The sequence below is a fragment of the Hippopotamus amphibius genome, chromosome 12, assembly GCF_030028045.1.
Source record: "Hippopotamus amphibius kiboko isolate mHipAmp2 chromosome 12, mHipAmp2.hap2, whole genome shotgun sequence".
NCBI lineage: Eukaryota > Metazoa > Chordata > Mammalia > Artiodactyla > Hippopotamidae > Hippopotamus > Hippopotamus amphibius.
This window is the reverse complement of record NC_080197.1, coordinates 27,315,916-27,437,031: the sequence shown is the minus strand read 5'-3', so window position 1 is coordinate 27,437,031 and position 121,116 is coordinate 27,315,916. Positions and strand designations below refer to the sequence as shown.

Below are 121,116 nucleotides of genomic sequence, written 5' to 3'. Positions count from 1 at the left end.
CTTTTTCCTCCTGCTAAAGAATTTCCAAGTTCACCTTTAGATGAGAAACTGGGGCTGAGAACCATGAAAAGAAATGTCCAAGGCCACACAGTGCAGAATCAAGAGCATGCAGGCCTTTCAGGCTTCCAGCTGGTGCCTGCTCCAGCCCAGCCCCTGCCCTCAAGGTCCTGAGTCAGCTCTGATGGTGGGGCCTGTGAGGTGGGCACCTCAAAGTTCACTGGCCCAAGTCAGCATTTAGTTCTCCTGCTGAGCAAGGGCAGGCAGATATCAGAGATCCTTGAATTTTTGTGCTGAAATCGTGTCCTTGGACAAAAATATCAAAGTCCCCCAAGCTATAATCAGGGCGGTTATAGGTAACAACTAATTGCTATGTTTTCTAGACAGGTTTTTTTTTTTTTCTGATTGAAAAGAACTTGTCCAAAGTTCCTTTCCAGGACAACAGAACAGGGCAGACCTCTGACAGCAGAGGCTCATGTCTGCTTTTCACAGCAAAGCAGGAAGAGCGCCTCGCCCTGAACTCCTTCCTCCACCCTTGGAGCATGTGTAAGCCAGGCGGCCATCTCTCTGTAGGAGGGGCCAGGAATGGGCCCAGAGACATCACATCAACACCAGAGAGTGCCTGGAAAATGGCTGCCTCGAGCTATACAGAGTTCCCATCCCTAGACATCGTCTTCCCCTTGCCCACCTGTGAGAGCCTCCTGAACCTCAAGGGTGTGAAGCATTCATTCCGCAAAGAGTTCCTGAGCCCCCAACTAGGCCAGGTGCTACTCTAGGTGAGGGGTATTCAGCAGTGAATAAGACAAAGTCCCCGTGAGTGCAGATCAATAAATCACTATACAATATAATGTAAGATGGTTGTCAGTGCTATAACAAAATCCAAATCAGAGAACCAGAAGGGAGAGTGATAGGGTGTTTTTCAGATAGGGTGGTCATGGATGGCCTCCCTCAGGAGGTGAAATGTAACAGATGAGCTAAGAAACCTTAATGAATTGAGGAGTCACCCATGCAGATATCAGGAGAAGGTTCTGGGTGAGGGAAGCACAAAGTTTTGAGCCAGGTTTGAAGACTAACAGGAGTCTGGTGTCACTGGAAAGCGATCTGGAGGGAGAAGTGTAGAAGATGAAGTTGGAGAGGTGATGAGGTCAGATCTTGAGGGTCTTGCAGGCCATGAGGAGCATGTTGACTTTCTCTCTTGTGTGAGACTGGAGCTGTTGGAGGGTTTGGAGCAGAGGAAATACATGACCCAACACAGGTTTAAAGAAGCAATCTGGCTGCTGTATCCATGTGAGCTCCCCGCACACAGAAGGCGCTCACTAAATGTCTGGGGTTGTTATCACTGTTTTCAGGCTCATCATTGGACTCTTGAGCTCACTGAGGGCAGAGACCTGAACAGAGTCATCTCGAAGCCCCAATGCCTAGAAGAGAGGATGCTAAGACATGTGGATAAACAAATGAGTGACTCAGGACCCAAATAAATGAGTACGCAGGAGTGGGTTCTGAGGACAAGACTTGGGCCCCAGAAGAGCGTCAAGACCCATGGTTGCCAAGGCCCCTCACCAAGGCCAGTCATGGCGTGAAGGAAGCATGCTGTTGGCTGTGCAGCAGATCAGATGAGCACCTGTCTGGGTAAGCACCACTGTGGAAGGCCTGACGACATGTAGGATGCAGCTGGGCCCCAATGTGGGCTGCAGGAGCCAAAGTGCACCTGTCAAACACCAGGTGCAGGGCAGGCAAACCACATGGGGCACTGGCTTCCAGGATCGCCAGGCTGCCTTCAGGCTCACCCTGATTCTCCTGGGAGCATCTAAGACAGGTGTTCAGCACAAAAGGGAATCCCAGATGGTGCAGCCAGCCAGGCACTGGTGTGCCAGTTTGGGGTTCCAGGTCTACTTGGGAGGTGGCAGAGATTGCTGTGAGCTAGGGCAATCACGGAGGGCTTCCTGAAGAGCTGCAGCCTGGACAGATGGAAAAGTTTCAAAATGAAGATACTGGAGAGCTGGAGTTGCAGACAATGCCCCCCCCCCCGCCTTGTCTCCAGCTGCCCCAAGAGCTCTGCCACCTCTGAACCACATCTGATACCCCTCCCCACTATAGAAGTCCTATTTCCAGAAGATGGCCTGAATCTACCCATCCAGCCTTCCCTCTCGTGAGCAGCCACACGCAGGGCACATGCTGTGCCCCAAACACATCATGCATTTTCTATCCCAGTGCTTTTGGTCACAATGTTTGCTCTGTCAGGAATTTCCTTTTTCAGCCCCACCTTCTAAACTACTGCCCATTTTTTAAAGCCCAGCTCCAGTGCCCTGGCTTCAGAGAAGTCTCCACCCTCTGATCCCACATCACACACAGCTGGGAAGAGCTCTACGCCAAGCTGGACTTAGCTGGGTTCTGTCTCTTCGGGTGACTGTTATGTACCAGTTAGGCCTCTTGTCCTGGTGTAATTATTAGAAGCGTCCCTTTCACTCCCAGATGTGTTCTAGCTAAAGACAAATTACATGGTCACCCTTCATTGTCCCCACACTTCTCTGCCCAACTGAAATCCTTTGGGCAGCAACCATGTTGTCAGGGCCGAGTACAATACTCTGACACATTTGGATAAAGTCATTCCTTTCACACAAGTAATTTCTGAGGTGCACATGAGGTAAAGCAGCAGATGGAGAGGTCCCTGTCCTCCTGATATACGTTAGAGGGGGGAGGAAAAGAAGAAAACGAGTCACTTACAAGTGACATGCAGGAGCTCAGGAAGGGAGGAGAGAAGCAAAGCCAAGGGGCAGAGGATGACTTTAGATGGGCCGGGCAGGACCGAGGCCAGGAAAGCAAGCACGAAAGCTGAGGTCAGAACGTGCTTGGTGCAGCAGAGAGGCGAGTGTGGGGGGAGTGAAGGGAGATCAAGGGGAGATGTTGGCAGGGATCAGAAAATGCTGGAATTTGTCAGCCACAGTAAGGAATTACAGGGTTTTTTCTGCCAACAGAGGGTTTTGGATGGGAGAGTAACATGATCTGAGCTTTTTCCCCAGACTGAAAGGTTTTTTTTTCATCACGCACTAGAAAACAAAGTGCCATGAATCCTCTTCTGATTGGACAAAGCCACTTCATAACTATTTCTCTGTCTAGAAGCAGCGATGTCCATTACAGCAATGTCAATTACAACACGGCCACTGGGACACAGGTCATCAAGACATCAGAGTTACGGGATTTCTTGTTGGAGGTTATCCTCACAGAATATGGTAACGATTTCTGGCCTTAAGTCCTACAAAACCACCTTATTCAAATTACTTCTAAGTTCGGGGTTATATTAACAGGCCACAGCAACTTAACAATCATAAAGAGCCACATAAATTTCCAAATGGTGTAGAAAAATTACATTGATGTTCTTGGTAAATGTTCTCATCTGAAAGCAACAAGGAGGGGCTTCCCAGGTGGCACAGTGGTTGAGAATCCGCCTGCCAATGCAGGGGACACGGGTTTGATCCCTGCTCCAGGAAGATCCCACATGCCGTGGAGCAACTAAGCCCGTGTGCCACAACTACTGAGCCTGCGCTTTAGAGCCCGTGCACCACAACTATTGAGCCCATGTGCTGCAACTACTGAAGCCCATGCACCTAGAGCCCGAGCTCCGCAACAAGAGAAGCCACTGCAATGAGGAGCCCGTGCACCACAACAAAGAGTAGCCCCCACTCACCGCAACTAAAAGGAAGCCCACGCACAGCCAAAAAAAAAAAGAACCCAACAACACAGATAATAAAATAATAAATTAATAAATAAATTTAATAAATAAATAAGTAAATAAAAGCAACATGGAGGCCTGGATGGCTCAATTTTCCCAGTGGACGGAAATGGAGAAGGGGATGCATAGGGGCTGACTTAAAAGCAGCGAAATAAGGGACTTGCCTGATGGTCCAGTGGTTAGGACTCCACGCTTCCACTGCAGGGGGCACGGGTTTGAACCCTGGTCAGGGAATTAAGATTCCACATGCCACATGGCATGGCAAAAACTAAACCCCCAAAAAACCACACACAAAAACAAAGAGCGAAATGAAAAACAGCACATTAACTTCTACATACCCAAAGTCATACCTGGACTTTGGAAACCTCTAAAATTGCAGTGTTCTGAGTTCTTCTAATTTAAAAAGACTTACTGGTGAATCAAAAAAGTTAGGAAGACGGGGGCTCCCTGCACCTCACAGGCCCTCCACCATCCCTGCCTTCCCAGCTGGCTCCGGCTTCTCTTGCACTCCCCTGACTAGAGCAGCTCCCCCTTTATTTTGTGTCAAGGCCTCCCCAGGTCCTCGGGAGCAGAAGATAAGGCCTTCCATGGGAGGGGGCCTGGGTATGGTCACTCCCCCAAAATGAGATGGAGACAGCCCCAAAAGCCTGGGGCGGAGGTCTTGGGAGAGGGGCACAGCTAAGCTCTTGTACCAACAGGATCCTATGGGGGTTTGGACCTGGTCAAAGGAGAAGAAAGTAGAGTTGGAGCTAAAGTTAGTCTCCAAGAACACAGCATGAAAACAAAACAATGTGCTATCCCTGCCCCCGTGGGCCCGGAGCTCCTGGTCTCTCTGCTCAGCGGCCCTGCACTGTGCCCCCTTGCTGAGGGGGGCAGGACACTGGAGCAGAAGGGGTAAAGAGTGCTCCGCCAATCCATGGGACAGCCCTCCCTCTCTGGAGACAATCAGAGAGGCAAATTCAACAAGAAAGCCTGTCTCCTCAGTTGTTTGTAAAAAAAACCTTGCTGCTTCCGTTGTTTTTTGTTTCTGAGCTATCACTGTAAAGAAAATAAAAAGAAACGTGAGATCTCGGCAGGTGGAGAAAGGCCTCATGACCAAGAACACCCCGGCTCCAGCACCCCCAATCTGGTAGCCTAAAAACAGGGAGACAGGGGAGTTGGGTTCTGTGAGTCTAGTGATTGGGGCTCAAGAAGGTAGGCTTCTGGAAGGGACCCCTTTACTGCCCCTGCCTTGAGCACATGCCTAGATATGCCAGCGTGGCAGAGTTCCTGGGGCTTTGGGAGCTCTTGTACATTGGCAGGTGGCCTACCTGGGTTCACAGGCAGTTCCTGATGTCCTTATAGACCTGGCAGCAGGCAACAAGGTCACTGCCAACCGGGGCGAAACTCATGAGAAGGGCAATGGCCAGACGTGGGTAGGACACAGACCTTCACAAGTCAATAGCAGGTTGGGAGCTAGGACCAACACAGGGGTAAGAAGAGCAGTGTGATCACAGAGAACATTGTCTGCTGCTTCATGTCCTTGACCTCACCTATGCCCATCCTGCTGGATGCCCAACAGTCCAGTAGCCTGGCCTATGGTCCTGAGGTCCTGGAATGTCCAAATCTGGTTGACAGCCAGCACCAAATGCACCCACTTCCTCTTCAGTGAGAAGACTCAGCTTGCCACAGACGGTGCAGGGCCAGCTTATAAATATGGAGCCCAGCATGTTGCGACCCTAAAGTAGTAAGCCTCAAAGAGGCACTGGTCTCCTAGTGATGACTTGCAGGTGCCCATGTCAAAAAATGGGTGGGAAGGCCATGATCAAAGACAGGTCCGGGCCATAAAGATGATGGCAGTACATGGCCACAGCACTGGGTGCTTGGGTCAACACAGTGGCATGTGTCAGTCATGTGATGCATGGAGCCTACATGGAAACAGAAGAGCTTGGCCATGAAGGCCACAATCTTGGAGCTGAGCCCACTGAAGTCCAAAGGGGTCAGTGTACACGGAACAGAACGCAGACAGCAGAGTGCCATGGCTGGCCTACGCACAGGTCCCCCAGAAGGCAGAAAGGAGTCTTATGTAGGGGCCAGGTCCCAGGGCAGGACTTAGCCAGACTGGAACCCATAGGGCCTAGAAGGGGCCTCTGTGGGCCACCTTACTAGGCCTTGCCTGGCTCAGTGGGGCCTATCCCCGGGCAGGTAGTACTGCAGGGGGTTGGGCCACAGATCCTCTTTAATAATCTGGGCAACACTGTCAGCTTCCGGGAGACTGTGCTGTGAGAACCAGCTGAAGAAGCTGCAGACAGTATCCCGGTTCCTGTGTACCAGAGCTGGAGGTTCCTGGCCCAGGTGCCAGCGAATGCGACTTGCGATTGATACCACCCGGCCTGAGGATCTGCATTCATACTCCTTCACTATCACCTTGTTCCGGAAACAGGGGTTGCTCCAAAAACTGAACTTGAACTTGCAGCTTGTCCTGGCATGCCTGAGCTCCCTCACCTCCAAATTCATCAGGTAGCAAAGCATGTCTTCGTCTCGGGGGCTGATCATGGCTAACAGCTGCGGGTGGTTCAGCAAAGCGGTGACCCAGAAGCCAGGAATATTCTGGACGAAGCTCCTTCGGGCTAGATGTAACCAGCGCTTTCGACCAAACCTGCGCTCCAGCCGCAGGTAGGCCCTATCCGCCTGGGCACTCACGGCCTCCAGCTCCCACTGCATGGCTTCCAGCGGGTCCACAACTGGGCCACCAGAGCTCAGGGGCCCCGGGCCTTCCTCCGCCCCCACCAGCTTCAGCGCCACCTCCATCTCCTTTCCCACCTGCTGCTTCCCCACCTCCCCCTCCGCCTCCTCCGTGAAGATGGCGCCCTCCTCAGTCGTCACTTCCTCGACCTTCCCGCCAGCTCCAGCCCGAGCCCCCCACCCCTCCGCGCCACAGGTTTATGGTGCCCCGTCCCCGAAAAGGCCGTTTTCTGGGCTCAGGTCAGTGGCCGCGGAGGCCGCTTCCTGGAGCTCCGGGGCAGAAGGGGCGGCCCTTGGAAGCTCTGCGGGGTCGGGGTACCCGCGTCCCCCAGCCCCTCGGGCCCCAGACGGCGTGCGCCGGCGCGCGGCGGTTTCCTGGCCCCCCGCACCCCCGTCTGCCATCACCTGCGGGAGCCTCTGGCCTGGAGGGGCTCGCGGGAGACACTGCAGGTTCCGCGAGAGGGGCGACTGGGCAGCTGGCAGCCACCACAGCGCGACCGCTGGCAGAAGACAGGGAAGCGCGGTATTCTCCTACGGGGCTCGCCCCGCCCCGTTGCCCCACCCCACCGCCCCTTTCCGGATGTGATTCGTAAGGGTTCCCCGGCTATCTTGGGGAGAGGGGCCTGGTGGAGGGGCAGGGGCTGCCCGGTGGGGATGCGACTGCGGGTGCCCAGACAGAACTGGGAGTCGGCGGTGGAAATGGGGTGAAGTGCAGGGGTGCACCAAGCAAGGAACAGTTCTGAGCAGGCACCCAGGATCAGGCCCAACCCCCGATCACGGACAGATAGAACCTTCCATCACAGCCACCATGCCAGGCAATTATTGTTCCCCGCACGTGCGGTGGACAAGCCCTATGCCCACACTCGACTGTGGCTTTGGGGCAGCTTTGCACAGGATAAATTACTCAGGCATATGCAGAAGACTCAAGAGGTATCCCTTGCGGACACTGACCAGACTTAAACTTGTACAGTAATTGTTGGGCACACGGAGGTGCTCAAAATATTTGTGGAAAAAGGAAGAAAAAAGATCTAAGTAGAAGGATCTGAGGGCAGGGGAACGTCCCAAATGCTGCCAACCAGGGAGCGAGTGGGCCTCTGCCTGGTTTCCCCTCAACGAGCTGGATCCTCCTGCGCTGGCAGGCTGGAGGGTGGACATGGCTTCACCTTGTCCTAGGCCCAGGGGCTACCCATTGCTCTGTTCCAGACACTGCACAAACGTGAACTCTAGTCTGAAGTGCAGGGTCTGTGCACGGATAAGAGCCTGGATGGACCAGCCCCTGCAGCTCTCATCCTGCACTCCTATGATGTCAGCTCCCAAACTTGTGGCCCATGGAGGTCAATATACCTAATACCCCACCCACTCACCTGGAAGTACTAGCCACCTCCTCCAGAAAGTCTTCAGCTTCCTCCCATCCAACGGAAGAGATAGCTTTGAGCCCCCAGACCCACTCACAGATATGTACCCCCTGGAGGACCTCTTGGGGCCCTAGGAGGGATCTGATCCATTGTGGTTTAAAGTCAAGTCAAGTAAACAGAAGGCCAAAGAAATGAAGGGCCAGTCCACTTTGTACGTAAAGCACCTGTTACACACGTCAATATTTAACGTCCCATAAACTCTTGGGCTGGACTCTGGAGTGATTTGCACTGCTTGGCTATGGACACTGGCTCCAGACCACAGAAAAGCTCGGTCTGATCCCTGGATGGCAGGATCTCAGTATAAGGGACAAGGCCCAGAGTAGTGATGACCAGCTTCCCTGGAGGCTGGCCAAGCAACATTAAGTGACGCCATGACAGCCTTTTAAGAGTCTGTCTGAACCAAATGAGTAGGCGCAAGTGTGGCAAGGTCAGGTCCTAGCTCTGTCACTTACCAGGCTCTGCGCCTTGGGCAACGGGTGACATTTTTTTCCTGGACAACCAGCATCCATTCCTCATCCTAACAGTACCCCAAATTTCCTTTGAGAAACCACTCCAACCCTGTCTCAGCCTTGTCATCACTGGCCTATATAGTGACTGGTTTGGGGATGGCACAGAACACCATTAAGGCCAATGAGACAGGAGAGGCTTACAGGGACTTCCATGAATAAAAGGACTCCTCTCTCCTTAGAGAGCCCAGAAAGGGTCCCTTTCCATTCCTGGTCAGCACCATGAGAGTGACTGGAATCATGGCAGCGTTCTTCTCCTACACACAGGGACAAACCACTTTGAAGGGCTGGAGGATGAAGTCAGAATTGCACAAGACAGCGAAGAAACAGGAATGCTTAGGCCAACCACGTCTGAGCTGCTGGACCAATACTAACCTCAAGACTGCACTCTACCTGGCATTTGCAGTGACATGAAATTTCATTGTTTAAGCCAATTTGATTTTTCTTTGTCTTGCATCTCAGATTATTAAGTGATGACATGATGCCACTTACCTCAAAGATCTTTCAATTCAAAGTACAAAGTCTGTAGGTGCCAATGTGAAGGGTTATTACTGTCTGCCCTATACTCACCCATCCCCTTGGATGCCAAAGATGTCTAGATTCCAATTCTTCCTCAGGCTCTCTCCAACCCTTTCCCAATCAGACAGGTTCACAACTTCCAAACACATCATTCAGAAGTTTTTAATAAACAACTTCATTATAAAAACTTTTTTTTTCTGAAAATGTAATTCTGTAAAACATTGAAAAATCTACTTTAACAAAGATAGGCCCTGTGCATTTTCTAATGGCACTTATATTTTACAATTAAAAACCTTGTCTTATATAAAGCCAAAAATACTCCAAGAGGTTATTCACTGTTTACAAAGTGCTAGAAGGTTCTGTCTTGTATTCTTCTCTCTTTAAATAATCTGGCGTTACGAAAGAGTGGCTTCAAAGCCTTGACCACTGGGAGGGAGGGAGGGAGGTGTGTGAGGAGAAGTGGTGTTTCAGGAGTTCTAGTGCTGAATAGTAAGAGGTGGAGAGGTGCATCATGGGGAGAATCTGCTAAGGAAGTAGACTTACATATGAAGAACTGAACTGGAACACTTCTTCCAAACCTCTCCATAGAGGCACTAGATTATCACGGTAGATCCTTCTCCTATCAGAACCAGTACACCCTTTCCCTCGCCACAGACCCTACTCTCCAGTGGTGAGGTCACAGCCAATTCCTTCCACAGCAGGTTCAGAGCTCCAGGAGAGGCCAGGGCGGGGTCCCAGAGGAATCTGGACTTTTCTGGCCAACACCTGCCTAAGGCAAAGTTTCTTATTACATAAATATCCTTGTTAAAAAGCAAAATATTGATCCTGTACAATATAAACTGTTAAAAAAAAATCGTGCTTAAAAACAGCTCCTAGATAAGAGGGGAGATGGAGTGGGGGGTGGAGAAAACAGCTACCCAAAAGAAGGTGGGGTAGGGACTTAAAGGGCTATCAGGGGAAAGTTTAGGGAAATGGGAGAATTTCAACTTAGGACAATATCTACGAGCAAAAAAGTAATCACACCTGCTTCCCAGATTTCCATTAACAAAATGCCATTTGTAAAAGGTTGAGGGGGAAAAAACTCATTGTTCCTTTCCCTACCTCTCACCTCTCTAAGATGTGCACAGAGCCTCTGAGCTGACACAGCTGGACATGCTATCCCCTGGCCCCCAGGACTGCACTCAACACCGACCAGCTACTGTGCAGAAGGGGAGGTGCCTGCCACTGTTCAGGGCAGCTCATCGCTGACAGAGGTTGGAGGTGGGGGAGGAAGGGAACATCACTCCTTTTCCTGGTCTCTATTTGGTCTCTGACAACATGCCATGGTTCCTGTCCTGGGCAGAAACCCCTAGGCTCTCATGGCCTCAGTAAGGGTACTGAAGTGGGTTTGGTACTGCGTAGGATAAAGCTATTCTTATCCTTTGAACAACCATGCCAATAAGGATTTTTTTTTCCGTTTTTTTCTTTTCTTTTTTTAATTTCGGAAAGGGAGGTTTAAGAAATGGCTGGGTGTCTGTGGTCCAAACAAAAAACAAAAAAAAAACAAAAAACATGAAGGCAGATGTTCCTCTGCATCAGTAAAGTTCACAGTGATAGGAAAATTCCTCGTGGGTAGGAAGGGCATTGAAGGAAGAAGGAAGAAGAGGACAGAAGGAAGAAGTGGGGGGAGGAAGGGCAAGGCCCAAGTTACAAGGTTTTAAATAGTTGCTTTGCCTGTCCTATGAGTGTCCCAGCATCACTAATGGCGAGAAAATTCAGCGAAGAGACAGGAAAGAGCAGGCAAAGAGGAGGGAACTCCTCTAACAGCCCAAGACTTCATATTCTGTGGCCAGAGGCCCATTTGCCTCTGTAAACGAAAGGTGCAGGGAAGGTAGCAGGGAGGGGTGAGGGTTGCTGGGTCTAGTAACGAAGATCAAAGACGACAAGGAGAATGGCAACACTGAGTCCTGTCTGGATCCTCAAATACCATTTCCTATATACGAGTCCCGAAAACATGCACAGCATGCAGGAGGTGGCTGCGTACCAAGGTGGACGCTTTAAAAGTAAATCTTAATTAGTCCCTGGGACTCACTGAAACTAACTTTTAGAAGCAAATCAGACACCTTTATATCTGGTTTTGTCGTGTTTTTTGTTTTTAAAGGTATCCCAAGCTAGCTTGCCTAAATTAAAACATGCTTATTCACTCCACATTGCTTCCAATCAAGGGCCAGGGAGCTACATTTTAAGGCTTTCACCTCAAAGAAAGAGTACTGGCCTGGGCTGAAGCAGAAGCCTGGGTCTTGGACCTGCTCAGTTCCTGATGACAAACCAAAGTGATTTCTAGACAGAAGAGGGAGGGGGGAGGACTGGGAAGAGGCTGAGGCAGTTCCTTGGTAGTTTGTCCTGAAACCCTAGTGGAGAAGCCAGTATGAGGCACCTGCTGAGAGAAGTGCCCAGAAACTGCTGGCTGCATCTGTAGGAGTTAACAGTAAAGAGGTAGAAGTGTGTTTCTGAATCAGAGTGGAAGTGTCTCAAGAGGGCCCCACATTGGTGGTCCCTGAGCTGCCTCCCTTCCACGAGTGGGAAGAGCGAAGCCCATGCAGAAGTGAGATGAAGCAGGGATGGGGTTCAGCTGGCCAAGAGCTGTGCTGTCTGTGGCAGGGAGCCCAAGTCAGAAGAGAAGAACTAATCATTTGTTGCAAGAAAACTTGCTGAGTGCTGAGGGCAAAAGTGAGAGGGGCCACGAAAGGAAGGTGGAAGTCCTTTGATGGAGAGCAGAGAAGCCTAGGCACAGTAGCCCTGAGTCCACAGGGACTGCAAAGTGGAAGAGAGAGGAGGTACACTGTGGAGAACAAAAAAGTTTGGTATGGGAGGCAATGATGTATACCCAGAGATTAGGACTCAACTATCTGCCCAGTCCTAACTTTCTGAAAACTCTTCTTCCAACAATTCCAACAATTCTACAACTTCCTGGAAACGGGACAGGTAGGAGAGAGACAAATGAGGGGCTCACACCCTCTCCTTTGCTATCCACAATAGCCTAGAACCCTAGTCCCTCCTCCCAAGACTAATGATAACAGCTCATGATGTTCACGGTGGGGATAGGGAATTGGGGCAGGGCGGTAGGGGGATGTAAATGGGCATGCCTTTCATTTCTTCCCCTCTCCAGTTCAAAAGGAGGATGAGAGGGTCATAATGTACTTGGAGAAAAACAGAATTGCAGACCTGTGAGAAAACTGCTCCAATCTTCTTGCGTGTCTGCTGTGGACTCTGCTGAGGAAGGCAGGAACAGACACAGTCATGGAAGATGGCAGAGACTGAAGCAGTCCAAAGTCAGTTTATTTCCCCACAGGGGAAAAATATGACCTCAAGTGAAGAGAAGTCAGCAAGACCCGACTCCGCCTTGTAAACAGGGCTCCAGTTAACATCAGGTACCAAATGGTTCTGGCTGATGCCAACTGGAATGGACTGGTGGGAATGGATTCACGGTGTGTAAACAATGTTCACTGCAATCCTTCTAAGGCTAACAGCTCAGCAAGGGAGGTGAAATGGTGTGTCTGAGGCGACTATGTAAACGGTACCGTTGCTGGAAAACACTGACTGAAAATGGAGGTGCTAGGACAGGAGGGATGGAGGTGACAGGGAAGAACAGAGGCCCCTTCTCCTGCATGTTGGTTGGAAGCAGGTGATGGACCCTCTGCAGCAGAGCCTGACCAACTGCTGTGGGGTCTGCAGGCTGGGACCAGAAGATGGGCTTCTTGGGCTATTTCTCTCGAGGTCATCCAAAGTAAAACCCTCTATGTCTCCAAGTGACCTCTCCCTTCTCCAAAGGAGGTTCTGATGCTTTAGAGAGGGAGAGGGCTAAGTGTGGCTCCCGATTCAGATTTAAAAAAAAAAAAAAAAAGTAAAAATACCTGAAGTCCTATCATATGACATCTTTTCATGGGGTTGGGGTTCAAGGCTCCCCCTGGAACTGATCCTGGAGCCTGAGCTCCTAAACCAAGTGCTCTGTATAGATACTGGAATTTTTTCTTTTTGAACCCAGCTTGAAAGCTCAGCTGCCTTCATGGGGGATGCAGATGGGGTAGGTACTGAGGCTTCCTGATAGAGCCAAGACTGAGCTGAGGGCCTCCTTGGGGCTACTGGAATGCCTGATGGAAACGAGGCAGGGTGGTGGTGCTCAGGCCAGAGGTGAAGACAGGAGGCAAGGAGTGCAGAGGCCCAAAGTTCAGCGGTCCACCAGCTCCTGGGGAATCTTGAGGCTGAGCTTGCAAAGTGGTGAGCAGGGGCTGTGTCTCAGCCTGGGAGTAGCCCATGACGAGGCCTCCCGTGGCCCCAGGTGGGTTACACGGGGGCAGGTTGAGAGGAAGAAAGCCCAGTAAGTGGGAGAAGTCCACATTAGCAGCGCAGAGGGCCTCAGAGAGGTTGGCGGGGCTCTTGGTGAGCAGTGCTTCATCTAGGAGGGCCGCAGCTGCCGCCGGCTGAGGTGAGGCGGGCTGGGGTTCAGCGGATGAGAGAGACAGGCTTCCAGGAAGCTCCGCCAGAAAACTATCCACCTCCACTTTGGGCAATTTGTCGGGCAAGTATGAGGTAGATCCAAGCTGGTATTTTGGAGGAAGCTGAGCTGGGGAAGAGATAGGTGAGGATTCCAGAGGGTAGCTCATACCCATGGGCAGTGTGTTGTGCACCAGGGAGTGTGGCACGCCTGCACTGGGCATGGTAGGGATGTGGGCACCATACATGCCCATGGGCAACATGCCAGGGAAGGCCTTGGCTCCCATCACGTCCCGAGAGGCCATGCACAGCACAGGGCTCAGCTCTTCCTTCACGTTAACTGTGGAGCTGCAGCTGAGTAGGCCTAACATGTCCACTGGCTCTGTCTTGATCTTGAGCAGCTCTTGTGAGTGGCTCTTCTTGACATGACGTGTCAGGTGGTCTTTGCGGCCAAATCGCTGGGCACAGTACTGGCACAGGAAGTCCTTCCGGCCTGTGTGGACCACCAGGTGCCGGCGCACATCCTTACGGGTATAGAACCGCCGGTCACAGTGGTCACAGGGGTGCTTCTTCTCCTTGGCACCGCCTGCTACCCGGCGTGAGTGGGCCTTCAGGTGCTCTAGCAGGGCCTGGGTACTCTCGAAGGTCTGCAGGCACACCTTGCAGCTGAGGTCACCACTGCTGGCGGCATGCATGGCCAGGTGGCGCCGGTAGCCCAGCTTCGTATTATAATTCTTACCACACTCAGAACAGTGGAGTGCCTCTTTGTTGGGGTCATGGGTCTGCAGGTGGTTCCGCAGATGATCCTTGCGGTGAAACATCTTATCACAGTACATGCACTGGTGGGGTTTCTGGGCTGAGTGGGTGGCCATATGCCTGGAGGTAGGGATGCAAGATAGAGGAGAAAGAAAGGAGATCACAAGGGCTGGCTAGAGAATTAAGTTGTCCACTAACAGGCAACTAGACACAAAAATTATGGTAGAGCCATGCAATGGAATGGAACACCATGTCAACTATATTCTATAGATATCCTCAACCACCAGCAAAATCACATGTACTACTATTTTTTGCAGCATTGATTTTAGTAGCAAAAAATCAGGAATAATCTAAATGTCCATCAATAGAGAAATGATTAAAGAAGTTATTCTAAGTTCATAAAATAACTCAACTTTATTTTTTTTCTGGTCATGCGGCTTGTGGGATCTTAGTTCCCTGATCAGGAATCGAACCTGGGCCCTCGGGAGAGAAAGTGCAGAGTCCTAACCTCTGGACCACCAGCGAATTCCCGATTCAACTTTTCAAAATAATGGCAGCTTTACGTGTACCACAGTTAACAAGCTCCTACACACAGTTAAGTGGAAAGAAACTATGAAACAGAATAGTGCCTATGGAATGGTACTATACTTATGAAAAGAGGAAAGATATATGTATGTTTGCTTATATGAGCTTAAAATATTTCTGGAAGGATGCACAAGAAACTGACAACATTGGCTACCTAAGGGGAGAAGAAATGAGCAGCTTTTATGTGTGTGCTGGAGAATTTTCATTGTATACCTTTTGAATTTTGAATTATGTGAATGTATTTCCTTTGCAAAAAAAAAAAGTGTATTTACAAAAATTTAAATGACACAATAAAGAGAAAATTAAATATATTTAAACTTCCTGATCTGGAACACTCTCCCAAGATACAGGGAGCCAAGTCTAAATAAAGGAAGTTCAGTACAGTGTGTGTAATACAATCCTCTGTGAAAATAAAAAAGAAAGGGACTACATGTCTGAATGTCTCAACAAGGATACACAAGAAACTGACCCCACCAGTTGCCTCTGGGAAGGAGAACAGTGGCTTCGAGTGTGACAATTCATTTCTCACTACATGTCCATTTGTACCATTTACATTGTTTGCCACATAAAGCAGCAACATTTAAAAAAATGGTATGTCATATGGCACCTCAGTGTCCCTTGGTTTACCTGCTCCTGCTCCTACCTGGCTGGAAAGCAGCTCAGAATCCAGGAGTTGAAATTCAGAGCTCCACGGTACATTCACGATCAACTCAGCAAGACTTTGGGGTCCCGTGGTTTGCAAGCCCTGTGTGAGCTGTGTCATTAACCTTGTTCTCCCTTAGAGGCTGAAGAAAAGGGCAGCCCCACCCACCAGTCAGTAAGTGGCAGAAGCTGAATGTAAACACAGACCTTCTTGAGCCCTGGGTTCACTTAGGTGTGCCACTGCTGTCTCTAGCACAGCACCCAGTGATTCTTCCCACCTAGAAGGTATCAATCATACCCATCACCCTCATGCTGTGTGTGAATGCGCACACCTATGAGTGTTACTATTAACCTCCTGTGACATAACTGGCACGTCAACCTATGAGAGGGAGATGCTGAGTGATCCACAGTCTATTCCCCTCATTTTGCAGGTGAGGAAACTAAGGCCCAAAGAGGTTTAGTAATTCACCTAAAACCTTACAGTGACTAGGGGTGAAGTCAAGCTCCTGTCTCCTGGCCCAGGACCTCTCCTGTAGCCTTCCACTGACACTCAGACTGTCATTAAGAAAGTCTAAGAGGACAGCCCCAACTGGAATCCACCTAAGACACAGGAGCACACAGAATCAAAGCATTCCTGAGGACCACAGAACTGTCATGAGGGCAATCCTGGTCACACACTACTCTTTTACCTGTTTTAGTTCCTTCCTATCAACTGTTCTCCACACAAGGAACTGAGGCTTTCTGTGGTCATCTTGTTTACATATTTACTTGTTTGCTGTCTGTCCCTGCTATTAAGACAGTAAACTCAAGGAGGGCCAGTACCTACATCTGTCTGGCTCACTTTTCTGTTCTTATCACTGAACACTGTGCCTGGTATGTGGCAGCTCGATAAACAATAGTCAGGAGATGAATGACTGTGCATCAGGCACAGTCTACATCATTGGTAAAGGGCATGTTCATGGTCCTCTGATGGAAAAGGAAGGATAAAATCAAAATTACTTCCGAGCAGGCCCCCCTCCCTGCAAAGCTGCTCTGACATATCTGCCTCACACCAGGGCTTTCACATTCCATTTCCCTTTAAGTAGGGGTTCCTGGACTTGCAAGTTGCAGGAAATCTTCTAACCCAGAGGACACCAGGGGCTCTAGAGAGACATAAGTAATCACCTCAGTGGCAGGCTAGTTCAGTAGAAGAGGCATTGCAGGACCTAAGAAGCTATACGACCTTAGGTAAGTTACATCTCCACTCTGAGCCAGCACTTTAAAATTTACAGATTGGACCAGCGGGTCTCCTTTCTCTTCTAAACTTCTAAGACTGATTCTTAATTTGGGGCTAATATTCTGACCATTACCTGACATAGGTGGGGAAAGTAGCACAGGCATACCTCGGAGATACTGCAGGTTTGGTTCCAGACCACTGTAATAAAGTGAACATCACAATAATAGGAGTCACACGAATTTTTTGGTTTCCTAGTGCATATAAGTTATGTTTACCCTATATTGTGGTCTATTAAAGTGTGCAATAGCATTATGTCTAAGAAAACAATGTATATACTTAATTAAAAAATACTTTATTGCTAAAAAAAATGCTAGCTATCACCTGAGCCTTCAGTAAGCTATAATTTTTATTTAAAATATTGCGAGAATTACCAAAATGTGACACATAAACATGAAGTGAGCAAATACTGCTGGAAAACTGCACCAACTTTCTTGACTGAGAGTTGCCACAAACTTTCAATTTGTAAAAAAACGCAGTATCTGCGAAGTACAATAAAGTGAAACAATAAAATGAGGTATACCTGTATTGAAAAAAAAAATTCAATCTAGTTTGTTCATGGCTATCAGATTCTAGTGTTTGAGTAAAAAACACCACCACTATTTTTCAGTGAGTGACTTCAAACGGTTGACATTTAGGGTATACTTATGGGAAAATTAACCTCTACTGTTCTGCCACAGCTAAGCCCCACACTCAGTGGAGCCTCTCCGGCTTTATCCTCTGGGAATCTCAGGGCAGAAAGAGGTATGGGAGTGTCACCTACCTATACAGCTTGTACTTGGAGGCAAACGCCTTGCCACAGTGCAGCTGAGGGCAGCTATACGGTCTCTGCTCTGGATGCGGGAGGCTGTGAGGCCTCAGCTTCTCCCCATTTGAGAAGGGTGTCCCCGAGATTTCACATTGGCACTTCACTTGACTCTCCGCCTCCCGGCCCCGAGGCCTGGGAACTAGTTTCCAGCCCACTTCCTCCTCCTGCTTTGCATCTTGAATCCAGGGGGGGACGCTGGTGAAAAATGTGGTCATGGCAAGGCTAATGGCGAAGGGCCATGTTATTGAGAAAGCCTCCCCATCAGCTCCACAGGGCTCTGTGCTCTGTCACAGCCTCCAACGCAGCCTTCAGAAAACAATCTCTTCACCTGAAACATCAGAACACCTGGTGTTAGGGAGCCCAATACCATGAAAACATGAGCTCTGGAGGCAGAGAGATCCCCATTCCATCCCAGCCCTTCCACTTAGAAGCCATGTGACTTGCAGCCAATTACTTACTTCCCTGAGCTGTTTCTTCATTTACAAAATGGGCTTAATCTCCTACATCATAAGGATCTTTTGAGGATTAAATGAGATAATAAATATAAAGCATTCAGCAGAAGGCTGGGCACCTAGTAAGTGCTTAGTGGTAACTATTATTACTACTACCACCTAGGCTAATAGGAAACAGGATAATCAAAGGAAGTAAAAGCCCTAAACTCCAAACTTTCCCTTCTAACTTCACTTTTACATTCTTTCCACTAAATTTAGATAGCAGCACCTTCTCCTCCTCTTCACCCCACCTACCTCCTCCTCACTTTCTACAACCCTACTCCTCATAGAGGTGCTAAGGAGCAATAAAATGCCCAAAAGGCATCAGAGGAGAAAGAAGAAGCCATTACTTAGGAAATTTACACCCTGGAGAATCAGCCCCTGTGCCAGATGTATTTCTTAGCAGTGCTTCAACATCAAGGGGTTCTGTCTGAGGAGGCAACAGCAGACTCAGCATTTCCACTAAACCAGTACTGGTCCCATGCTGCCCTCAACCACCACTCTGGGTCTCTTGGTCTCAGGGTCCAAACCATACTTCTTTAGCAAAGCCCATCCAATACCCAAGGTGTTGAGTGGCCCCTCCTACAGACCCCCATAGAACACGTGCATGTCTCCAATATGAGCAAGTAACACACTTGCATTAGAACTCAGACTTCACCACCAAACTCTGATTCTTTGAGAGTTCATATCATATCTCCTTCATCTCCATACACCTAGCATCTAGAAAAGGACTTTCAACTTTCTTTTAGATGAGTAAATCAGTCATTGCATGCAAGTGGATTCTTATAGGCTAACATGCTCAGGAAGTTCTGGTTTAAACTGAGTTCCAAAGTGGGGAGCCAATATCTTGAAGTCTGATGCTTTCTATTGGGTTGTAGGGTGGGGCGGGGGTGGGGCGCATGAGCAAAGGTGACAGAACTTCTTTCCTGACATCAACTCGGAGGAAGAGAAAGGGCATACTGTACTGATTCTCAGAAGGGGGACAACAGACCCACATTCACACTCACAAGCTCAGCACACAAGATTACCAACCACAATGCAACTTGCTATAACAGGGGGAATTCCTTTGAAGAAGTCATGCCAAAATTTGGTCATGAGGCTTTTCCATGTGAAGGGAGCAAAGGGGGTATCTGGGGATTGTCCATGAGAATCTGGAGAGGGCTCCAACTGCACAAACTAGCTGTGGGCCAAAGAATGCTTGCTCAGCTCATCAGCACCTGCTGCTTACAGTGACCATTCAACCGACAGGCTGGCCCTGACCGGGATCAGCGGGTTCCTGCCCGAGAGAGCTTTGCTCATCACTAACACGGTCTGCGCCCTGTTCAGGAACCATTCCTCTTGTTGAAGAAACACCGCAATGTAATATGATAAACATTTCCCCATCACGAGTGGAGATTTGCCTAGAAAGATCTGCACAGAGGTGAATGCATTTTGCATGAGTCACGTGCTAGCACTCAAAACTAGTCCCACTTGAGCCTTCGAGTCATCATGGCATATTTGCCTGCTTCACGATAAACCTCAAAGGCCTCTGACGTCTGGCTTTCATTGTTTAAGTCCCCTCCTTCTTCCCAAGGGTGGAATTACCTGTTTATAATACCAGCGACTTCTAGGCAGCTTGGAATTGGATAGAGAGTGAGCACAAATTTGAACGTCTAGTTTGGAGGGAATTTCCCCCACCTTCAAAGTCAAATATTGGTCCCCCGCCATATGTGAAATCATGCACCTCAGCCTCTGGAAAGTTGGGAATGGCAGCCAGAGGGAAGCCAGTTGCATCACTTTGGCTGATATGAGCGGGGAGCCCAACCTTGGAAATTCCGCACAAACTCAGAAAGCGAACGGTACGTCCCCACCTCCCACACGTCCACCTCATCTGTTCTCCTGAACAAGCACAAACAACACATAGCAGTTCAGTATGCTGCTACTGAAAGAGTGAGTAATGGGCTTCTAGGAAAGAGGCTGGTGGTGGCGAAGAGCTCACGAGGTTGTACTGATAGAACCATAGGAGGAAGGCAACAGCCATGTGCTTGCCTTGATGTGCACTTAATGGGGCTATAGCTTTAGTGTTACCTTAGGAACACTTTTGGAAATCTAGTTTTTTCCCCTCCGTCCTTTGTCTGCAAACTCCTCTCATCCAGGAAGATTCCTGGGCCTCTCCCACATTATCTGAAGGCCTATTCCTTCAGACTTCTTCCTCAAGAAAACTGTGAAAAAATTCTGCTTCTCTTTCAAAGCTGCTCCTCTGGTCTCACACTCTAACGTTAACAACTATAGAAGCTGACAGAACCTGTTCCCATAAAACAAACATAATCAATCCCTCCCAGTTACTGGTATAACTCAGTATATTTTCATCCTAAGATTCCTTCTGGCGCCTGATCTGAAGAGGGAGGTATTGTGGAAAGAACCTTGGACTTGCTATCAGAAGAGCTGCCCCTTACTGGCTGTGAAACCATGGGCAGGTTACTTAGTTTCTCTGAACCTCAGTTTCCTCGATTTCTAAAATGGAGATTTGTTCTCCTTACCAATCATACTCTCATGGAAGATTCAGTGAAACAACACTCTTAAATGTCTGCCATAAAATGTGTGAATACAAACAGTGCTGTCTGTGAAGTCTAAATTGTGTCTCCTTTTCTGCATAGCGCCTGGGCAGTACTTCTTTTTTTCTCTCCCTTAATGTGACTTCTCAGGCCTCAGAGTAAGTTTCCTTCCCTTCCCAACATCTCCCCAGAATGCACCCTTCCCCTTTTCCCTCACAATTAACCCTCAGCACATCCACTGGAGCCAGTCCCCCTTACTTTATCTTCCTCCAGCACCATATCCTGGGCCAGAGTTCCCTCACCATAGGAATCTCTTCTATTATTAAGGCCCCATACCCCAAATACAAATGCTTGCTAAAAACTCTGTATGGCCCACTCTGGCAGCCTTTAAAGGAGACAAATTGCTCCCTCGTCTGTCTGTCCTCTGTTGTGTGCCATGATGCCTGCTGCCCTCTGATGAAACTATAGTTTTTATGATGTTACATCATCTCTATAGAAACTGCGTTCTTTCTCCATTATTAGCCTGTTTCCTCATCTGTAAAACTAAAAATACTTACCTCATAAGCTTGTTGTAAGGATTATTTTAGTCAGGTATGCAAAGGGCTCAGAATAGGGCTTGGCTTGCTCTTAAGTACCCAACAAAAGGCAGCTATTATCTTTGCCTTTGTATTGAGTTGCATGTTCCCACCTTCTGCTGCCACTGTTGAATTCTCTCAAACTTTCCCCAAAACTGTTTAGAAATAGCCCCCTGCCACAAGGCAAGGAAAGGGTTAATCTCTAAGTGTTCTTAACTAGAGAGACCCACAGAGGATTAACAGCTCCACTTCAGTGACTACCCTAAAATAGCTTTTATCCCTCCTGCCCAAGAGCTACTTGGGGATCTGAAGAACTCAATTCAACACCTGCCGAGGAGGAAACACACCCAGGAACTTTCCTTGGGGTGGACACAATCTTCCCTTAAGCAGAACCCAAAATAGCAACTGGAAAATTATAAATAGACTTAGAGATTAAAAAACAAAAAAACAAAAAACAAACAAACAAAAACACAGGCCCTGACCTGGGCATCAGAAACAAATCCAAAAGACACTGACTGGAGAACGGCGAGAAGGAAAGGGGGGAATGGGTATAGCTGCCCCCCCCGCCCCCCCCCCCCCACACAAACACACACACACACACTCCAGAGTGGTGGGAGAATTAAATTACAGGGAGGCTGGAGAGACTCAATGACTTGCATCATTCCAGGAGACATCAAACAGGATTAACAGGGGTTGGATTTACTCCCGGGCTGTTAGTTCTTCTATCAGTGTAGATGGACCCTCTTTGGAGTCCTTTTGATTCAGGATTTCCTCTGATTCCCGCTGCCTCCCACTCCTAAGGAGGCCTTGAGCAAATGGCTGCAACTCACAACAGACCCATTTTCACCAACAGGAAATCTGATCAGACCCCCCCACCCCAAACCGGTAGCCTCACCTTGCGGGGTAGGGTTAGAAACCCTCGGCCAGACTCTTTCAGAGCCCCAGGCAGACAGGTGGGAAAACACAAGCCAGGAGACAAGAACACTTGCAGGTGAAAGTACCAACAACTCCCCACACCCGATGTCCCCTTATCTTGCACCTTACAGGTCCCTTTCCCCCACCGAGATGGGGCCATAGCCTGGACAGGATTTCCAGGGAACAGCCTGGCTCCTGGGCAGTTTCTAGACCACCGGACTGCGTGGGGGGAAAACGTTAAACGCCCCTGGGCTCTGAGGGCTGGGGTGGACGGTTGCCGGACCAGGGATAGAAATTCAGGAAGAAGTCTGGAGGTCTCAGAAATGGGAGGGAGGGAGGAGCAAGTTATCTGGATCCCTAAGAGAGCCCCCCACCCCGCAAAGAAAGAGAGACGGTGGGGTGGGGGGTGGATTACAAGGGTTGGTAGGTTAAAGGGGCTAAAGATAAAGAGCGAATTCCCTGAATTTCAAGAGTCTCAAAATGGTACCGAGTGGAAACTGTCTAGAGGCTGGGAGTACGATCGCCGAGAACAGAACTATGGGTAGAGCTCATCTGGGTTCCCCAGAACCAAATATTTGGGGGAAGCCTCAAAAGGGGTTATGTGGTTCTGGGAAATGAAACAGGGGAGACAGAGCAGACTATTTGGAACAGGAAAGGGGGTTATGTGGGTCCGGGTAGGCGTGTCTCAGAGGAGGGAGCAGGTGCAGCTTATCTGCGTCCCCCAGACCCGGGTCCCTGGTAAGGTCAGCAGCGCGTTATCTGGGTCTCCAGGGAGCCTGGGGGGTCGGTAGTGGGGGACCCCTAGGGCTGAGTCTCCAGGTCTCGGAAGGGAGAGGGCCAGCGGGGTTTCTTCGAGTCCCCCAGATCCAGGTATCGGGTCCGGGGAAAGTTTTCGTCACCCTGGGGCCTATCTGGGCCGGGTTGGCGCAGAGGGGGCCTTGGGTCGGGGGTGTGGGCGACCGCGCTGAGGGGCCAGCGATGAGGGGCGCTGCCGCTCCGGGTGCCGGGCGCGCGGACGCAGCGAGACGGCCTCCCGCCCCGCTCCCCGCCGTCCCCCGGGGCCCTCGCCGGCACTCACCGCGCTCCGGGCCCCGCGCTGCGGGCCGGGCCGCGCTCGGGCTCCGCCAGGCCCGCTCAGGCCCCGGTAGTGGCGGCGGTCGGGCCATTGTGCGGTGCATTGTGGGAGCCGCGCGAGCGGGCGCTCGGGCCGTGGGGGGCGGTGCCGCGGGCTCTCTATGGTCCCGCCCGCCCGCCGGCTAGAGCGGCCGGGGCGGTGCGCGGGCAGCGCGCGGGGGCTGCCGGGAGCGGGGCGGACGCTCGCGCCCTTCCTTCTCTCCCCGCCTACGCGCCGCCGTGCGCTCTAGTTTTGGAGCCGATATGGGCGCCGCCGCGTGGGCATCGTCACCCCTGCCGCCGAGTGTGTCTCTTCTGCTGCTGCTTCTGCCGCTCCCGGGGCTGCCCGTGGGCTCCTGGGACCCGGCCGGTTACCTGCTCTACTGCCCATGCATGGGTAAGGCCTCCCGAGCCTTCTGCCCAAATGGGGAAACTGAGGCTCAGAGAGGAGAAGCCACTCCTCTGAGGCGCCCAGAGACGCCTTGGCAGGTCCAGGAAAGGACCCCATCGCGGGGCAGGGCCTGCTCCTCGCCTTTCGGCCCTAGTTGCAAGGGCACTGAGGGGCCTCTGTGTCCAGCCTTCCATTTGGCAGATGAGAAAACTGAGGCCGGGAGAGGTTAAGTGTCTTGCGCAAGTCCTGAGCCGGCCCCAAGTCCAGTAAATGGAGTTACTGGGGCAGGACTTGATGTCAGTGACCGATTCTTTCATTCATTCAACACATATTTCTAGGGCACCTACTGTGTGCCCAGCCCTGTTCTCTGCTCTAGGGATACGGAGGTGATAAGACAGAAAGCTCCGTGCCCTTGTAGAGCCTTCATTTTAGTTGGGCAAGAAAGACCATAAAAGATAAACATAAAAAAATAAGTACCTGTGTAGTATCTTAGAAGAGGATGAGTGTTACGGGAAAATAAAACAGAGCAGGGTAAGGGAGAATCTAAAAGCTGGCTGAGGGGTGCAGTTTAAACGGGGATGGTGGATGGTCATTGTTATTCCTTCTTAGAATCCTCCAGACTCCTGACCATGATGATTTGGCCCTCTGAGCATCAGCTCTGCCACACCCTTCTCCCCAGATCCTCCAGCTGCAGGCGCAGTTATCCCTTTCTGTTCTTACACATACTTGGATTCTGCAGCCTGTGCTGTTGTCTGTGCTGTTCCCTCTGCCGGGAACGCCCTCCTCTTCCCTTCTGCCACACCAACTCCTTCCCATCCTCAGGCCACAGCTTAAGTGTCACCAGAAAGGACTTCACTGACCTCAACCCAAATAATCTCCTCATTGTTCTCTATCACCAAACTTTTTTCATTTCTTTTTTGAACTTATCAAAATTTGTCATCGTATATTTGTTTATATATTTAATGTCCCCCTACCTGAACTGTGAATGCCTTGAAGGCAGAGACCTTGTCCTCCTTGCTCACTTCTGTGTCCCAGCACCTAGCAGAGAGCCTGACACATTGCGGCCTCTCAACAGTCTTTGTGGAATGAATGCATGGATGCCATGCTGTAGATAACAGGAAGAATCAGACAGGGCCTTTTCTCAGAGGCAGTCACAGGCTGAGGAAACAGCCAAAGGCTGGGAAATGGGAAAGGACATTCTGGGAAGAGTGAAGAACCACAAGTGACGCAAATCCAAGGTGGGACTGAATATGGCAGAGGGGTACTGAAAGGGTCCCAGTGAGTGAGGCATTGGAGCTACCCCTTCATGTGCAGATGAGAGGAATTAGAGGTAGAAGGTCATTCTTGACTGATGGAACAGCAAGAGCAAAGACATGGAGTGGGGATGGGAAATGTAGAGCATAATTGGGAAAACAGCAAGGAACCTGGAGTGGCTGAGGCAGAAGAGGCAGGGCCTGAAGGGCCTTGACCGTTAGACCCAGGAGTCCAGACTTATCTCCATGCTGGCAGCTCCCCAGCTCTCCTTGGTGTCCCGGCCCTCCCCATCCCTGGCCCTGCATCCTTTCTGAGCCTTGCATGCCCCAAGCCCTCAATGCCCCAGTCCTCACTTCACCTGCAATATACCATCCAGGGCGCTTTGGGAACCAGGCTGATCATTTCTTGGGCTCCCTGGCATTTGCAAAGCTGTTGAACCGCACCCTGGCTGTTCCTCCTTGGATTGAGTACCAGCATCACAAGCCTCCTTTTACCAATGTGAGTACTTCCTGCTGTTGACCCTTGTCCACCTTTCCCCAATCCTGCTCACCTCTGCGTGAGTGCAAGTCCTTCTGTAGGCTTTACCTGCCACTGCTCTGAGTTTGCCCTACCCCCTCACCCGGAGCTGTCTTCCCCGGCTAACTGGCTAACGTTTATCCGGCAGCTGCTGTCTGCCAGGCACTGTTTCTGAGCACTGCGTGAGGACTAGCTCTTTTCCCTCTCATCACATCCCTAGGAGGTAACGGGTTTAGAGAGGTTAGGTAACTTACTCACTCTCACACAGCTTGTGAGTGATAGAGCTGGAATTCAAACCCGTGTCTGTGTGACTCCAGAGCCTGTGTCCTGAACCTCCAGACTCCATTTCCAGCCTTGTTTGGTCCCACCCATTGGTGATAGGTGATAGGTGCTATTATCAGTTTTGAAGGAGAAACTGAGGCACAAGTTAGTTAATAACATGTCCAAGGCCATGAACTGGAACAGTCTGGCTCCAGCACTGCCTCTCACCTCATCAAGGAGTCCTTTAGCATGGGAAGCCCAGCATCATCTAATTTCTTACATATTCTTTTTGTTTTCCACCAGTCCTGTGTCAGTTATTGTTCACACTGTAACTCCAGGGACCTGGCAGTAGGAACTGAACTAATATTTAATGAATTGACTTTGAAAGTTTTTAATCAACTTCAAAAAATTATGTTTTGTATGTACAAAACACTGTTTCTCATTCTCACAGCCTTTTCTCTACATAGGTTTTATTTTTTCCTGTGCATGCCTGTATTTAGAGAGGTTAAGAGCCAGAGTACCTGAGATGATAGTCTGGCTTGGCCACTTAACTAGCTGTATAGCCTGGGCAGGGTACTTGATCTCTTTGTGCCTCAGTTTCCTCATCTTTAGAATAGGCTGGTAATAATTGTTGCTACCTCCCTCAGTGAGTTAGTGATTGTGGAATGCTTCCGTCTTAGAATCAGCTGAGGCCATCAATGTAAAGTGCTTAGGATGCAGGAAGTCCTCAGTAACCAGGAGCTGTTGATGCTCTGACTTTTTGCGCTCACTGTTTGGACCCGGCCCATTGGTCTCCCTCTGGTTTGCTTGCCTTCTCTCGCCTTGCCTTCTCAGCTAGGAGTCTTTCAGAGTATCCACTTCTTGGTTTCTGCGGGTTACTCAACCCACCTGAGTTAGGCTCCCCTTCCCCACTAGGACTGTTCTCACAGAGGTCACTAGGGACCTCAGAATTGCCAAATCAAGAGGTCCTTTCTCAGTCTTTATCTCAGCTGACCTCCCGGTGGCACCTGGCCCCATGAGCCTCTCTATTTCTTGTACTTCCTACTCCCCTGGCTTCCAAGACACAGCCTGTTCCTGCTTCAGCCCAACCTTCCCACATTCTCCTCTTTGCACTGCATCAGGGGCTCCTCTCTCCCCACCCACTGTTTAAATGTTGGTGTGTCTCCTCTTTCTGTTTGCTTATTAGCTGTGTGACTTAAGATGAGTTACCTAGATTCTGTCCACCTGGGTTTCTTCATAAGTAAACTGGAGATGGCTGTATTTCTTCCTCTTACAATTGGATGGTCAAGTCCATGAAACATGATGAGTACAGCACCTGGTGCTAACCCAGCACTCAGTAAATATTAGTTGCTTTGATTACCATTATTTGCTCTGCTATAAGTTTCTGTTGACTGTTGTGCCTTTCACTATTCTCCGCATACTGCCAAATTTATCTTTGGCCCAGGCTCTCCTCTGACCACAGGCCTCGTGTTTCTAACTCCTAGGCTCTTGAGTCTACTTGGATGACCCACAGATAATCTGCATTTCACAAAGCCAGAACTTTCCCCGCAAACCTGTGTCACCGCGTATATTCCCAGCCTTAGTTTATGTCACCTCCATTCACCTGAACACCAAGCCGGGAACCTAGAAGTCATCCTAAATGCTTCCCTTTACTCTGTGCTTCGCCTGCCTTTACGTTTTGTAACCTGTCCATGCTTCCCCATCTCTCAGACTTATACAGATGCTCAAAAATACATGTTGAATGAATACTTGAACAAATAAAAGGACCATTGCAGTAGCCTCCTAATTCCTCTCTTTCCTCTAATCTTATCATCAGTACGTTCTCTCTTCTGCCACCAGGGTGATCTTTCAAGAAAGCAGATCTCATATTATGTCTGCTTACCATCCTTCAGCAAGACCTTGTTGCTCATAATTAAGATTCTCAAAGTCTGTTCATTGGAACACCAATAACTCATGCAGGAATGGTGCAGTGGTTAAGTTCGTTTGGGAAATTATGTTCTCAATTCCTCATTCCCCCCTAACTTGGAGATTCAAAATGCACGTCAGCATATTAAAGGCTCTGAGAAGTCCTATCATAAAGAAACCTGCTTAACATATCATTTCCCAGGCCTGTTTGTTTCTGGAGGCTTTTTATTGCAGAACCCTTTACCCACCTGAACTAGTGGAATATGCTTGGGAACTCTGACCTACAGGATAAAGTCTGAATTTTATTTCATGGTGTTGTAAGAAATTTTCTTAAGTCTAGAAAAACTCAGAGATTAATATAATCACCACCCATGTATCCACCACTAGAAATGATAATCATTAACATTTTCTCATCTTTGCTTCATCTTTTCTTTTTGTTAATAAAGGAAATAAAAGGTTATAGATAAGTCGTTAAGAGATAAAGTCTGTCTTGAGGCTACTCCTAGTCCCTCCCCTACCCTCAGAGGCAACCACTGTCATGGATTTAGTGTCTTTTGGTGTGACTCCTTTCCTTTAATACGTTGAATTGCTGAATTGCACTAGATCTTTGCAAGGGAAGGGAAAGCATTCTTTCAATTAATATTTTTGGAACCTCAACCATATTTCAAGTATTGCTTTGAGTGCTGGGGATACACTTGTAAGACAGACAAAATCCCTATTCTCATGGAGACTACATTTAAAATGGGAGAGAAAACACACTCTCTCTCCCTCTCTCTCTCTCCCTCTCTATCTGTATGTAATTCTTTCCTGTACTACTTCCATTGTGGCACTGAGCATTCTTTTATCCATCTCCTGGTACAAAGGGCTAGAACTTCTCTAGGGCACATACCTAGAGGTGGAGGGCACATTTAAAATTCTATTAGATGCTTGTAAGAGGTTACACTCCAAAGTATTTGTTCCAAAATATATATTTCTATCAGCCATATCTTTTCCAATAATTAGAGTTAAACTTTTAAATTTTTGCTGGGCTCATGGGTAAGAAGTGATGTCTTGTTGTCACTGTAACTTTCTTTTTCCTGATTTTAGTGAGCTTGCGCATTTTTTGTGTGTGTTGGCTATTTGGATTCCTTTGAGTTGCTCACTCCTGTCCTTTGTTCATGTTTTCTCTTGCGTCATTTGTCTTTTTTCTTATAAATCAGCAGGCATTTTTGAACATGGGGTATATTACTATTTGTTCTTTAGTTTGCAGATGTCTTCTCCCAGCCTCTGTTCTAACTTTGGTGTCTTTTGTCAAAATTTGTTCACTGGCTTGTAGTTCAAGCTGTCTGGGCCTGAGTGTATGGTTTTAATGAATGTCTTTGAAATAGCCACTAGGATACTGAGGAGGGACCCCCTGCCCCCTCCTTTTCCTCACTTTTTCTGTAGCTCCATGTGTCCTATCAGAAGTACTTCAAGCTGGAGCCCCTCCAGGCCTACCATCGGGTCATCAGCCTGGAGGACTTCATGGAGAAGCTGGCACCCACCCACTGGCCCCCTGAGAAGCGGGTGGCATACTGCTTTGAGGTGGCAGCCCAGCGAAGCCCTGATAAGAAGACATGCCCCATGAAGGTAGGTTATGTGGGTTTGGGGGGGCCCTTTCTGCCTGTCCCAGGTCCTCTAGGCCCTTGAGACACTGCATGATAGCCATATGTGGGAGAAGGCACCAGAAGGGCCTAGAATAGAAAGATGGAGATTTAAGTCTCATTTCTGGCATTTGTCAGCAATGTCACTTTAGGCAGATGAGTAACACTGAGCTTCCTCTGAGCCTTTATTTCTTCCTACAAAGTAAAGACACCAGTCCCTGCTATGTCTTGCTCATAAAGTATCATGAGGGCCAGGTGTAAGAGTGCTTGTAAACTGTAAAGTGCCACATTAGTAATAATAACTAATATTCACATAGAACTTACTACACGCCCAGGAAATTACGAGGTGACATTCCTACTGGCCCATCCTATGAGAGTATTTCAGCCTGAGTCAAATCGCCCAGGGTTCCCCCATCCACAGTTCCTTGGCCCCATCCCCACCTGGCTTTCCCTCCTGGTCAGTAAGCTGTTGACCACTCTCTTTCTCCAGGAAGGAAACCCCTTTGGCCCATTTTGGGATCAGTTTCATGTGAGTTTCAACAAGTCTGAGCTTTTTGCAGGCATTTCCTTCAGCGCCTCCTACAAAGACCAGTGGATCCAGAGGTATGTAGAGGGGCCAGCATTGCTGGAATTAGGGGAGGGGTGGGGGGCCAATGGGCATTCAGCACCTTCCTGGCCCTCTTCCCTTCTACCACACCCTAATGTATGAGACCAAAGGTGCGGCTGTTTTGTCTGTTGAACTTGGGATCCTATGTGATCTGTTCCCATCTCAACGCCTGACACAGTGGGACGTTGACCTGCCACAAGGTTGAGCAAGGGTTTATCAGCCGATAAAGGATGTCATAAAAAGAATATTGTGCAATCACAGGAGTCTCGATTTCCTCCTCTAGGCGTGAGAATCACTCCTCTGTTAACTTCCTCTTCACAAGGTGAAAATTGGAAGCTGTTTCTAGAGAACAACTTCAGGTGCAGACTGAGAAATGATGTCATCCTGATAATAATTGGATGTGCTTTATTAATTGCGCTCCAGTAAGTCCCATTTAAAAAAAAAATAGGTTAGCAGGGCATAGGCACAGGCTGTGAAATATTTATAGAGCATCTGTCACGTAGGAGACATAGTGCTCAAAGGCCAGAGGTGATACATAAAAATGAGGAAGACCCAGTCTCAGCCTTCAGCTGCCCACAGTCTAGATATAATGATGACACTAACATAGCACACTTGCCCTTGATGCTGTAGCATGGCGAGAAAGAGCATGAGCTTAGACGTCAGACCTGGTTTAGGAGCCGTAAGGGGCTTATGAGTTCTTGTGAGGTCCCAGCACTTGGCATTTAGTAAGCCAGAGAGAGACTGATCTAGAGGAGCGTGCACAGGCTCAGGATAGGATAGCCCTGAGCTCTGACCCAGCCCCGCCTCTTTCTCAGATGACCCTGAGCGAGCTGTCTGGCCTGAGTTTCCTCCTTGGTTTAACGGAAGAAGCACGATGGGATCTGCCTCCAAGTATATAAATCACATGGCACAGAGTAGAGGGCCAGTCAGTGTTACCTGTTACTATTATTCACATGCTTTATTTTATTGAAGGCTTTGAGAGATTTCATGAAGTGGGTATTATGATCAATTTCCATTTAACAGGTGAAGAAACTGAGCTCAGTGAGGTTAAATCACCTGCCCAAGGTAATGCAGCTGTTGACTGGGCAGCTGGGGTCTGTGTGTAAGGCTTTCATAGGTAATAAGAACTAATATTTATTTAGTGCTTGCTGTGTGCCAGTTGCTGTTCTGAGTCTTCACAGCCTAAGTCTTCTAAGGTGATACCTCATTTAATGCTTCCATGACTCTGTGGGACAAGTGTTATTGTCATCTCTGCTTTACAGGTAAGGAAGTCGAGACAGAGAGAAGTGAAGCCACTTGCCTAAGGTCATGCAGCTTGGCAGAGCTGGGATTTGAACCCAGGCAGCCTGACTGCAGAGCACGCATTCTTGATCACTGTGGAGAAAAGAGCTGTACCTTTAACAGCTGCCAGTTCCTATTTGGGACTTGCCTTCAGAGCTAGTTCATGAGCTGCTGAGGATACTCAGTCCTGGCAGAGGCTAATCCCCTTCTTTGTTGATCCTGATGGGGAATTGTTGATTCCCGTTTTCATCACCTCTTGGTTCTCCCAATTCAGCTCTGAATGACCCAGAGCTATTGCCAGAAGGCAGACCTGTCCTCAAAGAATGGAGATTTTGCCTCTAAAATGCCCCGGGGGCGGCGGGGTGGGGAGCGCAGGGGAATGACACCAGCTCTAAAAGCAAATTCAAAAAAGCCAAAAAAAACACAGTCCTGGTTGGAAGAGAAAGGATGGTACTGCGTGATTGCATCAGTTGGACAATTTTGTTGAAACGTGTTCATGGCCCCACAGTCTTGTTTGAGTTCATTGAGTTGTAGGAATCGCGTAGGGCTTGGGGAAGCTTGTGCCTAATAGCCAGAGTAAGAGTAGGAAAGGAAGACTAGTGGGGAGATGAGTCCCTGAGGCAGTTTGAGCGAGTTTGGGCCACCTGGGCAGCTGCCTTCCTTCATGCCTTCCTTCCTTCCACATGTGTAAGAAGCACCACCTAAGTGTCAAGCACTGGTGTGGATGCTGGGGAGACAGGCAGGAATAAGGCAGATAAGACCCCTGCCCCGATGGAGCTGGGTCTAACTGGGGAGATAGTGAATACATTTTTACATAAGATAGTTCCATAAGACACAGTGCTGTGAAAGACATAAGCAGGTGATGTGTGACTGGCAGGCAGAGACCTTGTCTTTGTCAGCTTGGACTGCTATAACCAAATACCACAGACCAGGGGGCTTAAACAACAGACATTTATTTTTCTCATGGATGTCGGAGGCTGGGACGTCCAAGATCATGGTGCCCACATGGTCAGGTTGTAAGGACTTCTTGGCTTGCAGGCACTGCCTTCTTACTGTATCCTCACATGTTAGAGAGAGGGAGCAAGCTCTCTGGTCTCTTATAAGGGCGGTAATCTCATCACAAGGGCTCCATCTGAACGTAACCACCCCCAAAAGGCCCACTTCCTAGTACCATCACATTGGGAGTTGGGGCTTCAACATATGAATTTGGGGGCGGGGACACAAACATTTAGTCCATAACAGATTTGAAGGATGAGGAGCCAGCCATGCAAAGAGCTAGAGGGGAAGGTAGTTCTTCGTGGTGGGGACATTGCGAGCTGTGAGGCAGGACAAGCCTGGTGTGGTCAAGGGGCAGAAAAAGGCCAGAGTGGCTGGTGTGGAGCACGTCAGGAGGGAAAGGGTAGAGTGTCCTGTTGTCCGTCACAGCGTCATAAACCACTCAAAAACTCAGTGGCTCAACAACAGTGTAGTATGATTGCTCAGAGTTCTGTGGGTCGACTGGGCTTAGCAGGGCAGGTCTTTGATTTGGTTTTTGTTTTTCCACTTTTTTTATGGAATTGCAACTGTACAAAGTTCCAATCCATGTTAAACATCTAATTTCTTAAAATGAATACTCTTTGGAATATCCACCACATTTGGTTGTGTTTTTTTTTTTTAATAAAGAAGAAAATTAAATTTACTCATAATCCCATCACCCTTCCAAAAAACTATTAGAATTTTGGTATATATACTTCCACCCTCCAAGATGTGTGTATTTTTGTGTACATATACAGTATATACCTATACATATTATCTTAAAATGAAATTATTACATATAGTTTGTAATTGAGTAATTAACTGTCTTTTCTGAGGAGTAATTAATATTTATCAGGTTAGTAAATATTGTTGGCAGGATAGTTCTAAGCATGTAAAAACATGAGATTTCAAAAAATGGTTAACTGGTGTGTATATGTGTATTAATGTTAGTGGAGTGTGCGTGTGTGTTTATTTTAACCATTTCTAAGTATACAGTTCAGTGGCACTAAGTATGTTCACAATGTTGTGTAACCATCACCACAGTCCATCTCCAGAACTTTTTCATCACCCCAAACAGAAACTCTGTACCACCCATTAAACAATAACTCACCATTCCCCTTCCCCAGGCCCTGGTAACCTCTATTCTTCTCTGTCTCTAAGTGTAATCATACAGTATTTGTCCCTTTATGTCGGGCTTATTTCACGTAGTATAATGTCTTTGAGGTTAGTCTGCCTCATAGCATATATCAAAATTTAGTCCTTCTAAGACTGCCCGTTGCATGTATAGACGACATTTTGTTTATCCGTCCATCTGTTGATGGACACTTGGGTTAGCTGGGCACTTCTTGCTTGTGGTCTCACGTGGCTGCAGTTAGCTGTCGGCTGGGACTAGAGTCATCTGAAGGCTTAACTGGGCTGCATGTCCAAGAGTGCTCGCTCATGGCTGGCAGGTGGTGCTGGCTGTCACCCGGGAGCTCAGCCGGGGCAGTAGGCTGGCATGCATACTCTTGACCTCTCCGTGTGGCTTGGACTTCTGACAGCATGGCAGCTGGGCTCTGAGAGGGTTCATCCAAGGAGTGTGTGTTCCAAGAGACAGAAGGTGGAAGCTGCAGGCCCCCTAAAGCCTGGGCCTGGCAACCGGGACACTGTTACTTCTGCCAGATGCTATTGGGAAGGGACATAGAGCCCACTTAATGGGAGGAGACTCGAATTAACTTGCCACATAGAAGAGGAGATTGGAGAAGTGGGCAGGGGTCAGACCGTGCAGGGCTTTGTAGGCACCGGTGGAGCAATCTGATAAGAACCCCGTGAGTGTGTGCAGGGGTAAATTTGAGAGTGTATGTATTTTAAACATTTTCTTAAATAGTGGGCACTTGCTTGCTGTAGAAAATTGTCCTTCAGGGGCAGGGGCACAGGTGTAGGGAGAACAGCATTGGAAAGGGTCGGGTGCTTCCCTGGCTCACTGTATAACAGCAGATTGCTTCCCTTCTCTGCCCACAGTGCGCAATCTGTAAAATGAAGGGATTGTGCAAGATCAGTCGTTTTCAAACTGTTCTTTGAGTTTGAGAGCTCTGGAGAAGCACTTATGGTGCCATGGGGGTGCAAGTTGGAGCTGCTCAGTTCCCTTCCCCCACTGCCTTCAACCAGTAACCCTCTTGTACATCAGCTAAAAGTTTTGGTGGCCACAGGTCACAGGGTGTAGCAGGCTTAGTTTAGCTATATGTAACAGAAAACCCCAAATAACATCTGACTAGCAAGATAAAAGTGTATTGTTTTCTTAGGTAAAAAAGGACTGGGGTGTGCAACCCAGGGCTACATGGCAGCTCCCTTATGTCTAGGAATTAGGCTCCCGTCTCTGCTCAGCTGTCCCAGTACTGGCTTTTTTTTTTTTTTTCTGGCCACACTGCACGGCATGCAGGGTCTTGGTGCCCCAACCAGGGATCGAACCTGTGCCCCCTGCAGTGAAAGTGTGGAATCCTAACCACTGGACCTCCAGGGAATTCCCCAGAACTGACTTTTATCCTTAGTGTCACCTCATGGGCCGAGATGACTGATGAAGCCCCAGGCAGCTGGAAGGACAAAAGGGGCAGAAGAAGGGCCACATCCTCACTTTTTGAAGGAGCCTTCCTTACAGCTTGCTTACACCAGCTCATTGGCCAGTACTTAGACATGTGGCCATACCTAGCTACAGGAATTACTGAGAAATGCCTTTATTTGGGGCTTCTTGTGTCCAGCTGAAAATTGGGTTCTAGCAGAAGAGGATAAGAGTCATTTCTCCCCACTAAGTGATTCCCCACTGAGGATCTTTCCAGCCCTGCTGGTTCTGAGTCTGTGAATACCCTGATGGAGGTTTAATTCAACAGAAATTTATTATTTATTGTACACTTACTGTTGGAAGGCTACGAAACATCATGCTGAGCCATTCTTTTGGCATGAAAACAACAGGTATTTGAGCACGGGGCATATCGCTCTCCCAGGCTGCAGCCGCCCTGGGAGGACATAAACAGGTGACATGTAATTGGCAGGGCTGAGTGAGACCTGAAGGATGAGAAGGAGCCAAGCATGCAAAGGGCTGCAGGGAAAAGTAGTTCCTCACGGCAGGGACACAGAGCTAGACCCTGCCTCGTTTACGTCCCTGCATCTTCTGCCCTCTGCATAGTGTCCATCCACTGGTGTGCAGCCACTGGTGCATCTGAGCACACATGTGGGTGCTATGCGTGCAGAAGCCCCAGCTTGGGAGGGGATCTCAGTAGAGTCAGTGTGGTTGTGAATCCCAGAGGTTCACTGCACCCAGCAGCAGGAAAGTGTGCCATCTTTAACGGGACAGTTGACCAGGCTAAGGGCCTGACTTAGGGTTAGCAGTCAGAGATGTGAACAGATGGAGCTGGTCAAGCTTTCTTTCCTAACAAGACCCTTATTCCCCACTTTCTCTCCAAGCAGCACTCTCCTCTCTCACTGGGAGCAAATGAGCACATCAGTCAGAGCTGATGTGGCCCTGGGACCGCTGTGTGTGCTGATCCAGAGTCAGGGAGAGGGGTGGATGTTCCAGACTTGGAGTTCACCAGGGGTCAACAGCAGGTTCTTTCCACGAGGTCAGGGAGGGCACAGATCCTGATTTTACCCTAGAGTTCCAGCCCCCTGGGAGAGCACAAATTTGCTTTCCATTTGAAATCTTTAAGGTGGCCTCTGAAAGTCGCTTAGCTGAGAGCCTGGCCCATAGTAGGTACTCAGTTACTATTCACTTCTTTCTCTAACTCCTGACAACCTGATCTGGTCTTTCTGGTGAAATCCCTGAATTCTCATTCATTCGCTCTAAACATATTTATTCTACCTACTATGTGTTGAGGCCTGTGTCTAGGCTTGGAATCAGAAGAATAAGCCACAGACTCGACTTTCGAGGTGCTTATTGACTGGGTGGGGGAGCTGGGAGTGCGGTATATTAGTTAAGAAAGCTTCTGGAGGAGACTACCTGAATCCCCATCCCTGCTCCACCAGTTCCTAGCTGTGTGCCCATGGGCATGCTACTTAACCTTTCTGTGTCTCAATTTCCTCATCTATGAAGTGAGAATAACAGTAGTACTTACGTGGCTCTTAAGAGGATCAGATGAGTTAATGTACACAAAGTAATTGGAACATTGCCTGTCACAAGTATGTACATATAAAATTAAAGCCTGACAAGACGAGTGTAGATAGAGCCAGGCTGCTGATGAACACTCGTTTGTTGCTTCCTCGATGCAGGCCTTGCAACAGGGTATGGGAATCATGGTGAACAGAATGCTCAGGACCTACCCTCATGGCCGTGGACAAGGGAGCATGGCTATTGAGCACATCAGTGTGCAGAAGGCAGCAAAGGAGGAGTGGCACAGAGCCCTCTCCTAGAAGCTGAGGCTTGGGAGCAGCAACTGGTCTTGGAAGTTTGTAAGGTGTTTGTGGAGCGAGGTGTTTGGATGGATGTGAAGAAAGAGTGATGTGTCCGTTGCAGCACTGTCGTATGGGGGAAGATTGGAACAGCCTCCCTGAGCAGCCGGAGGGGACTAGGTAGGTAAGCTGCAGATTATTCGTGCAAATGGAAAACTTCAAGAGACGCTACCCAATCCTGTGATCCACACCATCAACATGGCCAAATTTCTAAAACAGAGTTGAATTTTCTAAAGTTGAAATAGGTTACATGCAATCTGATGACGATGGTGGTGATCGTGAGAGAATTTTCTGAGAGCTTTCTACGTGACAAGCTGTGTTCTAAATGCTTTGCTTATATTAATCCATTTCATCTTCTCAACAGCCCTGTGAAGTGGGAACTATTATCAACTCTATTATATAGATGAGAAAACTGATTAAGTCACCTGCCTGAGTTCGTAAGTGGCATGGTCAACATTAGAGCAAGGTTGTCTGGCTCGACAGCCTAGGCGTTTACCACTGCACTGTGTGAAGAGCATGCAGAATAATACCTTTTTATGTAAACAGTAAAATGTAGTCATACAGAAAGCCATGTATCTTCTGGAAAGAGGAGGAAGAGGGAAAGAGATCATAGGATGGAACTTTTATTTACGTGTGTATTTTTTAAAATCTGAGAGTATTAGTATTTGCTACTTTGGGTCACAGGTATGTGGACTGTTAAATTATTTTCTCTATTTTCCTGTATGCTCTTAAATTTTTAATAATTTTTCATTGAAATTTTTATTGAGGTAATTGTAGGTTCACATGCACTTATAAGAAATACTGCAGAGAGATCTCATGTACCCTTTATCCCAGTTTCCCCCAGTGGTAACATTTTGTGAAACTATAGCACAGTATCACAACCAGGATATTGACATTGATGCAATCCATCCATGTTATTCAAATTTCCCCAGTTTTACTTGTACTCACTTCTGTGTGTGTGTATATTTAGTTCTGTTCGGTTTTATTATGTGTGTATGTTCATGTATCCATCACCACAGTCAAGATATCAAGCAGTTCTGACATCACAAAGGTCCTTGTGTGGCCAGTTTATAAACACACCCACCTCCCTACATACACACACACACACACACACACCCTACACACACACACACACCCCTAGCCCCTGGCAACCACTAATCCCATCTCCATTTCTTCCTTTTCTCCACTTTGTCATTTCACAAATGATATAGAAATGAAATCATACAGTATGTAACCTTTTGAGACTGACTTTTTTCACTCAACATAATTCCCTTGAGATCCATCTGGGTTGTTCCCTGTATCAATAGCTGGTTCCTTCTTATTGCAGGTGTTCTGTGGTGTAGATGTACTGCAGTTTGTTTGACCTGTCACTTATTAAACAACATCTGAGTCGTCTCCAGTTTTTGACTATTATGAGTAAAGCTGCTGTGAACACTCGCATACTGGTCATTTGTGAATATAGGTTTCCATTTCTCTGGGATAAATGCCCAAGAGTACAGTTGTTGGGTCATATGGTAATTGCATGTCTAGTTTTACAAGAAATTGTCAGACTGTTTTCCAGAGTGGCTGTACCTGTTTCATAATTTAAGGAAAAGGATTTTGGCTGGCAGAGGGAAGGCATACTAGGTAGAAGGGAGAAGTCTGCAGAGATCTGGAGTTTGAAAGTGCCTTGCAAGTTTATGAAACAGCGGGGCATTTCATGTTGCTGGAATATAGTCTGGACTTAACTAATGAGGGAATGCAGGTTTGCTTCTCACCTATTCAGTCAACAAAGTTTTACTAAGCTCTTATGTGTACCAGACACTGTTCTAAGCACACGGAGATACTGCCTTCAGAAGCCTGAGTCCAGCAGGAAAGGCAGTGAAATAATTACAAGATGCGTTGTGAACAAGAGGGAGGGAGAGCCTTCGGCAAGGGTATGAGGGGGGCATCTGCAGACCTCTGGTGCTTCGCATGAGAGCAAGGACAGTGCCTGTCTCATTCTCCCCTGGGCTCAAGCACGTAGTAGGCAATCAGTATATATGTGTTAAATGTTGAGTGAATGATCTCATCCAGTGTACACATTCCCTGTGAGTGTGACCTATTAGCAGCTGCACTTCCCAATCCCACTGTGTGGGTAAAAGGGCAAAGACTCAGTCTAGACACCCCACCCTGAAGGGAATTACTACACCACAGATTGGAAGCCAGCATGACATACAAAAGGTTGGAATGCTCTACTGTAAATTTTTAATTGTTAAACAATCAAAGAGGGTTGTAAATTCCGTGTGGCGGGACAGTATTGCATATTGTGCCTCTTGCCGCCGCCAAGGTCTCTTATCAGCCCGTTGGAGTTTCACAACCTCTCGTGCTTCTTGCATGTTACAGGGGCCCCTCCGCAGGGTCTCTGTGGCATGGTGCAACACCATCCTTTTTGCCGTGGGGGTGGCGTCCAGACTCTCTGTGTGTCGTCTGCCTCACTTCTCATTCTGTCTCATGCCTAGATTTTCTCCAAAGGAACATCCAGTGCTTGCCCTGCCGGGGGCCCCAGCCCAGTTCCCTGTCTTGGAGGAGCATAGGCCACTCCAGAAGTACATGGTGTGGTCAGACGAGATGGTGAGGACAGGGGAGGCCCAGATCCGTGCCCACCTCATCCGGCCCTATGTGGGCATTCACCTGCGCATTGGCTCCGACTGGGTAACTTTCCCCCTTCCTCTCGTGGCTGGGTTGGATGTATCTCTGAGTAGGGCCCATGCCTGTGGGGATTGAACACTGAACCCACTGCGCCAAGTCCTAGCCAGGGCAGACAGATCTCACTCAGCCAAGTTCATGGGACTGTGCCCCATGCTCCCACCATAGACACGTCAGAAATGTGGCTCCAGAGTGCTTGCTTGGCAGTTCTTGCTTTAACAGTTGCCATCTTTATCCTCATTTCATAGATGGATAAACTGAGGTATCGAGCTAGGCTTTGGGTCAGGCAGCAAGCCAGAAAGAGTCCCACAGTCCCAGCTCAGTGTTTAGCCAGTGAACTCCTTGTTGAAAAACAAGCTCTGGAGGTTGGGCGGGGCTCCCAAGAAATGAAGATGTCATCCTCCAAATTCGGCAGCTGCTTAAATATACAGAACCTTATTAGGTTATCCTCCGTGTGAAAATAACCGGAGTAATGTAGACAGTCTCCTTAGTTTACATAAGAAGATACATATGTATGTATGTATGTGAGAAATACTCATTGTTGAAAACTTGGAAAATACTGAAAAGTGTAGAAATTAGATCAAAATTCATTCAGTGTCAATTGAGGAAGCGATCACACACTTACTCACTAGACTCCTTTCCTGCGCTCCTTTCTGCCCCCTTCTACAAAGTAAAGGAGCCAAGCCCAGAATATTTTATGAGTGGTTTCAGATAGTTCCCATCTATGTTTTCCTAGAACACAAGAAGATATAAGATGCTTTTTAAAAATAAAGCTAGCATAATGCTAATCCCAAACGCAGACAAGGTCAACTCAGGAACGTATAGTCCATTCTCACTAATGAACATAGACGCCCAGATCCTGAGTAAAATATTACCAAGTAGAATCCAGTAGCATATTAAAGAACATACAACATAAACAAGTGAAATTTATCCCAGGAATGCAGTGAAATTCACTATATTAACACCCAAAGAAGAAAAATCATATAATCATCTCAGTGGAGGCCAAGAAAGCACTTGATAAAAAGTCAACAGTCATTTATGGTTTAAAAAAGAAGAAAAACAACTCTTAACCAACCAGGAATACAAGGGGCCCACCTTAGCTCGATAAAGCCTATCTCTCCGAAACCCACAGCAAACGTGTACTTCTTGGGAGCTATCAGCACTGTTCCTACTGAAGTCAGAAATCAGATAAGGCTGCCCATTATCACCACCACAGTTCAGAATTCTCCTGGAAGTTCCAGATAATGCAGTAAGACCAAGGGGAAAAAAATTGTGAAAAGCCAATATCCCACGACCCGGAAATAACCAATGTTAGCTGTTTTGATGCATTTCCCTCTTCCCTCAGTGCTTTAAAAGGAAAAAAGAAAAACTTGTTGCACTCCTCCTGTGTTGCCTGCCTTTATCCCTTTCCCGGCTCTTGCTCCTGGGGTTGCGGTTGGTGGCCGTCTTTAGCTCTGTCCCCACCTGCCCCGCAGAAGAACGCGTGCGCCATGCTGAAGGACGGGACCGCCGGCGCCCACTTCATGGCCTCGCCGCAGTGCGTGGGCTACAGCCGCCACAGCGCCGCCCCGCTCACCATGACCATGTGCCTCCCTGACCTGAAGGAAATCAAGCGTGCCCTGAAGCTCTGGGTGGCCGCGCTGAACGCCCAGTCGGTCTACATCGCCACCGACTCTGAGAGTTATGTGCCCGAGATCCAGCAGCTCTTCAAAGGGAAGGTACGAGTGGGGTGTGGGCCCGGTGGGAGAGTAGCGGGAAGGAAATCAGAGGAAGCGCCAGGGTGGTCTGGCCACTCCCACCTCATGCTTCACATCCTCCCACGACCAGACTTTTACTTGAACATCCAGTTCCTACCCTTCTTTAAACCCCCGCTCAGACACCTCTGCAGGTGCTCCCCAGACGTCCCTCCGTTCCTGTCACTAGTGGATCCCTACTGAGAGCTATCACAGCACTTTATCACATCTCCTCCTGAGATGCCTTCTAGACTGTGAGACTAGTGTAGAAACAGGTCTTGTTTCTTCCCAGGAGTTGTGGCTCTTTGAAGGCAGGATGAAAGACAGACTCACCGTTCTAGTCCTCGGGGTCTAGCCTGCTGCTTCGACCTCCTACAGGGCTGAGACCCCGCCTTGCCATCACCACTGTCTAGGACAGTGCCTGACCCGTGGTAGACACTTGGTAAATGTTTGGTAAACAAGGACTTAAAGAGTGGGCCCTTGGTGGGGGTCCAGTGCAGCAGAGGGAGAAAGAGCATGGACTTTGGAGCCGGAGGACTTGGGCTCTACTTACAGTGCAGCTTTGCACAAGTTACTTTAACCTCTCTGTGCATCTGTTTCCTCGTCAATAAAATGGAACTGAGAGTAGTGCCTATCTCATAGGGTAGTTGTGAAGGTCAGATATAAGGAAATTAAAACAGGTCCAGTACAAAATAAGTGCTGAATAAAGTTAGCTGTCATTAATAGTAGAAGTAGGTGGTTGATGAGCACAGGGAAGGCTCTTCTGTGCTTAGTAAACGCTTGAGGAAGTGGTGAATCGTAGCTGTTCAGTATAAGAGTAAATCGTAGGACGCCCTTGGTCCAGTATGACTGAAGAACAGGTAATAAGCAAGTACGTATCAATAAAATGACAGAGTTAATAGTGAACATTCAGTAAGACTTTTGAGTGAATGAGGCCCTAATGCTTGTGCAGACCTTACAAGGCAGACATCCGCTTTCTAGAAGTGGGTGCCCTGGGCTTTATGTCAAGGGGCTCCCTTTCTCTTTTTTACCGGCTTGTAGAGAAAGTGCCGAGTCAGAGCATTCTGGTCCCCACCCACCCACTTTATAGAATATCAGCGTTGGGAGACCTTGGAACGCCTCTAACCCAACCCCTGCTTTTTATAACTGAGGAAACCAAAGTCCCAACAAGGAATAGAATTTACCCAGGAGGTCTCAGAGCTAATTTTACTGGGCATGACACAGAGTGGGTAAGTTTCAGGGTGTGGGTGGAATTGTTCAGGGGATTTTGGCCATGATTAAGCTGGTATTATTTTTCTGCTACCATCCAGATAGCAAGATGATGATTTTTGTTACATCAGAAATCTCTGTGTGACAGCAAAGCACTTTCAGCCCCAGCTCTGCCCACACCCCCTACCTCTGTACTAAGTTGAAGCATTTGGAGAGTCCCAGGGAGTTTTTTTGTGAGTTTTTAGAGCTGGTATATTTGTTACACCTTGAACCTCTTGCCGTTTTCTGTTTCCTGTTCCTCTGCCGCTGTTCTTGCCCTTCTCCACTCCTCAGCCCCCTTCTCCGTGGGCTCAGCCCACCCTTCCTTCTGAACTAAGCCTTGCTTGTCCATTAAGCTGGGCCAGTGCCGAGCCAGGGATACTGGTAAATAAGATGTGGTGCTGCCCTCCAGGGTTCACAGTCTAAACTCAGGAAAAGAGACTTGCAGAGGATAAGAAGATGTGCCACAAGAGAGGGCCAGACTTGGGTGTGGGGGCTCATTCACTCACTTGTCCAGTCAATAGATGCATAGTGAAGCAGACCCCAGCTGGCAGTGACAAGCAAACTGACACAGGCCCAGCCTCAGTCAGGTGCAGGAAACAGACGTTAACCAGAGAATCCCTAAGGATTGAAAGCTACAAACTGAGATACTATGAAGTAAAGGAACATGGTTCTGTGAGAGTGTAGAACAGAGGAGCCTGCATTGGACTGGGGAGCCAGGGAGGGTTTCCCCAAGGAGGTGAGACTTGAGCTGAAGAGTGAGAGTTAAGTAGGAGTTAACCAGACAAATTGGCAAGCACCCCAGACAGAAGAGCATGTGCAAAGGTCCTACACCAGACGGAAGGGAGCCTGGTGTAGTGGCTGGAGCTCAAGGTGGAGAGGCAACTGAACAGACCTTAGGGGCCACATTTAAGATTTGTCATCTTTATCTGAAGAACAGTAGGACACCAGTTAAGGGTGCTCAGCTTGGGGTAGAGGGAGGAGTAGGGAGGTAAGGGAATCTGAAAATGTTTCCTTTGGCTGCTTTCCTTTGGCGAGCAGACCAGGAGGAGAGAAGATTAAGGTGACTGGCCAGGGAGTGATAACCCATCAAGAGAAGGGTTCACCTTTGGGGAACATCTCAGGGATCGACTGGACAGGACTTAAGTCTTGGAGGCATCCAGGCAGCAGAACCAGGTGGGTAGGGTGCTCTTTGGTCAGATCGTGGTTTGATGCGAGAAGCCAAGCCCCTCAGATGAGGGCTTCATGAAAAAGTTAGACCTTGAGCTGAGCCTTGAGAGTATGGTCAGGACTGTGATGGATAGGGAAAGGCATTCTCAGCAGAGGGAACCAACAAGCAAAGGCGGAGTGTGAATGAGCGGTGTGTCTGGAGCTGAGGGGCCAAGGCAGCTGCTGGGCAGCACTTCTCTCAGGCGCCCCAACCCTACGTTTTAATCCTCTGTACGCCTCCTTGTATGTCTGTGACTGCAGCAGGGAAAGAAGGTGGCAGGTGGCTGCAGGCCTTGGCTGAGCTGGCCACTTTGGCCTGCACCCTGACTAAAACACCCTGCCCTTCCTCCTGCAGGTGAAGGTGGTGAGTCTGAAGCCTGAGGTGGCCCAGATCGACCTGTACATCCTCGGCCAAGCTGACCACTTTATTGGCAACTGTGTCTCCTCCTTCACTGCCTTCGTGAAGCGAGAGCGGGACCTCCAGGGGAGGCAGTCCTCCTTCTTCGGCATGGACAGTCCCCCTCAGCTGCGGGACGAGTTCTGATCCTAGCAGGAGCACACCACCCATCTGAGCTGTTCCCTCCAGCTATGCCTGGCAGCCAGAGGTGCTCCCAAGATTGATTCCCATGGAGCAGAGAACAGAGAAAAGTACCAGGGACTTCCTGGAGGAGGAATACAGTCCACCTCCCAGGGCACGGGACTTCCAAGCTTCTAGTAGCCGGACCATCTCCCTTTCTTATGTGCTCCCTGCTGCTTCTCCTGGGAATTTCTCACACCAGCAAAGCAGTCCAAGCTCTGTCTTTTGGTCTGCCCTGCCCTGAGCAACTGGGATGCTGAACTCTTTTCAGAGAGATTCTTGATAGAGAGAGATTTTTTATAGTTTTGATACTCCCCTAGAACTCTCCCTTATTGTAAAAAATCAGTGAAGTTCATTAACGTAGGTACCTAAAGTGACCTTAACATAATGTGGATAAGACCAGGGGTGGGTGGATTTATTGACCACTTTTCCACATGACCCCCAACATGGCCCTCAGACTCATCCCCACTGCCTGGCCAGAGCCATTGTGATCCCCGCCTTCCTAGGCCATTTTTAGGGTTTGGGGCACAAACACTCTTGTCCATTGTAAACACTGTGCAGACACTATTGCAGTGCTGTCAGTACCCCACAGATGGCTAAGTGCTGCTCACACAGCATGTACCCACCATCAAGCCAGACCATCGTGGTTTTGCTCTCAGAGTCTCTTGGTAGTTGGTGGCCTGCCATAAACCTGGTACCATCAGGGTCTCATAACACATCACCAGGGCCAGGACTTGCTGGCCTGAAGTCTCTTCTGATCTCATGTCTCAAGGGGCCTGATTGTAGAATTTTGCCATTAAGCTGGCATCCAAGGCCTGTCCTCCCAACCTTCCTCCTGCAGCTGGAGCCCTCAGACCATATTGTCACAAGGGAGTGTTCACTAAGCCTCTGACCAGATAGAAGATGCTCAGAACCCAGGAGCCATTGGATTCCCTGGTTTTTTTGTCCACCCCATCCAGTGTAATTTCAGCCAAGCCTATGAGGCTTAAGGTGTTACAGTCGTAAGTTTCTTTATCTCTCAGATGCTGTAGTTGTAAAAATCCATGACTCCTGAGCGTCTGTCATTTTTTTTGGCCTTGTGGTTCTAAAATTCATTCTGACACCTGCTGATAACTTCCCTGCCATGTGACCTCCCTCAGCCTTTGATCCTGGGAAGGTGGAGACCCTGATGAGAGCCAGGCCCAGAGCCCCATGCAGCAGTGTCCCTTGGGTAACCTTTGGGAAGAGATGCTTTGTTTTCAGGGCAGACTGGATCAGAGGCTGCAGGGCAACAGGGATTTCAAACACCAAAGGTGGCATTTGCTGCTTAGAGCTGCCACCCAACTCTTAGCGGAGGAAACTACAAAAAGTGCATTTATATTTTCCCTCTGGGGGAAATGTTTTCAATCTTGGGTGGACTCTGAGAGATGGTTTATCTGTTCCGACCTGTTTATCAGCCTCACCTAGGGACAGGGAGCCCCTGCCTCCTTCAGGTGATAGGGAGGGTGTGGCTCTCTGGCTGATGTCATTTGCTGCCCCACACTAGGCACAGGCTGTAGAGTCGGGGGCTCTAATGAGCCGGCCAGATCCTCTCCATGAGCATTGGCAGTCATAATAGCTTGTGTTTCTGGAGGCGAGGGCGCTGGAGTTTTGTAGGCAAGTTCTTTATTCCTTTGACCCAGTTTCCTCACCTATAAAATGGTGATAAAACCCACGGGGTTGTTGAATGGCCCCAATCAGATAAAGCATGTGTAACAGCCCATTGTAAACTTGAAAGAGACAAAGGCAAATACGTGGCTGTTGATTAATTTGACAGCCTCTCGTGGCACACCCCCTCTGTGCCAGGCACTGTGCTTGCTAAGTGCTTTGTGGACATTCTCTGGTGTAGCCCCCACCTCAGCCCCGGCAAGTAGGAACTTATTCTTTCTGCACAAGGCAGAATTCACGCTCAGAAAGTTCTGTTTCCCCAGGGCCACACAACTAGTGGTGGTCAGCCTGGATTTGACCTCCAAAAGCCAGTGCTGTTAGACAGCACGCCCTTCTCCTCCAGTTCACAGGATGCACTTTACGCTGTGTGCCGTGGAGCCCGCAGATGGAGAAGTGGTCAGCCACCTTCGTTCCCATTGGGCTCCTGCCGTGGGTCTGCCACTGCTGGGAGGTTTCAGGGAGAGGGGATCACCCGAGAAACAGAAAGCCCGTAGGAAGCTTACAGTTCTCTTGGGTGGTTGTTTAATTCAACACACTTTCTTTCAACAGGTGTTTATTGACCCAGTATGTCCCAGGCTCTGGGTAGGGATTCAGAGCCTGGGACATACTAGGAATTCAGCAGAGGGTCAGACATAAACTCTTTGTTCTCAAGGAATTTGCATTCTAGTAAGTAGAAGACATAATAAGCAAATGTACCGTGGGAGGTGTTAATTAAGTGCTATAAAGCAAAATAAAGGGCATGGGGGGTGCAGAGGGGGAGCAGTGCTGGTTTAGCTGGGCTCAGGGAAGGCCTCTCGAGCTCCTGTGGAGGGGGGGAGGGGCACACTCCTTCAGAGGTCTGGAGGCAGCACATTCCCGGCAGACGGCAAGTGCAAAGGTCCTGAAGCTGCAGTGAGTGAAAAACAGCAAGGAGGTCAGTGTGACTGGAGTGGCAGAAGCAAGGCAGGGAACAGAGTAGTTGAGAGCAGGTGATGTGACCCGTCCTACAGCCTGGAGGGCAACGTAAGGTCAAGACTTGGCTTTTATTTGGAGAGACATGGGAAGCCTTGTTGGGTCTGAACAGAGGAGGGTCATGATCTGATTTACATTTTTGAAGGGGCTCTCTGGCTGCCATGTGGAGAAGAGATGGGAAGGAGGAAGGCTAGAAGCAGGAAGACCAGTGTGGGGCTGTCACAGGGTTGCAGGCGAGAGAGACGATGGGGCTCAGGCCAGGGTCACTGCATTGAAGGTGGTGGTAAGTGGTCAGACTCTGGATGTACAAAATCTTTTTAAAATTTCAACCTTTTTCAAAGCTATGCCTTGGCATAGTTTTAATCATGCAGTATTTACAATTTAATGTTCTGTTTTTCACTTAATAATAGATCATGTTTTCCATATTGGCACATGGCCTGAATAAATGTTTTTAATGATATAAAATTCTATTGAGGGGTGTCCCATAGCTTATTGTTGTCCTATTATGAGAACATAGTATGTTGCCAATTTTTCAGTGTTATTATTTGGAAAATATTTTTATTTGTAAGTTTTTTTGTATATCTAAAATTTTCAATAAGATAAATTCCCAGAAGTGGATTTGTTAGATCAAGACTTAAAAATGAAAACTTCTTTTTGGAAAAAATTCAAATATACATGAAAATTGTGAGTGATAAAATGAACTCTCAGTTTCAACAACCCTCAAAATTTGACCAGTCTTGTTTGATTTACTCTCTCATTCCCAAGTCTATGTGCTGGAGACTTTTCAGGAAAATCTGAATATGTTTCAAAGCAAGAGCCAATAGGGTTTGCTGACACACTGAAGTGGGGTTAAGAGAGAACAAGGAAGTCCAGAATGCTCTGAGGTTTAGGGCCCAAGTGACAGGGAGGAGGAGTTGTCCCTGATTTGCAGAGTGACCTTGATGTGGGCCACTCACCTCTCCACCTCACCTGTGAGCTCCAGGTGCTAACGGTGGTCTCCGGAGGCTCCTTGGAATGCTGGTTAATACGGCAGATTCCAGGCACCAACCCAGGCCTGAGCAATCAGAATGCCTGGTGTGTCGTGCCCAAGAATCTGCATCTTAAGAAGCGCTACAAGCAGTTTTGATGCCCAGTAGCCCCGGATCTGCTTAAGTTGTGGTCCTTGGACCAGCAGCATCAACATCACCTGGGGCAACTTGCTAGAAATGCAGGCTCCTAGGCCCCACCCCAGACCTGCTGAATCAGGATCTCTGCGCATGCAGCCCAGGAACCTTTGAACAAGCTCTCCAGGAGGTGAAGTTTCAGCACCACTCATTGGAAGGCCATGAGGATGGCACAGTGTGGTCAGCCAGCAAGCACTTACGGAGGGCCTTCTCAGAGTTTCCACCAAGCATGGTCAGCAGCGTGGCTGTACAAGGTGCCCAGTGGTGCTCAGTTTGTGTTGTAACATTGACTTTTTTCTCTTTTTTTTGCACAGGGGAAATATACTGCTAGATAGTCAAGCCCTTCATTTAATAGGTTTTCATTGTTTTAGGATGGGGCCAAACTTACATAAACAAAACGAGAATTCCATTTTTTAAAAATTAAATAACCACCCGTAGAGATGGGTTGTGGATTAGGCAGAAATGGAGAAACTGGTGTTCAAAGGAACCAAAGCTGGGGAAATGCTGTGCTGATATATCATGGATCCTCCAAAAGTATGGAAGTGAGTAGACAGGAAGTGGGCAAGGAAGGAGAGACAGGATAGAGGGAGGAAGAAAGTTAAGCTCTCATTTCCACGTTCTGTTCATTTCAAGGAAGCTTAATGATAATAACAATAATCTTCCCCTGGCCTGACAATAAAGAGATCTCTTTCCTCAATTTTCTCTTCATCCTTCGTGGGGTTGAAAGAAAAACCCATAGCCTGAAGGCAAATCCTGCTCTCTGAATTATGTTGTCAGAATTAATTCAAGTTCTTACTTGAAATCTGGTTTCTTTCAGGATTGGGACCTTTCCCTTGAAACAACATATTAAAGAACAAGCAGGTTTGGTTTGTTTTTACAGCTAATCCTTTGTGGATTACCAGCCCAGGATGCCAAGCCCAACCAGGTGAAGAGCAGGAAGGGAGGGAACAAGAGGCATTTCGCAGAACCGACCTCCTTCCCCATGAGTAGTGGGGAAGTGGGGACTGATGCCCACCCAGGGGACAGGGGGAAGCCTGGGAGGACGCCCCATCCCTCTTTGAAGATCCACCTCTTAAAAAACACTGGTGACACATTCATTCTCTGCAGCATGGGGGCTGTTTCCCCTCTCTAACTGTGTCCATGACAGTTTAGGAGGCTCAGGTCACTAGCAGAAGGAGAGAATTGTGTTTTCAGTGTTTTCTCAGTCCGGCCAGCAATGCCAAAGAGCAAGTCTCAGTTTGGTGCCAGGAGGTCTTTAATTCCTCTACCACCTGCTAATCCATTCCTGGAGTCAGACATTAGCTAGCTAGAATGTAGTAACACTGTTTTGCTTTCAATATATTTATTTTTGTATACTTTGTATGTTCTCAATTACAGATGTGATTTAAAGTTTCCTTTTAAGTCATTTATTTAGGTTACAAAAAGTGATTTGATTTAGAGAAAAATATTAAGTAAATGATGTGGTGTGAATTATGAAGATGAAGTTTAGGAGACCCTCACTCAGCCGTATCTTTATGCCAGGCCCCGAAGACCCTCAGAATAAGACCCATGGGGCTGTCGGGGGGGAGGGGCATTTAACCTTTGTGAGAAGTTTAAGTTTGATGTTTTCGGCCATCAGGAACAATGAAAAACATGGAACAGGTGCCATTTCCCATGTGTGCAAATACATCAGTAGAATAGGTTTCTGATAGTGGCATTGGTGGGTCAAAAGGGTGTGTACATTTGTCACTTTGATTGGCATGGCCACATTGCCCTCCAGAGAGCTTGTGCCAATTCATCCTCCCTGGCATAGTGCCTGTTCCCTGCACTGTCTGGTTTCATTGGTTTTTCATGTGACTTAGGGAGAAGCCACTTATCTTGGGTCTAGACACTAATTTCTGTCCTGGAGCTGTATTATACTGGTTTGACACAGTTGAGGAGATTTGGGTTTGAATCCCAACTCAGCCACTAACTGATGTGTGACCCAATCAAGTTATTAGCCTATCTGAGCCTCGGTTTTTGCATCTGTCAATTAGAAATAATGTCTTCAGTTGAGTCTATATTACTGTATAGTTACATCCCAAAGTATACGGACAAAATTTGTTCTCTTTCTGTCCTAATTTGTTAAACCCATATGTGATATAACTTCATCCAACTTTGCAAGGTCATTGTGAGAATTTAAGGAACTACTGTGCTGTAGTACCTGGCACATCATAGATGTTTGATGATAATAGTGTTATTATTTCATGATATTGCAAAAGCATCTTTCTAAGGCTCAGTTTCTTCAACCATGAACAGCTGGCATGGGGCTGCCAGAGAGATTCCCAAGTGCATGAAGGTGTTTTGCAACTATTATGAGGGCCCCAGATATAGGGGTTAAGCTTTACGGGGAATCCAGCAGCCCCTCCAGATGCCGCCTGCTGTAAGCTTCCTTTACTTCTCTCCTTGGCATTTCAGTGCTGTGTTAGCTCATAGTGAGAGGATCTTCTCCCAGACTTTGCCAGTGAGCAAACAGGAACCTGAGCACTCAGCCCACTGGGGAGATGGGCTGGCAGGAAAGACCCACTCCTGCCTCTGAAGGATCCGCCTTCTCAGTAGCAGACCAGTGGTATACAAGGGGAGGGTACACAGAACTGCCTGTTTGTGGCAGGAAAGTCCCCGGCCCTCTCTGAATTTGTCTCCTCTTTGACTAGAAAATTAGGGCTTTGGATTGGGTAATTCTTTAGAAAAGGCACAAGGTTTGGAGTCCCAAGGCTTGGGTACACAACCTACCTTTAACATTAATTTAGTGTATAATCCTGGGACTCAGTGTCTTCATCTGTAAAGTGGGGATACAGATTAAGCCATTGAACCATTATGAATTGAGTCCCTCCTCTCATGGAGCTTGCTTTCTAGTGGGGGAGAAACAGCTAAGGAAAAATATATATATAAAGTGTGAGAAGGTGATGAAGACCAAGAAGGAGAATGAAATAGGGTAAAGGGAGGGAGAGTGGCTGGGGTGGTCAGGGAAGGCCTCTATGTCCAGGTGGCATTTGAGCAGAGACCTGCAGGAGGTGAGTGAGTGTGTGGATACCTGTGAAGAGCATTCCAGGCAGAAGGAACAACAAGTGCAGAAGGCCTGGAGTGGAGGTTAGCCTGGCATGTTTGAAGAACAGTGGGGAGGGGAAGGAGGTGAGGTATGAGGGGGGCAGGGGCCAGATCAGAGTGGGCCTCACCTCTGGTTTTTACATGAGTGATGTGAGAAGCCACTTGGAGATCTTGAGCAGGACAGTGACATGATCTGACCTATATCTTGGGATTGTAGTTACCTGTTGCTACATAACAAGTAATCCAAAATGTAGTCTCTTAAAGCAGCAATAATCATATATTCTCTCTCACAGCTTCTGTGTGGGTCAGCAGTTTGGGAACTTGGCTGAGCAGTTCTGGTCTCTGGTGAGGTTGCAGTGAGATAACGGCCAAGGCTGCACTCATCTGAAGGCTTGAGTGTGGCTGGAGGCTCCATCTCCAAGGTGGCCCACTCATGTGGCTGGCGAGCAGGGGTTGGCTGTTGGTGGAAGGCCTCAGCTCCTCTCCACAGGCTTGCTTGGGTGTCCTCACAACATTGTGTCTGGCTTCCCTCAGAATGAGTGACTCAAGAGACCAACACACGGACTTCCTAGGTGGCACAGAGGTTGAGAATCCGCCTGTCAGTGCAGGGGACACAGGTTCAAGCCCTGCTCTGAGAAGATTCTACATGCCACAGGGCAACTAAGCCCGTGTGCCACAACTATTGAGCCCGAGTGCCACAACTATTGAAGCCCATGCACCTAGAGCCCATGCTACGCAACAAGAGAAGCCACTACAATGAGGAGCCTGTGCACTACAATGAGGAGCCCGTGCACCACAACGAAGAGTAGCCCCTGCTCTCAGCAACTAGAGAAAGCCTGTGTGCAGCAATGAAGACCCAACGCAGCCAATAGATTAATTTATTTATTTATTTATTTATTTATTTATTTAAAAAAAGAGAGACCAAGACAGAAGCTTCAGTGTCTTTTATGACCTAGCTTCAGAAATCACACACCATCACTTCTGCCATTTTCATTGGTCCCACCGGCCAGCCCGATTCATTGTGAGAGGGGACTGCACAAGGGCATAAGTACAAGGAGGTGAGGATCTCTGTGGGCCTTGAGACCGTCTACCACAAGTTTTACTTTGTTTTGTTTTAATTAACCTATGGTAAAATGTACTTTTTTTGGTGTATAGTTCTATGAATTTTAACACGTGTAGATTTGCGTAACCACCACCACAAACAGGATGCAGAACAGTTCCATCAACCTTTCAAAAAACCCTCCTGTTACCCTTTGTAGTGACACGCTCTTCCCACCCTTAGCTTGTGGTAACCGCTGATCTATCACTGTAGTTTTGTCTTTGAGAATGTCGTAAATGGAATCATATAGTAGTACATCAACCTCTGAAACCGGCTTCTTTCACTCAGAATAATACCATTGAGACTCATATAGGTTGCTGCAAGTATTAATAACTCATTCCTTTGTATTGCTGAACTGCCTTGCTTTGTATGGATGTACCACAGTTTGTTTATTGATTTATCCATTGAAGGGGTTTTTTCCAGTTGGGGAGTGTGGATTATGAATAGAGCTGCTATAAACATTCATGCACTAGGTATATTCTTTCTTCCATCCTTCTGCTACTCTGATAACCTTTTTTCTACCACAGTTCTCATGAACCATGCTTATTTTTTTCTGTTGTTCAGATTGGGTGATTTCTATTGCTCTGTCTTCAAGTTCACAGCTTTTTTTTTTTTTTCCTGTGCCATCTCCATTCTGCTGTTTAACCTATCCATTGAGTTTTTAATTTCAGTTGTATGTTTCAGTTCTAAAATTTCCATTTGAGATATTCTATTATGAAAAAGCTAGAGAAAGCCCAGAATCTTCATCCTTACTACTTGGAGCATTTTTTTTTTAATTGTGGTAAAGCATACATAAGATCTATTGCTTGAACCAAGTTTAAGTTCAGGGATATTAAGTATACTCACGTATCTGTGCAACCATCACCACTTACCTATCTCCGGAATTTTTTCTTCTTTCCAAACTAAAACCATGCCTGTTAAACACTCCCCATTCTCTCCTTGGAGTATTTTTGTAACAGCTGCTTTAAGGTCTTTTTCAGATCATTCCAACATCTTGGTGTTGGCATTTTTCATTGGCTTTTCCCATGAGAATTGAGACTTTCCTGCTTCTTTGTATTGCGGGTAATTTGTCCTGGACATTTTGAATACTATGTTATGAGCTCTGGGTCTCACTTAAATCCCATGGAAATATCCGTATTTTTGTTTTAACAGGCAGTTGGCAAAGTGGGTTCAGCTCCACCTGACTCCTGTGGGTTTTGGTTCCAACGTCAATCCTGTTTTCAAGCCCTCCGCGGTGCCGCGTGCATCTGCTCTTTGTGCATGCCACTCATGGGCCAGTCTGGAACTCAGGCAGAGGCCTCACATGATTCAATTCTCAAAGTCTGTGGTAAGCTGTTTAGGTTAGATCCACTCACATGCACCTAGCGGGTGAGCCCAAAAGTCCATAGATAACTTTACAGGGCCACTTTCCCAAACTCCTCCCTCACTGTTCTCTCCCTGGGACTTTCTGGCTCCCCAGGGCTTTATTTACCTAACTCTGATGCACATTTCCCACAACTGAAAATCAGTCGGGGTTCATCCCAACATCTTAGGACCTCAGCTCCTCCAGTTAGAGAGGAAAGTTTCCCTTCCTCATAGTTTCCGGCTGCTGGAGGCACCTGCCACCACGTCCGCCAGCATGGATGCCCTGGGAACTAGGGCACGAGAAAACGGAGAAAAGAAAGGAAATAGGAATCTTCCCCCCAGTCTTTCTGAGTGTTAGGAGACCTCTTTCCTGTTTCTGGAGCTAGAACTAGAGGGTTTCTCCTAACACTCCCTCTGTCATGCTGATGTCCACTTCTAGGTTTGGGACTGCGTTGACACAGCCCAAGGAATACCAGAGGGGAAAAAAGTGTAAACTCAATGCCGGTTTGGTGGTACTTTGATTGCCCCAATACGCCTGCTACTGCTGACTTTTCCGAGCTCTCAAGAGCTGGTCAATGCCTTCTGTCCAGGGTTTGGGGCTACATTCAACAGCAGAGACAGGGTGGAGACTGTGTCTCCAGCTCACTGGAAGTAGAAGCACTACTTCAGGTTTTGCACCAATCCCCCTGGCTGTCGAGTGGACAGTGGACGGACGGGGGGGCCAGGTTGGAGGCAAGGAGGCATGTGAGGATGTTTGGGGAAGCATCACAGAGATGGCCCCTGGTTTGAAACTCAAAGGTGAGTGGCTGTTTTCAGAAGAGTGGGTTGGGGGCAGAGCATCCAGGGCAGAGGGATCAGCATGAGCAATATATCGGGGGTGGGTATATGAGCAGATTGGGAAGTCTGGGGTAAGGATACCAGGCTGGGGCAGGATGGAGGGTGGGCACCCTCAGCAAGAAGGCCAGGGACTAGGCTGAGACTTCATGCTGGAAGGTGAGTGATTGATTTCTGATTTCTCTGGGTCAAAGAAAAAGGCCGGGTAATGTTTTCCACTGGTGTGCAAGGAGGGGAATCCCCCACCCCCAGACCTGAGACAGGATGTGGGGATGCTCGTGGGAGACTGAGGCCTTAGAAGGGAAAGGTGGCATCAAGGCTGAAAAGACCCAGTTCCTGTGGTGAAAGAAGGGCCTGCTTTTACGGCTGCTGAGAGGGAATGCCGTACGGCTGCAGCCTTTCTTGCGTCAGATGATCTATAAGAGGAGCCAAGGAGGTATCTGCTCTGTATCCCAGATAATAAATCTAACATTTCCCAAGGGCTTTCTGTAAGTTAGTTCAGGGACATGGGAGAGGATGGGGGATCAGGTGTTGGAGGTAGGAGTGACAGAGCTTTTGCTATATTCTCTTTTATGTTTTTAAAAATTTCGAACCTTATGTACTAGTTATCTGTTGGTGAATAAATGACCCTAAAACTCAGCAGCTGAAAACAATAAACATTTATTACGTCACCCAGTTTCTGAGAATCAGGAATCTGGAATCAGCTTAGCTGAGTTTTTCTGGCTCAGGGTCTCTCATGAAGTTATAGTCAAGATGTCAACTTGGGCTGTAGTCACGTGAACGCTTGACTAGGGCTGAAGAGTCTCCTTCCAAGATGGTGCACTCACATGGCTGTTGGCAGGAGCCCTCAGTTCCTCACTGACTATTGGCAGGAAGCTTCAATTATTCCCCATGTAGACATTTCCATAGGGCTGCTCTTGATGTGGCAGTTATTTTCCCCAGATCCAAGAGATCAAGATGGAAGCTGCAGTCCCTTTTATAAACTAACCTCAGAAGTGGCACACCAACATTTCTGCCATATCCTATTCTAACCCTATTCTAACCAAACAACCTATTGCTGGTTCAGGGTGGAAAGGGACTATACAAGGATTTGAAGAGTGGGTGTCACTGAGGGCCATCTTGGAAGCTGCCTACCATAGTACGTGAACAGATCGCCAATTCAAATTCTTTTGTACATTTAAAGAGATCACTGAGATATGTTATTAATAGAAAAAAAGCAAGTTGCCTTTTCATATAATTGCACTTAATAAAAAAGAAATACAAAGTGTACACATTTCTATTATACATACATATGTGAATGTACAGAAGAAGGTCTGGAAGGATACATTTGACACTGTTACCAATGTTACCTGTGGGGAGGGAGATGGAATGAAACCTTGTGAAAGGGAACTTATCTTTTTACACTATATTTTTCTTTATGGTTTGAATCATTGGTTGGGTTTGCTGTTCAAAGTTTCTGTTGCTGGGTAGCAAAGCACCCCAAACTTAGTAAAATAATAATCCCTTTATTCTGCTCACAGATTCTGTGGGTTGGGAATGTGGACAGGGCATAGCAGAATTGGTTTGTCTCTGCTCCAAGGAGTCTAGGGCCTAAGTTGGGGGGACTAAAACAGCTGGGAGTGACTACATGTGTGGTGCCTGGGCTGGGATAACTGGGATGTTGGCTTCAGGTAGGACTGGAACACCTACAAATGGCCTCTCACTGTGGCTTGGTCTTCCTCATAGCATGGAAGCTGTATTTCAAGAGGAAGTGTCCCAGGAGGAATATCTCTTGGAGAAAGGATATTCCAGGAGAACCAGGCAAAGCTGCATATCTTTTTATGACCCAGTCTCAGAAGTCACAAAGCATCACTGCTGCCACACTTTATTGGTTAAATCAGCCACAAGCCTACTCAGATTCAAGGAGAGAGGGCATAGATTCTCCCTCTTGACGGGAGGAATGTTAAGGAATCTGAAGCAATTTTTTAAAACTGCCACAGTCAGTTTCATGATTTAAAACTATTTTAAACAGAGAATGGAGAATAAAACATTGAGGCTGCCTTTCCTGAGACAGTGGGTTGGGACCACCTAGGCACAGGCTCACAGCTGCTACATCCTAGGTCCTTATCTCCTTGAGCCCAAGCATCTCAGGGAAACTGAGATAACTTGCAGTTACAGCTTTTCTTTTTTTTTTCTTTTCAGTATCTGGAACCAAGCCCTTTTTTGTAAATATTTATATCTGGATTTATTTGTTCTCCGTGCCTTGTTCCAAAAAGGATTTGAGGAAGCTTACCAGAATTGATATAGCATAATCATATGATTAAAATATATAAATAGATCAAGGAACCAAGGTGAAGGGAAGGAAAGTTTGAAACAGTGGAGAACAAAGGGGAAGTTAGTTCTTAACAATATATGCTGCAAAGTCTTAAGTAAATATTTGGCATTGCAGGGCTGGAGGGGATTATATATGTTATCTGATCCAGTTCCCCAACTAGCTCTTGAAATCCCTTTCCAACACCCATATCAAACAGCTAGTTAGCCTCAGTTTGCAGTGATGGGGAGCTCATTACATTGCAAGGAAATTACAACTATCAGGAAGTGTGGACCCAGGAGTCACAAACTCACCTGCTTCCAAGGGCCAAGCAGGCAACGAAAATAAATGAGGCAGGTTTGTGGGGGACCAGGGAGCATATGGCAAAGTGAAATGCACACATCCAGTTTAGGGGGGGCAGTCATGCGGGAACCCAGGCCCAGTGTGGCCAAGTCTTTGGATGTTTCAAGAGAAGCTGAAAATCCCAATTGCTATGAGAAATCTCCTAGTTTTGGGGGGAGGTTTTTGTTTTGTTTTTGTATTTGGCTGTGCCACCTGGCATGTGGGATCTTAGTTCCCTGACCAGGGATCAAACCTGTGCCCCCTGCAGTGGAAGCACGGGGAGTCTTAAACACTGGACTGCCAGGGAAGTTCTGAAATCTCCTAGTTTTTAAATGGTGGCAATTAATTCTCTATTTTTTAAAACATGGAGCAGGCCAAATAAAGCACAACTGCAGGCAGATGCTGCCCAGTCCACCAATTTGTAGGCCCAGAGACACCAAAGTCATAGGCTTTGAAATTGAATTAGAACAGACTGACTCTGGCTCTGCCACTTACTGCCACATACTGGTTTGAAGCCTCAGTTCTCATCTGTAAAATGGAGATAATAGATATGTGAAAAGAAAGTGCCTGGCATAAGGAAGTACCCAATAAATGCAGAGCTATAAATAAGTAAAGAATTTATAATAAATAATAAACAAATATTTATAAATAAATATGCAGTGCTAAAAAAATGCAATAAATAATAAACTATTATGAGGGCCTCTCTCAGGCTTCCTTGCACTGTTCCCAGCTCTGCCTTTGAAGGTAATTTTTGATAAGGGTAGTTGAGGTGAGTTCCAAGGTTTTAAAGGGGGACTTTGGTTTTAATTGTTAGATGTGCAGTTCACATTTTCCTCTTAGGTGCCAGCATATACAGCATTTTCCTTTGTGCAAGGCTCAGATAAAACCCAGCTGAAAGAGGAAGTTTGCAGGATCCTATTTTGGGGCGGGGTGGGGAGTGGATGCGGGTGTGATGAACAGATATGAACAGAGATCTGTCATGTGTGCATGGAAAGAGGAGTCCAGGGGAGAGGGCATTCCAGGTGGGAAGGACCTCTGGAACAAAGGCACAGAGAGGCTGGTGGGTTTATGGAACCTGGCCAGAGAAACATGGGAAATACGGCCAGTAATGAGGTTGTCTGTGTCGGTGGGAGGAGCTTCCGAGCTATGTGCCTGGGGGGAAGGCGAGCCATTGGAGAGTTCCGGGCAGGACAGATCTGCAGATATAGGGACGGGTAACTGAGAATCATCACTGTTTGCTGGTCAGTGATGTGCTGAACGTGCTTCCCCAGGCCTCATCTCAAATCAGCATTGGTTTGTGTCTCGTCTCCACAAGTCTGGGAGCTGCGGGGGAGGAGGAAAATAGGCTATTTTTTAGTCTTGCTGCCCTAGAGGCACACCCAATATTTGCAGAGAATTTGAAAGAAGTGCAGGAATGAGCTGGGGCCACATGGCTGTAGGCAGAGGATAGAGTGTGGGCTCTGGGTTCATGGGACAAAGATGCGACCTTGTCCAGTTTTCCTACCTGTAAGGTGGGGATGATAATAGTACCTTCATAATAGGGGATTGAAAGGATTGATGTACTTGACTCATTGTAAGTGCTCCCTAAACGTCCTTTCAGCTCTCCTGTGGCCTTCCCCTTGGTCTCCTTACCCTGGGCCACCACCTTGTATCTGTGAATTATCTGTCTCCCTCCTTAACCCATGTGCTCCCTCTCTTTTCATCCCCTGATCCCACTTGCCTTATTGGTCAAGAATGTGCCTTTGAATTTCTTTACTTCTGATTCTGCTCAGGAAAAGCCAGAAGATCACATGTAGCTAATAAATGGAAGAGCTGGGTCTTGCATCCAAGTTCAAATGACTCTCAGATTCCTGAGCTTGGATATCACACCATGCTCCTTGGGCACGATACTCACTTGGCTTTGAGCAATCAAGGCCTCACAGCCATCAGTGGCAGAGCTGAGACCTGCCTGGCTCCGAACATGGTGATTCCTCCTAACCCCCACTCCCCAATCCTCACATGGAGTCTTCAGTTGCCCTTTAGAATAATCACCCTGCTTCTCCCGTGGGGCCATTAAGTAATGAAGCATTTCACTGTAGCATTTAATTATCAGCTCTCCCACAGGAATTCTGTGAGGTCATACAGGAGAAGTCACGCCCAATTTGTAGATGAAGAAACTGAGGCTCAGAGAAGGAAAGCAACTTATCCAAGGTCACACAGAATTGATATAGCCAAGATTCCCCATGCTTCCAGAGTCCTAGCTCATTGTAAATGCTACATCTTAGCTATCCTCAGGTGTCCTATTGCTCCTAAAGTGATGCCCTGCTCACAATTGTTTTGGTAAATGTTTTCTGATGGGTTGGCCACCCCTGTGTCAGATGCTATCTTTGTGTAGAGCCCGGATCTGGTTGTTCCTAGGGCACCAGAGGCGGCCTTGCTGCTGCTCAGGGAAGGGAAAGGGAAGTGATGGACCTTCACGACCCTGCAGGTGGTGATCACCCCAGGAACTGTACACACCAGGACCAAGATGGTGGGTTGCCAAGGGATATCCTTCATAAAGACCACAACAGCTCCTTAGTTTATTTTTTAAGATTTTTTTTTTTTTTTTTTTAGAGCAGGGTTTTAGGTTCACAGCAAAGTTGTCTCCTGTACCCATCAACATCCCTCGCCAGAGAGGTACGTTTATTACAGTTGATGAACTACATTGACACATCATTATTGCCCAAAGCCCATAGTTTACAGTAGGGTTCTCTCTTGTTGTACATTCTATGTTTTTGGACAATGTATAATGATATATATCTGCCATTATAGTATCATATTAATGATACTTTAAAAATACTCCTTGCTCATATACACTGATATGTATAAAATAGATAACTAATAAAAAAATAGAGAAAAGAGAAAGATATAATAAAAAAAAAATACTCTGTGCTCTACGTATTCATCCCTCCCCACTAACCCCTGGCAGCCACTGATCTTTTTACTGTCTCCATACTTTTGCCTTTTCCAGAATGTCACATAGTTAGAATCATACATGATGTAGCTTTTCAGATTGGCTTCTTTCACTTAGTAATACACATGTAAGTTTTCTCCATGTCTTTTCATTATAGCGCATTTCTTGTTAGCTCTGAATAATATTCCATTGTCTGGATATTCCACAGTTTATTGATCCATTCACCTACTGAAGGACATCTTGGTGGCTTCCAAGTTTTGGCAATTATGAATAAAGCTACTTTAAACATCCGTGTGCAGGTTTTTGTGTGGACATAATTTTTTGGCTCCTTTGGATAAATACTAAGGAGTACATTGATGAATCATATCGTAAAAGTATGTTTAGTTTTGTAAAAAACTGCCAAACTGTCTTCCAAAGTGGCTGTACCATTCATTTTTGCATTCCCACCAGCAATGAATGAGAGCTCCCACTGCTTCAGGTCTTCACCAGGATTTGGTGTTGTCAATGTTCTGGATTTTGGCCATTCTAGTAAGTGTGTAATGGCAGCTACTTAGTTTTCACAATAAATACAATTCCTGCTTACTACATAAAATTTAGAAAATACGAAAAGGTGTTAAGAAGAAAATAAGAGGGGCTTCCCTGGTGGCACACTGGTTAAGAATCCACCTGCCAATGCAGGGGACACAGGTTTGATCCCTGGTCTGGGAAGATCCCACATGCTGAGGAGCAACTAAGCATGTGCACCACAACTACTGAAGCCCATGTGCCTAGAGCCCCTGCTCCACAACAAAAGAAGCCACTGCATTGAGAAGCCCACGCACTGCAACAAAAAGTAGCCCCTGCTCGCCGCAAACGGAGAAAGCCTGTGCACAGCAACAAAGACCCAACGCAGTCAAAAAATAAAATTAAATAAATAAATAAATAAAAATAAAACAAATGTGTGATCAGACAGAGTAGCACACATGTAGCAGATACTGTTGGTTGTCTACTCAAAACACACACCCTTCTTCCTTGTTCACAGAACTTCAGCTTTCTTTTCAGGTAGTGATGGAGTTGCCTTAATCTCAGGGAAAGTCCAGTCTGTCCAGGGAGAGGAGTCATGACTGATCTGGGCCACACATGCTCATCCTATCACCTTTCTAGATTGTACTGCTGCACTGTCCAATTTGGTTACCATTGCCCACATGTGGCTTTTACAATTCAAATTAATTCAAATTAAATAAAATTTAACATGTAATCCCTCAGCGGTACTAGCTACGTTTCAAGCCCTCAAAAGCCACATGTGATTGTAGCTACAGTATTGGACAGCATAGACCTAAAACTTTTCCATCACTGCAGAAAGTTTTATTGGACGCCGCTGGAGGTGTGCGTGTAGCCCACTTCTGGCTTGGAAACATGAGTGGTGAGTTTGCTGCCTCACCCCACCTGGATAGAAAGACAGAACCTCATTGGGATGAAGCCTCTGCCCCTGCTTCTTCCTGCCCAAGATGCTGGCGTGAGCGTGCGATGCCTGGAGCAGCCATTTGGCAGCAAGGTGACAAACGCAAGGACAAGAAAACAACTTGTGTGGGATGGAGGGTGGAGTAGGATGAAAAGAACCAAAGACCACTTTTTTTTCTTTTTTTAAAAACATTGTGGTCAAAATATACATAACAAAATTTACCATCTTAATCCTTTTAACTATACAGTTCAGTAGTGTTGTTACTTACTGCACAGCCAGTCTCCAGAATGCTTCATCTTGTGAAACTGAAACCCTGTGCCCATTAATAACTCCGCATAACCCCTCTCCCCAGTCCCTGACATTCTATGATTTTTGACTACTTTACATGCCTCATATAAGTGGAATCATACAGTACTTATCTTTTTGTGACTGGCTTACTTCTCTTAGCATAATGTCCTCAGGGTTCATCCATGTTGTAGCATGTGTCAGAATTTCCTTCCTTTTTAAGGCTGAATAATATTCCATTGTATATTTATACCGTATTTTGTTTATCCATTCATCCATCCATGGACACCTGGGTTGCTTCCTCCTTTTGGCTATTGTGAGTAATGCTGCTATGAACACTGATGTACAAATACCTCTTCGGGACCCTGCTTTCAGTTCTTTTGGGTAAATATCCAGAAGTGAAATTGCTGGATCATATGTTAATTCTATTTTTAATTTTTTGAGGAACCCAGTACTGTTTTCCACAGAGGCTGCACCATTTTACATTCCCGCCAACAGTGCATAAGGATTCCACTTTCTCCATATCTTCGCTAACACTTGTTATAGTCTCTAATTTGTGGTTTTCATTTGCATTTCACTAATGATTACTGATATTGATCATCTTTCCATGTGTCTATTGGTCATTTGTATACCTTCTTTGAGGAAATGGCCATTCAAGTCCTTTGCCCAATTTTTAATGGGGTTGTTTTTTATTGTTGAGTTGTAGGAGTTCTTTATATGTTCTGAACATTAATTCCTTATCAGATACATGACTTGCAAATATTTTCTGTAGGTTTTCCTTTTCATTCTGTTGATTGCCTAAGAGACTGTTTCTTGATGACCACCATGGCACATTAAAAGTTTTCCTAAATGGTACAGATTTCCTACTTTTCCCCTCATTATATTTTCTGAAGCATTCCCACATATCATGCAGTGCTCTTCAAAAAACATTTTCAAGGGCAACATAATATTCCTTCTTACTGCCATATCTTAGTTTATCTATCCATTCCCTTATATTGGACACAATAGTTCCCCGTTGTAAGTGAAGCCGGGATGAACAAGCTTGTATCTAACTCTTTAGGAGCATCTCTCATTATTTTCTCAGAATTGATTCCTGGAAGTGGTATGGGCTGACTCAAATGGCTCTTAGCCATCATGTTAATATTCCTTACAGTTTTTGCCAGTTTCATCCCATCAGTGGTGGGATGAAAGTGCTCTTCTCTCCTTTCTTGCCAACATTGAGTATTATGCTTTAAAAATCTGCTAATTTGAAAGGTGAATGGTGATAATCTAAGTTTTAAAATACATGTGTGCTGCCATGTGTCAGCCACTGTGCTAAGCACCGAGGATAGAACCAAGACAAAACCCCATTCTGGGATGTTGATTCTAATCCTGGTTCTGTCATCAGGCTTCTACGACCTCCTTCTGGCTCTGAGATTTTAATCATCATTGGTGTTTCTTTATCCCCCACTGTTCATGATGCTGTACAGTTGGGAAGCAGTTTCCCACCTATTCTCTGGGTGAATTCTCACAGTACCCTGCAGGAGGCAGGTAGGGAAATGAGGTCCAGAAAGGTGAACTAACTTGCCCAAGGTTGTTCAACCAGTTAAGTGTCTGAGGAGGAAGCAATTAGCGCCAACTTCTGTCTGGCTTTCTTTAGAAAACATCAAGATATGAATTTAGAAGGCATTAGCTTGGTTCCCAGCCTTTAGAGCTGCTCTCAGTTCCTAGCATCTCATCCATACCGAACCTGGGCAGTCAGCCAAGCAAGGACCATCAAGTGTGTCTCAGGTGCTTGGCCTCAGTCCAAACCCAGCATCTTGTTTCTTCCTGAAAGGGGCTCTGGGATGCCACTTCTTTGCATTCTAATAAATCATTCCCTTTACAGTCTCTTTTTTTTTCATTGAGGTATACTTAACATGACATTATATTAATTTCAGGTGTGCAATGTAATGATTCTATATTTATATATATTGCAAAATGACCACCACAAGTCCAGTTAACATCCGTCACCATGCATAGTTACAAGAAAAATTTTTGTGTGTGATGAGAACTTTCAAGATCCATTCTCGTAGCCACTTTCAAAGATGCAATACAGAATTATTAACTATAGTCGCCATGCTATACATTACATCACCGTGACTTATTCATTTTATAATTGGAAATTTGTATCTTTTAACCCCCTTCACCCATTTCGTCCACCTTTCCCACCCCTTGCCTCAGGCAACCACCAATCTGCTCTCTGGATCCATGGGCCTGGTTCTTATTTTGTTTTGTTGTTTGTTTGTTTGTTTGTTTGTTTTAAAGCCCACATGTAAGTGAGGTTATATGGTATTTGTCTTTTTCCGTATGCCTCATTTCACTTACCTTTGCTGTCTTTTTACACGACCCCTTTCCAAGCCTCTTCCCCAACTGGTATTAAATTTCCAAGACCAAACTCTCCTAACAGTAGAACTCGTTACATTGCAACTATTATTTTCCTGGAGGACACTGTGGCCCTCAGCCAATAAAAGAGGGAAAGAGATTCACCATTTATGGAGCACCTACTAAGTGCCAGGCATTGTTCTACTCCATGTCTCCATGAATCCTCACGATAAACCTGAGCAGTAGCTTTAATAGCCCCATTTTGCAGATGAGGAAACTGCATCCCAGAGAGATAACATGACTTGCACTGGGTCACTCAACTATCTAGTGAGGGGCGGAGCTGGGGTGCAAACCCAAGACCATCTGGACCCCATAGTCATGCATGTCATTTTTCATATCCCAGAGCTGTGCTGTCCAGTATGCTAGCCACTAACCACTCGTGGCCATGTAAACTGAAATAAATTCAAATTGAATAAATAAAATTCAGTTCCTCAGTAGCACCAGCTACATCTCAAGTGCTCAGTAGCCATACAAGGCTGATATTGGACACCATCAAATATAGAACATCTCCATCACTATGGAAAGATGTGTTGGGTAGCGCTGCTCCGGAATGTCAGAGAAGAAAGGAAATTTGGTGATTTTACTCTTGCATGGTGAGCCAGCCATCTGCCATTTGTCAACCCTGTAGGGAGTCCATCAGAAGTTATCTTCCCTGGGTGAGATCAAAAGAAAACTATCCATGGGTTTCTGGGCTGTGTTTTGTCTTTCTCCTGGTTTGGGAGGAGACTGCAAGCTGACTTCACTCAGTCCTACCCATGATAGGTGCCAGCAGATCCCTTTTTTCACGCCCCTTCTGCTCCAAATCCCTAGGCACCCAGTGCTCTCCTCTGTCATAGAGGATTCGCAATGCTCCTGGCCATTAAACTGGATGCCTTCACAAGATAAGTCAGAGGGCAATGAGCAAAATTTCATGACACAGTGGCTTTGTTCCAGCTGGGTGGCCACTGGGTGACATGGTTGCTGCTGGGGAGAGGTGTCCTCACTGAGTGACAGTGAGGAGGAGGACTGATGGAGCTCCTCGGCAAAGTGATGTCTGGTTGTAATGGGATTTTTTGTTTGCCTAACAACAGAACCCCTTTCTCGTGCTCAAGGAAATCTCACTTTGTAAATGAAGGCAGAGTCTTCTCCCACCATAGAAACTAAAAGCCAGATGTTTGCCTCCATAGCTTCACTGCAGGTATGAGATGGGCATGTGAGTCAGACTCGACTGATCAGAGCTTGGGTTATAAAGAAGCTGGGACTGCCAGGAATCCTCATGGGGAAGATGGGTGAGAATGATGTTGAGACAGTGGCCATGGCCAGATGTCTGTGGTAAAAGCTGGGCATCCAACGTCCTCACCAGACTGGCTCAGTATAGCACATGGTCTCATGTGACCTGATCTCGTCATTCCTGGCCACTTCTAGAAATTTCCTGATGATTTTTGAACTTCTCATTTAGTAAATTCTGTTTCTGCTATCATGAGCCAGAGTTGGTTTCTATTGCTTATAATGAACTGACACAGTGGTGCTCCCTGGAATTAGACCAGATCGTTTCTAGGCTGAAGTCTGCTCTGGGAGAAGCTGGAGGGGAGGGGGTCTCTGCTACGGTCCACATGATCTCTCCAGATCAGGACCCCTTGTCCCAGCCCCACTGGCCTCTTTCTCCACTGTTGCATTCTCACCATCTCTCTTCTCCCTCAAACTTAGCAAATCTCCAGAATTGGGAGGTTGGAAACCCTGCTCTGACTTCTCAAGACTTCTTCCATGCCCTCAATCCCCTCTCCAGGATTTTGGAACTCAGAAAGTCCTTTCCCTATTTTTCTGCTGAAACAACTCTTCCTTGAGCAATAAATGTCTCAAAGTCTAAGTTGGGTGGAAGATAGGTCACAGTGTGAAAGGAAATTGAAACATACTGGTAATATATCAAAATATTACCCCCTTATACTGGGGTGACCAACCATCCCAGTTTGTCCGGCTGTGGGTTTTCTTGGAACATGGGACTTTTTTTTTTTTTTGGCTGCTTTGTGGTTTGCGGGATCTTAGTTCCCTGACCAGGGATTGAACCCACACCCTTGGCAGTGAAAGCTCAGAGTCCTAACCACTGGACCACCGGGGAATTCCCTGGGAGATGGGACTTTTGATTGATGCTAAAACAGGGGAAGTTCTGTGGAAACAAGGATGAGTTGATCACCCTACACTTTAGTACTACTATTACTAATCCTGTTTCTCTACACAGTTTTATATAGCTCACTAAGGAGAGAATCAAGACCAGACTCTCATCAACAGTATCTTATCAAAGGTTTTTTCTTCCTGATAAGTGAAAAAAAAAATCTCAATGTTATTTCAATTTTCATTTCCTTTAATATGAGTGAGGAGAGCATCTTTTCATATGTTTAAAAGCTGTGTTTTCTACACCCTTTCTCTGAACTAGCTACTTATACCCCTTTATGTACCTGTTTTTTTTAAATTATAAAGTAATAAATACATCTAGTTAAACACGGTGTATTGATTGGCCTGGAATACGTCACATGTATTTATTTTTTTTCTCCTTGAATCTTGCTTATATGACAGCAAGAAATAAAAAATGTATCAGCCCACAATGTGAATAGAACAGAAAGGAGACATTAGTGGTCCAGAGATTTCAGCAAACTTTTAGCAGACAGAGACAGAGGGGAAGTAGTAACTGGCTTAACAGGAGGAGGAAGTTACGACCTAAAGTCTGCAGAGAGGACTATTGATGACTGAAAGGTGAGCCCAGTATCCTTCCATAGAAGAAATGGATGCTAAAGTTGAGGAAATCTCCCAGAGAGTAGAACAAAAAAGCCGAAAAGAGGGAAAATAAGAGAAAAACAATGGGAAAATTAGAAGCTCAATCCATTAAATACAACTTCTAAGAGAAATTCAAGACAGAAAGATTTGTTGATCATACAGAAAAAAATAACAATAGCTACAAAGAAAACTAAGGAAAATGAAAAAAAGATTGAGGCAATTATTAATCTTAAAAAATAACAAAGATGTGGAAGAAATGAAACACAAACAGTGAAACATAGCATAAACACACATTTGGTTCAGTAGAAAAAAAAATTTGTAGTTATTATGGGATAAACATGATTCATTGACCTAATTATATTGAATAATGCTGGGTAGGGAAGTAGGGTGGGTTAACAGGTAAAGGGAAGTAAATTAGGACCCAAAGGAAGATTCAAAGTCAGGTGTCTTAGTTGGGGCCAGCTAACTGCTTTAACAAAAAGCCTCCGTATCTCAATAGCAGAATCCAATAAAAGTTTATTTTCTTCTCCAGTTTGGAAAGCTATCCTCTAAGGGGTGTTTCATTGATCCAGATTACTTCCATTTTGCAACTCAGCCATTTCCCAGGGCCTTGGAGTCCTTCACTTTAAAGAAAAGTCCTTTAAATTCCTTCACATTAAAGCAGGGAAGGTATGAATAATTATATGAAAAGTTCTTATATATGAATATGGTACACATCATACTCAATTGGCTAGAACTTTGGCTGAACCCAGGTAAGGCTGGGAAATGTAGTCTAGTTGTATGTTCAGGAGCCAGAAAAAAATGTGGGGGTGGTAAGGAACAATATTTACCACAGTAGGCAAAAGTAGGGTATGGGGCAGGGGGGAGAGCATCCCAGGTATTCATTCATTCAACATTCAGAACATATTGACGGAGCACCTACTATGGACCAACCACAGCAGATTGTAAAGGTGAATAAAGGGATCCAGTTCTCAGGAGCTTCTGCATAGTGGGTAATAGCAGGTCAAGTTCCAGGCCAGTGTGGCTGGAACAGAATTTTATTGTTTTTGTAGAAAGTAGGAAGGGCTTTGGATTTGGCTTTAAAAGCAGTGGGAGTCCATTAGATGGTGTTAAGCAGAATGTGACACGATCTGTTTTATGTTTTTAAATGATCACTTTGTCCACCTTGTGGAAAATAAACTGGCAGGTCAGGGCTGGACAAAAGAGTAGAAGCAGAGCCCAGAGATGGCAGGCAGGCTAGAGATGGGGGGACTCCGCCTGGCCTGGTGTGGTGGCCCTGGAGATGGAGAAAGGTGGATAGGAGAGATACTTGAGAAACACTCTAAAGGACATGGTGACTGACTGAATGTGGGGGGTGGGGGACGTGAAGGAGAGGGAAGGGACAAGAATGATTCCTAAATTTTTGGCTGAGTGTCTGTATGGACCCTAAATGGGAGCCATCTCAGTAGCAGTTTGAGATGTGAAAGCGCTTTAGGAATGGTCAACTGGCGCAACCAAGGCAGTGCGTTCCATTTTACAGAGGTGAAAACTGAGTCACGAGATACTAGCAGGTGGAATCAGGCCATGTCGCGCTTGTCTCACACCCCCTTAGATGGGTGAAAGGACCGAACTGTGCTGGGTACCTACTAAGAGCCAGTACCTGGCCGGGGCCGCCGCGGCCCGGCCCGGCCCTTCCCTTCCCCGCCCCGGCCCTTCTCCGCCCCGCTCTGCCAGGCTCTCCATGTTAGCCACGCGTGTCCCAATAAAGTTATTGAAATTGACACTGGTTGCTAAGGAAGTGGGTCGCCGAGCCGCGTTGCTAAGGAAGTGAGCGGTCTCGGTCTCTCCCCATCCGGGGCAGCGGGGAATGGCTGAGCCCACGGTTCGCCGCCGCCCCCGCCGCCGCTGCCGCCGCCGCCCGCTTTCCGCTTGGGCTGCAGGTGAGTCGGGGAGGAGCCGAACGACCGCCGGGCAGGGCCTATCCTTCCGACTCCTGGGATCTTCCCGAAGGCCCACGGTAGCACCACCGACTGGCTTTGCTGCTCCGGGAGCATCTTCTGCCCTGCCTTCTGGGCATCTTCTGGCAGTCCGGGCGGCCTCGCCCCTCCTCCCCCGGGCGGGGGTGCGGCCCGACCCCCAGACCCGGCCGCGGGAGGTCGGAGTCAGGGATCCAGCTCGGGAGGGAGGCGGGGAAGCAAAAGCTTGGGGTTCGAACCTCGGCGCTGCCCCTGGCTCGCTGTGTGACCTTGCGCAAGTCCCTTCCCCTCTTGGCCTCAGTTGACCTGTTTGCCCGGTGGGGTCCTAACACTTGTTGCTCAGAGTGGTTAAGATAATGAGACGTGAATGTTGAAAGTGCCCTAAATGGGGAGGAGAAGGGCCGAGAGTCCAGTTTGAAGTCTGAGTTGTCTGAATTTGTTTGAGACTTGTGTCTCCACTTAGTAACAGTGTGGCCTTGGGCAAGTTAATCTCTCTGAGCCTTCTTTTCTTTATTTGTAAAATGCGCTAATGAACACTGTGGGAATCCAGTAAGATGGGTATGTCAAGTAGCTTGGCACATAGTAAGTGCTCAGCAAGCTGTTATGAGGCATGTGGGGTGGTTTGGGTAAAGCTTCCTTGGAGGGGTTGACTTTGAAACAGGAAGGGCTTAGGTGTGTAGTGAAGCAGCTCGTGTGCGTGTTCCTCCCGTTGTCGGCATCCCCCCTCAGTTTTACTTCTCCAGTCTGCTCAGAGCAAGGAAGGTGGTGTGGACTTCTGCAAAGTAGTTCTGGTGGGGGAAACCCTGGGGTCAAGGCCTTGTAGATGGCTGAGATTATGGTTTTTAAGTAGAAATACTTAGGTCTTGTTGACCCTGCCAGAAGACAAACAGTTATGTTTATATCTTTTGAGAAGTGCTTGAAACCAGCAGAAGTGTGGTTGGCCCTTGAGCAACACAGGTTTGAACTGTGTGGATGTGGATTTTTTTTTTTCAATGAAAATATGTGCTTAACCTTTATATATAAGGGACTTGAGTATCTGTGGATTTGGGTATCCATGGGGGCTCCTGGAACCAATCCGTCACAAATACGGAGGGTCATCTGTGTGATTAAGAAGCACTTTTCGGGTATATCATCTCGTTTAATCTTCACATAGACTTTGCCAGGTAGGTGGTGATGTCATCCCCGTTTCGAAGATGAGGAGACTGAGGCTAAGAAAAGTGAATGACTTGCCTGAGAATTTTATACCTATTAAGTGATGGAGCGGGACACATTTCCAGGTAAATCCTGTTGTTTTCTTTCCCATACCCTGATAGCTCTGATTTCTCGGCGGTAGCTGTTACAAAGCCACAAGGGTATTCTTTTGTTCCTTCTGACTGCTATGGCTAGAAGCTTTTCTTCCACTGGCAAGGAAACAGGATCTTCCATAAAGCTTCATTTAAATAGATACTATCCAAAGTGTGGACTTAAAACAGAAGCTGGAATGCTTAAGAGGGGCTTCTCTTTCCCCCTGCCCCTGCTTCTTTAAAATGAGAGGAGTAGGCTAGTGGGTCCTTTTGGTGCTGTTGTGCAATTCTGATTGCCTGCTAGTGGTTTAAAGGCATGCAAACAGGCTGCCTGGGTTCACATCTTGGCTCTGCCACTTCCAAGCTGCATGCCACTGAGTAATTTACTTTACCTCTTTGTGCTACAGTTTCATCATTTGTAAAAGGGGGATAATAATAGTATTCACCATATATGGCTCTTATGAGGATTTATTTGCGCCTAATACATGTAAAGTGCCTGGCGTGTTTGGTAAACACTAGCTATTGTTATTTGGGCTTAACATAGCATCTGTGTCATACTTTATATTCTGTTTATGGTTGGTGAATGGATAAATTAAAGCATGTGCAATGATACCAGGTCTGTCAACCTCACAGGGTCATTGCATACATGAAACAGTAGCTGTCATAGTATTCTATAAATGTCAGTATTACAGGGTTGCCCCAGGAACCTGGAATCCCGTGCCGGCATGGGTTGCAAAGAAAAATGAAAGCTGATGATAGGATGCCAGGTTTGGTAGTCCAGCTCCCAGTTCAGCAAATGTTTACTAAATCCCTTTATGCCAAGCACAGTGGAGCATGTGGAGATCAGCTTAGCTCCAACTCCACATTCTTCAAGGATCTCAGAGCTTAATTTGCATATTACTAGCATTTGAAATGAATTTGGCATCTTTAAATGAATTCATATCTCGTGTTTGCCCCTCCTCAGAGTAGAGCTGCAGATTTATATCTCTTGTGTCCTTAGGCTTCTGTTGGGTGCCTGGGTTGGAAGCCTTGGCTTGCTCTCTAAGCCCTTTCATCCACTGATTTATGGGTCCCTGAGAAGAGTCTTCTCTTGTGCTAGTTAACAATACAGTGCTCTCTTTGTGGTGCCTAATGGTTTACAAAAATGCTTCAGCGTGTCTTTACTCATTTGGTCTGTCAGTAACCCTGTGAGGAAGGGAAGGTGCAGATGGAGATTCCCATTTCCCAGTCGAGGGACCTGAGGTAAGGGGAGCCAGGCTGCTAGGGGGTGGCCCATTTCACATTGGCCTCCAGGCCTTCTGACTCCAGGTTCAGTGCTCTTACCTCTACTGCCTCAGTTTCATTCATTCAGCACTTGCTCAACACCTGGTGTGTGTCAGGTCCAGTTCTGGTGTGGGGATGTGATGGTAGAGGGGTAGGTGAGGTCCTTGCTTTCAAGGGGCTTACATTCTAGCGGCAGCAGCAGAAAAATAGACCGATAAGTGAACAAGGTCATTCGAGTGGAAATAAGTGCTATGTACACAATAAAACAGTCATGTCATGGAGAGCATCTTCTCCATGGGGGTGCTGCCACTGTAATTGGGTGGTCTGAGAAGGCCACTCTAAGGTGGTGACATTTTTGCTGAGACTTGCTGCCAGAAAGGGGCCAGCCATTTGAAAATGTGGCAGTAGGAACAGCAAGGGTAAAGGCTCTGAGGTGGGAATAAGCTTGGTAAGTTCTGGGAACTGAAAGAAGGCTCAGAGCTGCTGGAGCAGGTGGGCTGGGGTGGGGGAAGGGAGAATGGCGAGGTGGCCATGTTGGGGCTGGGCAGGGGGTGGGGGTGGGGGTGGGGGGTGGTGAGGCCTCAGGTCACGTATGGCCTGTGGGTTGACGTAAGGAAGTGGGATTTTATTCCAAAAGCAATGGGAGGGCATTGAAGGCTTTAAAAAGGGGAGTGACATGATCTCCTTTTTGCTTTTTAAAGAAATCACTTTGGCCTCTGTGGGCCGTGAATTTTAAGGAATATAAGAAGGGCAGCCAGGAGAGTAGTTAGGAGGCTGGGCGAGAGGTGGTGGTGGCTTTCCAGGGTGGTGACAGTGGAGATGGTACAAGAGGGTGAATTGGGGATGTGTGGTGGAGCTGAAGCCAGCAGGATGGTGGTTGAGGGGAAGAGCTAGAGGAATCACAGATGACTCCTGGGTTTCTGGCCCGAGCAATTAGGTAGATGGTGGTGGTGCCATCCGCCTCTAAAATGATGAGAGAACTTTTTGGTAAGCTGCCCTGTGAGGAGGAATTAGCTCTGGTGCCCTGTAAACCCTTGGAGGGGAGACACAAGGTGTAAACATCATACTTAGAGCCTCTGGGGAGGAGATCCCGCTTATACTGCAGGAAAAGAGCCAGGTACATCTTTTTTTGAAGCCTCCACCTTGGACATGTGGAAGCCAAACTGTTCTTGAAGTTTGGCTCTTTGCCAGCTTGTAGAGTGGCAGGTGCAGGCTTTGCCAGGGCAGTGCCCATCTGTCTCATGCTATTGGTGTTGCTGTCCTGACTCGAGATCTTGGCTGATGAAGGCTGGAAGGAGGCTGGCCAGCTCTGGGAGAGAGAATGGAATCGCTCATGAAGTTTAGTCCCTCAAATGGCCACACTCTCCCTGCCAAAGTGGTTCTTTCTTGGCCATCAAATGACATTTCTAAAGTTTCAGAGCTTTTGATTTCGGAATCCCTGGAGAAGCTCTTGTGTTCTTGCTACAATGCCTAGAGGATCTACGAATGGAGTATCTCTTCCGAGCAAGGGAATCTGAGCCTTCTTTTCATGGATGCTAAGCATTGCCCCTGTAAATTTAGACTTCACAGTGTTGTAAATTCAACACTGAGAATAGTGAGACGAATAATCCTACCACCTCCGCTTGTGTAGCTTTGTTTGCAGTTTAGAATCTCTTTCCTGTGCATTTTCGCGTACTGATGTTCTGTCGGTTGAGCCCACGTGGCATGTGTATTATCCCCAGTTTACAGATGAAGCATTGAGCTACCGAGGGGTCATTCATTTTGGTCAGTAATATGAAGTGCCTGGTAGGTGCTGGGTTAGGTAGATCCTTGTTGCTCAAAGTGTGTTCTGCATGACCGAGGCATCCATGTGCCCTGAGAACTTGTTGGAAATACAGAATCTAAGTCTAGATATAATAAACCAGTCTGCATTTTACCAAGACCCCCGGGTGTTTCCTGGGTACATTAAAGCTTGAGATGCACTCCTTTGGTAATAAGTAGCGAAACTAGGGCTTGCCAGAGATAATGATAAGTGAAAGTACAGGCTTACCTTTTTTATTGTGCTTCACAAATACGGCATTTTTCACAGTTTGAAGGTTTGTGGCAACCCTGTGCTGTCAGATGATGGTTAGCATTTTTTAGCAATGAAGTATTTAATTAAGGTATGTGCATTGTTTCTTTAGACATAATACTCTTGCACACTTAATAGACTACGGTATAGTGTAAACATAACTTATATATGCACTGGGAAACCAGAAACTTTGTGTGACGTGCTTTCTTGCAAGATTTGCTTTATTGTGGTGGTGTGAAACCGTGCCTGCAGTATCTCTGAGGTCTGCCTGTAAAAGGAATAGCTAATATTTATTGAGCCGAGCACGTTCTCAGCACTTTACACGTGTTGTCTCTCACTTAGGCCTCACAGCAACCCTGTAATGTGAGTACTGTTATGAATCCCATTTTCCAGGAGAGGAAAGTAGAGGCACAGAAAAGTCGAATAACTTACCCAGGTCTGCTGACTCCAAGTCCATTGCTCTTCCTGACACTCGCTCGTTCATCTGTTTTTCGGGTGGGCAGTACATCCCTGATGTCTTGTTAAAAGCCTTTCCTTCTCTTCTGTATCTGAGTAACTAATTTTAAATGCTGATGATAAAAAAGTGACTTCATAGAAGGTTTGAAGAAAGGGGGAAAACCCTTGAGGTATTTTAACGTAACTATGGGTGTCAACTACTTGATTGATAGGCAACAAACAGATAATCTGATTTGTGAGATAGGCTACCTCTCATCCTTCTTAGCTCTAACTCAGGGTTGAAACATGAAGCAGGTGGGAATTGCGAGCTTGTATTCTGAGTCATTCAGCCCTGAACTGTTTTTTGATTCTGGTGATAACATCTGCACCGGGTGAGGAGAGGGTGGCTAAGGTCCTATGCCACCCTCTGACTAATTGCAAAAGATTCAATTTTTTTTTCTTAATGTAGGATATTAAACATCCTTCAGTGTTTTTGGATAAGATACATGCAGAAAAATTAGGTGATTGTAACTGTTTGTTGAATTTTCATAAAATGAACTCACCCATGATACCACCACCCAGATCAAGATAGAGAACATTACTAGCACTCCAGAAGCCTTCTTCACTTCCCTCCAGAAGGGTGACCACTACCCTACCTTCTATCACCACAGAATATTTTTACCTGTTTTTTATCTGCAAAAGATTTAAATTTGTCGAGCCTCAGTTTCCCCTGTCTGCCACGTGGGCTCCTTATTTTCCCTTCAACATCTCCTTATCTCTGCAGTCTTAGAAAGATTTCTTGGCCAAGACCTGTGCCATCACCGGAAATTCTGGTGTGAAAAGACAGTGGGATCTGGGTGGAGACATGAATTATAATAGCAATTCTGCCATTTGCTGTGTGACCTGAGGCAAGTAACTCAGCCTCTCTGGCCCTCAGTGTCTGTATAGGCAAAATAAGGACATGGGATAGTCTTCCAGGGCTCTTCCAGTGCCGCCTGAAAGACAGCTTTGAGTTGGGTAATATTTTCCTCTCCCTTGGTGACTTCATGCAGGGCTTTCTCCCAGACCTTCCGCGGTGGGGCTTTTAGAGCTCTTTCTTGGCAGTCAGAGATCATTACAATCAGCTCATCTTATCAGCATCACACATCTGCATTGCAGCTTGGGATGTTCTTGTTTAAGGCTTCAGTTCATGTTGGTGACACATTGTGTCTCTTCACTTTGTCACACTGATAGCGGACATTGAGCTCTTCACACACAGGCAGATCTATCTTTAGCATGCTGATTTATTTAAATCATAGTTTGCATTAGCGAGCACCAGTGATAATGTGGTGGGTGTGGTTTTATTTTGATAGTTTTTGGCAAGATATCTGCAGCAGTTGCATTTTGTCGTATTTGAACATAGTGTATAAATGGAAGTGAGTCCAAGTGAAATAGAGATTGTAACAGATTACTGGGAGCTGAGATTGGACATGCCGTTACCCGCTCTGGGGTCCTTGACATCCCCTTCAGCAGTGGTTTCAGGAAGGGCTTGCTTTGGGGCTTTTGTGTGTGACATAAATTAAACAGAAACTAAAGTTCATAGTACTGTCTCCAGCAGCTTAGGGGACTGCTGTAATCATTATAACACATTTCAATAACCTAAGCACAAAAGTCTAGCTAGTAAATCATAAAAGATTCCATCCAGGTAAGATAAAACTGTCAGCTCAAGTTACTTACGATAACCGCAAGAAGATAATTCTTGGTGGAAATAGTTACTGGTTTTGCAAGGTCTGCAATAGCAGGTCAAATTCTAGCCTAAGAAATACATAATGTTTTTCCCTCTTTATTTCTTCAATTGCCAGCAGTTTTTAAATAGAATTTAAAAAATTATAAAAATAATTTCCATTGAAGAAAAGACTAAATAAGATTAGCTCAGAAATAACTGTTAAAACATCTTACTGTCCAAGGAAGATATATTCCTAAATATATTTTATCACATAGATGTGCCTACTTCCCCTATCGTTGTCATTTAGGCTGGTTTTAACACTTAAATGCTACAAATAATGCTCCAGAGAACATCTTGAAGATTATCTTTGCATAAAATTTTGTCTACATTTCTGATTATTTCTTTTTTTTTTTATAAATTTATTTATTTAATTTATTTATTGGCTGCATTGGGTCTTCGTTGCTGCACACGGGCTTTCTCTAGTTGCTGCGAGTGGGGGCTACTCTTCATTGTGGTGCATGGGCTTCTCATTGTAGTGGCCTCTCCTGTTGTGGAGCACGGGCCCTAGGTGCATGAGCTTCAATAGTTGCGGCACATGGGCTCAGCAGCCGTGGCTCACGAGCTCTAGAGCACAGGCTCAATAGTTGTGACGCACGGGCCCAGTTGCTCCGTGGCATGTGGAATCTTCCCAGACCAGGGCTTGAACCCGTGTCCCCTGCACTGGCAGGCGGATTCTTCACCACTGCGCCACCTAGGAAGTCCTCTGATGATTTCTTTAAACTAGATCCTTTCATTGTTAAAAAACTTTAATGATAAAGGCAGCCTCCTTAAACAATATTTTTAACAAGATAGTGTCTAAATGAAGTTGACAATGCAGACATTAATACAGTTTGGTGGGGGGATTACCTGTGAAAAGAGTGTCCTGACTCAGTTTCAGCTTACTTGTCCATTTGCACAGATACCTTTTTAGATAGTTGTTCTCAACATGTATCTCCCACTTTGCGTTTGGAAATGTTCACTTAACATTTCATAACCATTTTTCCATGTCTCCATGTAATTATGAACTAGTAAATTTGCCCTAGCGTTGGGCATTGACATTGTTTTTGGCTTTTTGTAATCACATATAGTGCCGTAGTGAACATCTTTGCTTCCCTCTCAGCCTCATAAGGAAATAATTGTAAATAAATTAGTTTGGGGAAAGTTAGAACTTTTAAAAAGTTCAAAAGGAGAATAGTACATTTTCCTTCTTAAAATTTGATTAGGACCCTCTAAAAATATCTTAAAAAAAAACTTTATTGAGGGCTTCCCTGGTGGTGCAGTGGTTAAGAATCCACCTGCCAATGCAGGGGACACGGGTTCAAGCCCTGGTCTGGGAAGATCCCACATGCGAGCAACTAGGCCTGTGCGCCACAACTACTGAGCCTGCACTCTAGAGCCTGCAAGCCACAACTATTGAGCCCATGTGCCACAACTGCTGAAGCCTGTGCACGTAGAGCCCATGCTCCGCAACAAGAGAAGCCACAGCAATGAGAAGCCCGCGCACCACAACAAAGAGCAGCCCCCACTCTCTGCAACTAGAGAAAAGCCTGTGCGCAGCAACAATGACCCAAAGTAAATAAATAAATAAAGCTTTATTGAGATGTAATTCACATATCACAAGGTATCTTTCAATAGTTTTTGTCAGCCTTCTTTGCTGCTTCTCTCCTCAATCTTTCTTTTTGATGAGCCTTTAACATTTAAACCCTTCATTCTCTGAACAGACTGTTGGCTTGTGACATTAATCAGAAATATTGTATGTGTGTGATCAGTTCTGTGCACTGGATGAGCTGTGAGAGCAAGCATGTCATCATGGGATTGGACAGTGAACCATGACAGTTCTGGTGGACTTTTCGGAGAGGGATTTTTTAAATGTATTTAACTCGTTACATTACTGAAACAAATCGTGATTTATGGGACCATTCTGCTTGATCAGCTTTAGGAACTGTTTACTAAAAGGTAGTGTATGTGGGTAGCTTCTCTCACATTAATGTACATGCCAGTCACCAGGGATCTTGATAATGGGACTCTGATTTGGGGGATCTAGATGGCCTTAGATGCTGTAGCTAAACCAGGTGGAACAGGAGATTTTAGTTGACACTCAGACACAACATCCTAAATTATGTTGAATGACATGGTGAGAGTTGTTCCCTTTGAAACTCTTGGTTCTTCTGACTGTGTCAAGGAGAGTATTTGTTTGGTTCCAGTCTTTCTTAACAGGTGCTAAACTGGCTTTCTAACCAAGAGATATCAGGCCTCTGGCGGTTAGGTTAGGTAAGCTACGGAATCTAGTTCGAATTTAGTAACATTGTTTTTATCCTTATATTTATTTTCACAGTTACCTTCTATTTACAACAGGTGATACTGGTTTTCCCTTCACGATAGTCATATGAGATTTCTTTTAAAAATAAATTTGGCAGTTCCCTGGTGGCCTAGTGGTTAGGATTCTGGGCTTTCACTGCCATGGCCTGGGTTCAGTCTCTGGTCAAGGAACTGAGATCCTGTAAGCCTCACAGGATGGAAAAAAAAATTGTGTTAAAAGAAAGTAGATGTAATGCAAAACCTTAACTAAATAATGGTATAGGTGGTGTGTGGATAGGGCAAAAATTGTGAAGAGAGACTTGAATGACTGACATTTAGGACATGCAGGTGTGGAAAAAGGCCATGAACTTCAGAGCCACGTAGCCCTGGTTTCTACTTACTTTGCTGCTGATTAACTGTCTGTCATGCTGCTTCTCTCTCCAAGTCTCGGGTTTTTTCCTCCTGTAAATCGGGTCAGGGCAGAAGCACCTCCTGTGGGCCAGGCATCGTCCTGCTTGCCCTCCTCTAATCCTCACACAGCCCCAAGGAGCAGGGCATTCGTGGCAGACCCATTTTGCAGAGGAGGAGACAGGCCCAGCAGGGTGAAGGAGCTTGCGTGGAGTCCCAGAGCTGGGAATGGTTGGACTGGGTTTCAATCCCAGGTGCTTCTGAATCTCTTTTTTGTTATTCCAGGCCACCTCCCTCTTTTAAATATGGAATTTGCTGTGGTTTCTTACCCAGCTGCGTGGCAGTCTGATTAAAAGGACAAGTCACTGAGTACACCCGTGGTCACCACAGCGTAGTTCACAGTAGCCGAGAGGTGCAAGTAGCCCAAACGTCATGAACAGATCCACGGAGAAGGAAAATGTGGTGTATACATGCAATAGGCTGTTGTTTAGCCTTACAAAAGAAAGAAATCTTGTCACATGCTACAACATGGATGAACCCTGAGGTAGAATGGTGGTTTCCAGGAGCTGGGGAGTCAGGGAAATGGGGAGTTGCTGTTTGATAGGTACAGAGTTTCAGTTTGGCGAGATGAAAAAGTTCTAGAGATGTTACACAACAATATGAACATTGTCATTACTGAACTCTAGTACACTTAAAAATGGTTAAGAGGGTACATTTTCTGTTATGTGGGGTTTTTTTTAACCACAATTAAATTTTTCTTAAAAGTTTAAAAAAAAAAAGCCATTGGTTAGAGAGCCATCTTTTTTTTCCCCCCATTTTGGAAACTTTCAAACATACATAAAAATAGAATAGTATAATAAACCATGAACTCATTACCCTGCTCCAGCAGTTAACTGCCAGCATGTGGCACTTCTGTTTCACCTTTAACCTCTTATCCACCCCACCCCACCTCACCTCTGATTATTTTGGTCCCAGATGGCATATAACTTTATCTGAAAATGCTTTTTTGTGTCTCTAAGAATAAGAACCTTCTTTTAAAAAATACCATTTTCACACCTAAAAAAGTAACAGTAATTCCTTAACGTTCCTTAATGGTCAGGTTTCCTTGATGGTCTCGTATATTTTAAACAATTGGTTTGTTCAAATTAAGATGTAGAAAAGGGCCCTACTCAAGGGCCAAATGTTGTATTTGCTTGATTATGTCTCTGACATCAGAGTGTACATTTTAAGCAGAGAAACAGTTTCATCCTCTTCCTGGGTCAGTACATGGAACCAGAAGTTCCTGATAGGCAGGTTTTTCCAGCTTCAGGGTGCTTAGTGGTGGTTCAGAGCATGAGCCCCGGATAATAGGGTTGTGTGGGCAGTGGGTGCACTGTTGGTGGGGGGATAAATGGTACAGCCTGGGAAGTGGGTTAGACGGTGCCCTCTGTCAGAAAGGAACATAGTATTTACACCTCCAAGAATACCTCCTGCTAAGAACTGCCACGTGTAGCTAAACGTATATGTTCAGGGTATTCACTGCAGCATTGTTTGCTCTAGCAAAGACCAGAAGCTATCCCAGATTCCCTCAGCAGGGGACTAATCAAATACATTATAAGACAACTGTACTGTGGCATTTAGGCAGCTACTTAAAAGGTGGGGTTGGGGAGTGCGGGTGCAGGGGAGGGGCCCAAGTTCACCAAAATCTATAAAGTAAAATAGAGAATGGTGATACTGTACTTAAGTTTAAATTTATTTATTAGCTGCGATGGGTCTTTGTTGCTGCACGCGGGCTTTCTCTAGTTGTGCCAAGCAGGGGCTACTCTTCGTTGTGGTGCACAGGCTTCTCAGTGTGGTGGTTTCTCTTGTTGTCGAGCATGGGCTGTAGGCACACGGGCTTCAGTAGTTGTGGCACGTGGGCTCAGTAGTTGTGGCACACAGGCTTAGTTGCTCTGTGGCATGTGGGATCTTCCCAGACCAGGGCTTCAACCCGTGCGCCCTGCGTTGGCAGGCAGATTCTTAACCACTGCACCACCTGGGAAGTCCCTAAACTTGAGTTTAAAAACAAAAAAAAGGCAGGGAAGCAATATAGATACATTAATGTTTGCATATGCTTCAAAGTATCTCCCCAGGAGTGGGGGAAGATTTACTTGTTCACTGTACAATTTGAATTGTTTTAATCTACGCATATATTAATACACATGTGTATATGCATGTGTGTGTGTGTTTAAAATGAGTTTAAATTAGGATTTTTCAATAAGGCAGACCTGGGCTTTTTTTTTTTTTTTTTTTTTCCTTTCATAGCATTTATTGATGCTAGAAGCAGGGGTCCCTCAGCTGACAGACCTGGGCTTTTTAAAAAAATTAATTTATTGGCTGCATTGGGTCTTCGATGCTGCACACGGGCTTTCTCTAGTTATGGTGGCGGGGGCTGCTCTTCATTGTGGTGCACGGGCTCGTCATTGTGGTGGCTTCTTGTTGCAGAGCATGGGCTCTAGTTGTGGCTCGCGGGCACAGTAGTTGCGGCACACGGGCTTAGTTGCTCTGCGGCATGTGGAATCTTCCTGGAGCAGGGCTCAAACCCATGTCCCCTGCCTTGGCAGGCAGATTCTTAACCACTGCGCCACCTAGGAAATCCAAGACAAACCTGGCTTTGAATCCTGACTATTCCATTTAATTGCTGTGTGACCTTGAGCCAATTAATTTTCTGAGCCTCCCATCCTTATTTTTAAAATAGAGCTAATACCTATTCCTCATAAGGTGATTTTGAGGCTTAGAAGAGGAATGTACGTTAAGTTCTTAATGTACTGTGAGTTGTGACTATTGAATACAGCAAAGCCCCAGACCCACATTGATTCTGAATTAGTGTCCTCTATGCTTGAATGTATTTTATGAATGTTTCCCAAAATAGGATTTCTTTGCCTCTTTTTCCCCCTTATCAGTTAAATGCTTTGTTTGCCTGTTGAGGTCATCAAATGACGGGGAGTGCTTGGCACCAATTTGAATTCAGGGCAGCCATTTATTTGTTCATGTTTCTTATCTGTGACCTTTCTAGGTTTCTTTCCAGATAAGTAGCCTGTCTTCTTAAGACAGGTAAGCTGAAACCAAGGTACTAGACTTTTTTCCCCCAAAGAAAAAATAGCTTTGTTGCCATCCCCCTGCTTGATTATAAGAAACAAATACATGCACCTGTCAAGAAGGCCAAAGAAAGCAAAAACAAGCTCACCCTGGAGATCAGTATTGCTTTGCCTTTGTTGAGTGTTTACTATGCATCTTGCAGTAGGCTAAGCATTTAACATTTATTAGCTCACTTAATCCTTAGAACAGTTCTTTATGGTAGGTGTTATTAATCCCATTTTATAGAAGAAACTATGACAATGTAACTTTCCCAAGATTTTATAGCTAAGTGGCAGAGCAGAAATTCAAATGCTGACCCGTTGAATACTAAAGTTCAGGCTGTTAATCGTGATTTTACACTGTCTTGTTCACATCTTCCTCTGCACCTGTGCATGTATACATGTAAACATAAATTGCATCATAGTAACTGTTCTGTTTGGTAGCCTACTTTTTTTCACTCAGCAAAATGTCCTGAATATCTTCTCATGTGTAAATGCCTAGAATTTTATTGCCATTCTTAATGACTGCATAATTTTTAAAATTAGTTATTTATTTATCTATTTATCTATCTATCTATTTATTTATTTATTTAGGCTGTGCCGGGTCTTAGTTGCGGCATGCATGATCTTTGTTGCAGCATGTAGAATCTTTTAGTTGTGGCATGCAGGGTCTTAGTTGTGGCATGTGGACTTCTTAGTTGTGGCATGTGAACTCTTAGTTGCAGCATGCATGCGGGAACTAGTTCCCCGCCCAGGGTTCAAACCCGTGCCACCCGCTGCACTGGGGGCACAGAGTCTTACCCACTGGACCGCCAGGGAAGTCCCACTGACTGCATAATTTCCCATTGTAGAGATGTGTCATAATCTAACCAATCCCTTATCAATGAGTATTTAAGTGATTAGAGAGGCTGCTGAGTTAATAAAGGTGTACATACCTCTTGCACATGTATTCAGTTATTCACTGATGGCCTTAAAATAGTTCCAAGCAATGGAATTGCTGTTTCAGGGGAGTATGACATTTCGAGTGTTGCATTTCAGTGTTTGGATATTGATTGCTCAGATGCCCTCAAATAATTTGTCCCAGTTTGAGACGCTGTGGCTCTTATTTGTACTGTAAGGGACAATTTGAAAGTGTTTAGACAGTTCACGCAACTGTTTGGCTTACAAAAAAGAGATGACCTTATGTTTATAAACAGTGCTTGTAATAACAGAATGTATTTTATCAGTCTCTTATTTTGACAGCTTTGCTCTGAATGCCTTTTATGGCTAAGGCTGCATGATGTGTTACATTGACATTAGAAAGTTGAAGATTTCCATTGCTGTAGACATCTTAGGAGCTCTTTTATGAAGCTTCACCATGAAGTTGAGACAAGTAGTTTTACTCCTAGGGCCCTTTGTTCATCAGTTAAAACATTTTATTACATTGTATTCATAGCGGTCAGTTAAAGTGGATAGGTGAAAAGAGAAAAATGAGTTTTAACACCTGGATATAGTTTAGTTAATTTTACAAATTTTTTCCACTTTTTTTCTCCCCTAATTTGATTTTTCTAACTAGGTAATATGTTTACATGATTCAAGAGGTATAAAAGGATATGTACACTTCAAAGCCTCTCTTATACTCGTGGCCCTCAGCCACCCAGCTCTTTTCCCTAGAGGCAACCAGTGTTGTTATCTGACTCTGCCTGTCCCTCCGGATATATTTTATGTACATAGAAGCAAATATAGGACTATTCCCTCAACAGAGTCGATGCCCTTTTAAAAGTTCTCCAGGCAGTGATGTTATTTTTTCAACTGGAGATGACTAATCTTGTTTTGAAAATTGTGTAATTTTGATAACTGGCCGTCATGAGAACCAGAGACAGAGGTTGGACTTGCTCTCTTGATGTTGGCTCAGGGATTGCAAACAAGGAGTCCTGATACTTAAAAACAATTAGCAACAGTTGTGAGAGAGAGCAGTGTTGATGGTGATGAGGTGGATACAGAGTAAAAACAGCTGCTTCCCCTGAGAGAAACCTGCACAGGGGCTTGGTTTGGGCTGATTAATAGGGAGTCACTTTTATCTTCTTGCCTGAGTGTTGCAGTGGTTTTCTGATCCCCTGTGATCTATGGTTTGGGCTGCCATTCAGACACTCTGAGTCCTTGAACTCTAGGCCGGGCAGTTGGCAGGTGGTTGCCCGGTCTGATCTTAGAGGACATTGCGTTGGAATGCATTGATTAAAGATGCATTAGTATGCACTCTGTGTGCCTGCAGATTGCTGCTCCTTGCAGGGATGTTTCTGGTAAATTGCCAGACCTTTATTTTTTGCCCATTTGAAGACATTACATGCTTGTTAAAGAAAATTTGAAAAATATAAAAATGTTGAAGGAGCAGGGGAAATCAACTCTATGTAGTCCTATCACACAGAGTAGACCACTATTAATGTTTTGATGTCTTATTCTTATACAATTGTGATTGCATGCATTCAGTTTTGTAAACTGCTTTTTCATTTATGCTAAGTATATTCCATGTCATTACAGAGCCTTGGTGAATGTTATTTAAAAAGATGGACTAGGGGACTTCCCTGGTGGTCCAGTGGTTAAGAATCCACCTTCCAATGCAGGGGACGTGGGTTCAATTGCTGGTCGGGGAGCTAAGACCCCCACATGCCACAGGGCAACTAAGCTCTCGAGCCCAACTGCTGAGCACTTGAGCCACAGCTAGAGAGCCCGCGTGCTGAAACTACTGAGCCCATGGCCACAACTAAAGGGCCAGTGTGCCACAACGAAGAACCTGCATGACACAACTAGAGAGAGAAGCCCGTGCCCTGCAATGAAATATCCTGTATGCCACAACAAAGATCCCGTGTGCCACCACTAAGACCTGATGCAGCCAGAAATAAGATAAATAAATAAAATAAGTATTTAAAAAAAGAAAAGATGGACTAGCATGGCAGGCCTTTCTTAATTAGATCATGTATACATGAATTTGGTCATAGACAGAAATGCCTTCAGGAGCCAAGCGGGAAGTATAAATGAGCAAAGCATGCTGGGTGTAAAACAGTAGGGAGTGTTGGGGTAGGGAGGATTGGGTGGCCGGGCCCGTCAGGGAGGCAGCTGTCACTCAGTTCCCACTGCTGCCACTTGGGACCTGGGCTGTCAGATAGTCCCATTATTCCAGAGAAACAGAAAATCTGTTTGTTTTTTTTCTTTTTCTTTTTTGAGAAATCTTAAACATTCAGAGAAAAATATAGGAAACAGAATTGACAGTTGTTAACATTTCCTCTTATTTGCTTCAGGCCTCATTCCCTGTTTCTCTCTTTTAAAGAGGAATGATAAAATATTAGATAAAATTGAAAAATGCTTCACATTTTCACATTTCTTGTCCCATTCTCTACATTTCACCCTGCCAAATTTGGGCAGCCACTATCATAAATTTTTGTATATCCTTCTACCCATTCTTGGGAATACTTATATATATATATATATATATATACACACAAATCCATGAGCACCATATTGTTTTCTAAGTTTTTAGTCATAATCGTCACTTTGCAGCTTGCTTTTTCACTCAGCCTGTTTATCCATGTAAATGTACACAACTCTCAGTCAGGATTGGCAGACTTTTCTGTGAATGAACAGGTGGTAAATGTTCTACGTTGTGGGCCATAGTGTCTATGCTGCAGCTACGCAGCTCTGCTATTTTATAGCTAATGCAGCCATAGATAATATGTAAACAAAGGGATATGGCTGTGTTCCAATAAAACTATTTACAAAAACAGGCTGTGGGCTGGATTTGGACTGTGAGCTGTCATTTGCTGACCCCTGCTCTAATTTATTCCTTTTAACTACTGAATAGTATACTATCTGTAATCTGAATGTACCATGTAATATGAATATACCATATTTTATTTTTCAATTCCTCTGTAAATGGATGGTTAGGTTGTTTCCAATTTCCTACTATTTTAACAGTGCTGCAGGAGGTATCCTTGTCTGTGTTTCCTTGTGTGCATATGCAAAGGTTTTTCACTAGGACATACACAAATATAGAGGTGGAATTGCTGGGGGTTTTGTTTTGTTTTTTTAAACAACAGTTGGGCCAAATAAAATGCTTCTGGGAGAATGTGACCAGTTTGTGACCGCTGTCCTAGAATCTCTATAGGAAGACAGTAGTTACTGAGAATCCAGTCCACACCTGGTTCTAGAATTTGAGGTGGACTCCATGACAGCTTCAGAGGTGAGAGTGTGTGAATCTAAACATGAAAGATTCTGGAAGAGAGTGGCTGCCATGAGAAATGTGCAGCTGATTTCCTCAGTGGACAAAAGAGATGAAGTGGGGGAAAGAGTCAGCTTTTCACGTGTAGTAGCCATTCAGATGGTGGTTGTTAGCATCGGGATAACAAGTTGTAGCAGGAAAAGTATTCAGCATAAAGATGCTGAGTTGCTGACCTGTGGTTCCTTCTTTCCTGGCAATGCTGTGAGTTCCTTTAAAGATTTATCACTGTAATTAGACCGAACAGAAGAAGGAGGAGAAAGGTAATAAAGAAAGAGTATCAGGGCATCCTTCCAAGAAAACCCTCTCCTTTGAGAAGGACCCACAGCAAGATTTTAAGCTCTGGTGGCAGGAAATTAAATTAGTCCATCTTCCTGAAATAATGTGTCAATAGTACATGACTAATTCAGCTGAGCTCGGTGAGTTCAGAAAAGAAATGGTGTTCTGTGTTCCAAATCAAGGAGATTTAATTAAGGGCACTCAGGCTTTGGGAATTTCTTCTTTTTAAAAGATTTTTAAGATTATTGTAGGTCATTATCATTCCTTTGTTTTTATTGTTTTGGAGAGCTCAAAAATATATGCGGCTGTAACAGAAGCATCTGAACATCAAGATTTGCAAGAAAGCCTGCTGCAGGCTTTTTTTTAATTAAACAGGCTTGGGGCCACATTGTTTTGATAGGTAAAAGCTGGACAGCTCAGCCTCTTCCCCTGGATGTAACGTAACAGAATCGATCCTCTCCAGTGACCTATTCCACACCCACCCCCTTCTGTTTCTTACTCCTGCAAGTCTCAGGTCTTGTCTAACCATTCCCTGCACTTCAGCAGAGCCCTCCCCAAAGGAGGCTTGGGGGGCTGGGGTTCGGGCTTGGCGCCGAGACAGCTTTTGCAGGCCTCTTGAAATGGAGGGAGAAACAGGCAAGGGATTGGCTACAGCTGTAGTTTGGGGGGGCCATTCCCCCGGAAAAGAAAAGGACGTGCAGTAAATAGACTGGCCATTCTGACATCTGGTTCGAAACATCTGGCAAAATTCTAGTGGCATCTAGAGGGTGATGAATGAAGGGCTGCCCTTTTACATGGTTTCTTTAAATGGCTTGAGGTTTACTTTTTTAAAATATTTAATTTAATTAATTTATTTTTTATTTTTGGCTGCATCAGGTCTTAGTTGCGGCACACGGGCTCTTTGCTGTGGCGTGTGGACTTCTTAGCTGTGGTGTGTGAGTTTTCTCTAATTGTGGCACAGGCTCCAGAGAGCATGGGCTCTGTAGTTGTGGCACTCGGGCTCAGTAGTTGTGACACTCGGGCTCAGGAGTTTGGCATGCAGGCTCAGGAGTTTGGCGTGCAGGCTTAGTTGCCCTGCAGCATGGGGGATCTTAGTTCCCCAACCAGGGATCAAACCTAAATCCCCCGCATTGCAGGACAGATTCTTTACCACTGGACCACCAGGGAAATCCCCTTGAGATTTACTTCTGATTGAACACTGATTAGGTATTTGGATCTCAATTTCAGCTGATTTTTTTTTTTTAAGGATGATGACTGCAAATTGAACAAGAGAAAATGTTAGTCTAGAGATGTTTAATGCATAAAATTAGGGCTCACCAGTAACCTCTGTAATGACTTTGACGAGGGTTTTGGATGAAACTGTATTATTAATTTTAATTCAGCTTTATATTAGTACACAAAGTACTTCCACCTTTGTAAGTGGCTTTTAGTCTCATGATCATCCAAAATGAAGGAGAATTACCCCTATTTTACAGATTTTACAGAAAATGGGTGCGGAGAAGGCAACAGGTCTTCTGGTTCTTCATTTTAGAGAACATTATTTTATTACATGTAACAGCTAGAAGAAGTATGAAAAGTAACTTTTCATGTTTCCATGTGCTTGGCGGCAAAACAATTTTTTATGAAAGATCAAGGGGTGGGGGGAACATATTGACTCTGTATTTATTCATTTATTTTTTTTTAAAGATTTATTCTTTATTTTGTTTTATTTATTTATTCATTTATTTTGGGCTGAGTTGGGTCTTCATTGCAGCGTGCAGGCTTTCTATAGTTGTGGCAAACAGGGGCTACTCTGTTGTGGTGCGAGGGTTTCTCATTGCGGTGGCATCTCTTGTTGTGGAGCACGGGCTCTAGGCGTGCGGGCTTCAGTAGTTGCAGCACAGGAGCTCAACAGTTGTGGCTCACAGGCTCTAGAGCGCAGGCTCACTAGTTGTGGCGCACAGGCTTAGTTGCTCCAAGGCATGTGGGATCTTCCCGGCCCAGGGATCGAACCCATGTGCCCTACATTGGCAGGCGGATTCTTAACCACTGCGCCACCAGGGAAGCCCTTGACTCTATATTTATTAACTTGCAGCATATATGCATAGAGTGGCTCATCCCTGCTTCACATTTTCCCATCTTTTGTTGGCAAGGAATAGGTCATTCTCACAATTAAAAAGAATACTGTTATTACTGTTCTGAGTATCTATTAAAATTACAAACGCATATATCCTGTGATCCAGCAGTTGCACTTCTAGAAATTCATCCTTACAGATAGATTTTCCCACACATGAAAGGATGTGGTCCTAGGTTTTTCATGGTAAAACACCAGAAACCACTTAAGTGCTAGGGTAGTGGTTAAATAAATTATGATGCTTCCATACAGAGGGATATTTTACTGCTGTCACAAAGAATAAGGCAGCTGCATTTACTGAGGGGAACAAACTCCAAGAGAGATTACTTAATGAAAAAAAAGTAAGATGCAGGACATTGCATATTACTGTGTATGATATACTACGTGTGTGTAAAAAGGGAGAGGGTATGTATTAATATATATTTGCTTGTTATGCATAAACTAGTTCAGGAAGATTAAAAATCTAATAACACTCACCTTGTAAGCAGAGAACTGGGTAAAGGAGAGGAACCTGTCACCAAAGGGCCTTTTGAATCAAGAACCATGTGAATGACTTGTTTTTAAAAAACCCTTGCACAGGTTTTCGGAAGTCTCAGGTCCTCGTATATAGCTCTTTGCGCTCATCTTCTTGCTCCCCGCCCCTTCCTGAAGGATCCATCCTTTCTTCTGCTTCCTGAGTTTTTCAGCACCAAATTAAGTTCTCTTTTTTGTTTTTACTTAAAAATTTCTTAACATCTGTTTTCTTATTTGCACTCAAATTGTCCTAAATTTATTGATTGGAATAAGTTCTTTCTGTGTAATGTATTACCCCACATCCTTGTTTGTTTGAAAACATTTTGCATAAGCCACTGTTGATGATTTTAGAATGGAAAAAAGTATTATCAGTACAAGGTTGGAAATTCAAACAGTACAAACAAGTGTACAGCGAAAAGTCTTTTTTCTCTCTCTAGACCTCTGAGTGTCTTCTGGATCCATAGTTCCCCTGCCGAGGCTGCCACTGTTACCACTTTTACATGTGTACTTCTGATGCCGTAGCATGCATATGTAAACTGTACTATACACACTGTTCCTTATTCCCTTTTTTCACTTAACAACATCTTGGTTTAGGATTACATTTAGAGTAGCACATTGTTTTTAGTAATTGCACAGGATTCCACTGTATAAATTAAATATACTAAATTTATTTAATCAGTCCCCTCCCGATGGGTATTGGGGTTATCTGCAATCTAAGGCTACCACAAATGATGCCACAACACAGATATCCTTCTATCTGTAGGATAAATTCTTAGAAATACAACTGCTAGATCAAAAGGGACATGCATTTTACATTTAGATAGATAGTTCCAAATGGCTCTCTGTGGAGGTTGTAGTAGTTCCACAGCATATAAGATTACCCAGGCTTTTATGAAGTTTCCAGCTGCCTCAGCCTGTAGTATAAGATAAAATATCAGTTGAAGGGAGGACAAGCTAGTTAACACTATTGGTGGACTGCAGCTGGTTAAGATCCCATGAGGAAATGTCCAGCGTAGTAAAGTTATTGAGTGCGGCTGTCAGAAGGTTGGCAAGATGAAGGTGACCTGGGTGTGTCGTCCGCTGTTGTGCCGCCCCCAGTGACAACTGTACTGTCCTTGCTTACTTTTGTTTTGTTTTTCCTAGGACCCTAGCATCCTGAGACTTTTTTTTTGGATTCATAGCCCTTAAGATCGACCCAGTCGGAGCTCATCATGTCAAAGTTGAAAAGCTCAGAGTCAGTCCGGGTGGTGGTTCGCTGTCGGCCCATGAATGGCAAGGAAAAGGCTGCTTCGTATGACAAGGTAGTGGATGTGGACGTGAAGCTGGGGCAGGTGTCTGTGAAGAACCCCAAGGGAGTGGCCCATGAAATGCCCAAGACCTTCACCTTTGATGCTGTCTATGACTGGAATGCCAAGCAGTTTGAACTCTACGATGAGACGTTCCGACCGCTGGTGGACTCTGTCCTGCAGGGTTTCAATGGGACGATTTTTGCCTATGGACAGACTGGGACTGGGAAAACCTACACGATGGAAGGAGTCCGGGGCGACCCTGAAAAAAGAGGGGTCATCCCTAACTCATTTGATCATATCTTCACCCATATCTCTCGATCCCAGAATCAACAGTACCTGGTCAGGGCTTCTTACTTAGAGATCTACCAGGAGGAGATCCGAGATCTGCTCTCAAAGGATCAGACCAAAAGGCTTGAGCTCAAGGAGAGGCCTGACACTGGAGTATACGTGAAAGACCTGTCTTCCTTTGTCACCAAGAGCGTGAAGGAGATAGAGCATGTGATGAATGTGGGGAACCAGAACCGTTCTGTTGGTGCTACCAACATGAACGAGCACAGTTCCCGTTCGCATGCAATTTTTGTCATCACCATTGAGTGCAGTGAGGTGGGCCTCGATGGCGAAAACCATATCCGGGTAGGGAAATTGAACCTTGTAGATCTTGCCGGCAGCGAACGGCAGGCCAAGACCGGTGCGCAAGGGGAAAGATTGAAGGAAGCAACCAAGATCAATCTGTCCCTTTCGGCCTTGGGTAACGTCATCTCTGCCCTGGTGGATGGCAAAAGCACTCACATTCCATACCGGGACTCAAAGCTTACCAGGCTCCTCCAAGATTCTCTCGGTGGCAATGCTAAAACTGTGATGGTGGCCAACGTGGGGCCTGCATCTTACAATGTAGAAGAGACTCTAACCACTCTGAGATACGCCAACCGTGCCAAAAACATTAAGAACAAGCCAAGGGTCAATGAGGACCCTAAGGATGCCCTCCTCCGAGAATTTCAGGAAGAGATTGCTCGGCTCAAGGCCCAGCTAGAAAAACGGTCCATTGGCAGAAGGAAGAGGCGAGAGAAGCGGAGGGAAGGTGGTGGCGGGGGTGGGGGTGGGGAAGAGGAGGAGGAGGAAGGAGAAGAGGGTGAGGAGGAAGGGGATGATAAAGATGATTACTGGCGGGAACAGCAAGAAAAACTGGAGATCGAGAAGCGGGCCATTGTAGAGGACCACAGCTTGGTTGCAGAGGAGAAGATGAGGCTGCTGAAGGAGAAGGAGAAAAAGATGGAGGATCTGCGGCGGGAAAAGGATGCTGCTGAGATGCTGGGCGCCAAAATCAAGGTACTGTACCCTGTCTTAGGCCTGTTCTTTTATTTTCAGATCTTTTTGTTTTATCACAAAAATGGTGTGAAGGATGACATCTCTTTAGGTTTTGTGATATCCAGTGCCCAGGAAACATTTGTTGAATTGAACTGGATGAAGAAAAACAATTTTTCTTTGATAGCAATAAAACTAACACCCATGTACCCCACCCCCGTATAAGAAATAGAACGACATCCACATCTTTACAAGCTCTTTGTGCCCCCGCCCCCACAGAGGTAACCATTATCTTGCATTTGGTGTTTATTCTTTCCTAGCTTTCCTTTATAGTTTTCCCAAATGTGTATATATATCTCTACATAAAAGATAGTTTTAGTTTCACATAATTTTTGAGTTTTATATAAATGGAATCCCACTACTGTGATCTACTTTTATTTGCTAAGTGTTATATTACTGAGATTTATCCATATTGACACCTGGAGCTGTGATTCATTCATTATAATTGTACTGAGAATTCTGTGGTATTCCATTCTCCTGATAGTGTGGGTTGTTTCTGTTGTTGTTGTTGTTGTTGGCCCTGAATTCCTTGTACTGGGCTTCAGGAGAACACGTGTGCGTGAGTTTCTTGCCTGGCACCGTCAGGTCCTAGGGTGTGTGTATCTTCAACAACTTCATTAGACAGTGACATGTCACTTTCTAACGTGGCCCCGTGAATTGAAGCTTCTACCAGGAGCGTCTGAGTCCTGGTGGTTCCTCATCCTTACCAACACTTGTGGTTAGCAGACTTGACTTTTTGTGTATCTGGTAGATATACAATGGTATCTCCTTCTGGTTTTAATATGCAGTGTCCCTGATTAAGCAAGATATAGACCAGTTCCATCACCCTCGCCCCCAGAGGCTCCCTTGCAGTCAGCCCCCTTGTGCCGATGGCTAAGTAGTCTTCTAGAGCATGGAGGCACCCCTTGTGTCGAGTATTCTTTCTGGCCACAGTGTGCAGTTCCATCAGGTGTCTGGACTCTGGGCTTTAATGGCAGAGAAGAGCACAGAGCTAGCTCTGAAAATCTGTGGATGACCACTGCTTGACCACAAGCCAAAATTCCTTTCAAGTTCTATCTTATGGAATTTGTGCAAACTTTGCTTTCTACTCTAAAATTTATCTACGTTTGTTAATTTAAAAATGACAAGTGATCTCTTTCTTACCTCCCCTTCCCCCACCATATGAAGCTGTACTTGGTTTATGTGTGGCATCATAGTAGCCCTTTCACAGAGCTGGGTCCTGTTTTACTTCAGAGGCAGGGGTCCTTTCCAGGACTTTCGAGACCTGGTGTGAAAATGGAGTCACATACAACACAATTAGGTAACTGTGTTCCAGGGAGGGGCTTACTATATGGGATTCCATTATGTCACTTCACCCCTCCTCATTCCCGCACTTGTGTAACTGGGTGTGCCCGTGTTTGATTTGCATGCTGTTTTTTAAGATTACATCTGTTATTCAAGCCCAGGAACCACCTAGACTCTCTAAGCAACCTGGAGTATTTGGGCAACTCTCAGAAGCCGAATGTGGCAAGACTCAGCATCATCCAAGGTCACTGGACCTCTTACATGTTTTATTTATGGGAGAATAACATTATATCTGTGTTTCTCAATCCCCGGATGCTGTAAAATCACAGGACAAAAGAATATTAGAGCTGGAAGGGCGTGTGTGTTGGGGGGTGGTTGATAATCAGTCTAGCCCCTTCGATCTGAGAGAAGAGGAAAATTCCAAGGGCTTGCCGAAACATGGCAGCAAGGGTATATGTTTCTTAAAAGCAAGGTTGTGGGGTTTTTGGATTCCATGCTTTTCAGGTGCACATCCTTGCCCTGGCTTCAGCCACCATCTACGTGCTGAAGGTTTGCAGTCTGTAGAGTCAGCCCAGAGCTGTCTCCTAACATCCCAGGCCGATAGCCTCTGCCTGCTGGACATTTCCACGGAGATGCCCACGGCCACCCAGAGCCTGCGCCTGCCTGCCGTTTCTCAGTCTAGCCAGACCCCGAGGAGTTCTCACTGCTAGCTGCTGCTCCCTCTCCCTTAGGCCTCTGAATCCTGCCTTGTCAGGCTCTCCTGGACCCATCCACTTTGCTCTCCCCAGCCACTACTGCCCTAGCCCAGGCCTGGACCCTTAAAACAGCCTCCTGTCTGCTCTCCCACCACCCAGCCTGCACTTTTCCAGTGATTCTTCCTGTCGCAGGGGAGTTTGGTTTCTAAAACACACATGTGATTGTGTACCGTAACGCTCAAAGGACACGGCAGTGGTTCCTGTGGTTCTCAGGGTCGAGCTTCGTCTCTCTTGACAGGGCTTGGAGGGTTTAGAACTGACCCTGATTGCTGGGCCAACTTCATGTATCACCACTCCCAACCCTGCCCTCTGAAAAAAATTTTTTCTCTTAGCTAATTCCTTGAGGCAAGAAGCTTTCCCCGACTCCCTCCAAAACCCTGAATTCTCTCCCGCCAGTGTGCCTCTCCCCTCATGACTCTGTCTTTTCCTCGTGATGGGATCTGACTCCGTGTGCTGAGAGGCCGCTTGTTTGTCTCTGGCCCTCAGTGGACTCTCAGCTTTGTGATTTGTATTCACAGTTGCATCCTCAGTACCTAGCACATAGGAGGTGCCTAATAGGTTCTAAGTGGGGTCAAACACTTGGTACAAACAAACCAAAAGGTTTTTTTTTTTTAATAAAAGAAAGCTGAAATTCACGTATGTCTGGGGAAGCTGGATCTTCAGTGTTTCCGAGATAAAGCCCCCAGGGAAGCTGCCTCAGCCCCGCCCCAGTGATGGGAAGGGTACAGCTGGGCACCGTGTATTTTCCCCCCGGAGTTCACCCCCTTTGGCTCAGCCCTGAGCTCTTTATCTTTCCTGGGCTTCTCTGTGAGGAGCTGTGTTCTGAGGGAGACCACTCATGAGATGGATTCTACTTTTTTCTCACAAAGGCCATGGAGAGTAAGCTGCTTGTTGGAGGAAAAAATATAGTAGATCATACAAACGAACAGCAGAAAATCCTGGAGCAGAAACGGCAAGAAATTGCAGAGCAGGTAACTTTTCATTCCTTTTTGGAGAGAACAGGGTGGGGTGAGGTGCATTAATGCTACAGGGCAAATATCTCTTGTATCAGACTCTTCAAAGGGAATGGAAACGCAGTGTGTCAGCCGCTTCCTGCGGAAGACCCTGATCTGGAGCACCCAGCCCCGCATTCTCGTATAGACATTGTCTCTAGGTGCACTGATCAGTTTTGTAATGTTGCTCAGAAACGTCGAGAAAGAGAAATCCAGCAACAGATGGAAAGCCGCGATGAGGAGACCTTGGAACTGAAAGAGACGTACAGCTCATTGCAGCAAGAGGTGGACATCAAGACCAAGAAACTCAAAAAGGTATGAAAGGAACATGGCCAGGCAGAGGTGCCTTGAAGCTTGGGGTAGAGGGAGAACTCTGTTGTCTAGAGGGCTGCCCCCCTCACCTGCTTCTCCTGTTGGTTCCAGCTCTTCTCCAAGCTTCAGGCAGTGAAGGCAGAGATCCACGACCTCCAAGAAGAGCACATCAAGGAGCGGCAGGAGCTGGAGCAGACACAGAATGAGCTCACCCGGGAGCTGAAACTCAAGTAAGTTCTGGGCGTTCCAGGGCTCCCCTAGCACTTGCTGGGTTGTTGTTTATTAAGCAAGAAACATGCTGCTGAGGATAGGGCCCCTGCCTACTTTTCTCCAGCCCATCTCTTGCCACCTTGTCTGTCTTCTGTTTATTCCTAAGAAAGTTATTTTCTGTCTGTGGGTCCCATCTGTTAACTGAATATCTTCACCAGATGATCTCCAAGTTCCCTTCCATTCTACCTTCCTGAAGCCTTTAAAAAGAAGGCATCTATCTATTGATAAAAGGGAGTCTTTTATTAACTAGAATTTTCTGAATGGTATAATAAACACCCAAATACCCATCACCCAGATTCCATGATCAACAATCTTTTGTCCTCTATCTTTCACAAAAATATTTTAAAGCAAACCGTACCTCATGTTATCTAATTCCTATATACCTACATTCATGACCACAGTGCTTTTTTTTTTTTTAAAGATTTATTGAGATATAATTCACATGCCATACAATTCACCTATTTAAAGTATACAAGTCATTTTTTTTTTTTTGGCCACACCGCATGTCTTGCAGGATCTCAGTTCCTTGATTAGGGACTGAACCTGGGCCGCAGCAGTGAAAGCCTGGAATCCTAACCACTAGGCCACCAGGGAACTCCCCTACAAGTCATTTAAAAAAAATATATTTACGGGTTGTAAAATCATCACCACAATCTAATTTTAGAACATCTGTGTGTGCCCCCCACCCCTGCCCAAAGAAACCCTGTACCAATTACCAGTCACTCCTCATTACCTCCTCCCCAGCCTAATAATTACTGATCTGCTTTCTGTCTCCATAAATTTGCCTCTTCTGGACCTTTCATATAAACGGAATTATACAATATGTGGTCTTTTGTGACTGGTTTCTTTCAATTAACATGGTTTCAGGGGTCACCCATGTTGTAGTGTGTCAGCACTTCATTCTTTTTTATGGCTGAGCAACATGGTATTGTGTGGCTATTCCACACTTTATCCATTCATTAGTTGATGGACATTTGGGTTGTTTCCACTTTTTAGTTATAATGAGTAATGCTGCTATGAACATTTGTGTACAAGTTTTATTGTGGACTTATGTTTTCAATTCTCTTAGGTTATCCAAGAGTCTTACAGTTTTAGGTCTGTGTTCTGTTTTGAGTTAATTTTTTGTATAGTTTGAGGTGTGGTTCCAAATGCATTCTTTTGCATGTGGATATCCAGCTGTTCCAGCACCGTTTGTTGAAAAGGCTCTTCTCTCATTGTCTTTGCACCCTTGTTGAAAGTCAGTTGACCATAAATGTAAGGGTTTATTTCTGAATTCTCAGTACTGTTCTGTTGAGCTGTGTGTCTGTTCTTATGCCCGTACCACACTGTCTTGATTACTGTAGCCTTGTAGTATTGAAATGAGGAAATGTGAGTCTTCCAACTTTATTGTTCTTTTTCAAGACTCTTTGTGGCTATTCAGGGTCCCTTGCATTTCCATATAAACTTTAAGATTGGCTTGTCAATTTCTGCAGAAAAGCCAGTTGGAATTTTGATAGGGACTGTGTTGACTCTGTAGATCAATTTGGAGAGTATTGTCATCTTAACAGTATTAAGTATTATGATCCATGAACATGGGATGTCTTTCCATTTATTTAAATCTTCTTTAATTTCTGTATAAAAATGTTTATAGTTTTCAGTGCTGTCTTTGCACCTCTTTTGTTAGATTTATACATATTTTATTTTTTGATGCTATTGTATATGGAATTGTTTTTAATGATTGATTTATTTATTTAATTGGCTGTGTTGGGTCTTTTTTGCTGTGCGTGGGCTTTCTTTTAGTTGCGGTGAGTGGGGGCTACTCTTCGTTGTGGTGCGCAGGCTCCTCATTGCCGTGGCTTCTCTTGTTGTGGAGCACGGGCTCTAGGCATGTGGACTTCAGTAGTTGCAGCACATGGGCTCAGTAGTTGTGGCTCATGGGCTCTAAAGCGCAGGCTCAATAGTTGTGGTACACGGGCTCAGTTGCTCCGCGGCATGTGGGATCTTCCTGGAGCAGGGATCAAACCCGTGTCCCCTGCATTGGCAGGTGGATTCTTAACCACTGCACCACCTAGGAAGCCCCGGAATTGTTTTAATTTTATTTTCAGAATATTTATTGCTAGTGTAGTGCAGAAGAAATAAAATTGATTTTTGTGTACATAATGATATCTTTCCACCTAACAAATTTTTTTCCTTGTGTTTAGATTTATTTATTGATATTCTTAAAAATTTGATGGAGGAAATATATTGAATGTACATGCAGAATTTTTTTTATTGGAGTATAATTTCTTTACAATGTTGTGTTAGTTTCTGCTCTGTAGTGAAGTGAATCAGCTGTATGTATACGTATATCTCCTCCCTCTTGGACCTCCCTCCCACCCACCCCCATCCCACCCATCTAGATCATCACAGAGTTTCTTAGTATTATCTTATACCTTGTCCATATTCAGATTTTCTTGGTTTATTCATATTAAGAGCTACATAAGAACCACATATTGCATTTGGTTATTATGTTTTTTAAGCTTATTTTAATCTGGAGCAATCCCTTTCCCTTTAAAAAATTTTTTTTGTAGTCGACTTGTTGAAAAGGCTGGGACAGATAGCCTGTAGAAACATCACACATTCTGGATTTGTCAGTCGGCTTCTTCTTGGTGTCGTTTAACTTATGTCTCTATCTCCCTTACTTCTCTTTAACTGAAAGTGAGCTCTGAAGCACTGGTTCTCAGCCTTGACTGTGCACTGAAATCACCTGAGGAGTTTTTAAACATAGTGATGCTTGGGTTTGCCCCAAGAGATTCTGATTTCATTGGTTTAGGGCAGTGGTCCTTAAACTTTTAGCAGGCACCAGATCATCTGAAGGGCTTATTAAACACAGATTTCTGGGCCCCACACCCGGGGAATCTGATTCGGTATGTCTAGGGTGGGGCCTGAGCATTTTCATTTGCAACAAGTACCAGCTATTGCTCCTGCTGGTTTGGTGAACACACTTTGAGAACCATTGATCTCTCATGAGGTTTGGCTAAGATACTGTAAGTGCCATTGATGTGCAGCCTGGTTGCACACTGAGAACCACTGAGCTAATGGTTCGGCCAACAGTGATCTTTGTTGCATTATTTCATTAGGGGTTTTGCAAAATGATGTTTTTTTTATATCAGTCCTTCCACTGCATTTGCTTGAAGTTTTCTTTAAAGAGGAACTTTTCAGGGGACTTGCCTGGTGGTCCAGTGGTTAAAACTTCATGCTTCCACTGTAGGAGGCACAGGTTCAGTCCCTGGTTGGGGAACTAAGATCCCACATGCCGTGAGGCGCGGCCAAAAAAAAAAAAAGAGAGAGGAACTTTTTTCGAAGAGATTCTTTTAATGATTAAGTTTTAAATTTGGAAAGGAGCCCTTAAAATTAAATGTATGTGTCAGTCCTCTTTCTAGGCATGTACACATAGAGAATAGTTCAGAACAAAATATGTCAAAATAATAAAGAGTATCTCTGGGTGGTGAAATTGTGTGTAATTGTATTTCTCACATTTTCTAATGTATAAATAAGACCTTTAAAATAAGAAAAAAAAAGTTATAAAAAATAGTTTCTTAAATATCAGATAAAGAGAAAATTTCATCTCTCCAAAATATTTTTTTCTTCAAGGAAGCCATTTTCATTATTATGTCTTGTATTAATATCTTTTGAATAAACAGCGAATCAGCCTCTTAGCACCCCGTGGCACAATGAGTTTCTCATCGCACCCTACACCTCCGTGCTGTTTGTTTTGTGTGTCTCTTATGTTACCACCCCTTTGGCACTGTTCGATCCTGAGGTTTTGAGAGAGTGAGCACAGAGGGAGCGGGAGATCGTCATCACCATGGAGAGACACAGCCCAGTGGGTTCCAGTTTCATTGTCTGCCATGTTCCCTGGGCGCTTCTCAGGCAGAGACTCTTCTCAGGAATGGTCTTCGTTCTCAGGGGTCTAAGGGACTGCAGTCCATCTTGTTCTGCTCTTTGTTCTGGTGATTAGAATGTGGAGTTTTCCACCTTGGGCAACAATCCATAGGATTGGAGGAATGCCGTTTAATTTCTCATCTCTTTGCAGCATTTTGGAAGTGAATGAGCTGGCTTAGCAGTACCAGTGGCCCTCCCAAAGCACTTAGCACATGTTCACTCTGGCATAGCCCTGGCATTGCCTTCCTCTTCAGTCCTTTCACCTCCTCAAGCTGCTACTCCTTAGGCATAAGTGACCTTTCCATATTCCTAGGACAAACCTGTCAGCATACCTAAGAGTGTTTCTCTAGCTCAGGCAGAGAGCAAATGTCATTCCTGTCTGTACCGCAGCTCTTTGTATGATGCTAGGCCCTGCTCAGTAAATGTTTGCTGAGTGACTTGACGCTTATCTGTTACTCACTTCACGTGGGGCCAGATAGCCAACACCCCATTCGTATTCTTTCTCCACCTATTCACCCATGTATGTGTATGTGTGCTTTTACAGGCATCTTATTATAGAAAACTTCATCCCTCTGGAAGAAAAAAGTAAAATTATGAATAGATCCTTCTTTGATGAAGAGGAAGATCATTGGAAATTACATCCTATAACCAGACTGGAGTAAGTCACTATTGACTTTAAGTAGACTTTAAGGCAGGGAGGGGGGGAAAGAATGTTGATAAGCTGGACTTGGCCAGAGGGGTATGGTAAGAACACAGTTTGAGTCATTTAAACTTAGAACCAATTGCAGCTTTGACTATGTGGCTGCCGTAAGTCCATGAGGTAGAAGTTTGGTGATGAGTATGGTATTAGGAATTGGGAGACTTTATCACAGTGAACTAATGACCTTTCCCAAGTTCCTGCTTTTCAGTTCCTCCAGCTGTCAAGTAAAACGTGCTAGGCCAAGAGAGGGGCAGTACATAGGTGTTCTCTTACGTGTCAGTCTGATAACGTGGAGAAAGATTCTCAGTCTATGTCTGGGTCCTGCTGGAAAGATGGGAGATGTCTGCCAAGGATGCGGGGGTGGGGAGTGTCGACAGCTAGGCTTCATGCCTGCTATCTAAGAACTGGATGGTGACTCAGAGCCCTTACAGCTTAAAAGATGCGTGATGCTCACACTTGAATCAGAAAGCAAGTCAAGCAGAAAATATAAGCAGCTGCTGCCCCATTTACATGTCAGCCCTCAGTCCAGGGAGTTTCTTGCTTCAGATTCTAGCTAAAGCAGGCTTAGAGTTTTCTGAGTGCTGGTTCCGCAGTACTGATCCCGGGACTGTGGAACACACTCCAGCCAGGGCTTTGACCACCGCAGTCCATTTCCAGGAATCAGCAGATGATGAAGCGGCCAGTCTCAGCTGTGGGATACAAGAGACCATTGAGCCAGCATGCAAGAATGTCCATGATGATTCGTCCAGAGGCTCGATATAGGGTGAGAAGATTGTTCTCGCGTTTCTCTCCTCTCTCTTCTGGAGTTTAGGTTTATGTAAACCCTTAGGCACCAGTCTGTAAAGTCTGTATCCAGGATACACCAGTTTGTATCCTGACTCTTTCCAGAGGGACTTGAGGGCAGCTATATTAATAATAACAGTTAAATAATAAATAAATATAATTAATAAATAAGGTAATAAATAAAAAGGTAAAAGAGAATGAGATTTAGAAAATCAGGAGGGAAGGAGAAGAGTCCAAACATATTGTCCATGTGGCCAATAAACATTAATAATGACCTTTAGAATGGTTTTATGGGGAGACGGGAAAGTAGATATTTAATAACAGGAGATGGAGATGCGTTAAAGAGCGTACAGTACATAATGTGTGTGAGTCATGTAGTTATTTGAAGTGGCATAATTGATGACTATTTAATGACCCAAATGTATTTTACAATAAGAATACCGTACAGGGTTCTGTTGATAAGCATTTGCCATGTGCCAGGCACTGTACTCAGTGCTTTGCTGCTTTCTCTGATTGAGCCCTCGCACATGCTCTGTGTGGTCAGTCCTGTGGCTTAAAGGTCAGGTAGCTGGTAAGTGGATGAACTGGGAGATACGAGTGTTTTTAAGTTATAGAACAATTGGTACTGGAAGTGTACACATGAATAAAAAGTCTGGTGCAAAGTAGATCAAAATGTGAGTTGTTATCACTGGTTAATGGAAGTGCACTCATTTTAAATTTTCTTCTTTTTGCTTATCTGTATTTTATAACTATCAATGGGGAACTGGCATTACTTTTTTTTTCCTTTTAAAAAGAATTTTATTGAGATATAATGGACATACAATAAACTGCATATATTTAAAGTGTACAATTTGATATTTTTTTCTTATTAATCATCTGTTTTATACATATTAATGTATATATGGCAATCCCAATCTCCCAGTTCATCCCATGAACTGGTATTACTTTTATTTATTTATTTATTTAGGCTGCACTATTCAGCTTATGGGGTCTTATTTCCCAGACCAGGGATCGAACCCAGACCACAGCAGTGAAAGTCCTAACCACTGGACCACCAGGGAATTCCCTGTATTACTTTTATAATGAAAGATTTTCACTTAAAAAATTTAAAATGTTTTTGAGTCTCCCTTAGCAGCCAGAGCAAAGCAGATTAAGGATTAGTTAGCTCCTCAGGCACTGTTCTTCCTGGTTTGAGTTATTTTAAATAAAGAAAACAAAAGCAAAAAAGATGTATTAGGTGTGGCTTTATGTAGTGGAAGATGAGTGATGTGTCAGAATCCTCAGAAGCATTTTTCTAGCAGTTTCAGAGGGTGCATATCTTGCCAGTTATTTCATGTCTTAAGCCCAAAAGATGATTTTTAAAGCCTACATATCAAGTATGTGGATTTCCAGGGGGCTCACGTTGATCTGAAGGTAGAATTTAAAGCAGTGGCTCTCGGATGATTTTTAGCAATGGACCCGCTCCATTAAGAGAAATGTCATGCAGTATCTCAATATATAAAATTGGTCACAGGAGCCGCTCCATTCTCTCCCCCACCTTCTCCCGGCTGGGGCCCTGCATGCCCCCTCTGGGGCCCTGGGGCTTGAACTCCTCTACGTGGGAGGAGCCAGAGGGGAAGATGTGGAACCATGCGTGTTCTTCCCTCTTCACACTCAGCGTGGTATTTAGGAGCTAGGTAAAGGCCCACTGCAGGATATCAAGTGAGGGAATCTGTTTGCAAGGCCAGTTATGAGGCAGGGCCCAGTCTGATTTTTAAAATATGGTAATAAGCACATATACTGCCACACACACATCCTCCGTGTATATATACCATACCATACCTGCCTCCTTCCCTCTGCAACCAAAAAGTTCATCAACGCTACTGTAGGTGGGGAGATGACTGGTGACTACTATCTTTTCTGCATGTCTTTTTGTGTTTTCACACTGTCCACAATAAATGGGTTTTATTTAATTTATTATTTTCCCCTGATTAGTCCCCTCAGGATAGAATACATGTTCATTGTTTTGGTTTTTTTTTTTTTTTTTAAAGGAAAATAGAGAAAAGCATAGAGAAGAAAATAAAAATCATCTGTAATTACACTAGGAAAAAAGTTATAAACCTCCATCCCTTCTTCTAGGCAGGCCTTTGGTAGGCTTTGAGTAGCAGGCAGTTTGCAGTTCTGTTTTTGGGTTTATCTTGCTTGAACTCTGTGTGTCTGGTTGGAGGCTATACTAGCTGGTCTTGGCTGTGCTTCTGCAGGCAGAAAACATAGTGCTGCTGGAGCTGGATATGCCCAGCCGGACCACCAGAGACTACGAGGGCCCCGCCATTGCCCCCAAAGTCCAGGCCGCGTTGGATGCGGCTTTGCAGGACGAAGATGAGATACAGGTGGATGCATCATCCTTTGAAAGCACTGCAAATAAGAAAGCCAAGGCCAGGTGAGTGGCTTTTGGTGCCCTATCTTTGAACAGAACATGTTTGAACATGGACAAAATGAGGGGAGAGGGTGGCAAAAAGTGCTTGTTTATCATGGAAGTACGTGCAGAGCCAGAGTTAACCTAGGTCTATCTGAATCCACAACCCAGGCTCTCTGCCTCAGTTTAAATAAATAACCAGGTACTTAATCTGGTGCTAAATTAGAAATTCCATCTTACTAAATTCTGGATTAGAAGTTTAAGGAAAATAACTGAGTGAAAAAACCAAAACTGGAAAAATCCTACCTGCAAACTTAGTATTTTTTACCAATTTGGAGAAGACCATCAAAATGTGATTTTAATGGAAGAACAATTGCTGAAAATCAGAGCCCCTCCCCTGAGGTCTCACCCCTCGGTTGGCAGGTCGTGTTGGCCATTGAAGTGGGGCAGGCTGTGCCAGTCTCTGGTGGTTTTACAATTGAAAGTCCACCAAAGCAAGGCCACCCTGAGATGTAATGGCATTTGATGGGAAAGGAGTCTGACCTGTGTCCAAAATAGGATGTGTAACGTACATACGCGCTTGACTTTTGCAGGCCTAAAAGCGGAAGGAAGTCGGGATCTTCCTCCTCCTCTTCCTCAGGAGCCCCCGCATCTCAGCTTTATCCACAGTCTCGGGGGCTGGTTCCAAAGTAAAGCCACTGCCTCCTCTCCCAGGGTATAAACAGCATTTGCCTTCTGAGAGAAGAGAAGCAAAAACCCGCAGAGAGGACTCGAGCCTAAACTCAGAACCATTCCCCTGGGGAGAAGCGATGGCCTCTTTGCAGATTAACCAACTTAATCTGGTTGAAACGTGCTTGTCGTAATCTGGCACTCAGCTCCTCTGGGAACCGTCCTTTAATTAGCATCTCAGAAATGCATGGGTAAGGTAAAGTGCAACAGCTCAAGTGGAAAGCAAGAGAACGACCAGCGACCTTGCTTCCCTTCTCCCTTGCCTCCTTCTCTCCCTTCCCTTCCCCTGCCCTCCCATCCTCTCTCCTCTCCTTTTCTAGCCTGTTCTTTACACTGGGCTCCCTTCTCGTTGAACAATAGGGCAGAATCAGGAGTCCCCTTAGCAGGACCAACTCTTTGGAGCCTCAGGATGAAATGATAGTGAGGTTGAAAAGTGAAAGCCCTAGAACTTGAACAGGTGCCTGTTCTTGTAGGTAGCAATGAGAAATCTCATTTGGAGCCAAGCCTCCGAGAGGCACGGTCCATGCACCTCAGTAAGAAGTGGATCTGCCTTTGGGATCTGCTGAAGGAGCAAATGTTTTCCAAGGGAACTACCTACTTCCGCTCCAGAAGGATTCAGTGTCAGAAGCAATAGAAATAACATTCCCTTTGCCTCCTTGGAGAGTTTAGGGAAACAGCTTCTTTAAAACCTCAAAACCATGACCATCTTGTCAGAGACGTAAATCTGTAAGCGGATGCCGTGTCCACACACCGTGTCACTTTACTCTTGATTTGTCACCATTTTTCCCATGCACGCCTACTCTGAGCGTCCCTGCCTGGGCCCATCCTCTGCCTCCGGAGCATGCGCTGCGTGGGCCTGTTTTGTGGGAGAAGGGAGGCTGGCTCTGCCTTCTCTGATGGGATGGGAGCTGGGGGGATGAGACACACAGTTGCACTTTTGCATCCCCTGTTTTGTTCCATATTTGCGTAGAGAGCTTTGGGGTGACTAGGCAGGTGCAGAGATGGAATCAGGAGGCTCGGTGCAGTGGCCAGGGAAGACATAACAGGTGGAAGCAGAGGAATCCTGTCTGCCTTCAGCAGAAAGCCCACCTGATCCTAGAACTGTGGCTCCTCTCAGGCAGAGCCCAAGGTGGTGGTGAGGCGTGGCTGTGCGATCGAGTAGGCTCAGAGGAGACAGTTAGGAATTTCCGTTTACATATACTAGTTTGGTTTGTAAGTTTTAGTTGTTTGTATTATTGAAATTCAAAGTTTTGTTTTATGTTGGTCATTAGGTGAATGTTACTCATTTTCTCCCAAGAGAAGCTCATAAGTGTGTGTGGGTGTGCAAGCACAGTGGTTGGTGCCTGTGTTCTTCGAATGTGTCCATGTGTGTCTGTGAGAGAGAGACCAAGAACGTGCCCAACTTTAGAAATACACTAATGTGCAGTTGTTGTCTGTGTCTGTATTAAAGGCCCATTGAATGACTAATCCAGGCTGGAAGCTCCCACGTGGGTGTCTGAGTCCACGAGCCAAGCCTGAGGGGACAATACGCGTCCCCAGTCGGCCACACCGGTGCACCTTGCTGGCATGGTGCCTACGGAAGGTGGCGACTCAGGTGGGCCTTGAGTTATATTTTAACTCAGCTGCTCAGTTCCCAGGGCACATTTCTGGATCAGAACCCGTGGGAAAGAGGAGGTACCAAGTGCAATGTCTTCGCGTTCTGCAAGTGGAGATCTGTCGTCTGGCCGCTTATCTCCTTTTTATAACCATTCTTTCTGAACCCAGGGTGCTTTTCAGCAGTTCCCAGAGCATAATGGAGGCATCCCTCGTGTTTCTTGGGATCAAACTCTGCTTCTTTTTTATTTACTAAGAATTTACCTGTTTGAACAGGAACCAAATGATGAGGCGGGTAGCCTAAGATGTTGACCTGCCGGTTACACCTGTCTCTTGCACCACATTTCCTTGAAGCTAGTCTGAATTCTGTAGGCTGAACATATCCACCTAGAAAATTCGAGAACTGAAAATTGCAGATAACACTGTCGCTGAATACTGATGTCTCGAGGTGGCTTTTCTGACCACGGGTGGTTGAGTGACCATAGAACTTTCCTAAGAAGGCAAAAGAAGAAAGCCAAGTTGACAGGCAGGATTATAAAAACAGGCTTGCCTTGTACTCGGCTGTGTTCATCTGGTGGTCTGTGAAATGAAGGAGAAGAACACCTGGGTGGAGGGGAAGCCGTCCCCTCCCAGAGCAGTCTCTGGTGCTTTTCTTCTCTCAGAATGGACGTGATGAGTATTCAAATAGAATAGACAGTCTTGCTGCCACCAGAAAGCTGCTGCTTTGGGCTCTGAATTGAGCCAAATGTGTAGACCTACCAAGTCAACTGAGGGACCAGGTTTTCGTGTCTGTAGTCATGCTAGAATATTCCAAGCCATCTGAGGACCTTCACATCAGCAGCAGCTAATGAAGTCTGGCCGCAAGTCTAATAGGATCTAAGCAGCTCACCTGGGAAAAGGAGCTTGAGACGGAGTGTGCAACCCCCTTCAGGCCCTCTTTAGCTCTGATCAGTAGGAATGTATCTGGCTTCAGATTTCAAATCCCATGTCCCCCAGGCCCCTGGATTCAGAACCCAAGGCCACAAATCATAGGCATGAAGCACTTTCTTAAGACTCTGCCCTAACATTGGATTGTTACCCGTCGAATGCCTGCATGCTGCTTGAATCACACCACCCACACCTCCACAACCAAGGGCGTCCGAGAGTTCCGCAGCTCAGGCGTGGGCCACGCTTCTCCTGTCTGACTCTTGTTAAGTCCTCCTTCACTGAATGTAGAATCATTGCCAAGTTTCTGAGAAGTGTCGATTCCCTGTTAACATGGGGTGTCAGTTCTGCCTCATGTTTCCCGCTTGAGGTCGGGGCTCACTGCAAACAACACCTTGGGCCATCAGTGGACGGAAATGGGGCCATTAATATACTCTAAAAGCCATAATCGGAATGCTCAGAGGGACCTGGATAAGAATAGTGGGCCTGGCTATTGTCTGTCACGCAAGGTTTTGTCTCATACTGTGTGGAAATCTGCCCCCCCCACCCTTGTTTCTTGAATGAAATGCTTTTGAGGTTATTTATGAAAGGAGTGATGCTGGGGCAGGCGGGAGGCGGTGGGCTTTATGGCTCCTTGGAGTTACTATTGATCTTGACCTTCTCTTTGGCTACCTTTAGACAAAGAATATGCCAATACTTGGGGCTCTACGTTTTACAATTGATATTTATTTGTATCATCTCTTTGTCTAGGAATGTAAAAGTGATTCTAAACTAAGATGTGTAATAAAAATCAATCAGATTTATTGTACCTACAAAAAGGTGTCCTCATAAATGACTAACGCTTTTGAAAGTGACGTGCCTATGGCTGACACACTGCCAGTTTCTTTAAACATTTGGATTTTTCTAGTGAAAGGAGGGTGGGAGTGGAAAATGAAGATGGAGTTGGAATGTTGGCATTTAAAAAATACAGCAACGAGGTAAAGGGACATGAAATGAAGAAAGACAGAGGGACGAAAGGGTGCTTCTCATGTTTTTCCATGGAGGTTCCTGAGTCAGGAATGACATTTCCTTTAATTTCTGTGTTGTGTTTTTTATGTTTCTTTAAATTTATTACATATTATACTTTAAAATATATATCTTGTTTTTAAATACAAAAATATTTCATGTTATTTACCATCAAGAAAAAAAATACCGGAAATGGGCCACTTGTTGGTCTTATGGTTTCTCGTATGCTCAGGCCTGCTGGAGTGTCCCCCCGGGGGGTCATGTCCCCTGTCTGAGGAGAGGGGACTCAGTAGAAGGAGCTCAGACCCTCGACTCTGAGCTGGGCTCGAATCCTGGTTGTGCCTCTGCTTACTAGCTGTGTGACTCTGAGGAATTTAGTTTACCTCTCTGAACCTTGGGGTCCTTGTCTGTAAAATAATAATGGATTAGCATTGTATTTAAAGCAGCAAGTACACAGGATGTGGATGAGAGCAGACATTTTTAAATGTGTTTACTAGGAATTCCCTGGCGGTCCAGTGGTTAGGACTCCATACTTTCACTGCCGTAGCCCAGGTTCAGTCCCTGGTCAGGGAACTAAGATTCTGCAAGCCGCACGGTATGGCCAAAAAATTAAAAAGTAATAATAATAAGATGTGATTATTGCTGTGACAGGACCCTGTGTTGAGAAGACACCATGAACAATTTGTATCCTAAGAAACTAGAAGCTAGTACTGGGCATATTATGTTTAGAAAACCCTTAAATGCATGTTGAGTACCTACTATGTGCCGTGCTGTTCTGGGCATTAGATATATAGAGATGTGAGCAACATGGACCCTGCCTGCATGGAGCTTGTGCTTTAATGGGGAGGGAGGCAGGGTAAATGGTAACCAAATGCACACGAAAGTATAATTACAAATCATGATAAATGCCGTGAAGTGATATTATGAGAGAGTAATAGGGGCCTAATTTGGATTGGGTGAGTAAAGAATGGAAGGGTTTTCTAAAGAAATGGCCTAAAGTGAAATTTAGAGGACAAGGAGTTATCTGGACCACAAAGGAAGGAAGGGAATTTGTTTAAAGAGGGAGCAGCATTTGTGAAGGCATCTTGTAACAGGCAAGTAGAATTTCACAGGAAGTTATCTGCAGTCCTTTTTTATCCTCACTAGGGGGAAGCATGGAGAACTACTGTAGAAAACATGACCGCAGAGGACTTTAACAATATATATACCAACAAGAAATGTAAAGAGCACAGAGAGGACAGGGGCCTATATGATTAGGCAAATGATTCTTAACTCTTCATAAGATGCCCTCAAACTATGTGTCATGTCCCTGTAGCCCCCTGTTTCCAAAGAGTTAAAAACCATAGATTAGCTTAGCCTGCATAATTATTGATTGAGAACAGATCAAAACTCACTAGCCAGAAAGCAAGGATTCAGAGTGTGACTTGAAGAATTATGAGTGTGTTCTTGAAAGTGACAGAATTCTGGGTGGGTCAGGGGCTAAATATCAGGGGAGGCACAGGGCGGGGCTGCTGGGCAGCTTGGAAATTCCTGCTGACTCACCAAGTTGTCGTCTCATCTTTTGGATTGTTTAAAAAAAAAAATGAAGAAACTACTCAAACCTTGTGTGATGAAGTAAGAAATATATAGTTGGTCTTTATCCTCCCAAAACTTCTACAACCTTTGAAATTTCCTAAGCGATAAGGGTATCTTTTGATATTCCTAACAAGCCCCTTTCAACCATTCCTGAGCTTAGGCTAATAAAGTGACCTGTGGATAGCTTCAGGATGGAGGCTGGTTGCCAGAGGAACCGGTCATGTGATGAGTGTCAGCACTTTGAGAACCCCTCCTGACCTCCAGGAAGGGGAGAGGAACTGTAGATTGAGTTAATCACCAGTAGTCAATGATTCAGTCAGCCGTGCATACCTAACGGAACCTCCATAAAAGCCCCTAAATGATGGCAATTGGGAACACTTCCAGGTTGGTGAATGCACGAAGGTGCTGGGAGGATGGCGTGCCTGAAAAGGGCAGGGAGGCGCCTTGCTCTTCCCCCAAACTTGCGCTATGCATTTCTCCATTTGGATGTGCCTGAGTTGCATCCTTTAGAGTAAACCAGTAATAGTAGCTAAAGTGCTTCCCTGAGTTCTATGAGCCATTCATTGTAGTAATTATTTAACCTGAGGAGAGGATTGTGGAAACCCTCGACAGTTATAGCTGGTTGGTCAGAAGTACCAGTGGCAACCTGGGACTTTGGACTAGCATCTGAAGTGGGGGCAGTCTTGGACTGAGTCCTTAAATACTGGGAGTTAGTGTCAATACTGAATTGAATTGTAGGACACTTAATTGGAGAATCAGAGACTTAATTGTTGGGTGGAGGAAAAAAAAACACTGTGAAAAAAAACAGTTGACCTTGGAAACTATTTTGAACTTGATGCTGATAGTCTGTGTGGGGGTGCGTGATTTTGGCCGGCCCTCTTGTATTAGAGTTGCCATCTGATTGAAGTCTACCCTGAGAATCTGGTCTCCAAGGACCATGCGGTGGTCACATCTGCCAACTGGGTTGTCTGTGGCATTGATCAAGGACGTAACTGTAGCTCTCACAGCTGCTCCTGTTTCATCCTCTGTTTCTATCAGCAGCCTGTGGTTAACCGTCCCCGGGTGCTTCAGTTAGGCGAGCCGACTGGGGACTGGCTTTTGGGGCAGGGGAACGGGTGGAGAGAGAGGTGGCTCACCCGCATGGCTGGGGACAGTGCAGCCCACAGGAACTTGTTGAATGCTTGTTGAGCGCCAGGTGTCTTGCTCTGCCCTGGAGACGAAGAGGAGTGAGACGTGCTCCAGCCCTTCTGAAGCGGGGAGAGAGACAAAGACCTCAGGACGTTGATTCAGAGTGGTTAGGCCCTCCGAGAAGGCCAGCCTCCTCTCCTCACACCGCTCTCCCAAGCCTCCTTTTGGTTCTGGGCTATGCCAAGCGCTTTCATGTCGTGACACCTTCACATGTCCTGTGCCCCTTTTCTGGAAATTTCTCTCCACTCTTTGCTTGGTTCACTTGTACTCATTGATCAGGTAGCCGTTTAATGTCCTCTCTTCCAAGAAGCCTTCCCCAACCATCCATTCTGGTTTCCCCCCCACCTCCACTTGGCTGTATGGTGTCTCTCACTAAATAAACCGTGTTTCCTTCTTAGTCCTTTCCCCAGCTTCCAGTGAATGTGTTTCTTTGCCTTGGTCTCCCCCGCTAGACAGTAGGTTCCCTGAGGGCATGTCCTGTTGTCTTCTTAGGTTTGACACTTAGATGGGTTGGTGCTGACACCCACAGCTCAGAACAGTGTCTTCTGTCAGAGGAAAGAGTGATAGGACAGGAGAGGTGGAGAACGTCTTCAAAGAGGAGGCCACTTTTTTTTTTTAATTGGGATGTATAGTTGTTTTACAATGTTGTGTTAGTTTCTACTATACAGTGAGGAGGCCACATTTGAGCGGCGCTCCTGAAGAATGGGTAGGGTTTCACCCGCCTGAGAGGAGGGAAGGACATGCCAGACAAAGGCAACAGCATGAAGCGGCACACGGTGCGCTGGGGAACCCGAGGCCTGGAGTGCTGGGCGTGGAGAGAGAGAGGGGCCTCAACTCCACAGCACAGCCTGGAGACAGAGGGGCAGCCCTTGGAGGCTTTCTTTGGTGTTTGTGTGTGTGTGTTTGTGAGATGCCCTGCCCTATTTATTACACTCCAACATTTTCTCCTGAAGCCAGCCTCTCATGCTACTGTTTCTCTCTGAGATAACAGGAAGCAATTTCACTAAGTGCTGCTTTAAGTTTGCCTGCTGTTCACACAAGTTTTCTGGGCTCGGTTGGCAAATTCCGTTCTGCAAGGAGCTTTCCCTGGCACAGCTCAGAACCCAAGGAATTCCAAGGGTTGACTGTGACTTGGTTCCCTAGGAATGGGGCTGAGGCATTTTTCAGGGTAGTAGAATGGGAGGTGGTTCCTTTGCTACCTTTAGGAACAGAGAAATTAAACTGCTGCCATTGGCTTTGAAATTTATCTTCTTTGGCCAGTGAACAAGAGATTTACATAATGCTTGTTCACGACTCTGTGCCAGATGTCACAGGCTACATACAGCTCAGGGCTTCCGGAGCTCCCAGTCTGGTAGGGAATTATTGTCATTCACAAATACGTACAATTCAAAGTGATCAGTGGCTCAAACATGGCACTCACTGGGTGCAGTGGGGGGGTAAGCGAGCAGATTTCAGTGAGGGGTGCGTGAAACACAGTGATCAGTCTTCTTTGCTTGTTTGTCCTGGGGCAGTGAGAGGAGCCAGGGCTTTGGCATCAGATTCCTTTCTTCAACTTTTTGAGCATCTCCTATGCTGTGGGCATTGTTCTAGTCCTAAGGGTCCAAGATGGAGCTCCTGCTCCAGGGATGGCACATCCTAGTGGGGGAGACAGATGGTTAACGAGGAAGTGTGGACTGTCAGGTGGTCAAAGGTGTCCTTCAGGGGCTAGAGAGTGACAGGCTGGGCGTGGTGGCTGGTTTAGGTTGGGAGGTCGGCCAGGGCTTCTCTGCAGTGGTGACATGTTCTATTTGAGCAGAGCCCTGAGTGAAAGTGGGGAGCAAGCGTGTGGGTATCTGGTACTGGGAGGAAGAGTATTCCAGGCAAAAGGAGCCACAGTGCAGAGGCCTGGAGGTGGGGGGGGGGGTGTTTGGGGACAGCAGGGGGCAGGTGTGGCTAGTGGGCAGTGGGGTTGGACAGGTGGCAGGGGGCCTATGCTGAACTGTAAGTGAATTCTATTTTTAGACCATTGGAGGCTTTTAGCAAAAGAGGTGGAGAGCAAGAGAGGGAAGTCTGGCAGGGATGTTTTAAAAGGATCCCTCTGGCTGCTCTGTGGAGAACAGAGCAGAGGGAGCAAGGGGAGAGGAAGGAGACTGCTTAGAAGGGGTGCGGTGGTTAGAGGGAGAGAACCAGGCAGTGGGAGCGAGTGGAGAGAAGTGGTAACACGCCTTAGGATATATGCTGATTGCTAATAATTGTATGTGAGAGGCGAAAGAAAAAGAAGAGGCAGCAGCGGTTCCGAAGTTTTTGATCTGAAGCTTGTGGAAATTCCACCTCTGCCACTTCCTTCCATGTGCCCCCACCCCCCCTTTTAAGATAAAAGGCTTTATTAAGATATCATTCACCTACCACGCAATTTGCCCATTAAAGTGTATAATTCACTGGTTTTAGTATATTCACAGTTATGCAATCATCACCACTATCAATTTAAAAACATTTTCATCACCCCCAAAAGCACCCATTAACTGCCGCTCCCCATTTCCCCCCAACCACACAGCCCTAGGCAACCACTGATCTACTCTGTCTCATCTGTCTGGTGCTTTTAGGGTCTCAGAACGCCAGTTTCTTCATCTGTAACTTCACAGGGTGATCGTGAGGTTGAAAAGAATACAGGAGAGCATGCCTAAGGGGCCAGGCAGAGTGGCCTTGGCCTGAGTAAGGGCTCGGGAAGTCCCAGCCCTCCCCCACTGCTCTGACTGCTGCTCTGCCTTCTCACCGAGGCAGTGTGGGCAGCGCTGAAACGCGTGGGCACTGGACCCAGGCTGCTGGACTGTGAATTCTGAACTCACCATTGACTAGTTGTATGATTACTGGAAAGTTTTTTTAACCTCCCTGGGGCCTCAGATTCCTCAACTGCCAGAAGGACCTCATAGCAAGTACTTCCCAAGTTGCTCTGAGTCGAAGTGTGTGAAGCACTGGGAACAGTGCCAGGGCTGTAGCAAGTGCTCAGCGAGTGGTCAGTGGTGCTCATTCTTAGCCAAGTAAGGAGCAGGCAGGGGGCAGCTCCCAACGTCAAGGCCAGAAATGGACATTTCCGAATCCAGGCAACTGCAGGGGTAATGGGGAGAGAGAGAGAGAGAGACCATGGATATATTTTTAGTCTTGTCCTCATTGGATTTCTACCCTTGGAAAAGTCACTTGTCTCCTCTAAAGCCTCAGGTTGCTCATCTGTAAAGTGGGGGTGAAAAATCCTCCTTATGTTCTGGGACTCTGGGGGGGGTTCATGCTCAGTACTGTCTTGAACACAACAAGGAAAAAACCCTGCTCCTCTAGAGCTTGTGTGGAGCTTGTGGAGAGAGACAGAAAGTAAATCTTAAAGACAATAATAATCATAGTAAATTAAAAATACATGAATAAGAAAGCAGATATGTAAACCACTTGGCGCCAGGCATGTGGCTCACATTCTGTCAACGGTAGCTGTTGTGATTATTCTGTGAGAGCACTCTGTAAAGCTGGACAGCACTGCGTTAGAGGTGGGTCTCCAGGTGGCTGCGTGAGCCTGTTGCCTTCATCTAAGCCTGCCCTCATCTCCGCTCAATTAAATTTCACTCAGCCTCCAAGGCCCCTTTCGAGTTGCCTGATTGAAATCTTTGTCTCTCATGGTAGAGCTTTCTTTTTTCCTCCCTTCAGCTGGCCTTTACTGAATGCCACTTTGGGCCAATCCTGCTGCAGGATGCTGGGGACTTTATGCTGAAAAACCCAGGAGGGGTGCAGTCAGGAGCGTGAATGGAGGGAGCCCAGGGCACTCTGGGCTAGACCATGTAGGAGCCTGGCTGCTTTGGTTTTAGTCTGCTGGGGGAGACCCCAAGGCTTCTGAACCGAGTGAAAAAATGAGCAGATAAACTAAGACTTCACGACATTCTTGTTTAAATACTGCATGGTAAAAGTAAACATTTGCATTACGGTCAAATGCATAATCTCTGTTTAAGCACTATAATCTAACCAAAGAGCTATAAGATGGAGATGTAAGGACATGTAGAGGAGCAAAGACCTCATGGCAAATAATGTCTCAAGGTGAAGGCAGTTTTCTACCAGAGCAGCAGGAAATGTGGCAAAATGGAGCCAGGAGGTTTTGGAGCTGGATAAACCTGGGTTAGCACTTACTACCCGAAGCAAGCTATTCACCTTGGTAGCAGGGGTAAAAGCCATCCTGCTACTACTCAGAGTTGCTGGAAGGATTAAGGAAAATGTCCATCAAGGATGTGGCACTTTTTAGGCACACAATAAGAGGTATATCTTATTAAATATTAATAGCAGTATTAATTATTAGTAACAGTGCAGCATTACAGAAAGAGTCCTTGTGTCAGCCAGACCCGCGTTCAAATCCTAATACTTCCATTGCAAGTTGCTTAACTTTTCTGAGCCTTGGATGGTCTCCCTTCCTGTAAAATGAATGAATAATACCTTCCTTGTAGGGTTGCTATATGTTGATATATGATAAATGTGATAATACAAAGTTCTTAGGTTGTATAATGTGTTCAGTTAAGTGCTATTTTAAAATCAAAATATAGCAAGCTTTATTGAATATTCTGATTATAAACATTATATATTCTGATGGTAAAACATTCAAACGATACAAAAACACTTACAGAAGTCATTACAAATCACTGGAAATTCTATATCTTATAGATGATGGCCAATTTTTTAGATATCTCTTTAGCAAACTCTTTTCGTTTGACCTTCATAATATATATGGATCCATATATATTATTACACCTGTCCTGTTTTCACTCAATAATATGTTATGGACATATGTCCAGTTAATAAATATGGATTTATATTATCATTTTTAATGGCTTCCTAATAATCTATTGTATGGAATACCAGAGTTTATTTAACACTATAGATAGGCACTGAAGTCATTTTCAGATTATTTTGTCTTATACAATACTGTATAAAGCAACCTCATACATAGATCGTTGTTCGCTTGTTTAATTTCCTTCCTGGGATAAATCACGGTAAATGAATTACTAGATCAAAGGGTTTTCCCATTATAATTTTGTCCCATATTGATAAACTGCCTCCCAAAATGCCTATGTGAATTTGCATTTCCACCAGCAGTGCATAAACTGTGCCCAATTCCCTATATCCTTGTTAACACTACGTTCTGCCAATCTTTTTAACCTTTCCCAGTCTGAAAATTTCAATTCTATTGAAAAACAGTATCTCAATTTTGTGTCTATCTGTAGTTCCAGGATTACTAACGAGGTGGAAAATATTTTCTAGTATTTATTTCCATTTGCGATTCTTCTTTTGTTAATTGCCTGTGTAGGCCATTATTATGGACCGTTTTTCTATTCAGGTGTTTCCTATTAACTTTTAAGCCCTCTTTATTAGGAATCAACTATTTGTCTTATATGTGACAGCTATTTTCCTCCACTTCATTGGTTGTCTTTAACCTTGTGTTTGGTATTTTATTGCCACATATGAATTTTTAACTTTATGAAGTCAAATCTTGATTTTACTTGATGGATTTTTCTTTAAAACTTTTATAACATGCTTAGAAAGACTTCCAGTTCCAGGATTATTAAAAGATTTGCTTGTTTTTTTCTTCCAATGCTTTTATTTTTTCTTTTATCACATATACATCTTTGATCTAAGAGGTGGAATTTAGATTTGAGGAGGGAGGTGGAGTTCCAACTTCATTTTTTGCCAAATGGCTACCCAGTGGTCCTGTTCTGTTTATTGATTTCCATCTTTTCTCCACCAATATGAAATGATACCTTTATTGTACACTGCAATTCCTTATACACTTGGCTCTATTTCTATACTCTGTTCACTTTAATAGGTCTGTCAGTTCCTTTGTCAAAACTGTACTCTTTTAGTTGGTGTAGCTACCTAATGCATTTTAATATCTGGTAGAACAAGTCCAAACTCATTAATCTTTAAACTTTTCTTGGCAGTAGGGTGAAGTGGTTAAATTCTCAGAATCTGGATTCCTTCAGCCAGCCTGAATCCCAGGTCAGCCACCTGCTAGCTGTGTAATCTTGGGCAAGTTATTTTTTTTTTTCTCTAAACCTCTGCTTCCTCATCTGTCTAAGTTAACAGTAACTGTATCTACCTTATGTTGTTTTTGTAAAGATGAGATGAGGTGATGCATAGCAAGTCCCTGGGCCACGGTCTGGCACATGGCAATTGGTCAGTAAATGTTCAGTGTTTGTTATGAAACTGTGCATCTATTTTTCCAGTTGAATTTTAGGATCACTTTGACAATAAAATCTCACTGGGATCTTGATTGGGATGACATTTACTTGATAGGCTAATTTTGAGATAATGAATATTCACGTTATAGGGTTTTCCAGCCTGAGGCAAGCTGTGCTCTTTAATGGTCCAAGACTTTATGCTCCTTGGTAGAGTTTACAGTTTTCTTCATATAAGATGTGCCACTTTATATTAACTTTGTTTCCAGATGGTAGAAGTTTTGTTGTTGTTTTTGTGAATGTGACTTTCTTAACATAAGAAAGTTATTCATTTTTTAAAATTGAGATATAATTGACATATAACATTATATTAGTTTCAGGTGTACAACGTAATGATTCTGTATTTGTGTATATTGTAAAATGATCACCACAGTAAGTCTAGTTAACATCTATCACCATATGGAGTTGTACATTTTTTTCTTGTGATGAGAACTTTCAAGATCTACTCTCTTAGCAACTTTCAAATATACAGTACAGTATCAGTAGCTGTGGTCACCATGCTATACATTATTACATCCCCAGGCCTCATTTTATAACTGGAAGTTTGTACCTTTTGACCACCTTTACCCATTTTGTCCACCCCTCACCCCCCGCCTCTAGCATCCACCCATCTGTTCTCTGTATCTAATCATTAATTTTTTTTTGGGGGGGGGGCTGCGTTGGGTCTTCGTTGCTGTGCACAGGCTTTCTCTAGTTGCAGCGAGTGGGGGCTAGTTTTCTTTGCGGTGTGAGGGCCTCTCAGTGTGGTGGCTTCTCTTGTTGAGGAGCACAGGCTCCAGGTGGGTGGGCTTCAGTAGTTGCAGCATGTGGGCTCAGTAGTTGTGGCACATGGGCTTAGTTGCTCCATGGCATGTGGGATCTTCCTGGATCAGGGATTGAACCTGTGTCCCCTGCATTGGCAGGTAGATTCTTCAGGCAGCCTGATAGTGGAGCTATTCATTGCTAAGCTGCGTTATCACTGTTACACTGCTGTCTGTGATACTTTTTTTTCTCTTTAAGAACTTTTATTGAGATACAATTGACATACAATAAACTGCATATATTTGAAGTGTATAATTTGATATTTTTTTCTTATTAGTAATGTATATCTGGCAATCCCAATCTCCCACTTCATCCCACCCCAACGCCCCCCCCTCCTTCCCCCCTTGGTGTCCATATGTTTGCTCTCTACATCTGTGTCTCTGTTTCTGGGCAGGCGGATTCTCAACCACTGTGCCACCAGGGAAGCCCCTAGTCATTAATTTGTAAATGTTTATTTTGCACCCAAAGTAGCTATAATTGTTGGTTTGGTTAATAATTTCTCCCCTACATAGTATCGGCTATGAGATGTCCCCTTTTCTCAGCTCCAGGAGCACTCCAGGTTTCTATCAGTAGGGCACCTCCCACATTGACTTCTTATCACTTGAAAACCATCTATATGATGTAGCAACTGTATCTGATTGGGCTTTTAGTCCCCAGGGCTCAGCACAGGGCTTGTATCAGAGTGAACTTATCAGTGCCAATTAAAGAAGGTGCCTCCTGCTGTATTACTGTTTCCTGGGGTAGCACAGCCTCTCTTCTAGGACACAGGGCAGGGCAGTAAGTAGGCCTGCAGTCCCTGACCACACCTGGCTGACAATCTAGTCTGGGAGCAGACACTGAAGAAGTCATCATTAATTTCAAGAATGAGTTATATTTTTCCTCATTATATTTTGAAGGAAGCTTTGGATGCTATGGGAGTGTTAAGCACTTAGTGAGTATAGGGCAGCAGGGAAAGCCTTGCTGAAGAAATATTCAAGGAGGAGTCCAGGATGACTCTGCACCCATCTTGCTCCCCCTCCACTGCAGACCAGTGTTAACACTGAGTCCAGCTTGAATGAATCCATTCAGCAAACAAAGAGCATCCGCTCTGTGTCAGGCCCTGTGCTTTTGGGTCTGGGACCACAGTGTTGGGTAAGAGCCAGTATCTGAGCTCAAATCAGAGCTCTGTTGACTCCTTGTAGTTACAGGAGGCAATCAAAACCCCTCAGCATGGGGAACTACCTCCTGTCCCTCCCTCATGGCCCCTGCTAGGCCCCAACCCACCTTTCTGATCTTGTGTCCTCCTGCCACACTGGACTGCTGGCCCCTCCCCATCCGAACACACTTGCACTTTCACACACGAGGAGGCTGCCACCCTCTTCCCCCATCATAGTCACTGTCACTTCTGCCTAGAATTCTCCTGAGCCACTCCTTTTTCCTCTGAGCCTTCAAGAACCAGGGTATCACCACCTCTGTGAAGTCTGCCCTCCCAGCGTTTCTTACTTCACCCTTGTCCAAAATCGATGGTAGGTCTTAAGAATGTGTATAGTTATTTGTTTCCATGTCTGTGATTCCATTAGACCAGGGGGCCCTCGGAGTCAGTGACCTTGACTTTGTCTCTTTGGTGGGAACTAAGACACAATGGATCACTTAGGAACTGCAATTAAAATAGGGTAAGGGAAATGCAACTTCTGTAATTAAAAGGGTAGGGTACAGAAGGAAGAGAAGGGATGGGATTGCTTAGCTCAGAGCAGTGGTTCTGAACCTAGGGCTCCAGGAACAGAGGAGCAAGGCGGCAAAGAGTGTGAGCTATGTGCAAAGTTGTGTTACTTGGGTTTCAATCCTGGCTCTGGCATATAGTAGCTCCACAACTTGGGACAAGTGGTTATATTTCTCTGAGCCTTTGAGAAAAGGGGAACTACTACTGTTACTATATTGGCTTCAGAGGGTCTGGGCATTCCCTGAAATGCTATAAAGAATTTTGTATAAATAGGTATAAGGAAAGTTTTTCTGGAAAGAGGGTCCCTTGATTTTTAGCAGATTTCACAAAATGTATGAACTAAGCAGAAGGGAGGCACTGTCTGTCTCAGTTGTCTATTGCTGTGTAACAGATTACCTCAGAACTTAGTGACTCCAAACAATAAACATTATCTCACACAGCTCCCAGGAGCAGCATATTTGGGTGATTCTGGCTCTGGATCTTTCATGAGGATGATCTCTCAAGATGTTAGTCAGGGCTGAAGTCATTTTAAAGCTTGTTGGGGGCTACTTGCCGTGTAGATGTCACCTCTCCATATGGCTGCTTGAGTGTCCTCACAGTGTGGTGCCTGGCCTCCCCCAGAGCCTGTGATCTAAGAGAACAAGGGAGAAGGCTGCAGTGTCTTTTATGACCTAGCCCCAGAAGACACACGTGGTCATTTCCAAAATATCCTATTGGTTCGATAGTTCAGACCTATTCAAGGGGCCTAAAAAGGGTGTGAATGTCAGGGCTGGGAATTACTGGGGGTCCACTTGGAGGCTGGCTACCACAGTGCCTTAGAAGGAATTTGGTATGAAGAGTTTTAAGTTTAAATCTTGGCTCCAGCAACAACTAATTGTGTGACCTTGGGAAAGTTCCTTTGCTTTACTGGCCCTGCCAATTTTCTCACTCAGCTCATATGGTGGTTGTGATGTTCAAGAATTAAGGCCTGTGAAAGCCATTTATCCAAGCCCTCAACTTCACGTTCAGTTAAAGAGGAGGAGAAACAAAAGCCGTTTGGGGCAGTGTGTAAGTTAATGTTTTCAGTATAAAAAACTGAAAATGAAGAAACTATCTACCAATCTCATCAAATTAGCACAACGCAAAATTTTGGTGTTTAAATGCACTTTAAAGTTTCTTTTCCTTCTTCACAGAGAAAGAATAGAGGAAATGGCCTAAGTTGAGACGAGAAAGATTTATGGTATATATGAGTACATCTCTCTGGCATGAAGAGAGACTGAAAATTGGGATGGGTTCCTTAGTGGGGTCCTGAAATCTCCACCTGAAAACCTTAAAGAGTCAGGCAGAGGGCTGTTATTATCTATACTTCTAGTAAAAACTAGCTCAGGTCATCCTTTGAGGTCATTTTGGGGGGGGACCCCACAAATCTTTTTAAGTAAAATGAAAAGAAGTATTATTAAAGGTGTTTTCACACTGTTAAGCATTAAAATCTTTATTTTTCATCATACTCAAATGAGTATGAGTAGCACATACTCATTCTAGAAGATCTGGAAACTGCAGACAAGTGTAAAGAAGTGAAAAACATTACATCTGCTGCCTTAACCTAAATGCTGTGTTTCGTGGTTTAGATGAAAAAGAAATTTTTTCAATTAAAAAAAATGTAATACTTTGTAGGAACACCTCCACCCCACCCCCCACCCCACCCCAAATTGACTGTAGTCTTACAAACCAGAAGTAACCATTATTAACATTCTGGTGGAGTAAAATGTGATTTGAACACTTTTTCAGCCTCGTGCGATACTGGAAAACAGGAATGGATTTAAATGATGGTGAATGGCAGGTAAGCTGAGTTAGGGCTGCCCATCACATGGGCAGATTCTGTGCCTAATGACAACAGTGAGGTGATGAAGTCTCCATCCCTAAGCATTTTTACAACTTGCATAGGTATGTCTGGGTAAATCCTGCCTCATTGTTTACCAATTCTGCCCGGGCTGGTTCCAAATACTGTAGAGGGCTCATTCAATGGGAAAATAGTAGTTAGGAATTTTGTCCAATAAAGCATTATTGAGTAAGGTCATTCATTCAACAGATTGAGTGCCTACCATATGCCAAGATTGTGCCAGACGCTGGGGGTGTGATGATTAGCCCAAGAATATGCTAACAAGGACACAGACATTAGACCAAAAATCAGACAAGGAAATGAAATGTGGGAGGACCTGCAGAGGTGCACATTTGTGGATCATCTGCTATGCTGGAAGTTTAGCAAATGTGATCTCACTGGGACCTGAGGGAGGTGATTTGACCTCTCTGAACCTCAACTTCATTTGAACATGGGGACAGAGTCACTGGGAGAGAACATTTCCTTAGTGTGGCAAACTCCGTTCCAGGGTTTGGTTCACTGAAGTATAAAAATGAGGCACTTTTTACAGTTCAGACTCTAAACCTTCTTGGTGGCAAAGAGAGCGGGCCTTTAGTGAGTCTACTGGGTTCAAGGAGTTTTACAAAGATCCCATTTAATCCCAGTTGCACCCTTTGAGTTTATGTACCCCATTGTCTAAATTGATGGGGTCAATGAGAGGTTTCATAACTTGACCAAGACCACACAGCTGGAGAATGACTGCAAGAAGATTCAAACTCAGGCCTGCTGAAGTCCAAAGCCAGTGGCAATGCATTATATCATAGTGAGGTTCCAGGGATATATGTGTCCTTTTGGGAATGCTTGGGTCTGCTGCTTGTGTCTTTCTTATTCAGATTCCTGAATGTGTGCTTTGCTCATAAATGTGCCGTTTGAAAACACTGACTCATCCCCAAACAGGGCAGGGTTGAATATCAGTCCTGTTTATCTTATACTGACTGCCTTGTGGCACCTATGTTGACTTCAAAGAAATTTTGTAATAAAAGCATTGTGATAAAAACAGAAAAGCACAGACCAAAGAAATGTACAGGCTTGTTTTTGGTGCTTCTGACAAAACACTCATGAGTCTCATTAACTTTTAAAAAATGATAGCTACTTAAGATTTAGTGACTAAAGCCAATTTTCTAACACGCATCTTGCATAGTCCTCTGAACATACTCTTTTCACACTTAACTATGATGTTGTCATTAGTTTCTGTTTGATTCTGCAAGGGCAGAGACCCTGAAATATTCACATCTGGATTCCGCCATGGCTTGACCCAACTGAGAGCCAGGCAGAATTGGCTAAAGAAGTTAAATAAGGGCGTTTCCACAGTGCTTGCATTAGCTTTCTTTTCCTACTGTAAAAAGTTACCAGATTTAGTGGCTTAAAACAGCATTCTGTCTCACACTTTCTATG

The 121,116-nt window shown here is 45.6% G+C and overlaps 4 protein-coding genes and 1 long non-coding RNA gene across 11 annotated transcripts; 2 read left to right on the top strand and 3 right to left on the bottom strand.

The window, feature by feature from the left end:
• Positions 1–3,243: 3,243 nt before the first annotated feature.
• Positions 3,244–7,121, bottom strand: LOC130833126 (uncharacterized). Its single transcript, XR_009048422.1, has 3 exons — positions 6,857–7,121; positions 5,038–5,182; positions 3,244–4,765 (listed from the first exon to the last, which is right to left on the bottom strand). It is a non-coding gene; the product is annotated as an uncharacterized LOC130833126 (long non-coding RNA).
• LOC130833125 (putative testis-specific Y-encoded-like protein 3) lies at positions 5,191–6,853 on the bottom strand. The gene is given in 1 exon segment (XM_057702407.1): positions 5,191–6,853. A coding segment is annotated over 1 exon segment (1,035 nt). The 3' UTR covers positions 5,191–5,818.
• Positions 7,122–9,041: 1,920 nt separating the features above from the next.
• Positions 9,042–23,134, bottom strand: PLAGL2 (PLAG1 like zinc finger 2). 2 transcript variants are annotated; one of them, XM_057702405.1, is made up of 3 exons: positions 23,022–23,134; positions 17,384–17,756; positions 9,042–14,240 (listed from the first exon to the last, which is right to left on the bottom strand). In XM_057702405.1, the coding sequence occupies exons 2-3, from the start codon at positions 17,641–17,643 to the stop codon at positions 13,010–13,012; spliced, it is 1,491 nt and encodes a 496-aa protein (XP_057558388.1). In that variant the 5' UTR covers positions 17,644–17,756; positions 23,022–23,134; the 3' UTR covers positions 9,042–13,009. The 2 variants fall into 2 exon arrangements, with proteins under 2 accessions (XP_057558388.1, XP_057558389.1); XM_057702406.1 differs by lacking the exon at positions 17,384–17,756 and having other exon boundaries at positions 23,022–23,104.
• A 126-nt stretch (positions 23,135–23,260) lies between these two features.
• Positions 23,261–46,865, top strand: POFUT1 (protein O-fucosyltransferase 1). Of its 2 annotated transcripts, none has more exons than XM_057702215.1 (7): positions 23,261–23,453; positions 25,078–25,199; positions 28,809–28,991; positions 29,496–29,608; positions 38,807–38,999; positions 40,469–40,711; positions 43,539–46,865. In XM_057702215.1, exons 1-7 carry the CDS (start codon positions 23,321–23,323, stop codon positions 43,725–43,727), a joined length of 1,176 nt encoding a protein of 391 aa, XP_057558198.1. In that variant the 5' UTR covers positions 23,261–23,320; the 3' UTR covers positions 43,728–46,865. The 2 variants fall into 2 exon arrangements, with proteins under 2 accessions (XP_057558198.1, XP_057558199.1); XM_057702216.1 differs by lacking the exon at positions 43,539–46,865 and adding an exon at positions 43,016–43,049 and having other exon boundaries at positions 23,291–23,453.
• Positions 46,866–68,133: 21,268 nt separating this feature from the next.
• KIF3B (kinesin family member 3B) lies at positions 68,134–106,166 on the top strand. Of its 5 annotated transcripts, none has more exons than XM_057703065.1 (10): positions 68,195–68,263; positions 69,453–69,576; positions 89,173–90,644; positions 93,589–93,690; positions 93,904–94,026; positions 94,135–94,253; positions 98,741–98,854; positions 99,554–99,659; positions 101,920–102,098; positions 102,668–106,166. In XM_057703065.1, exons 3-10 carry the CDS (start codon positions 89,241–89,243, stop codon positions 102,765–102,767), a joined length of 2,247 nt encoding a protein of 748 aa, XP_057559048.1. In that variant the 5' UTR covers positions 68,195–68,263; positions 69,453–69,576; positions 89,173–89,240; the 3' UTR covers positions 102,768–106,166. The 5 variants fall into 5 exon arrangements, with proteins under 5 accessions (XP_057559046.1, XP_057559048.1, XP_057559051.1 ...); XM_057703067.1 differs by lacking the exon at positions 68,195–68,263 and adding an exon at positions 68,295–68,340 and having other exon boundaries at positions 69,467–69,576; XM_057703066.1 differs by lacking the exon at positions 68,195–68,263 and adding an exon at positions 68,315–68,340.
• Positions 106,167–121,116: the final 14,950 nt, after the last annotated feature.

Bases quoted from the DNA above. Each gene is read 5' to 3' on its own strand.
- PLAGL2 (XM_057702405.1), bottom strand. From the start codon at position 17,643: ATGACCACATTTTTCACCAGCGTCCCCCCCTGGATTCAAGATGCAAAG. The intron at 14,241-17,383 runs GTAGGTGACACT...CCCTACCTCCAG, and splicing joins TCCAAGTACAAGCTGTATAG to GCATATGGCCACCCACTCAG.
- POFUT1 (XM_057702215.1), top strand. From the start codon at position 23,321: ATGGGCGCCGCCGCGTGGGCATCGTCACCCCTGCCGCCGAGTGTGTCT. The intron at 25,200-28,808 runs GTGAGTACTTCC...CTTTTTCTGTAG, and splicing joins ACAAGCCTCCTTTTACCAAT to CTCCATGTGTCCTATCAGAA. The intron at 40,712-43,538 runs GTACGAGTGGGG...TTCCTCCTGCAG, and splicing joins AGCAGCTCTTCAAAGGGAAG to GTGAAGGTGGTGAGTCTGAA.
- KIF3B (XM_057703063.1), top strand. From the start codon at position 89,241: ATGTCAAAGTTGAAAAGCTCAGAGTCAGTCCGGGTGGTGGTTCGCTGT. The intron at 94,027-94,134 runs GTATGAAAGGAA...TGTTGGTTCCAG, and splicing joins AGACCAAGAAACTCAAAAAG to CTCTTCTCCAAGCTTCAGGC. The intron at 102,099-102,667 runs GTGAGTGGCTTT...TGACTTTTGCAG, and splicing joins AATAAGAAAGCCAAGGCCAG to GCCTAAAAGCGGAAGGAAGT.